Source organism: Vanellus vanellus (assembly GCF_965231255.1).
Source record: "Vanellus vanellus genome assembly, chromosome: 5".
Classification (NCBI taxonomy): domain Eukaryota; kingdom Metazoa; phylum Chordata; class Aves; order Charadriiformes; family Charadriidae; genus Vanellus; species Vanellus vanellus.
Genome location: NC_138910.1, coordinates 21000124 through 21108740, shown reverse-complemented (window position 1 = coordinate 21108740; position 108617 = coordinate 21000124). Strand labels below are relative to the sequence as shown.

Genomic DNA, 108617 nt, shown 5'->3' with positions numbered 1-108617 from the left:
GTATTACCACTTCCTTCTCCACCTTGTTCTTGCTTCTCATCAAGGGCTAATTCCCAGGGCAGAGGGAATTCCATGGTGGTTCAAAAGAGCTGTTTCAGCAAAAATGGCACTTCATCTTTCACTTGAAAATGGTGAGATAGAAGAGGTAGGGGTGTTTTTTCTAGTCCATGTTTTAAGCAGTCCTATACAAGATGCTGATCTGCAACTGCCGCAGAGAGGTTGCACTGCCAGAGGAGTCTTCCTGGTTGTACTTTGGGTGGGAGTTACATGTTTTGTCTCAAACCTTTGTATTCTCTGCCAAGGTGACTAAAGTTATTTCATAGGACTAATTTAATATCTCCAGCTGTGGTAATACAAGTGTACATGACATTTTGCTATTTCAACCAAATCCGTGAAGTCCATTTATTCTGTTTCGGGGGAAAGATCAAATAACCGTGCTTTGTTGGGGTTTTGGGTTGTTTTTAGGTTTTGACTACAGAACTATACTACCGTATGTTCCTTAGTCTCATATGTTAAAAGTACATTGCCCTTTAATGCGAACACTTGAAGATAAATAGCTTACGTAACAGAGATTAAAACTAAACCTTGCTTGGATTTTAGGGTTTCTTTTCTTGGTAACTGAACTTACTTGATAATTAACTGAAATGTCTACACACAAGAGTACTGCAAAACACTTCAGTGAGATTTTCTGTTACTAGCTGGCAATATTGTTTAGCAAAACTTTCTCTTTTCCCCCTTCTGACATATATGTTAGACATTTTTAAATTTTGCTATTGGACATTTAGAGACTCATTTTTTCTTATACTCTTCTATTAAATTCTACCAGAAAAACTCTTGTTGATGAACTTGATGTGTTTATTCATTGTTCAAACAAGAAAATATTTCTGCTTGAGTAATGAGTAAGTGTTTCTAGCAACTGCAAAACCAAGTTAGCAGTAAACTTTTGATGTGGATGACTTACATGAGGGAAAACAGACTGGTTTTTGGCCCAAGAATCCTTACAGTTTGAGTAACCTGAACTACAGATGTCTTCCAACAGAAGGCAACTAGTTATGCCCCACCACTGACAATCACCTTGCTTCTTTTGAACGGCAGTCAAAATGTTTAGGGAAGGAAAGTCAAGATATTGCTGCTTAGAATCCTATTTTAATACACAGTTGTGGAGAAGGTTGAAAGAATCATGTTAAATAGAAATAAGGAAAAGATGCTGTTGAGCAGTAGGGTGTCCATCCTTGAATGTAAGGCTTGGTCAGAGTGCGTCTATCGGGTGTTGGACAACAACAAGATTGAAGAGTTACTGTAAATGACTAAGTTGATGGGCTGGTAGCCAAGCAAATAGAGCTCTTTGGAGAAGGGAAAATATGGCTTAATTGAATTGTCTATGTCCATGTTAACAGAATGTGAGGCTGAAGTCAAAATAGTGTGTTTGGATAGGAGCTGCCATCTTCACAGACACGACAACTTTTTCTGGGTGCTGTGAGTGGTCTGAGGTTCTGAAGCTGTAATGTTCTCTTCAGCTTGGCTACTGACTGGATAGCTGAATTTGAAACTTCAGTTGTTAGAGACAGATTTCTTATGAAGTCTATTTCTATGATTATGCAATGCTGTAGCAATATCAATGGAAATGCTTCACAAATTTTAATTGAAAAGGATACTTTCTTTGTGGATTATTTTATACAATCCAATTGAAAATCACAGGTAAGGTGGATTTTTATTTTTTTTAAATTTCTGATTGAGTAGCTTTGTGAGAGGGAAGGTGTCCTTGTTAAAATGACATGAAATTTGCAAGTAACAGGATGCTACAATTATAAAAAATACTTCATTTTTTTTGTCTTCCTAGCAAGAACTGTGTGACATGGTAACTAACACAGAAACTCTGTGTGACTCTATCGCAATGTATTGTACATAAGTTGCATTATTTTTTGTCAGCTCTTCCAGCTCGTTCGTACAAGCGTCTAACACCTTAATATTTTTGGTGTGTATGTGTCTTCAAGGAGCAGATTTGGTAGAGACGTATATTTTTGGGTTTTTTAGCTGTATTAAACCTCACATTCACATAAGAGTACAACAGCTACTGTCTAAGTCAAGAGGCACAGATGAACACTCCCCTCCCCCCTCCTTCCATTACCCTGGAAAGATCACTAGAACTGTTAATGGACTCAGTTATTCCTAAATTATTCAAGACACTTAAGAGAATAAAATTAACGGGAGAAGGATTGAGGTAGAGAAAAAGAGGAGTTCTGCTTTTCTTGATCTGGAGAATCACCACTTCTGTGAGGACAGGCAGAAGGAGATTTCTGTTCCTCCCCTGTTTAACGCACAAAGGAATAACCTTCTACAGGCAAATTATCAGTTGAGGAATGACTTCACTTGCTTCCCAGTGGAAGATGTTGAATTAATTTGGTATTCTTCATCAGTGTCTTGCAGTAGGAAGCACTGCTTCTCCCCCCACCTTCCATATTTTATGTTTTCTGTTTTGGCTTCAGGGTTCTACAAATATTATACCATTTTGGAATGTGTAGGTACAAGCCAGAAACTAAAAGCTTAACTCTGAAAGCCTGATAACTTGTGATCCCCATTCATGTAATCAGAACAATGATGAAATGTTCTGCATTTGCTGATAGAGCAATGAAGGAAAATCTCTTAGATTGAGAAAAGGAGAAACAACTGTATCTGAAAAGGACATTAAAACTAATAGGAAATTTTAACTACATCTATTGGTAATCATTATTTCAGAGTGACTGTGCATGTATAACTTAGGACCTGGAAATAACAAGGGCTGTGTCATCTCCAGCAGAAATAAATAGATATAGCTCCAGTGCCAAAAAGAATCCAAAAGAGTTGGATTTGGATATAAGTTGCTAATTCCTCTGTGAACTTCTCAAACTTTGAGAACGGTCTTGTGCCAATAACATACTACAGCCAATGCGATTATACACAAATGCCAGTGACATTTATTAGTTACCAGTTTGTGATTGTATAATGAGTGTATTTTTAGTAGCTGTTTTGTTGATATCAGCTGCTGCATGTGAAGAACAACTGTCTTCCGTTTCAACAGATGATCTGCTTGGCGATTTCTAAAGCGTTAGTTTCCATGAGAGCATGGGCATTCCCAAATAATGCTTAAAATGGAAGTTGAGGGGTAGGGTGGGAAGCTAATTCTTAGGTTCCTCCTTAGTCATTTGAATACTCTGCAGAGCAACTGGTAAAATAGATGAAGAGGCTGAAGGAAACTTACTCAATCAGAGTAGAAGACTAAGCATTTCTGAAGAACATGCTCTAGTCTTGTCTTGTATGAAATGTAAGGCGGCATTGTTTTGTTATTAATAGTGGCCCAACTCTATCTCAGCAAAAAGTGAGCATCAAGAGGTGGGGGAGGTTGGAGTGAGGGAGGGGAAGCTTCAAGATCAATGTAGTTGAACTCTTCCAGGAAAAAAAACCACAACTTGCTGATGGACCATTCCCTTGTTCCTTCCATTGGAAAGAATAAACCGAAAACCCTAAAATTCAAAGCCTTAATCTTTGATTTCATTGGATTGGCATGATTCTTCACAGTATACCTAACTATGTGCCACATATGAATTAAGTGTCATAGCTATTATCTATGTGTCTAAGTGTCTTAGCTATTTGGTGGCAAAAAATGGAGATGGATCACCATGTGGAATATCCAAAAGTATTAACAGAGCTACTAAACACAGATTTAATCTTATGATTTGTCTCCATTTTTATGCAGCTGTGGTATCTAGTTGCATCAGGTTATGAGAACTGTAAATCTGCAAAAGTCTCCTAGATCTCAGTTTCATGTGAAGATAAGAATTTGCATTGTGCTGAGAAATGCTCACTAAATATTCCATCAGTCTTCAAAGTTTCAAGTTAAACTTTAAAAACAGAGCAATGGTCAGTATAGGGCGTTCTGCTGTTGCCATGCTCAGAGAATGTCAAAGCAATGGGGCATCACCTTTTTATAGTTTTAAGTCTCTATTTGGATTTTTTTTAATCTGAATTTCATATTGAACTTAAATGTTGAACAAAAGTGCAATTGTTAGAATGTTTTAACATCTTTAAACGTGAAGGATTCATAGATGTTTAACAGTGTATAATTAGGTGGACCTAATCACTTTATTCATTAATAAATGGCAAAATACTGTTATTTAAGGTATACAGTGGGTTTGACTAGAGGCATTCCCTTATTAAATGGACTAGAACAGCACCTGAGGATGTCTATACTGTGTCAGTGATTCTTGAAATATTAAGCTGTTCCTGTTTTAGTAGTCACGGCTCCTTTACAACTGTCTTTGGTCATTTTTAAGATACAAATTTAAGCGTGCTCTGATTTATGAATGAGAACATTGTGTGCTGCTGACACAAATGCGAGAGTAAATGCTGCTCTGTAACTTGTTTAAGGAAGTCAACATTACTAATATGAAAGAAATTAATTAACCATTAAAGCAACTTCCCCCAGAAATTAGGTTTAGTCATTATTTACATTCTGCACGTGAATTGAGATTTAACTTGATTACAAATTATAGGCGTGATGCAGAGATTACTGCATGGGCTTATATAGTGAGATGGTCACAGTGGTACCTTATTTTCATGTAGGTATCAGATACCTGAATTCCTACAGGTAACAATGGAAAAAAAGCACGTACTCAATCAATATACATATCAAAATTTTGTTAATTTTTAAGTAAGCTGATAGAGAAGCAGGGAGGAGAAAACATAGAACATAGTGATGTATTATAAATAGTGAGGTTTAACTGAAAAGAAAAAACATCAGATTACGTGAGTATTTTAAAGAAGTCTACCAGCTGACAGTTTTTTATTTAAATAAGGATTGGAATGATTTGAAATACTGAAACTGAAGTTTGTGGATAATTGTTTTGTACAGTCAGGTGTAGACTGTAGCATTAAAATGTTGTAGAACAGTCTTTTGCAACTGTCAAAAGAAAGTTTGGTATAATTACTTAGAATACAGTATGACTGGAGAGCTGATGTTTCCACCTCTGCAGAATTCACTTAGTTGTGTCTAGTGACTGAAGAGAGCTCTTAGTCTGCCTTTTGTGTCCTCTTTTTTATAAATAAGCAAATTTTAATGCAACAGGGTTTTCTAGTAGTGTTTACCAAACTGTAAGTCAAAAAGCAAAATACCAGCTACAAATAATGCAGCACCCTCTCCTGTACCACGTAGAGGGTAATGACACTTGTTTAAAGTCTTCCCTCTGAGTACTAAGCAGGGCTGACCTTGCTTAGCCTGTGATATTTGATATCATCATAGCCAGAGCAACAAGAATGCACTAAAGTACAGTACATACAAGGAAATTTTCACAAGTGACAGACTAGTTAAAAGAATGGGAACCTTAAAAAATGGGCTTGCATATGTGATAGTGAGCATCCAGAGGAGTAAAGGAGTTGAAACATACAATCAGCTCAGGGCCAGGAGGGAATTAAGTCCACAGAACCAGCAGTTGCAACAGCTGTTAAAGTATAAATCTGGCCAACAGTGGGTATTTGCAAGTACTAGTGTACTTAGTGTACTAGTGCTGGTGTACATTAACCACTAGTGTACTTACTAATGGTTACTGTATTTCTAGTTGAAAAAATAATAAACTATTGTTGGACTCAGAATTTCATACTTTCACCCCAGCTATACGTATGTGTCTGCCTGTCTTTAGTCTCTTCTTCCCCTCCCCCATCCTTTGATCCTGAGCGAGAACTAAGACATGATGGCTACAGTCACACTTAATCTGAAGTGGTAAAGCAAAGACAAACAAATTTATTTCACAGTTGCTTAAGGCTTTATATAGCTCTGATTTATCAAAAAAACAGTGAAGATAATTCTTAAAATAGTTAAGCTGATTGCAATTTTCTAAATGAAACACTCGAACTAAACAGGGAGACGGGGAAGGAATGTGGTGATAGCTGCGATTGGTCACCTTGGTTAAACAGCATGATTGATCCATCAGCAGACGCTATTCCATTTCTTCAAATGTTAAAAGCTAATTAAACACTTGGGCTCTGCAAACTGAAGTGTATTTGGCCACACAAATGTGAATCACACTGGGGGACACCTGCAGCTACAAAGTGCATGTACCAAGCAAGTAGCTCCCTATGGGATGTATGCCAAGCTGCTGCAATTCTAAACTCCAGCACCAAAGTGATACAAAGAGGCGAAACAATAGCTGAAGAAGTGGATTGCAGATGACTTCCTTTTTAAATTTGGGAGGACTGGGAGAAAGATAGGCTCCCAGGCAGCCGCACAGTTAAGTGCCTCACTTTCAAGGATCAGCATACTGTTAACCCTTATTAAAAGCTGCAGTACTGCTAGGGTTAATTCTCGAATGGTCAGAAGGTCTGTTGGGAGACAGACGAGTTTTAACTGTCTCCAGAGTGCTGAGGACAGAAAGCTCTCTGATAGAGACACTGTTCACCTGAGTCTCCCAAGATGACCGAGGGGTGGGAATATGAGAGCATTACCGTTTGTGTAGCCACTGGAAACTGTATGGTAGCTCTCTTGCACATAGTGTGTCAACCAGAGAGGTTATCATGAGACATGGGCACCAGCTGTATGTGCAGAGCTCACCTGGGCTGGCCCATCAAGATGAGGGACCTTGAGAGAGGACAGTTTGGGGGAAGTGGGCTTCAGGGCTCTACCTGGAAATGGTGGGTTTAATTTTTTAGGGTTTTTTTTGTTTGTTTGTTTAAATGGTGTCTGCTATTAATGTTTTCTTAAAAAATGAGAAATTTTCAAAATGGAAAAAAAAAGTATGAAATATTCTAGGCTGTCATGTGTGTTTGGAAGTTAAGTAAATGTAAAAGGCTTATTCTTTGGTGCCCACTAAAGATAAAGGGCTGAAAAGACAGGTAAGGAAGGGTTTGCTAGACCACATTGTCAGGAAGAGGAAGCAGGTGAGTCTTTTCTTGTGTAACTATTATGTTAATTTAAAAACATAATTTGGTGGTGATGTGAAATGTAAGTTGCCTTAATCATCAATGGGGAAAACAACATAGCAGAAATCAAGCTGTAACCCAGCAAGAGCAATTTTATCTCAAAGTGGGGGGAAAAAGTGATTAAAAGCAGCAGATATTTTAGATTGAATTCCAACTCTTTAGATTGATAATCTAAAGGTGGAAGGCAATTTGGGCGAGAGAGAATAAAACAAGAGTTATAAGACCTTTAGAAAACATGTCAAGAAAGATTAAAGGAATAAGGTTGGTTTAGTGTTTAAAAAAAAAAAAAAGGAAGACTGATTAGGATGACATAACCATGTTTCAACACAAAAAAGTTGCTACACCAAGGCAAGCGATTAATCACTGTATCTTCAAGCAATAGTCTGTTCCAGCTTTAGAGCATAATGGAAGAATGGCTGTACTGGGTCAAACTGAAGGTTCATTTAGCCTGTTACCTGGCTTTTGACAATGATCAAAAATTCATGCCTAGGGAAAGACATAAGATTATAAAACACACAAAATAATACTTACCCCAGGTATGCTCAATCTTCAGCAATTTTTAGCTCTGAGAATGCCTAAGTGAAGGTGACTTCTATGTATTGAATAGTCTTAAATAGTCGTCTTGTTCAAGAGCTCAGCTACTCAGATTCTTTCAACTCTTGTAAACTTTAAGCAGTGGCAGACATTACTGTGTTACAAGTTCTGTGCCTTAATGACGTACTGTCTGAAGAACCATCTTTTATCGTTTTTTGTGAACTTCCACTTGCTAGCTTAATTTTACCCTCTCCAGTTCTTTTTCTGAAAGAGACATTAACTCGTCAATCCCCGTTCATGCTCTCTATGCCACTCATGCCTTTACATAAAGTAAGGATTTGTATGATAGGCATTTATTTGAGACTTGTACACTTCTGCAGTTTTATCTGTTAGATGTCATCTAGGTTTTTCAAAACAAAGATGTAGGTCTGAGCATGCCTTATGATTCACTTTTCTTAATATCTTGGGAAGAGGGTATTTTCTCTTAGCCACCTTTATTTTTCAAATCTGTCTCCTTTTGCAGCTATTTACCATAGTGAGTCACCTGCAGGATACACCTATATCTTCTGTACAAGATCAAGAGTTTGAGAGAAGTTTGTGTCACACTCCTCAAGTGCTAAATAACCAGCTGAATAGAACCTTGCTAAGCCTTATTTATTCATGGATGTGATAATCTGATTCACAGATTATCTTTGCAGTTCTCTGGCCAGTTAACAAAAGAGTTCAAAAACTTGAGGATATGATCCATAGGTTGCTCAGTTTACTCTGATAGTTTCAACTTAAAGTAATAAGATTGCTTGGGCAGCTACAATGTGCCACCTTTACATGTGAAATGTCAATCCATTTTTCTGGTAGGAATTTCTGTTGAAATCCACTTCCAACATACTATGTTTGAATAAAATAGCTCATCTAATCTTTCCAATTCATCCATTAGCAATTTTCCCAGGAAGTTATCAAGGCATAAATATATAACATTTCCAACAGTAAGATGAGAAATGAAGAAGCTTAACAACAACAACAACAACAAAACCTTGCCAAGCAAACATTCACGCTACCTCCCACCTGAGCACCAAGAGCTGTTGCTCCCAAAAGGATGGCAAGTCAGAACCCAGCATGGTAACACAGGGACCCTGCTAGGCAGGGCCCCATCCCACCATCCGTGAGTGAGGGAGCAGCAGAGCAGGCCTGGAGATGGCAGGCAGGGTCAGCCAAGAGTGCAGATTAGCAGACAAGTCCACAGTGAGGAGGAAAAGTCTGTGGCTCTGGGTGCAGACCAGGAGGTTCATGGTCAGACACAGGCATGGATGCAGCAGGAAATGTAGCTCAAGTGAGGTCAAAGCACTAGAGCCTCAGATCAAGAGCAGCTCCCCAGGAAGGTGACAGCCCTGACTACAGCCTCCCCATCGAGCTGTCTGAAGAGCTCTTCCCAAGGTCACCAGCTGCTATGGCCTGGCCTTCAGCTCAGGGAGCCAAACCCACAAGACAAGGGAGGATGTGCTTAGGGCCTCCATACCTGGCTCTGATGTAAAGTATGGCCCTGAGTGGAAGGAGCTACAGCAATGTAATACTTGAGATATGCTGAGTTCACCCCTGGAAAAACATTTTGTTAGCAGATGCACACCAGGCCTAGCAGGAGAAGCAAGGAGCTGTGGGAAGTTACTAATCCTGCTGTGGCTTTCTCAACACCCTTCAATCCCCATCAACCAAACAGAATGCAGTAAGCAATCTGGCCATAATTCGTACTCCCTCTCCCCTTTTTTAAAATCATCTTTTCACTACAGTCAATCACTATGCTGAAGGTTAATGTAGAGCATCTGTTGAATGAAGACCATGTACTTGCATGATGAGCACTTTTGCCTACAAATACAGGTAGCTGTCTAGAAATGTAGAGCAGGGAAAATGTATTGCCTTTGGATCAAATACTCTTTCTAGTCTGGTTTGCAATCAACCATAGTGTTTTCTCCTAGATTATTTCTGCTGATTCATTAACTTACTTTGTATTGTAATGTTAAAGTGAAACATGTTTCTTTAACTCTCTTTAAATGAACTACCTTTGCGGCAGTATTTTTAGATGGGTCTTTTGATGCCTTTTTAATGGTACATTAAAACTTAATGAATGCTGAGTAACAGTAGAATCCCTATGGAAGCACATATGGTATCTACATTAATACTGAATGACTGCATAATGATCAGTAAAATTTCTGTGATTTCCACATGAATCAACAGTGATGAGCCACTTAGTGTTACACTCAATTACATCATGTTTAATTTATGTAGCATTGTTTGGACATTATGTTTAAAATGTCTTTAGTAAATCATTGAGACTCTAATTGAGCCTCCATTTCGGTGACAAATTGCACTGTAAACATTAAATTCATTTTTTTTACACAACAATTAATTTATGTTGAAGCCTGCTTGCGAAGGGTCAACAATTTGATATATTCTCACTATTACTCCCTGAAAAATGGAATCCTACTATGAAAACAAATTGCAGTACCTGTTAAATTATTTCTGTTCCCTTAGTTATGCAGCAGCCGGACACTGGAAAAGCATTAATTGCCTGAACTCTGGAAACAATGGCAGTACCTCAACTGCTCTGTATGACTGCAGCCAAGCAGTTCAGAAGTCCTTTGCAGGTCAGAGTACCTTGTCCACATCTGTGCAGCAGACTTCGAAGAGTTCTCTGCAATGGCTGCCACACCGCGGTGTCACGTCACCTCTCATGTATTTGGAAGGCCATCTAGCACATCCATGACTCGCTTGCAGTGCTTATATAGCACAGGAAGGTGCACCAAGAGCTTTTGAAGAGTGACCATGCCACTGGTCTGTCAGAGGTAGCCAAAGAGGTGGTGAGAAAACCTACACCAAGGCCAGACGCTGTCTTTCAGCTGTTCTCCCATCCCACGTAGGACAAGGAAGCGAACACTTATTCCCATGGTGTTAATTACCTAGAAGCCTGTGCAGACGAATATAATCTTGCCTCACTTCCAAAGAATTACAAAAGTGTGAGGACCTACTACCTCACTTCATCTCTCCTCTTCTACCTCATAAGGCACTGAACATGGGCAGTTGCTTGCATAGGCCCTGGGGTTGAAGGCTCTGTGAAAGGCTGCCAGTGGCAAGAGGACTGGCTGTAACTGTAGCCCTCCACTGAGGTCTTCCACGGTAACTGCTGCAGAAACAGAATTTGGAGCAAAACAGGACAGAGACTTATCAGAGGATGCGATACAAGACTCCATCTTTCCAGACTGTCTCCACATGAAGACTAGGGACATGCACATACCTGATCACAGTAAAAACTAATACAAGTAAATACACTTTGTAAGGGAAAATGAAATAAAATACGCATACTTCAAACCTCTCTAGGAACAGTAAACTTCTGCTTGGCTTTCACTTTTTCCTGTCAGATAAGCTCCTGACACACTGTTTCAATGGGTGTCTGCTTGAGCTGGCTTCAGAGATGTTCCAAGGCAGGTCTGTAAAGATTAATTCATAGAATAAGGCTAGAGTTGCCCATTTTACTCAATCAGCTCAGTTACCTAAAGAGCCATCTGAATTTGTCTGACTTTTGGCAGAGAAGATACCCTCTTCCACTACTCCAGAAGGGATAGTGCACTGTCTGTTCTCTCAAGTCGGTCCTTCTTACTGGTAGTTCAGGCCAGCAAGGTCTTATCGAGATTCTTCTTGTCTTTAACATTCATCCTCAAATAGCTGCTCAAAATACAATGAGCTTGAGAGGTCTTGGCTTACAGCAGTTTTTAGTTCTGAGAGGTTGTCTAGTTCAGCTGTCTCAACAAGAAGGACTGGGGAGAAAGAGAACTGGGTTTGGAGACAAAATCCTATCAGCTATTTACAAACAAATCCATCAAGATAATTTTAGCTTCTGAAAATTTCCTTCTTTAGCTTCTAGCACTAGGCACTGCATCCAGATGCTTTAGTTTATAGAGGATTTACCATCTGTGAGTCTACAAAGGTATCATTTTAATTTGCTGTTCTTTTTGATCTACTATGAGATTATCTGGTAACTGGCAAGGCATCTAACAAACAGCTGACCAACAACTTTGTTAGAAGATCTATAGACAAAGAACTTTATAATGATAATGATCATAACAATAGCTGCTCTCATTTCTCTGGATTGCTGGAAAATGCAAATTCAGACCTTTAATAATTGCAGCTCAGACTTTCATTTCTGACAGCAAAGTGAGAGAGAAAAAATCTTTCCATTCTAAGAAGCTGTAAAAGGGGCTATCAGCTTCTTTTTTTCAATTATAATTCACTTAATTCTTGTTAGAAGAATTTAATAAATGAGGTATAAGAGAGAAAAGATACTTACGGAGAACCTTTTCATTTTGCTTTAAAAAGCCCTTTTTTGGTTTATGTTGATCATTTTAATGATTCTGTTCCCACGATTCAGAAATTCTATGCTGTGTTAATTTAATTCAGCTTTAATTTGAATTGAATAAAATATTGGGTAGCTTGCTGGTTGTGATGATAAAATGCATGTACTGCTTAAACAGAAACTGTTTGAAATATAAAACATGGACCTGTTGGAGCGAGTCCAGAGGGCCACAAAGGTGATCAGAGGGCTGGTGTGCCTCTCCTATAAGGACAGGCTGAGAGAGTTGGGGCTGTTCAGCCCATAGAAGAGAAGGCTCTGGGGAGACCTTATAGCAGCCTTCCAGTACCTAAAGGGGGCCTATAGGAGAGCTCGGGAGGGACTCTTTATCAGGGGGTGTAGTGATAGGACAAGGGATAACAGTTTTAAACTGAAAGAGGATAGATTTAGGTTAGATAGTAGGAAGAAATTCTTTACACTGAGGGTGGTAAGGCACTGGAACAGGTTGCCCAGGGAAACTGTGGATGCCCCATCCCTGGAAGTGTTCAAGGCCAGGCTGGATGGGGCTTTGAGCAACCTTGTCTAGTGGGAGGTGCCCCTGCCCATGGCAGGGGGGTGGAATTAGATGATCTTTAAGGTCCCTTCCAACTCTTAAGCATTCTATGATTCTATGAAATACACTTCTCCTCGATGTATGCCTAATAAATTTTAGTGATGTAATTATTTCTAATTTGTTATGTAGCTATATATTTTTAGATCCTGCCATGTAAGAGTATTTTTTAAAATGAGATGTAATGAGGTTATAGTACCACTATAGCTTTTGGAATAACACCAATATAAGAAACGGTACAAGAAAGTAATCGAATGTATGCCTTGAGCGACATGATGACTGCACAAACAGACTTCACGGCAAATTAGATTTCCTTGACTAGTGTTGTGGTTACAGTGATATAATTCATGTTTCATAACTCTGAAGAAATAATGAAGACATTGTAACCAGAAATGTGTCAATTTGAATAAATTTATTATGAATTGCTTTGGTTCTAAAAGCTTCCAATATGTTATAATAGAAGCCTACGTTCTTGCTTGAGAGCCAGCCAAACTATCTGTAGAAAATTGAATGGGTTTTTAATGTCTTAACAAATCACTTAATGGTAGATTTTCCCTTCAAATAAACAAAAGGAGAAATGATCTGAAGGTACTATGCTAATAAAAGAGATTGGAATATACCTTTCTTTTAAAGCCACTTTGAAAGTATAATGTTCGGAAGCATCAAATTTAGATGGTGGCCTCTTACTCCCCACAGAAACTCAAAACATTGTTAAAACAGTACATCCATTTTTGCCTGAATCCAAGTTGCAATGAAGCAAAACGTAGCCCATGCAACAATTAACTCTCTTCACCCATTGCTGAACTGCAATTACATTTGGACTGAATGCTATATTCAGTGGGCTACTTCTACCTACAGAGCAAAATAATGTCTCCAATTAAAACCATGCAGGCTGGCGGAACACAAATTGGAATTCAGTTAAGGCACCATCTAACATTTGCACAAAGTATAATGATTCAGTTAAGAAGTTTCATGTATCGCCTTCAGCGACAAATTCTGGCTTTAATCCGATTTCTTGGTCAGAGGCTTGGTATCGGCTCTGAGGCCATGACTTGACAACATGCTAAAATGGGTGTGAAGCCTTTAAGAGTGGCCACAGGACAGAGAATCCTCAACCTCACTTTGTTAGTTCAGATTTGTTAAGAGATTTTCAATGGGTTGAATTTTTACCAGTAGGCTTTTTGCCAGATCAGATACTGTCTGTCCTCCCACAGCCTGCATAAAGTCAACACAGAAACGTAAAGCTGCTACAGATTTTTTATCAAGTGCCATGGCTAATTTGACAGAAATGTGACCATGTGCTTAGTCCTTCTGTGGAATGAGGTTGTCATCTTGAGTGATCCTGTAGCACAGAAATCCAGTCATGAAAAAAAAATACCGATTTTTGCGTCTAGTGTGGATTTATAAAAGCCTGGGCTTCATGAAAAGGGAACATATTAGTCCAGTAGTTCTTCTTGGATGATAGGATGAAAGTTCGAGTGGGTCAGAAGTCTGAAAACTGCATTGCTATTGTTTTATAAAATAAGTTCAAAGAATGTAAAAAAAAAAAAAACCCACGTATTGCTTTCTCATACTTGACTTCTCAGAAAAGTACAATGGATTGAGCTAAATTTATAGAACTGACAGCACTGAAGGTTGAATTTGAAAGGGTTGAGTGGCTATAACAATCTTCCTAATTTTAGATGTGATCTCAGTTTGTACTCCTGCTTCCCAAATGCTTCGGATACATCAGATGTTAAATTTCTTTGAAGTCAGGTGCAAATTATTTATGAACTTGTTCAGTAGCCAGCATTTTTCTCATTTCCCCTCTCACCCCAAGGGAAAATTTTGTAAGACTTTTTGACTTTTAAGTAGAATTTACAGGGCCACTGTGTGTAACAGAATTGTGTGGAATTATCTTGTATGTTATTATTCATGTATTGTGTAATGTCTCCTTCATAAATACACAAAAGTGAGCTAGAAGGTTGCTTACGTTCAGTGTTATGAAATTGTTCTATTTGTCATGGTAAAATTAGGACTATTATAAAAAAATCACTTTTTCAATGAAGTAGAGTAGCTACTAAACAACTCCAGAGCGCAGCATCAGTAAACATCAAAACAAAGGAAAACATACTTTTTTTTCTCCAGCTCAAAGGAAAATCACCTTTTGGACCAGAATTAAAGCTGACTTATTGTCAGGAGTACTGAAGTATTAATACATTTTACCTTTTTATTTTTAGAAACAAGAAACCTTCATTATAGTTACAAAGAAGGACGTCCTGAATGTTAAGAGTACTAATTTTGGACTCAGAGTTTGCATTCCTTACTCAGCCACAGATTCCATTAGATCTTGAGAAAATCACTTAGCAAATTAATTGCATTGTCTAATTTTCAACAGCTAACTGAGATGCTAAAGTCAGAAGACAGTTCTCCCTAGTTTTCCCATGTAGTCAGAGGGAACAAAAATTTATTCTGGGATGACTGTCAGCACTAAAACCCCTATGCATCTTTTAGTTGACCTCTGGAGTCTTCTGTTTCTCTCCATGGAAGTTCTGTGCCTCTATGTTAAATGGCCAACCTAACTTGGTATAGTGTCTAAAGTCAGGTACTCTGAATACCCAGTTAGGGTTAATTTTAAAACATGTTCAGACGCATAAAGATGCAAACATTTACTCATCCGTATGAAGGGAATAAATACATTAAAATGTTAGGTGCACTGATGTTGTGATAATTAGGTTCATAATAAGTGCTGAGATTGTCGTTGTTAGATAGGGTTTCTGAATTACAGACATTTGCATTAATAACTTTTTAATACAATAACTTCCAAATAGTCAGCACAATGCTTTTAAAACATGAATGTAAGTTGTTTTTTTCAAACGTTTATTGAACACCTCATTCCCCAAATACATTTATATCCCCAAATAGATTTGGAAAAACTCCTGAGACAGAGCAAATGCCTCTTCTCTGTGTAAACTCTGTGGGATTAATTCATTCCAAAGAGTACTAAATGTCCTACAAGGTGATGTATTAAAATGGTGGCAGATATGTTATCATACCGTGGCACTGCCACTGGAATTCCAGCTGCCCAGATAAGCATTTGCTTGTTTTACTTTCTGTCATTTGGGAGGAACGTAATGACTCCATCATTAAGGTTCAGCAGAGCTTTCCATTTCAGAGCCCATTTTAAAGGCATTCTAAATTGCAGATGCACAGGCAGATTGATTTGGAAATTGCTTTTCTCAATCAGGGCTGGTGCAAATTTGGGGGTGCAAATCTGGGCTAAGTTATTCTAGTGGTTTTGTAAAAGAAAAATTCATCCTCCCCTCAAATGTATGCAGGTATGCATACAATCACATTTTAAATTTCTTACTATTCCCAGAATTAGAGAAAAATCTCCGTAGATCTAATGAAAGCTTCCAAAACCCAGTTTCACAATGCAGTATGACTGAAGTGACTAGCCTAATTTTGTTTCCTGAAGTCATGGGTAGTCCATTGTGAGCTGCATGTTACAGAAGCAGAAAAGAAACAATATGAGTGAAATTCAGGCACTTAAATTCAAGTGTCTGATGTCATATTTAATGTCCAAGGATAGCTGAAACATCCACACTAGGCTATCACATGTGAAATAGGATGAACAGGAAACCTGTGCTTTCCTAGGGCATGGTAGAATAGGTGTCTAAATTGGCATTAGATGCCTGCATTTAGGCAAACAAATCTCTCTCTATAAATTTTTAAAAATACAGAATTAATTTTGTCTTTAATTTTCACGTATCAGCCTTGTACTCTGTTAACAAAAGTGGAATGCTGCCTGCCTAGAGTCTAACCAGGTATGTTGTTTCTTTTTGCCCAAAATAACTCTACATCTCCCTTCCTCTTTGCATATATCTGGAGACACTTACTGTGCTTTGTCTGGTACTACTGCTTCAGTGTCCTTGGCACCAGCTCAGAAATCGTTGAGACTTATGAGTGGCATGGCTATTTGTGAAAAGTCATTTTATCTCTACCTTTCTTGTTTTTGTGGGTAATTTTTTTTAATGCTTGTATTTTATTTCATACTCTACAAAATGACTAGTGTTAAAGGATCTTGAATCTGATTTCCCAACAACTCACATTACGGAAACTGAACTGGATAAACACAAGGACTACCAGATAGCATAGTCACCTGCACCCTTCCCTCTATAATAATTACATGTTTGTGTGCAGTATTCTGATGGTATATAAGGTCAGAAATTATGCTTCTTCTGTAAGGTGGAGTTCCAGAAAAGGGGCTGTAAAAAGCATCAGCAGTACTCTGCTATTGTGAAACGTCACCTGTTTAATTTATCTAAATATTTTATCACTTACATGATGTTTAAAGTTGTCCACTCTTCACAGTAGTTATTTCAGAGGATCTAATAAAGCATTAATTATCACAAATATTTACAAGGGATTAATAAGAACAGAGAAATGTATAAAATGAAAAATGTTTCTTCCATTACAATACCATCATTACAAACATTTGGCACTGCTAAATCAGTTTCCTAAGACTCGTCAATTTGCTTCCACAAATAACTGCAGCAGTATATTACGTAGTTCATTCATCCATAACTACCCAGAGGATTACATCTAGTCCAGCAGATTTAGACCCATTAGATTAAGACCTAGCCACTGTAATCCATACATATGTAATATTCACCCTGGACTATCACAGTTCTCTCTAGGAAGGAACTTTATGCCTTATAGAAGTTCAAGGTTGGCCAGTGCACATCGCATCACCTAATGCACACTTTATTATAGACGCTGCTGAATGATTGATTTCATGCAGCCTTAGTGCGAGGGTGCAGAAGGCAGTATGTCACATTGTCTGACCTGCATCTCACAAGCCCTCTGTGCCACCCAGTCAACCCTATGCTGAACTTAATTATTTGTTTTTAGCTACAATGACCTTTCAGAAATCACAAGCTCTTGATTTGGTTTGATTTATTTGAAGGGTATCATTCTTATTCTCAAAACCCTGCACAGAATTTAATTCTGTTCTTGTGCTACCGTTCAAGGCAAAATTCCAGCAAGGGGATGTTCTGGGCTGAGGACAAAGCTGTCACAGGGAATCACAGAACTTGCTATTGAAATAGCAAACACAGTTGTCAAAGCTAGCAATAAAATCCATCCCTCTACTCAAGTTTCTTATACAAGTACGCTAAAGTATTCATGCTTTTCAATAGGTAAAAAATCCCAAGCCCAAATAACAACAGAAAACACAGTGCAAATCTGCTTTTTGATAGTAAGTGCAAAAAAGGAAAATTAAGTCAGAGGAAACACTAGAGTATTACCGTCCCATGGTTTGTGTAAGTGCACACAGAGGGAGTTTCAGATTAGGTTGAAAAGCAGCTTCTGGAAACAACTGAGACTGGCGGTACTGATGTAATCCCTTGGAACCTTTTCCTTATCTGCAATAAAAGAAACACATTTTAACAGTAATTCTAAACTTAACATTCAATGTGAGCTATAATAATAGCAAGACTCCTCACAAAACATTCAACCACGGATAACTTTCAGAGAGTTATGCATTACTGCCAAAAAGTTAATAGTGATATCTCTACTTGTGCGCATTGGCTAAAGTTGGCTCAAACAGATGGGCCAGTTTTCAAAGTTAAAAATAGGCTTTTGAAAGGCTCAAGAAAGAGCAAGGATGCACAGCTCGTTGTGTCAGGACCATAATATGTGTTCAACGTATTCTAAGTACATTGGATTAATGAATACACATAAATTACAAGTTCAGGCTTATATCTTGGGGCATGTGTTCTTTACTGGACAAACTACATTTTTTTTTTTTTCTTCCTCAAGGTGATCTTCAGTATCATTACATTTGATGCAATTTATTTTGGGGTGCTTGTAGAGAAAACATGGTATTGGGAGACAAGACTTAGGCCTGGTTGTAGCCTTGCACTGGAAAAACTACCTACTTCTATGGCTTCAATGCAGTACTTCAGCAGACATAATTCTTTGCTATTGTGGCTATGACAGAAGATGGTGTAAAGTTCTCTTAATATAACCATAGTTAAGAAACTATGCGGGGATGTGTGGAAGGGTGAAATAAAAAAAAATCCACAAAAACCCTCTACAAGTTTTCAGAGATAAGCACAGATAGTTTGGATTTTTTAAACCTTCACATTGTCAGTAATAACTGTGGAAGTTTACTGTAATTAAAGGCATAATTTTGTCACATTAATCAATTGCTGTGGTTCTAAATAGCGCACAGGCTTCTGAGAAATGGAGAGCTTGATTTTCTGGAAGTGGGGTGCATACTGAATAGCTTGAATCCGTTGGGGTTTTTCTCAATATATATTTTTAATTGTACTTGATAAACACCTGGACCTGATTAGGGCTAACAAAGATTAAATTAAAAGAGAAAAAAACTCTACTGAGTTAAGGATGACAGAATACCCAAAAACTTAGTTTTAGGGAAATCAAAGTCTTAGAACAAGGACCACTATGCTGCAGAAGCACAGCAAGCATCAAAAAACCCAAAAAAGACTAGGCAAGTTTAGCTGTATTTATGATACAAAGGAAGCCTAGTCACACAGCTCAACAAATATTTTGGTGTCAGGACTTAGCAGAAATTTGCTAGCCTTTTACTATCAACACTATTAATTGTCCAGAGATTACTGAGTTTGTACTTGTCCAAAGAAAGAGTTAAAACGGTTACACTTGAAGACAGTCTAGATCAAATGCTCTCAGATATCTTAAGCCAAGCTCAGGCAATCTTTTTTATCCTTACAGTTGCAAGGAGTGACAGTAAATCAGGAGAAACTTTACTTTCACATTCTCACCTATGCAGCGTTTCCAATGCGACGCTGGAACAATCACATAGGCCTTTCTGTACCTCAGTTTTCCAATGGCTGTATTTTTTTCATACAGTGCTATTTCCGTAGAAAGCGCTGAAAGCAGCAAGCACCAGGACAGACTATGAGAAGCAGAAAAAAAAATAAGTCAATTTGTTTCTTAAATTACTACATTCAAGTGAAATTATAATAGCATTAAATTTTTTATTGATCCTTCCTACAGGTGGCATCTTTGCTGTCATGACTCATTAGAATCCTAGCAAAGTTATTTTGAAACACAGAAGTATTTAATTTATTTGCTAATATTCCTTCTAATTGTTTTTTTGTTTGCCTGCCATTTTAAAACAATTACATGACTAAGCCAAAGACACAAAAATGTACCACGTGTATTAGGTTGCAGCTATGTAAGAAGTTGCACAGACTGGGTGAAAAGTCAAAACATATTTTCTTTTCATGGCTGAACTTCTTAAATGCTGATTAATATCAGCATACAATTGCTGTTTGAAGGTGTTTATCTCTTCCTGACTTCATTTTTCTACCTACAGCACCTACACTGGTTGTCCTTCATCCTGTTCTTTTGAAGACAGTGAGGTTTAACACGCCACATTTAAGCCAATGAATCAATTATGCAAAAAACCCCCAGTGGTCTGGTCTATGCAATTGCGTAAAACGATAGCTGTTCACAAGCAACGAGCAAATCCAGTCAATCATCTGACACTGTAAAATTCCAGATGTTTGCCAGTCTCTGTATATATGAATTGTTAATCAACTCGGACTTGCACTCCTGCTGTCAGCATAACAGAGTATGAGCTGCTCAGAGGACAAGGAATCCTTCTTTTCATTGAAAATAAACGTCCTGCAAAATCATCTGTGACTCAGCCAAAATGAAAACTGCGAGTACTGCTTCTATATCAGAAAAATCTTTCTCCGGAATTGAAATTTTGGCTTGTGTGTGATGATTTCTTCGGCAGCTTCAGTAAAAACAGCAAAGCACGTATGTCCAAAAACATTCTCTATTTCCACCAGTCCGACATCCCAGTTACCGCCCCTGAGCACACCAGGTAGTCAGGTTTCTACATACAGCTGTGTTTACCAGGGGCTGGGCTTTAATTATTTGACTTTCTATCAATTTGACTGACACACACGGTTTTACCCACTCTGTTGGGTGCTGTGAAACCGTTCTTCAGACAGCGCGGTGCTTATTTTTATTTCGCAATAGGATGAACGCTGATAAGAACAGCCACGGAGTTTCCACACAGGATTTTGTGTCCATAAAGCAGGGCAGGAGCTCGCTTCCTCAGTGGCGCCGGCTGCTGCGGAGGAGCCCAAGGGGAAAAGCCTTTCCAGGAGGACCTGTGGCCAAATGCCAGTCCCGGGCCCAGCTGGGAGCTCAAGCCTCCATCAACCAGGTGCCCATTCGGCCCAAGGGTAACGGGCCTGTCCCCCGGCCTCGCTCATCCTTTATTTCTCCAACGCATAACTGTAAATTGCCAACCGCGTAGCGGGATGGGGCAGCTCAGTTAATGATTTAACCGAGACAACCGCCAGGCCTGCCGGGCGGTGAGCGGCTGGGCACCGTTACGCACCGCTGCCCCGAGGGTCCGGCCCTGCCCGGGCGAGCAGGCCGCCGGCCAAGCCCGGGGCAGGGCAGCGTCTCCCCTTCCACTCAGGCGAAAGGGTCGAGGCACACGGCGGGCAGCGCCCGGCGCCCGCTGGGCTCCACTTGGCGGGGTGGGCGCGCGCCGCCTCCTGAGGAGACAAACGCCGGCGCCCCCTCCCCTCACCTGTCCCTCCCCTCCCGCCCTTGTCAGGCCCGGCCCAACGCCCCGGGAGGGCCAGGTGACACCGCGGCCTGGCGGCCGCGCACCTGCCGGAGCCCACCTCGCCTTGCCCTGCCCTGCCCTGCCCTGCCCTGCCCCGCCGCCAGGGAGCGGAGCGCCCAGCCCCCCCTCCTCCCCGGCGTGCCGGAGGCAGCCGAGAGGCCACGGCTCGGCCCCCGCCCGCCCCGCGCTGCCTCCCCGTCGCAGCGCGGAGCCGGCGGCCGCCCGCCCCCGCCGCCGCCCGCGCACGTGTGCCGGGGAAGGCGTTCGGTGCCGCTCGCCGCCCGGGCGGCGCTTCTCCCCCCCCCCAGCTTCCCTCCTCCGCAGCGGGAGCGGAGAGCAGCCTCCGCCCGCCACGCCCGGCAGCGCCGGGGCCGCTCGCCGACGTGCCTCCCGCCCGCGCGGCCGCCCAGCCAGGACGTCGCCGCCGCCGATGGCCGCCCCGCTGCCCGGTGTACCGCCCGGCGCAGGGCGGGCGGCGGAGCCCGCGGGCGGCAGCCCCCGCGGCGCGGCGGGCTCCCCCTGCCCGCCTCCCCGGCCCCCCGGGGGGGACCCGCCGCCTTCGCCCCCCGACAGGTAAGGCCGGAGCCCGGGCGGGCGCCGCCAGCCCTGCCCGCTCCCACGAGGGCCCGCCCGCTGCCGTCTAAGGGCGGGCAGGCGTCCTGCGGGCGGCAGCGCGGGGCCCGAGGGTGCGGGAGCCCCTGCGGGCTGGTGGCGGCGGTTCGGGGAGGGGGCGAGGCGGCAGGAGCGGGGGCGGCCTGGCCCGGGACCGGCCCGCTCCTCCCTGGAACTCAGAAGTTGTTTGCCGGCCCTGCAAGACGCTCCCCTCCGGCGCGGGTGCGTGTCCCCCCCGCCTCCTTTTTTTTTTTTTTTTTTTTTTCTTAAAGGTTTCCCAGTTTGAGGTGGCAGGAGGCGACGTTGCCGATCCTGCCTTGTCAAAGGGAACCGAACCGCTACTTTCTCGCTGCGGTGCCTTTTTGGTAACGTGCGTCAGCTAAACTGCCTCCCCGTTAGCGAGATGCCGCTGCAGTCGCTGCCAGTGATGTGCACCCTGGGTTTGTTACCTCTCAGGCTGTGCCTAAAGGATTCGGCCTCTATTCTTAGTAAAGGAAACTGCGAGCGAGGTTTTTCATGAAGCGTCTGATCGATTTTTCCGATTTAGAAAATCTTAAAATGCTGCATGCAGGATTTTTGCCTCCTTCTTAATGCTGAATATCCCTTTAAATGAAATGTTCGGTTTCCAGAAAGTAAAGTATCTTCTTTCTGCATCGTTACCTTACTGTGACGGTTTCCCCCACTTTGTACCAATTAGTATGTGAAATCTGGAATTACAATAATGAAGGTAATAAAGTTAAATATCAAGCTTGGAGCTGTCAACTCACATACATAGAAAAATGTGATTACATGTTGGCACACTCAAATACTTGGGGTGCTTTGGGTACTGCTGCAAATGAGATCAAGTAGACAAAGTGCTGTTCGATGTTTTATGTGAGAAAACCAGGCACTGTAATGTACACAGCAGTCTATAAACAACTGCATTATTAATGTGATACTTTAAACCAGTGCAAAACTGAGCTTTTCAGCAAGTACAGTAGTGATTATCTTCCATACTCTTGCAAATGCTTCTTGGTGGTATTTGCGGCACAGTCAGATTTAAGTAGCCAGAAACTACCAAGACATTTATTTTATGATGGAGCTATGGAGATTCAAATACAAAAGTAACTGAAAATAGAAATGAGTGTATTGCTTTGCACTGTTTTGTCTTGTCTGTCACTTTGACTCCTGATTCTAGGAGAAAAATAGTTTCCATTTGTTTAAAATACACTTCTGATGTGCTCAGGAAGTGTTACTGAGAAGTTACATGCATCCACTGTTGTAATATGTGTACACAGGGAATGGCATGAACACGGGGACAACAAAATATTTACTGATGTCCTTAGGAGCCAATATAAATATATCTGTGCTCTTACTCTGCAAAGACTTACACATATTCAAACAACTTTATATTCAGAACTGAATACTTGGATTGCTTTCAAGTAGTGTTAAGCACTGTATGTTAATAGATTCAGCCTACTGATTAAAAAAAAATAACTGCACAAAAAAGCTAATTGCTGCAACCAGCAAGTATTGTGGTATTAGTGCTTCAGTATTTCATGTGTTGTGGTTGGATATTGCAATTTTAACAGCAGTTGTTACGATTATCGTTTGATGTTATGTATTTTGTTGAAATAGGAGAAAAAAGAAAGATGACAATATTTTGGAGATCCCATCAATTCCAAATCCTTTTCCTGAGCTGTGTTGCTCCCCGTTTGCATCAGTTTTGTCAGCCAGTCTGTTGCCCAAGGCAACTTCAAGGAAAAAGCAGGTAAGATTTATAAATTATTATTTGACAAATGGTTTCATGAAAGCTTGAAGAAAAGCCCAGTTACCTATTAAGTTATTTTTCTAATAAAGGTGTTCCATATTTCTGTTATTTGGTGAAATTTTCTCTGTAGGTCATCGATGATGGTAGAAAATGAGGTTTCGGAATCTGTGACTTAAGGCGTGACTGTTCTTTCACAGAGTCTACATGTGACTCTGCAAATTTTTCAGTTAAAGCAGAACCAGGGGCGGGCAGGCAGTACTTTTTGTCCTTAAATGAGAAGTTAATTTCTTTCTTCCTTTCCTCCCCACCTCCAATTACTGTCATCAGTGCTATAACATGGAGGGTTTTAACAGTCAGTGAGCAGCTTCTTTTGTCTGAAGGTCTAATTTTGCTAGGATAATTGAATAAAACCGAAATTGATGGTGAGGGAGCAAATGCTGTGTACATGGCTACATTTTTTTATGCATGTTTGTTTATCTGTGTGTGGCTGATGTTACTATATTTCCATGAATGCTTTAAACTGTAAGTCAAGGGAAGTTCTGAGTGGGCAGGCAGACCTGGCAGTGCTCTGTCTTAGTACTGTTCACATACAGTGTATTTGTTATCCTGATTAGGGGTAGAGGTTAAAGAGGAAGAGTTTCCAATTATTGGAGGTTACTGGTGTCAAAGATCTGTTTTTCACTCTTTGAAAGCTTACCTGTCTCATTTCTCTTATTTTCTTGAGACTGAAAAGAGTTCTGACGAGGAACATCTGTGGGATTAAGGGTACTACCTCCTTCAGATCCTCTTTTTTGGTGGTCTGCGAGATCCCTGTCTTAACAGTTTTAGGGGTGATATTGGAGGTGTAAGAACTTGGACTGCTGCAGTTTATTCAGTTTTTAGATTTGTATAAAGAAACTGTCTGGAAGTTGAAGTTTCTTGTATTAACTTTTCTGAACCTGACTGGCCATGACTGTTTCTGCACACCTGCCAGAGAACAAAGTCTTGGCCAGCACCTTAAGGAAGAACCTACTCCCCACTTCTCCAGTGAAAAACGCTTATGTTTCTGTGAAGCTGCACTGATTCTGTCTTGCCATGCTTTGCATGTTCTCTAAAAATAGCGATCGTGTCTTGCTGGACTACTTTTATTGCTTTGGTTCTTTCCTATAACACAATACTAACCTGAAACATATCTGGTCAGCGTGTATCTAAACGTTGCGAATGCAGTGGGGTAAAATTGTGCTAGTTTCGTGCGTGGGCAAGGTGGAAGCATTGACTGTCTCTACAGGGGCAGCAAAACCACTGAATTGATAACATTATCTTTCAGAACATAAGGACTAGAAGTCACATTTTAAAAAAATTAGTTTAAATTACTCATGTTGCTGGCTTAAATTGCACTCATTGTGGTAATCTTTGTGCTTGCAACTGGAAAGTAGATTTCCCAAGCATGATTTAACACACAAAGGTCAACTATCTGGTCAACTATCTGCTTTTGTGGCCTCTCATGTTTAAAATTACTGACTGGCTTGATCAGTTAAATGTTAGCTTCAGTCTCTCAGAAGCTGAAGTTCATAGCTTCACTGATTTCACTTCTGTTTCTTCATAAAAGCTGTTGTCATACCTTTTGTGACAATTTCTGCTCACAGTCCTTCCATCATTTCTCCTGGTTTTTCATTAAGAATACAGTGCTCAGTTTGGTAAAAGCAGGATCAAGAACAACTGGTTTACTGGCAGAAATGAGCTAAAATAATAATAGTGCCTGTGGAGGCCCTGGTCCGTTTTCCAGTTACCAGAAGAATTGAGAGGAGCCTTCTTGTTATTTTCTGGAGGCATTTTAACAAGACCATGGTTTCTGTGAAAAAACCTTTCACCTAGATAGCCATTCATGGCCGCTGCAGGAGACCTAGTACTGGGCTAGGTAGACCTTTTGCCAGACTCAGCATGACTGTTCTTATGTTCTTCATCTAAAGTTATTAAAGGTTAAGGCCAAATGGCAGCTGTTGAGTTAAACGTTTGTCTTTGAAATTCAGGTTGAAGTCTTCTAATATGTCTATACAATTACTTAGATTTAAAAAGGAGAGAGGAAATGCTAAGCAGGTATGCAAAGAGGAGAAGTGAACTGGTTGTGACTTTGACTTCCCACACTTGGCTGTGGAGGCTGTGCTTGGAAATGTCATGTTTCCACCCTGCATTCTTGTTTTGCCAACTTTGTAACAGCTCTGTCAGCAAATACCTAATCCATATACAAAGATTTCATTCAATATGGCCCCTGAGGTCATGGATATTACTGTTACAGTTTGATAGTTTCCTAACTCCTCAGAGAAACCAGCTACACTTAAGCACTTTCTTTTTTTTTTTTCATAGTGTTGACAGCTGCCAGAATTTTTTCTGTTGCCTCTGTGATGATCTACATGTTTTCAATGATTCTTCTTTTAGTTTGCTTGCTTTCTGATTTAGTTTCTTTTTCTGCAGTGTTTTTAATTTCAGGCATAATGAAGAAAAATTACAGAGTGAATTTCTACTTATGTCTAGCAGGTAACTATTATCAAAATAGGTGTTTCTAAAAGAAAAAAAAAAAGTTATGCCTCTTCTGACTTGTTTTTCTCTCCAGAAAAGAATTTCTTCTTACAGGGAAAAAAGAAGTTGTCACAAATATCTACTCCCTTATTCATAGCACTTGTGACATCTGAAATATTTTTTCTTCTGAATAGATTATTAACATTATTTTAAATTCTTGAGTTTTTAAGCTGAAGTTCTTACTGTCTTCTGATGTTCTTTTATCATAAGTTTCTCAAAACATTGAACATGCTGCTTGAACAGCATGTCTGTTTGTGGGGTTGACTTACTGGAAATAAGTTTCAAAAAGCAAATTGGTGAAGTCCATGTAGCAAAATACTGAGTAGCCTCTGTGCTTGGGAACTAGGACATCCGTGTGTCTGAACATTATTCTGTTTGCCTCATCAACACAGCTGCCCATCTCCTTTCCCCCGTGCAGTTTGGAAGAGTTTTTGTGTTCTGTCCTCAGAGAGTCATAATCCTGACATGTTAACAGTAATTAGAACAAACTTTCTTTAAGAGGCAACCTTGACTATTTTTTTCTCTTTTCATTTAAAAAACAAACAGAGAGGGGATGATGGGGATCAAAATAAGGAGTAAAAGTATGGAGGCAGTATAGTGACAAATTTTATTATCTTAAAAGGAGGACTAGGAGCTGGGAGAATGGAAAGAACAGGTCTGCATTGAGCTGCTGAGAATGTGCAGATTTGTGCCTCAGATGACCTGTTCTCAGTGGAGCATTTCATGGAGGTGACCCTGTGGAGCTGTTACGGTATCACACCCACGTTTGGGAAGGTGGAACTTTGAAATGTATCCCAAGTGGGAGTGGGATTATATATTTAACTCATCCTCAAGGGAATAACATGGAGATGAAATCAACAGCTGAACATATGGATGGCAAGACCACTTTGTGGATTGCGTAATCCATTCTGTAAGAAATCATCGAGTTTGGTATCCTTGGAAGAAATGTAGGAGGGGGTTGGGTGCTTTTGGCATGAATAATGTTATGTTTAGATATGTTCAAATAAACTGAATTTTATGCTTCACGGTTGAAGACTTTTGTCTGAAAAGACCTAAAAACCCCAGCTTTTCCCTCATGTCCAACACAGAACAGTCAACTAGGTGCATGGTGGGAAAAGTTGCATTCTCCTGAGGAATTGATCATTTTCTGTTATTAGGTGGAGTATGTGAACTCGTCTGGAAAATCTAATTGTATTTCAGAGTCTGTATTTTTTAAGTAGGGACAAGGAACTGAAAATATAAAACACTTCATACTTTTGTCTCTAATTATGATCAAAATGGATATTAGCAGGAAAAAGTGTTAACTGTAAGAAAAAATGTTCTGTTCTTTACTATACTTTTGATTTTCTTTGGTCAAATGAACTAAAAAGAGGTTACTATAGTTTAATGAAAGCTTAGTTTTTAAGTCTTTCTGAAAACAAAACCTGAATCGTTTGCAGTTGAGTGACAGTTCTTGCCCTGCTCAAGGATAAGCCAAAAAGTGTTTCATCACAAAAGTAGTTCAAGGTAATTAGTGCCTTGTTTCTTTAAATTAAATTAGAAGTGCAAAAATAAAACTCAAGTAAATCTCAAGGTGAAGAACACTTAAATCTTTGGAATTTTATCTTGCCTCTTTTGTCTTTCTTTATTTTCTAAACAAGTAGATATTTTTATCATTTAGAATCCAAATATGCTCCCACAATGTTCTTTCCAGGAAATCAATTTTATAAAGAGACCTCAAATATGCAGTTAACTGTAGTGGAACATCTTTTGTCTCTGTGCATTAACTAGGTTTTTAATATAAAGCTCTTTGGCAAAGAAGAACTGAGAGGAACTTTATGACAAAGAGCAGATGTTTCTTTAAATGTGTGCTATTCTAAGTTAATGAATAATATTGGAGCATTGACTGTTGTAATTTGAGTACGATTTATTTTTTTTACAGCTAGATTAGGGTCTTCTAGTGGACCCTCTTGAAACCTCATTTTTCAAAATTTTGCATATAATTCTATTAGGAGACATAAATGACTAAGTGTCTGGTACTTAGACTTTTTCATGACAGGCTTTTTGGCTGAAATACCTGTTTTCACTTGAAACAGTGCAAAAATGAAAGGATTTTTTTATTAAAACGTAATAATTCATGAATTTCCAAGCAGTTTCCAAGGGCTGAAGTATCTTTTCCAATCAAAAGATGGATTAGTTAAATTTACTCTTTAATTCCAGTCTGTTTGTTTCTTGCCAGATTTTTTTCCAGGTTGGAGAGCATTGCACATGTTCTCCTTTATCAGTTCTCAATCTTTTTTCCTTCCAGCTCCTAAACACATACCTGTTTTTCCCTTAAATTACACAAAAAAGACTTCGAATTTGAAAGGCAGAAGAGAAGGGGAAAAAAATCTTTCCAACTGGTTTACAGGTTAACAGAAAAACATTCTGTACAGACAGAACCAACTTAAGGAGCTCAAGGTTTTTATATGAAGTCTCTAATAAAAGACTTGATAAAGTTGGTCTCCTTTTTGTGGTGTCTCATCTGGTGGTCTTCTGCTGTGGTTTCCAAGCTCTGTTCTTCATTTAAATGGCTGTACCCTCCCACCAAGCAAAGATTTATTGCTATTACATTAGATTAAAATTATTTAGAGTTCTGGTAAAATTTGCATGCATGTACCTTTGTGCTTTGACCAGTCACCTTAACACTGTGGCAGAAAGTCACGGGCCTATTTAGCTAAAAATCAGAAGGCAGAGTTGAACAATTTCTCATTTTAGCAATAAGAAATACCGCCTGATTTATATTGAGGTGGCCTAGCACAAGCTGATACATCAGCCTGGGGAAACTTGTCAATAATCAGCTGTTTGTGTCTTTTCTTTTTGTATTTTATCTTCTTTACATTGGTTCATTCATTAGTGTATTTTTCTTATAGAGAAAAGAAATTGCTTTCTGTCAGACTTCACATCAACCTTCAATGTTATTACAAATTAACCTTGTACTTTGTTACTGTCCAAAGCCAACCCAAGCAGAGACTCTAAACATTCTGACTTCACAAAAATAGGATGTCTTTTTTTTTTCTTTTTTTTTTTAACCTTTCTAATGAGCAAGGAAACAAGGTCACTCTAACTTTTCTGGTTACTAAGATATTGCCCCTGCAAGCTTGTTGCTTAATTCACATCAGCCAAACGTTAGGCTTAAATTTTTACTATTGGTAGCTATATAAAATAAAAAAATCATCAGTACTATCAAAGATCCTGGTAGACTTTCTGCCAGTGTTTGCCAAATTGGAATAATTTTAATCATCCTTCTGATTTTGATTGTTTTGGGGTTCATTAGCCTGAAAGTCTAAACTGAAGTTTCTTATCTTTTCTGTTATGACTGTTTTCTCAATATGAGAAACTGCCTCTTCTGTGCCATTTGGGAAGTTATATTTGGAACAAGAAACCTCTGGTACATTGCAATAGATCTACTTCTTTGTGTAGAAAACCTCTGTAAATTTGGAAAGCTTGTCTCCAAGAAGGGATTCCTTAATATTCGCGTCTTGAATTCCAAGTTGGCTACCTGGGATTTTGGTCCTGCGACACCTCTATAGTACTATGTAATTGTGAGGTGGCTAGAGTAGACAATGATAAAAACAATCTCAATTTCTTTGAATATACAAGAGACTTGAGAGTTAAAGCCAGCTGAACTTGCAAGGAACTTCTCTGATCTTGCTGAATCACTTTTGATTAACTCAGTGTTATTGAGTTTGGCTTTAAAAGGTTAAATGCTGATGAATGGAGCTTGAATCCTCATGATTTTCAGATGGGTATGAGATGTGATAGATACCAACACTGTTCTTACTCATAATTGTTCCCAGGGATGGGTGCCTTTATTTAGGGTTAGACTGGAGAACTGAGAAGTCTAGGTCATTTTGTAGCGGCTCCATACCTGCCATAGACAGATCCATGGTTAAATAAATGTTTTATGGACAGATCTTTTATGGACAGACATTTTAAACTAGAGACCTGTTGCTTTTCTTTTTCCTATTGCTTTTTGAAGCAGTACTCATACTGAAAGCTTTTCTGTTCCTGAAAGGATTGGTTTTTACAATCTTAAAAGACTTTAATGACAGTGGTTTTAAGTATGTACATTTAGAATTAAAGTTCATGTCTGCATGTGTGAGCTGCATAGATCGTCTTCCTTTTTTGTTGCCCCGGCAGTTTCATTTTCAACTAGATAGAAATGAGACCAAGCCTTATGTATTTTTGCATTTCTTGTGGTTTTTCTCCTTTTCTTTTTTCCTCAACTTTCTTTTCTGGTCTTATAAAGCCTCTGTGGTTCTGTTCTGGTCTACTTTTGCCATCTCATTGACCGGTATTGTAAACACCTGCTTTATTTCATGTTCTGCTATTTTTATAACATAAACAATTTAATAGTTGCATAGCATTGAATTAGATGAGAGTAGTCAATGATGAATAGTTAAATTACCTGAAATGCTGTGGGTTTGGTAAAGCTGACAACTTAGATGTTTCTCATTGAAGAAACATAGAATAGTCTTAAATATTTGTGGTTAGTAAAATCATTTTCTATTCATTACACGTGTATTTTCTTGTAAGCTGAGGACCTATTTGTTCTATCACATGATAATTGAAGAACCACGAATACAATATTGTGGGGTTTTTTTCCCAATTTTTGCTTCATTATCTTTTTAACTCTTTGCAGTGGTAATCTTTATGCCATGCCAATGTATTTAAGAGATCTAGCTAGAATTGTAATGGAAATTGGATCAATTGGATATAGTACTAATAGCATAGAAAAAGGACTCCCCATTTTTTAAGTTGCCTCCTTACATCTCTTCCATGCTTTACTTGCCTTTGCTTTCAGGACTAAGTTTCCCTTGTGTAAGAAAAAGTATAGAAACTGACAATAAACCTGACGTCTCTCCCCCTTCTCACCACCCTATTTCATACAGTATAGCAGCAGGCAACTGATATCTGTGTCTTGACATTTGCAGATTACTTAGATGAACAACTTTAGCATAAGAATACTCTTCTGTTTGGTACTTGTAGAGCAGGAACCATGATGGCCTGGCAGTGGAAGGGTATCAGAATCCTGTTACTGGCAATTGATTTTGATCTTCTGAGTGTGTGTGCACGCACAAAGGCAAGAACTGATGCAGCTTTCAGTTGGGAATTTCAGGGCTCCAGGATTCCAAGCTTTTCTAGTAGCTGATTATTTCTATTAACAAGATGGGATGTATCTCTAGCAAGTGGTGAAATCCTGCAATGATAAGTGGGAGATGGCAGTTGACCACTGGCCATAATCTCCTTATTTGTCATCAACATGTTTAAAGCTGTTACTTCTGAGGGAATTCATGCCTTTATGACTGCCTTTAATTTGGGAATGAAGACAAAAGGAAACCTTAAAGACAGTGTACTGAAGTGTGTGTCTCATGTTAGAGTCCTGATGGGAGTCACCTCAAATGGGAAGATTAAAAAAAATGCTAATCAGGCCAAAGAAAGTTTTTCAAGAAGGGCAGTTGTGGGAGGAGGAATTAAGAGGGAGCAGAAATTAGACCTCTCTGCTCTAGTAACAGCGTGAACTTTCTTTTCTCCTATTTCAGCCACAGAACATTCATTTGCAGCTAATCAGCTCATATTTTAGCCCAATAGTGTACATGATATTTAATACTTAAGTCTCGAGAGAAATGTATATCGGTTATCTTAGAGAAACCTGTGCTTCTAATTAGGATACTGATGGATTGTTCCTGCCTATTTCTGGTATGTATGCATATGCTGCATACCGGTATGTCTGTCTGCTTCTTAACTTGATACTATATCCACAGGAAAACAAGATACAGGAGATCGCCTTGTGACCAGAATTGGATTTTTCAGTGAGTGCACTCTTAGGCTATAAATAACCTTTTATATTAATTATGTTATGATAACTCCTGTTACTGATTACATTAAGACCTGGAGTTTATGAACAGCTGCAAACACTTGATAATGGCGCAGAAATGGCATCAACTGTTGAGAAAAAGGCTGGAAATTTGCAAGAATTTCTCATAATCACTAGAATTTACTGCTGCGTAGTGAGAGGGAAGCCTGTGCAATATGAGGGTTTTCTTATAACTCTATTGACAGAACTTTGTTATCAATGCACTTTTCAATTGGGCTTGAACTTGTTGATTGTGAAAATAGGCAGCTGAAAAGCTTTGCAAGAAGTGCGTGTAACAAGGCTTTAAGATCCCACAAGATTGTGAGGAGAATTGTCGAGGATGGAAAACTGCATTATGCTCTTTGATACTGTGAAATTCAGAGCTGTGTTCAGCTTTTTGACATTGTCCTTGCAATGTGTACCCTTTCATAATCATTCCAGGGGAGATGAATAATCTGGTAAAAGATGATTTTTTTCCAGGTGTGATTTTCATTATTAGGCTTTTCTCTAACATCAACCCCTCTCTGATTAGTGTGTTGTAGCATTTGGATACAGGGATAGTTGCTTCTATTTTGGTAAGCAGACAGGACCTGCCTAGTTTCTGTCTAGTACAAGAATTACTCATTAGGGCTAAAGGAAAAGTGTCCATATCCTGATTTTCATACTTTAACTTAGTTCCCATGTCTGTATTTTTAACTGGTCGCACTTAATATTTGTATCTGATTGTTCTCATTAAGTTCTATTTTAAAGTAATTTCTTCTTTGACGCTTTCTCAAAGTATGTTGTGTTTATGTGTGTGACTTGTTCGGGAGGTAACAGCTGTCTAATTTCAGATTATCCTGCAAAGCTGTTTTACTTCTGCTGTAGTGTTGTGTTAAGATTTGTGTTAGGATGCTTATTTTCTAGGTAAAATATGAATCGCTCAGTTAGGATAGACCTGGAAGAGAGCAAGGTCACTTAGACTTCTCAAATAGGGTAAAAGAAGTGATTTACAGAGATGAAGATTAAGGGTCCTGCTTGTGATGCTGAAGATGAAGGTTTAAATCCTTTCCTTAATTTGAAGTGATCTGGATAGCAAGTCATTGCTCTAAATTGAGCAAAACTGGCTCTTCCTAGTGTTTTTATAACCAGTAATTCTGAAAAAAAAAAAAAAAAAAAAGAGATATTTCACAGCTTAAAGTTTTAATTGGCAGTATTCTGATAGGCTCTAGTCCATAGTCACTTTTGTAATAGTAAGTTACTTTGTATTGTATTCAGGTAACTTCAAAACATGGAGCTCTCAAAGGAGGTTTGCATGTTGTCTCCTCTGGGCAACGAGATCTGTTTTTACCCAAGTGTCTACATAACTACTCATTAGTATGATCTTAGGATAATACCCCTCTTGTTCATGGAAATGAGGAGGAACCATGAAAAGGAGATGCTGTGGGTTTTTGTTTTATTTTGTTTTGTTTTTTTCTAAATGTAAGATCAGAAATGAGTTGAAGGGATTTTGGAAAAGGGTTCCGCTTAAATTACTTCTTAGAAAGCTTTGTACTTTGTCCTTTGTACTTCTGCCTATGAGACAATGACCTTATTAAATAACATAGAAGATTAAGCATTAATATGTTTTTGAAGTTAAGTATCCAGTAGGAGTTTTGTAATTTTGTTCTTTTTTAGCAGGCGTTGGGCAAACGTAAAGGAGACTCTTGGGTATAAAAAATAATGTCAGTCTTGTCACATTCCTGTTAAAACTTTGGCTGTAGCTGGCAAAAGCTTACATAAGGAATAGACTTTATGGAAAATTGGAATGCGTGACTGTTGTGTCACCCAAGCCATACAGAACACATAAGATATTCTAAAGTAAGAGGTCTTTGGAACAGCTGAATGGTGAACTCGTCGTGGTTGGGTGTTATTTTTCTTCTGGGATGGAGACTTCCCAAATCCTGAGCGAGTTCATAAAACAGAAACTACTCAGCTTTTCAGGCCCAAAGGAGGGGCATTTGTAGGATAACTGCAAATAAGCAGGATGTAATTTAGCGGGGAGGAAAGGACTGAATAGGTCTAGGCTCTTTCTACAGAGGTATTGTGGAGAAGTGATGGAAAAATACTCCCAATCTTTGTATTCAGGCCTTATACATTGGTACAAACCTTATATGAATCTCTTTTAATCTCTTCCTAAATTATTCCAGCAGCATTACAGTTTTGAAGTACTTACCTAAGTACAAAAGTCATGACCTGGGAAATGATTTGTACAGACTCCTCTAAGATTTAAGAGACTATATACTGTTGTGATTCTGAGATAAAACACTTTACTGATGCAGTCCAAGCAGTCTCAATGTACAGTGAGGAAAATACATGGTTTGTGGAGCTCTCATACTTGCTTGAGTGACTGCTGTTGTTGGTTGATTTCTGTGTAACAGAAATACTAATATGAGAAAGGCTTCTCTTTCTCAAATAAAACTAGCTCCTTCAGAAGACAAACACGTGGACACAGTAAAACTGAAACCAGTGATTCAGCCATGGCACCAAGAAGCTGCCTTATGTGTTTTGGTCCACTCACTTTCTTCCTGCAACTTGTGTTTCTCTTTGCTTTCCTTCTAGGTGTATTATTAAACACATTTTCCTGTGGAAAACTAACACTTGATAACAAATTGTTTTCTAATAAAACCAGCCTGTAATCTTGACTGTCAGAAAGTACAGTTGCTGAGAATTTTTATCCAAGAATCTTGTTTTAAGTACATTTAAGGGTAAGTTTGACCCAGTTATATCATAGCTATAACCAGGGGGAAGCAGGAAGTTGACAGGTGGGTTAGTAATTCAAGGATAACATTAAAAAGAAGGAGTTCAGAGTGGTACATGTTTCTTGGCCAGCAGAAGGACAGCGATCTGCTGAGAACTGTGAAGTGACATATTTGGAGATGGCTTTTCAGTGCAGGCTTTGGGATCGAGGGTTATTTTGCTTTGCCCTTAAACTGCTCCAGCATGGTGTGCTTTTTGTAATCCCTAGCCCATCCATAGGAAGGGTAGAAGAGGAAGAGCTGAAACTATGAATTGTGCTGGTTCTTTCTTGTGGTGCATTAGTCTCTTAAAGTAGAAGCATTTAATAGGTGGATAATGAAGAGTGGGTATAGGTGGGTATGAAGAGACAGAAGAAGAGAGATCATGATGGCTTAAAATTCATTGTGAAGTTCGTAGGTATGTTATAGTATGTATGTTGCTTTACAAGTAATGTAGTCTGCTTTGGTGTGACTGTTTCTGCATAGGAATCAATCATTAGCAACCCTCTAAGAGGGTGTACTGTATGTTCTTTTTGAGGAATAAGACCCTGTTACATTTCTTTGTATAAGCAACTATAGGAGCAGAGAGACAACAACTCATGCAATCACTTTGAAACCTTTCTTTTGTGGGGTGGTTTTAAAGAAAATAGTTATTTGCCAAACTTATGCAAGTGTACCTATGCAAAAAATACCCTGTATGTGTTTCCACAGTCATGTTGATGGTATTAAATGACTTTTCTTGTAGTAAAGAGGCAAAGTGACCGTCTGTGCCAAACAGAAAGCACTCTCTCAAGGAAGTGTGGATAGTACCACAAATAACTTACCTGACTTTATGTTGGTCTTGCATAATAAACTTCTGCTTTAGCTTAGAGGAAAAACAAGTACAAAAAATAGTATCAGTTTTTTATAAACCTTAATGAATATATATTCTCTAGAATTTTTCTTTTCATCTGCAGAAGCAAAAGCGGAGTCTGATTTGCTCTTGTTACCTATAAATGCCCACATTCCTGCCTTATGTCTGGCAGAGCCAGGAATAGATCAGCTGTTGTGACTCCATATCCAGTGCCTTAAGTACATCACTGACCTTCCTCTACTAGCAGGATATCTCTATTCCATATGTTGTTATAAAACCCTTACTTGGAGCTACTAACTCTTACTAAGAGCTTTTCAATTCTTGCCCACTCAATTTAGTCACACTTTCTTTAGTGGTGAGAAGTAGAACTAGTTTATATTTTGAAGTATCTAAAAAGTATCTGCACAATGTTTTCAGAAATGTATCTGGTAGCTTAGTGACAAAAATAGGAGTGAAAAGCTGCATGAACATATTCATTTTACAGAGATCTCAAGCGAGTGAGCTGGATCTGATTTCCTTCCTGTCCACCAGCACCAGCAAAATTCTTTGCAGACCTGCCATGGACAAGTCAAATTTTTTACCTGTAGAAAAAAAAGTGATTATATGTGTTTCCCAGAAGGCATAATTGGCTTTCAAAGCCGGTCTGTATCTCACATTTATCAGAACTCCTCTTGGCTTTCAGATGGTGAAGTGATTCTGCAAGGCTTGTACTTAAAAGTTGAGATGTAATTTATTTTATTGTATTTATTTATTTTAGTTTTTTTTTTATTTTAATTATTTTATTTTATTTTGTTTTATTTTATTTTATTAAATATGTGTTTGTGAAATTTAAGAGATGAAGGTATTCCTCAATGTCATTTTTAGTACTCTTGGGTGCAACTGATGTGTATAAGTAAATTACTGTAGTATTTTTGTTTAAAGTCATAAAATCATACAGTCAGAATAGGTTGGGTTGGAAGGGACTTTTAAAGGTCATCTAGTTCGCCCCCCCCTGCAATGAGCAGGGACGTCTTCAGCTAGATCAGGTTGCTCAGAGCCCCAGTCAAATCAGATCTGAATATTGGAATTTTATTACAAAGTCAAACACAACATGTGTTTGATTACTTTCTAAATAGGTCTGATCTGTATATCTGACTGGAGAAGATAAAATACAGATAGTCTCAGTGAGGAAAATAATCCTCTGCTTCACCTTGCAGGCAAATAGGTCAATATTATTCATAGAACAAAAAGCTGCATGTGCTTTACAAGAGCCAGGGACCTTCAGTACCCAGGGGTAAGGAGAAATGGCTTGGGTTATTTTTGTTTCTTTTCCAATAAAGCCACTAATGCAATGCCCTGAGATTTACATTTACTGTTTCCCAAACATTTTTCCATAAGATCCAAGGAAAAAAGATTCTAGAGGGAGTTTTTTGTTCTGGTGCTGCAAACATATGTGTGTCTAATCTTCTTGGGAGTAAAATGCCTACAGGATCAGGCTCTGGTACCACAAGTTGTTTTCTGAATCTCACAGCAAAATTTTGAAGCTATATTACAGAATTTTGAGAATATGCTCCCACAGGAAATAAAAACTTTGTGCCTGAAAGGTAAAAACCTAATTACAAACACTTGACATTTATCATAGCTATCTCTAGTAGAAAAGGATGTTCATTCCAAGTGTTACAGAATTAACACTTTAAACTTGATCTCTAGAATAGTTTTTTATTCTTCTGATTTCTCAAAACAGTCATAAGAATTTTGGACTGGAGCTTAAGAGAGAAAAATAAAAGTAAATAAATATAATACCTTAAACCTAGAAGATTAGTTGCTATGCATCTGTTGCTGCTATAGACTCAATGTAAAACGAGTCAAAGTTAGAACTGAACCTTTATTATCAGGAAATGGCTAATAATCTGCTGTATTTTGACTGATTTTATGATTTTATTAAAAGCTCTTATTTTAAAGTTAACTGAACAGGGATCAAATGTCTGTCTCCAAACAAGTTCTCTTTGTGACTTGGCATCAGTTTCTTATCAGTTTTTTTCCACCCTGTATGTCTCAATCAAGGACAACAGGTTTTGAAAGTTTAGGAAAATATTTATCTTTACTTCCTATTCCCTGGCAGTATTTTATTACTATTTGAGAGCTGCAGGTAAAATGCCAATGCATTGAAGGTTTTAGTTTTTGGGAGGGAGCTGTATTCTTTTTGTATTTATGGTGTTCTTGTTCATCAACAGAATTTACCAAAGCCCTACTGATTTTAGGATTTCAGGAAAGTAATTTAGCTCGAAAATAGATACTTTGAATCCATGGATTCTGAAGTATCTTGCTAGTGCCAGTGACCTGTTATGTAGTTTTTGCCTCTTATGAAACTCTTGAAACAGAAAATTACTTGAAATCACATTGTTTAACTTGTCAGTATATAGTTTCTTATGTTCTGGAAACAAAATTTTTTTGGGGTGACTACAGAGTGTGCTCATCTCTAATTACAAAGGGAAAAGCACTATCAATATGATCTAGTGAATTTTAGCATGGATTATTGTAATATTTGCAAAGTCAGTTCTGAATGCTTCTAAGATGTATACATCAGATGTGTGCTAAATAATACACTTGCATTAACTTTCTATGGCACTACAGTAGTCTGCATATCTGAAACATTATTGTTTGAGGTGTTATGAATACTTAATACAAATAATTTTTGCAGAATGCCTGCAGTCTTCATCTATGGTGAGCAATGTTTCTGACGTGAGCTGCTTGTTCAAAAGAAATATCGAATATCGCGGTTCTAACATCTGTTTAATAATTTGGTTTACAACAGGATTGTTGCTTACTCATGCTGCATAAAACCAAAACTGTTTTTCTGCTATTAAGCACATTGAGACTGTAAAAAAAAGATTACAGCTTGCCTTATCATATAAACCATGTAAAATCCTACCCTTTTTGACAAAGAAGGAAAGAAAAACCCCTGGTTTCCTTAATAGAACCATGTTAATGAAATCAGATTTGTTATGCAGATACATAAAGTAAATATGTGAGTAGGGGTGATCAACAACTTGAGTTCATAAAACAGTCTTAAATTTCACTCACTTGTAACATTATACGTGCCACATTTCCAGGCTTTTGTTGCATTGCAAAGGTAGAAATTGCATTACTTTAAATAAAAGGGGAGTTTTGCTGCTGCATTGAATAAAGGTAATTAAGAATAATAAAATTAAACTCCATGGATTCAGTGCATCTATTCTGATGCTCAGTTACTTTCCTGAAACCCTAAAATTGGAAGCACTGAAGAGTATTTTGTTTGCTGGAAAAAGCCAGGAAAAAAAAACAAAAAAAACAACAACACTATAACCACTCAGTGAAAAGTGCTAGATTACAGTCTTTAACGATTTGTTTTTTGTTTTTGTTTTGACAGTGAAGACAGAGTTCTGAGTGATAGAAGTGCTTGTTGTTCTGCTTATTTTTATATCCAGAGATAGCAGTGTGGGCCCTTCCAAGGACAGAAGACGAGTTTTCAAGCTCTTTGGTTGGTTAATTTCTAGTTAGTCCTACCCCAGTGTCTTCTGTAATTGGTTTTGAGTAGGACTGGATTCACATAAACAGTCACATTTACTATATCCTTAGTCTTTTCTTTGCACTGACTCCCCAATATTTGGGTTATGAGAAATTAGGCTTCAAGGAATATTGCTAACTACTTTGTTCTGCTTCATTTTACCACCTGGATGAAGGTTGGCGAGTTTTGTGAAAAGCAGACATGAGTTTGTCTTCAAGAAGAGTAACATTGCCTGCAGTTATGCCAATAACTCTGCAGAAATGGGTATGGCATTTAAATCGGTCCTGTAATTCTGACTTTAGTATGGGTTGGTAATACATTTGCTTAGTGTAAATAAACAATGTTTAAAATAAACAGGGCTATATTTGATTTTCCACTTTTTTTATTTATCTAGTGTAATAAGAATTTTTCTTTTCTGATAAATGTAGATTTTTTAATTTCATTATGTGAAATATATGTTTACATAATGCATATAAATATATATGTGTGCATAATTGAATATTTGTTACTGTGCTTTTTTCTCTGTTACTGTAATTCTGTACCTGCAAGAATTCTGAAAAAAATTGATTTTGCTTACAGATTAATGTATTTTTTATGTATAAAGTGTCATAATTACATTTCAGAATATTAAAATGTGCCTCTGTAAACAGCTATGGTACTGTTCCTAATGGGCATTTATTGGAGAATTCCACAGGCTTTGGATCAGCCTTAAACACAACATACTTTTTCCTCACTCTCTCTGACTAACACCTTAACAGTGGATGGTCCATCATGTATTTTGGGAATCGGGGTAACACTGTACAATGTTTCTCTGTAGCCACTGTAGTTTGCCTTTTTCTGTTATCTCACTAAAAAGTGGAAGCAATGCAAAATCATTATGCCTATGTGCACTAGCATTGCCCGGTGTAACTCTATGCATTGGGGGTATCTATGAAGTTAAAAATACACAGGGAAGTGAAGTATGGAGATATGACTCTCTGCTAAGCCAGATATATTAACTTCTGAGAAGTTAGTTCAAACAAACTGTAAGTAATTCATTAGTTCGATTTATTTTGTAAATGTGTAGGTATTTTTCAAAAATTCATTGCTGCATAATGTGCCTGAATCACTGTTAATAGACTCTTCTGTTACTCGGAGGCTTTTAATATACCAGCAGTGTGAAAAATGAAATTTCACTGAAATATTGCTACAGTATTAAATGGTTCTCATGAGCAATTTACACAGGACACAGCATATACTTCTTATGGCGTAAGTCCAGTGGCTCTAAAATAGTATATGAACACATAGCTCTTATTGATTTGGGATGTATGGTATTGTTTCAGATTACTTCATTGTTTGAGTAGAAGGGGAAGCCTGTGAACATACAATTTTAGTGTGATTGATTTGTACAGATGAGACTATACTACTGTCTTAATAACATGATCATATTCTATTCTGGTATAGTAACTTCCCTTTCAGATTTAGATGGGTGCAAGATGTGCTCTTACACAGGTTTTATTCTAACAAGTTGGTATATCTCTGTTACACTCCTCAAAAATACTCTTTTAAAAATTGCAGTTTAAGTTTACCTTCTCAGCTCTCATCCTCTCAATCCTGTGGTTTCCTCCCCTTCCTCTCTCCCTCCTCTGAGTACTGCTCCCGGTCTCAAATCTTCAGTTGTCATAGTTTTTTTTATTTTTGGCTGTTCTTTGGTTATTTGTACGTTAGGAGATGAAGGTCTTTGTTCTTGCAGCATGTAGCTGTGTTGGACTCCTCTGGTATGCACACAGCAGTACTCGGTGCTATGTGGGAGGGGAGAGATGTGTAACTTTGCTCACTCTAGCCTTCACAAGGCTAGGAAACTCAGTTTTAGCTGTACTGTATATTTTAATGGATTGCTTTTCTTTTTTTGCTGTTGAGACGTGAGCATCATCCTCCGAGGAAACTTAAGGGTTTTTCTCTTTTGACAAATGCACGGTGAGTAAGATCATTTTCTGTGTATTCTCTCCTATTTTAATACACAGATATTTTCACACTACTGTCAAATTAGCTGTCAGCAGTTACTGGCTTTACTTCTCTTTATCTGTGCACTTTGTAAACCCAAAATAAAAATAATGGAAGTAGTAGGAGGAAGCAGCACAGGATGTTGCCTTAGGTAGGTAGGGTTACACACAGCTGCAAAAATTCTCAAAGGCATATGTCCTCACTGAGGGCTCACTGTGTGCCAAATTTAATAGTCCTGTTTATGCTTGTGATGTTTTTATCTGTGCATGTAGAATTACTCCTGAAAGTATCCCTTCTCTCTATTCCGAAGGTGCTTTTGTTATTTCTGTAGCAATACCCCAATTTCTGGAACTGGCATAGTGCAGGGAGGCAGGCAAGAAGGAACCTTGCTTTTAAGGGATAATGTTTGTGCATGTGTAAATTTGGTTTTGTTTCTCATGGACATTAGAACCTCAAACATCACCTCTGACTTAAAGTAGTGCAACTTCTATTTTTTGTAATGCAAGAAGGACTTGGAAATGTAAAAATGTTACGTTACCACTACATAGTCAAGAGAAACTTAAGCTTTAGCTTATAAAGTATTATTTTAGGCTATCGATCATCCCCAATCACTATTTCTTAAGTCCATGGAATGGGTAATTGTGTAAGAAGTATAGTTTAATTATTATGGTACTGCAAAAATTGCAAGTCCTTCTTTTTTTCTCCCTCATAAAAGGTAAAATTTTGCATTATCACCATGCTAATCTGACTGTTCTGCCAGTTTCTTAAATACATGGGCTTTTCTCATTTTCATTCCAGATATCTAAGATGCTTTGTCCAAAGTTATTTTATACTTCTTTCTGTTTTAAAATCTGCTATGAAATACTTATCACAGTTGACATGTTTTATTCTTAAGTAATGTATTTTTAACTAAAGCTACAGGGCCTCGTTTAGATTCCAAGGGGTCTTTTAGCACAGGCAGAAAAATGACTTGCTTAATAAGCATGGGGAATTATGCATATTGAATACTATTAAAACCAGATTTATAGTGTGTATATAGACTAGACATATAATTAATCCAGCACGGTTAGAGCAAATGTCTTCTTTAACTTTTGGATGAATAACGTTGTACTCCTCTAAAAACATTTTAAGGAAATTAGATTTAAAAGGTCATAATACATTCAAAGCATTGTTTTACAGTCAAAGACCAATCATTTAGTCGAGATAAACACCTACAAGTCAACTAGACTTGTTAGGCGATAGGTAGGAGAGTACTTATGCACCTGATGTTGGATGCAAGGTGTATAAACAGTGAGAGTTGTAGTTTTTTCCACAACAGCTGGGAACGTCATAGCATATTGGGTCACAATAGGCGGTGTTTATTGCGGCTGAATAATTTCCAGTGATTCTTGAAGAGTTTGCATAGTGTCTTTTAAATGGAAGGAATATTGATTAGAAATTGAGAATGTGGTTTAGATTGCTCAAATCCAGGACTGGTATAAGCATTCAAATTTCAAGATTCTCCTGCATCTTTATTCCATCTATTTTTCTGGCCTGAAATCACACGCTGCTTTAATCAACACTTGCCCCTCCCCCAAGGAAAAATGGCCACTTAAGCCAAATTGTACTGAGAATTAGTAATGTCTGTCTGCAGGGCTAAGAGCATGAAAGTAATTTTTCGGTTTTGCATTTGGATTTCCTGAGATGAAAGGCCAATGTGCTAATCCAGGAATTTTACATAAGGCACTTTAAGTGACATGATAATGGTGTCATTAAATGGATACCTTTTATAAAATAACTGGAGGCAGACAAAGCGTTCATGTATGAAATGTCTCTTCGTAAGGACAGTTTGAAAAATAGTAATTTAAAAATGAATAAACAACACCCGTGCCCTCTTTGTCTTTTGTGCAGTAATAAAAATAAAAGCGATACAGTAATAAAGAATATAATAATAAATACAACAATAAAGCCAAAGAAAGGGTAACATCCCACAAAGATTTGAATACAGATGAGAGGTTTAAGTGGGGGATGGACTTGGGTGTGCTTTAAATACTTTGGGAATAGTGGTCAGAAAACCTGTGGTGGTTGAGGTGAATTATTTGAATCACGGCAAGGTCTTATTCTTAATGGAGTGCTTTGTTTCATGACTTATTGAGGGATCTGAGAGAAGATAATGGGGATAACTATAGGTAAAGCAGTAAGATGGGCCTGAGTGGACATTCAGTATAGAATTAGATCTTAGAGGTAAATTACTAGGATAAAGCATCAGGATATGCTGCTACTGCACCTGCAGAGTTTGATACAAATATTAAGGTTTTGAGCCCGAACAAGAGTTAAGGAAGGTTGAGGAGGAGGAGGAATATATTGGGGAATGGGCAGAGACCCAAACTGAATTCAGGAGACTGGTAGTGTGTTTTTTGGAAGAAGTTTATTTTTAAAATTGCTAGAAGGCCAAGCTAGTAAGTAGGCTCAAGGAAAGGTCTTGCCACCTTTATGGTTTTAACATGTGCTAAAAGCTGCATTTTGTTTGGGGAGAGCTGGAATTCTTGCTTCCTCTTGATGATACATAAAAACTCGTGAAACTAGTTTTGCAAGTTTCTCCCTCAGATACTTGTTTGAGGGAGCATACAGCTTTCATGTTAGCTATGAAAAGATTCATGAACTGCCTAGACTGCAGTCATCTGTCGTACTCTACTTGCACATACTAAATTACCTACTCACGATAGAGGCTGACATGGTGCTGGAGATTCTGTTTGTGGATGATAGGGAAGAAGGAGGGTGGCAGACTAGCATTTTCTGTCATTGTGGGAGAAATCTGGTTAGGTCCAGGGACTGTTTAGGAGAGAGCTACTGACAGAGCCTCCTCAGGGGAAGGTATTGTAGAATCTTTCCACTTCCTGATGATGTTGGCCAAATAAATCTAGATCTGATACTATACTTGAGGAGGGTTCTGGGACTAATTTTTGCTTTGAATGTGTACTCTTTATACTCAAGCAGGCACCTACAAATGGATTCTGGTATAGCAGTCATATACCTGTGGCCACTTGTATTTCCTGCTTTGAATAACGTGAAACCAGTAAAGCTTCCTACTATTTTTATTGTGTATAAAAGTGATCCCACATGTATAAATGAAGTTAAAATGGGACTACTTTTAGCAATCCCTATAGCTTCAGCTACTGGGGTGGAGGCAGAGGGTTTTTCTATGCTGTGACATTCCAGTTTCTACAAGCAATCAAATTTTATAGAATATTTTATACACAAAATTGTCAACAATCTTGGAATTTAAAATATATAGCATTATGCTGCACAGTTGCCATTCAAGGTAGATAGGGATGTGTGTGTGTGTGTGACAGAGTGAATAATAAGTGCACAGAGCTTTTAAAAAAACTCTTTTAAAATATCAATGGTTTAATACACTTGGTCATTACTTGTCCCTTGTACAGTTTGTCAAGGTTTAGTGGCACAATTAACGTTGCACTCTGTCTCCTCTCTGTCTTCAGTTCTTGAACAAATCTTTGATATGTTTTTCAGTTTCTTCTTGCCTTCTTTGAACATCTAACATTCTTCATACAGTAACCAAGGAAATTGGCAGTGTTTAGTGCCCTACTCTGCTCATAATCCTTTTCTGTTGGCAGAAATCCTTTGGAAAAAAACAGCTTTTTCATCAATTGAAGAAAGTGCTTGGCCATTTTCTAGTTCTAGTACTTTAGTCTCCTCTTGAATAAATTAGGCTTCAAGAAGTCAGAACTTGACCTTCAGACTGTGTTATCTAGCCTTGAAGTATATCAAGAGCTATTGCTGAATAGTTATTTCTACTGGTAGTAAAACCCATGCTGATTATGCTGCATTGCTGTATATGAGGGGAGAAACTGAACAAACTGCACACAAGGTGTTGGTGTCAGTCCTGTGCAAAAAATCAAATTTCTCTTACTTGTATGTCTTCTGTGTGTGTTACTTTCAACATGCTACAATAAATAACCAAGTACCTGAAAAATTAGATTTTATTTACTTTTGGTAAATTGAAGATATACTAATGTATACAAAGAAAGTTCATCACCTTACACCAAGGAATTATTCATATTTAAGCTCACTTTCTTCCTCATTTTCATGCTGTTGCTATGGGTACTGGCTATGCTCCATGCTGCCCCGCTCCTTGTTTTGCTTCCTTGCATCAAGAACAGAGGCAGGACCAAACCAACAAAACACCAGCTGCCTTAAGGACCTAAAGAAGAAGTTACAACTGTATGGTCGAAACTTCTGAACCAATATAATTCTACTGTAATACTGGAAATTTTACCCTGGTTCCAGTTCATCTTAGTATCTTACACTTGGTAGTGACTTCCTAAACTTTCTTTTTTGAAGTTGCCTTTATTTGATTGCTTTCAATCCTCCATTTGTGATTACATTAGTTCAAGGCAACCTGTTTTTCATAGTTTAAAGTAGTTACGTGAGAACAGATTTATTCTGGCACAGTACAGCGCATAATGGGTGCCTAGGGAACAGTACAAAGCAAGGCGAGTCAAGCTTCCCAAGTCACACTTTCCAAGAATATATATCCAGTTTCTTGAGCCAGAGTTGATAGGCTCTCATCATATTTCTGATATTTCTCATAGCATATTTCATCTTCTCTCTCTAGCGGATCCTAATGGCTGTCTTGGACTGCTGACCTATATCTCCACCAATACACATGCTTGGGCATCAAAAATGTTAACTTGGAAAGACATCTTTGGTTCCTTTCTTTCCCATGCCTTGCACATCCCTGAGGTTACAGCTTCCTGTTGTTTGTCTTTGCTGATACCTTTCCTGTTTGGCATTGCTAAAATTCTTGTTAAGGACTGAGACCTGGGAGGAAGCATTCAGTTGACACCCTCAATGCTTTTCCTTTATTTCCTACTAGAATCCTCTTTTTTTTTTTTTTTCACTATTCTGTAGCATACTCTGATTTCTTCACAGTCGTTTTTCATCACTCTTGTTGCGTATTGTGTCATTTTCACCTCCGAACTTTGCCCTAACATAACATTGTGCTCTTTTTCTTAGACCACTTAGACTGCTTTTCTGAACCAGTTGATTCCCTTCTCCAAGAGGTTAGCAATTAAGTAGTATCTAGACTGAATAGCAATTGGAGCCCTCTGCTTGTCTTGTACTAGCCTGACAGTCAGACTTAACTAGCTCATGACATTACCCACCAGCTGTGTATGCAAGCCCTCAATGTTGTCATTTTTCCTTTCGTCCTGTTGATTGTAACTTGTTGGTGTCTGTCACCATCCTTTGGGTATCCTGTTTGACGAGGCTTTTAGGATGTTCATAACACAAATAAAATACTTACGTTCATGATGATATGAACAAGGCTTGTGTGAGGGGAACAGAAGCAGCAGCCAGACAACCCAGAAGGCCCCGAATGTAGGGTATCACAGCGTGTGTAGAGTTGAGAAATGTGCTACTGACTTCTCAGTTTTCCTGTATGACTGAAGGTTGTTCAGTCTACATACCTCATTTTCATTTTAGAACAAATGATTAGAGGTAAATATTGTCAAAATACACCAACTTTCTGAAATTATTAGTCTTTCCTTATTTCTTCATCATCCACCTAACATTATCTTTTTGTTCCACTTTGTTCAGTTGGTTTAGTCAGTATCTCCTGCATTAGATGACTATTACATTTTTGCTGATAATTACAGGGCCTAATTTCCATGTCCAGGTGCTCCTTGTCTTTTTTCTCTTCCTGTAGAGGTTTGTATTTGTCAGCAAATTTTGCTGACAAATCTGTAATAATGTGACAGTGCATAGTTGAAGGTTTTACGTGGTTTGAGTAGTCTTACTAGCTTTATTGCAGGATTTACTCTTTATTTGGATTTTATGCTTTGGCTGGAGGGAACAATGCTATATGAATAAAATGAAAGACAAGTTGAAAAGTGCTGAACAATAAAATGTTCTGTCAGAAGAACTATTCTACAGCAATTAAACCTTGCTGTTATATACCACCACTGACTAGCAAGTGATACCCAGAGACAGTGCTGGGCTGATAGGATGATATAGTCTGACCCAGCAAAGTAGTTTTTTTGGTCTTACACCAAATGGGAAAGTGCTTCAGCATTTTAAACCACCTATTTATTATAGTGGTTTAACCTACGTAGCCTTTGTCACATTTGCTCTGGACATTCCTTGTATGACTCCAGAAATTCTGAGAAAACTTCCAAACTGTATCTTCTTTAGCTAATAATCTAAACTTTGTTTGGTCTTATAGAGTCTACGTTCTTTTCTCCTCTGGTGACCGCCATGGGAATACATAGGTGTTAAAGGTGATGACAAAGGCATTCTTTGATTTGAAGCTGTGTTGTAGTTCAAGACAGAACTTCTGTATAAAATTGTAAAAGAATGTTTTAAGAAAAAATCTTCTCTTTTTTTTAATTTTTATTTAAAAGATTTATTTTAAGACTGCTGCAAAGGAAATGGGAAACTAACTGATCTCTTAATGGTGTTTTTCAGAGACTTGGTCTTTTTCAGCTTCAGCAAGAGACCTGCTCTACTGAGAAAGCAGCAACACAGTGTGAAAAACCTGGTAGAAACAATAGGTACTTCTTTTTATAGCTGGTATCTTTTCAGAAACATAGAGTGCAGCCAGAATGTGGCAATAACAGATTTGCTTTTTCTTGTGCTGGAACACAGCATTCTATTTATCTCTGACAAGCGAAGGATATGTTGGACAAACTGCACTATTAAATACAGAAAGCCTCATTTAAATAATGTTAGTGCTTTGACATAAATAGGGACAAGCTATTCAAACATGAGGCTGATAACATTCTGCCCTTAACTTTGTTGTACACAGAAAACAAAAAACAGAAGTGTCTTTTAGTGGCTTTATGTTGAAATTTCTTTCTCCCCTGATCTTCCTATATGACTTCTTTGGAAAGTAGAGTAGTGTGTGGATAATTTCTACTGTATTTCTAGTTTGGGGGATAAAGAACACTGGTGCTCTGGGAACTTTTTCCATTTTCTGTTCATTTTGTATTTCACAAAATATTTTTTAAAAAATGAAATACTAAAGTTCTTCCTTCAAGTCAGATTCTTTGAATCCTCTCATATGATTTTCCATCTCATCCCTCTTTTAAAGTCCAGTTAGTCTAACTGGGTATTTTTCCATCAGTATATGGTAGGTGCATTCTAAACATTGCTATTTTATATAGTAAAATGTAAAGCTCTATGTTACTATTAAATATATAAAAGCAATACAAAGTTAAGACTTAGCAGGCAGTGTGGAAGGAAAGGACTGAAAATACTAAATAACATAAGTTTACTAATGGGGCTAATAAGCTGTTCGCTCCCACTAAATTAAATTTTCATGACGAAAAGTTTATGTGAAAGTACACTCTTATTAACCTTAATGCAGTAATCAAGTCCGGTATGAATATTTATCTCTTTAAATCAAACAATAAGGTTTTTGACATTTTATCATAAAGAACTTGGTTTGGGGGCAAAAACTGAAACTCTTAGCCACTACCAAGACGAGACTTGCACCTTGCTAGTAGTTTCAGCAATTTTCTCTGAATTTCATGAGAAATATTAAGGTAGCTCTGAATGAAGGTAATGGCTCATTAAGCACGTACGTTTAGCCTAAATAACTTAAGCTTTGTACTGTGAGCTGTATTGGTTGGACATACTGAAGTATATGAAAAAGTGTGGGGACTCTGACACTAAGAGGTGGTGATGCGTGGCTAGAAGGGACAATAGCTTGTGTAAACATGTACTTGTTCAGAAGTTGGATTATGTTATGTTCTCCACTGAGTTTTACAGTAACTTTCCCATGGTTAAAGAATTCTACCCATTTCACTGGATTGTTGTAATCGTTTATGTAAACCCTCTTGTCTTCCTAATTGGCATGTATGTCTATGTACTGGGTTTAGGTTAACCAGGCAGCTATATGTACTGTGCACTGAGGTTCAGAAGAGACCTACGTTTGATTAGCTGTCTGTAAGTAAGTGGTACACAGAAGACAAGAATATGGAACCTTTTACCTTTCCCAGGGCCAAGAGGTTTTTCAAATACCTCTGTGTCAGATGTTAATGTAAACACTTAGCGTTACTCAATAATGTGATGAAAAATAACTAAGAATTATTTTTATCATGGCTTGTAAGGCATGGGTTCTCCACTCTGATTTAAAGGTTAGTATGAGTAAGAGTCTGAAATAACTTGACTATAGCCAGTTGTTCTAAAAATGAACCGTTCATTCCAAGTTTATCTTTATTTTGCAGTCTCTTACTCCCTGACCGTTTAATCTTCATAATAGCTCTTCTTTTGAAGGACTTGGGAAAAGTTATTGATACCAATCAATGTGAACTGCATTATCCCACTGAGATTTTTCAGAAATATGAGGATTACTCTAAACCATTCTAGTAACTGCTATGATCGAGATGGGGAAAAGTTCTTATAAGTTTGAGTGGATTTTCTCTAGGAAGAGACAGATTTATGTAAAGTTAGCAGATTCTTACCTATCTGCCTGGCAATGGCAACTCACAAATTAACAATGCAACACCCTGAAATTAATCTGCCACAGTAGCCTTTGGGCTTTTCCTCTTTCTCAGGACTGAACCAAAGTTTATACCCTGTGCACATCAGATGAAGTAACAGGTGGAGTGTAAGCCTCCATTTCTATTGATGTTAGGATAGACTGAGGTTTGCCATTTAAGTTTCTTTAAATTTTAGACTGTATAACCTTCTCTTAATGATTTGATTTTTGGCTTTTCATTTCCAGTGTCCCTCTCTTTAAACTGGCAAATTTATTTCACCTGTACAGTGTAGATCTAGGAACATATTCTTCCATATCCGTTGTGAATAATTAATGCAAATAAATCATTTAGCTGCTCTACAGTGTGTTTATCTTGTATAAGCGATCCTTTGACTGCTTAATCATCTAGCAAACCTGCTAATTTTCTTTCATTTCTGCTATTCCGTTGAATTGTATTGTTTGAAATTTTTGCTAATGATGTTTAAATTTCCTCACAGCTTTCTAGTTATTCATACACATCTTACCAGTTGTACTTGAAATGCCTCTTTAGCTGCTTTTGTTTGGAACATCCATAGTCTGAAAAAGATCTCTGGTAAGGCAGAATAATTTGAGACTCTCTATTTAAATAAATTGTCCCATCCACCCCTGCCTTTCCTTATAAATAATGTGCATTCTTTTTAAGGACTTTATTGTGGTTTTTACTTCTATAGAACTCTTTGCATTTCTTACTCCTGATTTGGTCCTTTGTTGTGGTAATGGCTGTTGATGGTGATAAATCTTTCACTTTCTATGTTTAAACTGCGTGTTATTTATTACTGCAATTCTTACGGTATATTGAACTTCACAATGTAGCTGTTGTTACTTAATTCTCCAGCTATAGTAACTTTTTGAGCAAAGTATCATATAATTATAGTTATCATATAGTTAACGATAATCTCACTTTCTGCTCTAAAAGCAGTTGCACTGTGAGTTAATTGTCCAAAGCGTGGAAGTTGCTTTCTCTAGACCTTGCCTTTTGTTCAGTTTTATCTTCTATAACTATTTTATTACAATTTATAACTATATTTGCTTCTGTTGACCAAGTGAAAAAAAAAAAAAAAAGTTGAAAAAGTGAATGTATCAAATTCAGGATTAAATAATGATATTTATATTTTAACTTCCCTGTTGTCTTTCAAACCTTGTTTCTCTTCAGTTTTACTGACGTTGTCTTTGAGATGATTGCATGTCAGCATTGTCCTCATTCTGCCATTTTTCCTAACATCATAATGTGATTATCATAACCTTTGTTTGAAAGAACTTTGCTGGTATATTTTTGCACATAGCTTATTATAATTTGGAGATCTGCATAATTTAACCTCCCTTTTTATAATACAACATATTTACACATCTAAAGCAGTAGTCGTATGAACAAGTCTAAGTGCTTTACAAATCTTAATGAGTTCAATCTGTTACCCTGCTGTACAGAAACAGATTTCAGTTCCCATGACCCATTTTACAAAAAGGAAACTGAGGGACTAATACTGACTTGCCCAAAGTCAGATGGCAAATACATATTTTAAAAGTAAGAACTAGACCTTTCTTTGCCTATAGGTAATCTCAAATATTTTTTGTTACTTTTTCACATTGCTTTTTAGCTCCTTTTTTGTGTGTGATGTTTCCATTCCTGGGATGGTCAATCTTGTGTTGGATTATGTAGAACCATACTAAGAGTCTGGGGGAGGGGAGTGACTATATGGGCTATATAATAGAGAGAGTTGTCATAGTGCCATAGTAAAGTATCAGAAGACTACTACAGAAATTGTTTGAGTTGATAATGTGCACACACTGTTACTGTGAAATTAAACTTTTTTTTAATACCTTCTAACAGAATTTTTAGGTCTAAAAAAATTCATTGTGTTTTGAGGCAACAAATTAATTAATTGCTAGAGAAATTGTCACTGTTCTTGCATTTGAATAAAGGCTGGATATTGACATTATTTTGCTCTTCCTTTCTTGGAACTTTGATTTTGTTGCAAGACAGGCATAATTGATTATTAGTGTTTTTATACCTTTTAGTGTTTGTGAGACCATACCTCAATCTATCAATAATAGGTAAGTGTATGCCAAGTTCACTTTTTGTAACTTGGAAGAAGCTTCTCCCTCTTCATGCAAGTATTTCATTCTTTGGTATTTGCTGTCCTTGTAATCAGTGACTTGGTTTACCTTAAGGTTCTTTAAATTGATCTCCCAAGTCTTCAATGGATGGCTTCACAGACTGTTAAATGTGCTTAACTTTTCTTTAATAGCCTTGATGGTCCTATTGAAGAAGATGACAGTTTCACTTCATTTCATGTCACTTCTAAAGTGTCCAATCTGCCTACATTGGCTGTTTTTTATAAATTTTCTGTTTTGTACCTTGAGAAGAAAGCAAGGTATTCTAGAACACTGGAAGCATAGAATAAGAACTCAGGATTCACTGGGACCTGTATTTTACATAATTTTTTTTTTTTTATTGCATGTTGGAACTCATATTTGCCGCCTTCCCCCGTGGACAGGCTTCCAGGCAATTGTCCCTAATCACGGGGTGACAGTTCGTTCCTACATGCCTAATTACACACATTGACAAATCTGGGCAGACATCATGTGGTGCCTTGTGAACCCTTCCCAGAAGAGAGGTTCACAAGCTTAATGCCCACCGTTTTGGATTTGGGTGCCTAAAATGTTAACAAATCCTCTGTTGTTTTGCGTCTGTGCTTCAGTTCTCCGTGCTCATTCCACACAGGGACATGTGGGGGACAAATTTTGGAAAGCTTCCTCTTGCGGTGATAGAGAAAATAGTTGCTTTACAATGAGCAGCTACAGTTTATCATTGTGTGCACCTTTTTTTATTATTATTTATTTTAATGACAGATACAGATTTCTGCAAACTCTGAGAATCCTTTTGGCCCGGAAATCTTCCCTTTGGAGGAAATACTGGAAGCTGGCCTTTTAGCTGTGGACTGGGATATTTAAAGGGAATTTCTTGCATTCACACCTGATAATGAAGACAGCAAACCTAACATACTTTTTTTTTTTTTTTAACTATTCATGAGTTAACCTGCCCTTAAATATTTTTATGAATGCAGAATTTTGCTGATTCTCTCTAAAACCAAGACAGACTATCGCTAGACATCATAAAATGGTTCAAAATGCTAGAAATTTCCAATTGCTTCCATTGTAGTTCAAATACACTCCAAATTCCCCTACCCTCTGCCAATATCAATAAGCAAAAAAACTTTGTCTAGCAGCAGGCAAGGTTGGAAGTTGGAGAACAAATGCTTCAGGCAAATATCTTGTTAGTTAACACTAAAGACAGAGGTTAGCACAGTATCAGGCAGGATCTCAGGGGAAGTATGGCACCCTGGAGTGTAAGACTTTTTAAGGCCTGTTTTTGCATACAATAACTGTGCATTTAACATAAATGTGACTGAAATTGTAATGTAAGTGCAAAACGTGTGATGTTTTATTCATGGGGGAAAAATAATTGTAGAAATGATAAGCTAAAATTAGGTGCATGTATCTTTATACATGAGAGTGGCCTGTTTTTTTTTTTTTTTTTTTTTCTACGGTTCTGACCATCCACTGTCTTAATGGCTGTACAGAAGCATTAAGAATCATGTAACTGTCAGGTCATTTTGATGTAGACACCTAAATATGGACTCCATGTGCTGAATGGTTCTTTTTCTGTTGGATCTGCCTGGCTTTTTTCACGTGTTAGAACTTAGTTTGAAATTCCTCATTGCAGGGTATGGTCTTTCCATATGTTTGTGCTGTTTCTGCAGACTGGAACTTCCAAAACAGATGGCTTGAAGATTTTGAAGAATCGGACTTGGACACCTTAAATGTCTATGAAACACGTTGTTTAATCATTGTAGCAGAGAGTGTCGAAGAAGACTCAGGAGAGTAGAGTCCATCCTTCTCTTGCTTCTCCCTCCTCCCACACTGATTACCTTATGTGCTCTTTTATTTATTCTTTTAAGCAGTTTCTGATTTTTTGGCTCCTTCTGATTATTTTCTTAGTATAAAACCTAGGGTCTGCTTTTCATTTTCTGTGTTAAACACTAGGTTATATTTGTCAACATTGATTTTACATTCTGAGTTCAGATGATTAGTGAACTACAAACAATAATTATTTTATTTTGAAGCAACATTTCTTATCAAAATTTTTTTTGGAGTGATAAAGATACATCACATATACTGGGATCTTGACTGATTTTTAATATATTGAAAAATGGAAAGAGAACATGTAGGAAAGCTGTACCTCCTTGCCTGCTCCCATAGGCAAGGAAAATGATTAATGCTTGTCATGCTCAGCTTGGTGCTTTTCTTTTATAAAAAAATCTCAGCTGCTAATTTCTTACTTCCAGTGGCTTAAATGGAAGCAATTGAGATGTTTCTTTTTCTGACCTTGGGAAGAACTAAAATCTCCTTGTATTTATAAACTGGACAGGAAAGAAGATTTGAGCACCTCTGAGGCAACTTTTTCTAACTGTCTACTAATAGGTGTAGTCAAGGGAAGTTAAATAGCTTGCTTTAGAACAAAGCTTGAGAGTGTATAGTAATGAAAACTGTGATGACAGCTTGTTCTCAATTACCAGCTCTTTTCTTGTGTGCTACTTCTCAGACAAATCTTCAGGGGAAAAAAGTGAAAGAGAGTGAGGATGTCCTGACAGACTAATGCGGGATGGTAGCTGCTAATAAAAATAAAGAAGTGGTCACTTAATCTTCCACATCTCTGTAGGAGGTCAGCATAACTGCATCTTTAGCATAATTCTGCCACCCTTTAATTCTTGGAGCATCCCTGTCCTGGTTCGAGGTAAAACAGGACCAATTTTGTTCAGTAACTTTGTTTCTTAGCTGGGCCTCTTCTAACTACTGAAATTAACAGCATACTGTGCAGACACTGTTGACTCTCAGAATGATAAGATCTATGTTTACAGCTGATGCCCAGGCATGGTATGCAGAGAGGCTCTTGCTTATACTTATTGCTATAAGAAGCAAGGCCAGCTCACTTGGTTACTTGGAGGGTCGGAAGCGGAAAAGCATAGAGGGATCCCACCTGCAGGAAGGAGCGGACAGTACAGGTGACCCAAAACTGACCAACGGGGTATTCCATCCCATCTGCCTCATGCTCAGTATAAAAGCTGAGGGATAAAAGGGTCGCTGTCTTTCTTTAATGGCCGGCGTACAAGGAGGACTCTGTCTCTGCATCTGCCTTTGATCCCAATCCTGAATCCAGATCCAGAATCCAGTCCCTGTCCGTCATTGAGTCCTGCCTGGGACTGCCCCAGTGCCAACCAGTGACGTGCTTGTCATCCTGGGAGCTTGATAGGTTTTGTATATATTTCATTATTTCTTTTTATTTTATTATTAATATTTTGTTAAAGTAGTTTAGTTCCTTCTAAACTTGTCTCTTTTTCCCTCCTCTGCCTCTCTCTTTGAAGAGAGGTGGGGGGAGCATTTGTCGGTCCCATCTGAGGTGCCCTACGTCCCCAGTGGCCAATTTGGCCTAAACCACGACAACCCTCTACTTCTCTGGGAAGAGAAGTATTTGTTGGAACACATTTCCAAGGAAAAATGGGATTTTGAATTTATCCTCCTTCATCTGATCTACTCCCTTTGGAACAAATACATTCCCAGCAAATCCTACAAGAGACTTTGCTTCAAACACAGCAGAAAGCGCAGACTGAGCAACTTTTTCTAATTAAAAACCCACTCAAAGGTCACTCTAACTGATGAGATTTACACCATCACATTCAATTCATTAAACTAAAGCTGTAACAGAAGTTCAGAAGGGTCTGTTAGGTGACTGCCTGTCTGTTGTCTCCTGCTGTATTTGAATTCCTTGCAAGGAAGAGAAAAAGTGCACAGCATTCGTGTTTTATAAGGTAGCACGTGTCATAGCTGTGAGCTGGGGTGATCTGTTGTCCTATACCTCTGCAGGATTTATTTCCCTGTACTGAGAAAGCTGAGTGAGAATACTCAGAGAACATAAACTCTAGGGTTTTTTTCCGTTGTTTTTTGTTGTGTTGTTTTGGTTTGATTCAGCTGTGCTCCTGTAGTCCAAGGCCACCTCCAAGGCTTCCCACTCCTCCAGCTGAATGGCCGCAGGCAGCTCATTATCATGACTTGTGTTGCTGTCTTCAGCATTTTAAAAAGTCTTTTTCTATTTCTTCAGCAATAAGAGTGTAGTCATCTGCACTGCGGCTCTTAACCCTTTTAAAAAGAATTTCTGTAAAAATCATCCGTCAAGGGCCTCAGCATGGGCTGTACGTGCTCTTGCTGTAAAACAAGCTCGCCACCTAACTTGATGAGTACCTGGAGAAAGCTGTAGTTGCTAGTACCTGCTGGCAGGGTCCCTGCCCAGGGTGTGGCTCCTCACCCTGGCTTTATTGCAAGAATATTGGGAAATAGAATAGAATATTTCAGTTGGAAGGGACCTACAATGATCATCTAGTCCAATACGAGGAAAGGAGCTTTAATTCTCTCCTTTCCTTTCCCCTTCTATACTGTCTTTCTCCTTTCTGGCACTTGCGCCTGTAAAATCTTTTAGCTTCAGCCTGACACAGACTTACTGGAGAGGCTTAATGAAGCTGTCCCTGACCTTCAGTGCTGCCTAGAGGAGGACATGTTTTAAGGTGATGGGATGCTTTTTTGTCTACTCACCTGTACAGCCCTCTATCCCATTCGTAGCACACCCTGCCAGACACCTTTTTTAATTTCATCTTTGAATACATGCAATACTGCAGGAATTTAAATAATTCACACTGGTTTATCCTGAACTGCAGAACATAATTTCTGTGTGACTGGAGCAGGAGTTTAAGTTGTGTGTGTGTGGAACAAGACCCTACTGCAAGCAGGCTGCATTGCTACTGGTCTCGCTTGTTTAGCAGTGAGAACGCCGCCAAAGCATAGACATCTTGTAAAACCAACCACAGTCATCAACCATGGCTGCTTTGGTGGTCTCAATCATTGAATTCAATATTGATGTGGTCTTTTTGGCCTTTGTTTTAAATGCAAGTACTGGGCTGTAGCCTAGTCCTGTGGAAACTTTGGATTGACTTTCTCCAAGGTCTGCCTGTTGTCCGTGGAAGATTCTGCTTTGAGGTGGTTGATTCATGAGTAGAAAGAGATTTCCACACTATCGAAACGTGATTTTAATGTTTGTCGTATCCTGGAGATCGATGGCATGGCAAGGGTGGCTGAACCTCGTGTGGCACTTTTGAGCTGTCGTCATTTATTACCTGAAATATTACAGCAAGTCATCATGGACTTCATGCTGATTTAATATGCAGGGCCAAAGTTTGTAACAGAACTGCTGTATATGTAGTTCCATAGAGAAGCAGGTTTTTGGAGAGGAGTAAGGCCACCAGTGTGCTTTAATCTCTATGTGGTTTTGAAATGGAGTCTTTTTCCTTGTTCTTATGTTTGGAAAGCATCGGTAAGTTGATCCGATTTTTTGTTTGTTTGTTTTTATTTTGGGATTTTTGCCATTAGTGGGAGAGAAGCAGGTGGCAGGAGATAAAGTTGCAGCGGCTTTGCTCCCTTTCCTACCAACTTCGGCACAAACCTGAGAAGGCGCAGCAGTAACAAGTTAGGTCAACAATACATTGCCGATTGTTCATTAGATACGTGAAACAAGCATGTGTTTAGTAAGGTAGCAATTAAGGACTGACTGACAATAACATGCTTGTTTGTCTTTAAAGTGAGAACTTGCGTCTTGTTTAACGAAGGGCTTATAATGGTATTTAGGTTTTGTGCATCAAGTACAGGTGAGGTGTGCCATGTATTCTGATGAATATGGATAAATTGATTAAAGTGAAAGAAGGATTTTTGAGATAAATTAAAAACATCTTGGACGCCCTTTGTCTTGAGGATCTCTGTGCTTTGGTACAGTCGGGGTAGGCAGGGTAGTTTAACCCGTGCGGAGTTCCTTGCTGTTGTGGCCAGACTGTCACTAGCAAATGAGCTGCTTAGTGTTTCCATCGGCACAGTACAGAGCAGGCACTGCTCTGGGCATGGACAGTCAGACTCTTAGTGTCTTTGTAGAGAGGGAATAATGTTGCTCAGTCTTGCTTGACACTACTGGAAAATGTAAATATTGGGGAATAAATCCCATTCTTAAGGATGAATTCATGTATTCGCTTCCCAATCTCATGGCATTGAGTGGTTTTGGCTGAAAATGCTTGTTTGAAAATACAAAGAGTAAAAAAGATGCATTCCAGACTTGATTACTTAGTGTGTTTCTGAGTACCTGGAAGACTTCTATGGCATGTTTAATGTTGCTTCAAGTCTTCTATACCTACTGTTCATGTTTACCTGCCTGTTTGTGTTTATAATAAAATCTCAAACATCTGTTTTATTTTAGGAACTGTTACTATTCCAACGTACAGTACCACAGATGAGAGTTGGTCCTTGTGTCAGGAGCCTCAATATTTTTCCCTTTTTGTGTTTTGTCTACTTTTAAAAAATACGAAATAGAGGAAATCTAACAGAGTATTGAGTTTCTTGACTGCTGTGGGGAATATGAAATTATTTTCTACTCTTATACAAAAAAACCCTTGTGTTGACTTTAATGGGTTTAGTCACTGTGCAGAGTTTACAAAGACAGAGCACTAGTGATTTGTGTCAGTTCTATCCAATTCACTGATTCATCTAATTCATTTGATTAATTCTCCTTCAGGGAAAGAAAATATAGGAAAAAAAAATACCTAAATGGTCATGCCTTCTTTCAAACAGTCAATGTTCAATAAGAATTCCTCAGCCTTTTCATTTGAAACTTGAGCATAAGCAGGTTTAGCTTCACCTCTTCAAGAATTTAATGGACGCCCATTCTTCAGGACTCTAAGATATGTACTAATGTTGACAAATAAAATTTTTTAACTGAAATTTAAAAGTGAAAATGACAAGGATAAGTCATGAGAGCTTATCGTGCCTCCTTCCCCCTCCCCTCAACATACTTAACAGAATAAAGAAACTTGGAAAAACTACTGCGATAAAAGGTGATAAAAATTGTCAACTTTGTGATAAGTATGGGTCTTCTAGAACATTTTATTTACTTTCCTGGTCCTCCATGGTAATTCTTTTCCATGTACAACACTCGATTCTGTGTGTATGTATATATGGCCTTTTTTACTCATAGTTGCCGTTCTTGCTTGTCAAAATTTGAAGCAGCTCTGTAGCATCTCCTATTTTTATTGTCTATAGGATTGTGAGCTTCTGAAATCTGATTGCTGTTCTCTGAACTAACTCTAACTTTATCAAGTCTTTCTACAGTTCTGCAGTCACAGACTTGTTGAGTTTCACTGTTTATGCTCTGTGGTTTCTTCTTTAGCTTATAAGAGAAAGTACGGTTTCATCGTGTTTATTTACCTCTCTATTACAATTTTTTTTAAAGTGAATGCACCAATCTGTCCAGTGTCCTGTGGCAGGGGATGTCCAGTAGCCAAATTTAGAAGTGGGATATGCTTTGCTCAGCTCTTTTGTTCTCAGTTATGCCATTGCACTAGAGAGAAATGGCTGTCTTTAGTGTTGTATCCTATATTCTTGTCGCAGTCATGAAGCTGAGAGAGAAACATATTTGGACTAACTGAATCAAAGACTAAACTTCTGGATATTTTAGCTTTTTCATTTATTGCAGGTAATTAAAGTGTATAGTGAAGATGATACTAGCAGAGCTTTGGAAGTACCAAGTGATATAACAGCAAGGGATGTATGTCAGCTGTTGATATTGAAGAACCACTATATAGATGACCACAGCTGGACTCTGTTTGAACAACTTACCCAGACAGGTTTAGGTAAGACTAATACTATACAATGGTATGCCAATCAAGAAGGTGTTTGGTTTTCATTTTCCTGTAGAAGTACAATTGTAACAGAAAGGCTTGGAAGCAAAATGATGGGAAGGGCTTGTGTGAATTTGTTCTTTTGGGGGGTTTTTGCTTCTGTTTCTATTTTTTTGAAAGTATAGCTATTAAGTACATTTTGTAATAGTACATTTGCCTCACACTGCTTGATCTGCATCTGTAAAAGTGATTTGGAAGACACTGACCATTAAGGTTCTCGCTGCAAATTCTTTGCTCTTCCTTGCTTTTCTTTGGCAGTTCTTCTTCTTTTACTGACATTTCCTGCTTACAGCTAGCAAGACTTGGGTTATTTTCGTTGCAAATAAAATCTTTGTTGTCCCAAACACACCTGAGTGATATCCCTGACATCAAGGACGGGAAGCGGTTACACAGTGCTATTCTATCTGGACAATAGGACTCAGTCTTCAGAAACAATGTCAGAGTAGGCTGTCGGTATTTTCCTTTTCCTTTGACTAGATTTATTGTGAACTTTGGGACAAGACTACTTAAAAAGCAAAACAAAACGATTCTTCTAAAATTCCAGTTGTGGAGTAATGAACTCTGTTGAGGTGACTTTATGCTTAGTATTTTAAGTTGCTGGAAACTAAATGCTCTAACCTCCTTCCACATCATCAGTGTTCCTCTAGTGTAGTAAAACCCCTGTTTTTCTATTGCACAATTTAAAAGGTGTAATCTGTGGTTTCTGATTACAACTATAATTTTAACTTCTGGTCTCTGTTCCTTTTTGTAGTGTATAGATGTAATTTTGCAGCATAAAAACACATTATGACAAATTAAATATAGGGAGAAAGAGGATGTTTGCATAGATGTAAAAATGTGGGACATGGGGAAGACTTCAGTCAGCAAAAATGAGTTTAGAAGCCCACTGCTAGGATATAGTATTGAACTGATACTGTAGTCAGACAATGTTCCTTTTACAGCGCTATATTTCAGTACTGTGTTTTTGGTTTTGATAGGGAATTATATCAGAAAAACCTCCTAGAAGGCAAATGCCATAAAAAAATCTGGTTTTAATTTCATGTCACTCAGAGTTCCCATATTATTCTTGAACTTTGGCACTGTACTAGAGTTACCAAAGGTAGTACTTCTGAAAACTCAAGGGTAGTTCCAGCTGCTAGTGCGAAGCGTGGCTTGAGAAAGAGGATGTTTTGGGAGCCTTCCTGCACTCTAAAATACATAGAAAACTCCTTGGAGTCCTTAATTCTCAGAAGAGACTGCGCTGGTACCTGGTAACTCCAGGTTGATTTTAAGAAAAACACACACCATCAACAAAAAACTAATACCACCCCCTACCCCCATCGATATTTATATACGGCTAAAAGCTATTGTTAAACTCCCTTTCTGTGTATGTATCTAGGGAATCTGGACTCGTGCATCTGTGTAAAATAAACTTGAGTGTGCATATCCAACTGTATTATGTTTAACAGCCATATTTTAAAGATGAACTACAAAAGCTAAAACTGTTTTCTGCCCTTTTCTGCTCCTTTATCCTATGAAGACAGCCACAAACGTTTTTCAATTTTTTTTTTCTTGCTTTGAAACATTTCAAAGATATTTATAACCTTTTGCACTGAATGTATCAGTTGTAAGATGCTTCCAGCTCAGAGTAAGGTCAGAGTTAAATCTGGGTCGAGGCTGTAAATGACTGACTGCTACAGAAGAGAAGGTATAAAAATGGCTTTAGACAACACTACTATATAAACAGTACAAGTGTTTTCTGTATTTTGTAGTATGGCTGGTGTTTAAGTAGTGTAGTAACTACTGAAGAAGACACTTTTGACAAACCATGCCAAAACAACAGTGGCTTCGTTTATCCAGGTTTATTTATTTGCACGATACACTTTTTGTCAAATACAGTGTTTGCTTCAGTCTGAGGGATTTCTTGGAAGATTTCAGTATCGAATTGTTAGTAAAGTTGTTTTTCCTAAGATTCTGAAATTCTCAAAATTGCTGACATGCAGGTCTGAAGACCTGCATTCACTATACAATCTTCTGATTGCTCCAGCTGCTTTGGGCATAATTTCAGAAAAAAGGTGAATTGTTCATTTTTAAAGTAAAATTATTTCCTAGATGATGAGGATGGCAATTCAACATTACTAGGCAAGGAAGAGAACAACTTGAGATATCTTCTATTTTTTTTATAAAACTCAATAAAAATGGATTTATTTTTTATACTGTTAGATCTGGTTTTGTTTGAAAGGCTTACCATATTGGTCTTGACTTGCTTCAAGGATAATCTTAAGCACTGGATGAGTAGCATGAACAAATATTTTTCAAATGATGGTTTAATTTTGGAGCATTTGCTATTTATTATTCTGTTGTATGTTTAACCCATGGAAATTTGGACAATCTTTTTCTGCTACCAAGTTAAGTGAATGGATACAGAAAGAAGTACTGTGAGAGAGTGTGTATGTCTGTGTAAATTCCAGTATGATGGGGATTAATAATTCATTCATCAATTAGTGAACATTTTCTTTAATATCTAATAGCTGTCTGAATAATACTGAATTAGATATGATTGCATGAATCTTAGTGAGCTGAGCACAGTATTCTGCTTTTAATCAAGGCAGACATTAATTACATCACTGGAGTGTGCCTTCATTGCTCTGTGGAGGTATCTGCATGTGAAGGTTAAAAGAGAAAAAAAAAAAATCCCACCCAAAAGGAAACATAAAATGGTCTGTATATTCCTGTTTCCACAAACTTATATTCCCTTTAGTGTGGAACTATATTGTTGAACATTAAGCATGGTCCTCACTGCATTGCATGGCAAGTGCTGACCAGGTGGTGTTGACTTGGGGCCAGTGGGCAGGTGAGATGGTTCCTCCACTTGTGCTGCTTCTCTGGGGTGCTGGCCAGTGCACCCCATCTGCCTGCCGTGGGGCTCCCACGCTGCACACAGCCCACTGCCCCTGCCTTGTCACCTGGGATTCTCAGCCCTCCTACACACCTGGGTAGGAAGTTTTGCAGTTGGGCTTTATTTCAAATATCTGAAGTACAATGATTATTACTCACTGTAAATGACAATATATTTCAGAACTGTGTGCTTCTGGTATGTGTGCTTTTTGTCCTAAGCTATTGAATTCAAAGAAATTCTTGGATGTTTTGCCCCTTGCCTAAGGTTATTGAAAGCAGCTGAGGTATGCCTAAATTTGGATGATGCCACGTCATCCCTACCACCAGATACCTTGGTGTTGCAGTCCCGTACTTCCACTGCAGTTCCCCTGTACAGGGCACACTGTGAAAACAGAGCAGATTTCCATAGCTATTCTCCTTCTCAAGGAAAATAGCATCTTCATCCTGAAATTTTTCCTTTTCTAGTGAGAAATTTTTGTGTTGAGTGTAAACAGTTTTCCATTTGCTTCTGCAGCTCAATAGACTTGTATTCTAGGGTTCCTCTTGGAGCAGGCAATAGGGCCTTAGCCAGGCACATCATCATTGTGTTTCAGTCTCTCATTTTGATTTCACTATCTGCATTCTTTTAGGTAGCCTGTGGGAAGGCTCACAAAGCAGTATGTGTGAAATAGTACTGGGCAATGTCTTTTCTGATTTTTATTTAACTTAAATTTTTCCCCCCTCTGAGTGGCTAGAGAGGAGTCTATTTGAAATGTGTTCTGTCACACACTTCAGTATTAAATCTTCTTTCATGTGCTTTGGTTACTTTTCATAGATAAGGAGACTTTGTTTTGGACTGCAGAAGGTGCTCCTCATGTTAGAGATAGTAGTAATAAAGAGATGGTAGAGAGGAAGGTAAAAACTCTTCAGTCTAGCTGGAAGAGAAAAAGATGATCTAACTAAACCAAAGTGCAGCTTTTTCATGGCAACGTTTAGGGATTTGATTACAGGGCTGTGTTTTGGAGGACACTAACTCAGTGTTTCAGTTCCTTAAAGAAAGTAAGTTGAATCAATTGTAAAATATTCTGTGATGTGACACCTTAAAAATAAAATACCAGCATCCTTACCCATCCATTGGGGTGATGCAGAATGTCTTATTTTTGTACCATGAAGTAAGTCTTGAGAAAATGGTATTTTCTTAAATGTCACAATGCCAAGTATTTAAGAGTTTTAAATGTCATCCTAGAGGAGCACTTTCTCTCTATAAAACTGAAAGGAAAAACCCTGCTGGTTTTGAGTAAGAGCTTCAGTTCTTTAGTGTCTCTTTACTCCTGCGTCTGAAGAATGTGTTTTGGAGTAGAGCAGCCTGTACAAGATTTTAAAATGCTCCCTTTTCTTTCAGTATTTTTGGGGTATATTTTGTTTTCAGAACTGCCACCTTGGATTTCCGAAGGGCAGACTTTAGCCTGTTTAGGAGCATGGTCGAGAGTGTCCCTTGGGAAGCAGTTTTGAAGAGCAAAGGTGCCCAGGAAGGCTGGGCATACTTCTAACAGAAGCACAGGAGAAGGCCATCCCCATGTCTCGAAGAATGAGCAGATGGGGAAGAAGACCAGCCTGGCTAAATAGAGAACTTTGGCTGGACCTCAGGAAAAAAAGGAAAGTTTACATTCTCTGGAAAAGGGGGTTGGCAACTTATGAGGACTATCAAGATATAACAAAGATATGTAGGGGGAAAATGAGAAGGGCCAAAGCTCAATCAGAACTCAGCTTGGCCACTGCAGTTAAAGACAATAAGAAGAGATTCTTTCAGTATATCAATAGAAAAAGGAAGACTAGGGAAAATGTAGGCCCACTGATGAATGAGACTGGTGCCCTAGTGGTGGAAGACACAGAGAAGGCAGAGTGACTGAATGCCGCCTTTTCTTCCTTCTTCACTGCTAAAGCTGTCCCTCACGAATCCCATACTCTGGAGGCAAGGGGGAAGGTCTGGAGAGAGGAAGATTTTCCCTCAGTTGAGGAGTACTGGGTCAGAGACCACTTGGCCAAGCTGGACATTCATAAGTCCATGGGCCCTGATGGCATGCACCCACGAGTGCTGAGAGAGGTGGCAGATGTTATTGCTAGACCACTCTCCCATCGTCTTTGAAAGGTCATGGAGAACAGGAGAGGTGCCTGAGGACTGGAGGGAGGCCAACATCACTCCAATCTTCAAAAAAGGCAAGAAGGAGGACCCAGGGAACTACAGACCGGTTAGTCTCACCTCTGTCCCTGGGAAGGTAATGGAGTGACTCATTCTGGATGTCATCTCCAAACACGTTGAGGAACAGGAAGTTATTGGAAGTGGTCAACATGGATTTACCAAGGGTAAATTGTGCTTGACCAATCTGATAGCTTTCTATGATGTTATAACTGGTTGGCTGGATGAGGGGAGAGTCGTGGATGTCATCTACCTTGACTTTAGCAAGGCTTTTGACACTGTCTCCCATAACATCCTCTTTAGGGAGCTGAGGAAGTGTGGGCTAGATGAGGTGACAGCGAGGTGGATTGAGTTGGCTGCGGGACAGAACTCAGAGGGTTGTGATCAGTGGCAGAGTCTAGTTGGAGGCCTGTAACCAATGGTGTCCCCCAGGTGTCAATACTCAGTCCAATTTCGTTTAATATATTCATTAATGACCTGGATGAGGGGACAGAATGTATCCTCAGCAAGTTTGCTGATGATACCAAACTGGGTGAGGTGGCTGACACCCCAGAGGGCTGTGCTGCCATCCAGTGTGACCTGGACAGGCTGGAGAGCTGGGCAGAGAAGAACCTAATGAGGTTCAACAAAAGCAAGTGCAAGGTCCTGCACCTGGGGAGGAAGAATGCAAAGCACCAGTATAGGTTAGGGGCGGACCTGCTGGGAAGTAGTTCTGAGGAGAAGGATCTGGGGGTTGTGGTAGACAGTAAATTATCCATGAGCCAGCAATGTGCCCTTGTTGCCAAGAAGGCCAATGGAATCCTGGGCTGCATAGGGAAGAGTGTGGCCAGTAGGTCGAAGGAGGTCGTTCTCCCCCTCTACTCTGCACTGGTGAGGCCACAACTGGAATACTGTGTCCATTTTTGGGCTCCTCAGTTCAAGAGGGACAGGGAACTGCTGGAGCGAGTCCAGCGAAGGGCAACTAAGATGATTAAGGGCTTGGAGCATCTGCCTTATGAGGAAAGGCTGAGAGAGCTGGGACTCTTTAGCCTGGAGAAGAGAAGGCTGAGGGGAGACCTTATTAATGCTTACAAGTATCTAAAGGGTGGGTTGAAGGAGGATGGAGCCAGGCTCTTTTCAATGGTTCCCAGTGCCAGGATGCGGGGCAATGGGCCCAAGTTAGAACGTAGGAAGTTCTGTTCAAATACACGGAAAAACTTCTTTACGGTGAGGGTGCCAGAGCACTGGCACAGGCTGCCCAGGGAGGTGGTGGAGTCCCCTTCTCTGGAGATTTTCAAGACCCGCCTGGATGCAGTCCTGAGTAATGTGCTCTGGGCAATCCTGCTTTAGCAGGGGAGTTGGACTAGATGATCTCTAGAGGTCCCTTCCACCTTCCAACTCTGAATCTCCGTGATTCTGTAATTGCTTTATGTTTTTATTTGCTTCATTTGATCTGGTTACAAAATGTGAGTTTCATGTAGCATCCTTAATCTCTGTCTTTGTGGGCTCAAGAATCAGTTAAATTCAATGAAGAATGAGTTAAATTCAATGGAAGTTTAACTTTTCCCTACTTGATCTGTAGATCATGAGAGTGCTTTGTCTTCTGCTAGTCGTGAGCTTGATATTTTCCTATTGAGTTGAAATAGCTCTATTGAGTATACTGTCTCTAAATTTGCTAGCTGGAAAATTCCTGAAGAAGCTTATAGATTTGCTGGCTACAATAAAGCTGTTACCCACCACATTGGACAGTGTGGAAGCATGAAGCAGTGACTGGCGAAAGAGGTGGCAAGAGAAGATCATAAAAAGATGCTGTAATAGCCTCTTTAGAAAGAGGCTTTAATGATTTCAAATTTGAGGTTTGATTTTTATCTCTTAGAAGGTTGCGCATGCTACACTTTATGAAAGTTAGGTTCTTTGTTTAGCCAGGGCCACTTGCAAAAATTTACCATTTACATTAATTTAATATTATGCCTAATTAAGTTGTTTTTTTTTTTAATCTACACTATTCTTTTATGTATTACAATTTTTAAAAAGGTTTCTAACAGGCAGTTACTTGAGAGCATCAACATTCATTTGAAGTGTATCATAAGATCCCTTGTGATAATGCAATGAAGTGTAGAAAACGTGATCAGAAAATTGTGAGTCACATGGGTTTTATGATATATTTTTAATTGCCTTTTCTCTTTGAAAACATGATCAGAATTGGGTGTTAAAACTCCATAAATGGCAAGGGGACGTAAGTTTAGATCTCAAATTTATTCTTAACCTGTAACTCATTGTTGGAGTGTAATTTAAATTCGGAGGTACCGATGATCATTTAAATAAAATCTACAACTTTGTGTAATTCCATCTGGTTCTCATATTAGTTTGAGTCCACAGCAAAGTACAAGTGGCCGCAAAAACTGTTTACTCATTTGGAAGCATGTTCATCCTTCCTTTGTAACATCATTTCATAAGCTGCTGAAATTTATTTTTAAAAAAAGAAGGCAGCATAGATAGGCAGTACAGAAATTACCCATAGTCTTTCAGGATTTATGCTTAACTTCCTTCACTATGAGTAGTCCCATTGCATTACTCAGAGTATGCAACACATAAACATGCACAACACATCTACAGGAAAGTTCTTAAATTCTATATCTTTCCCATAAGTACATTTCATATTGCTGTAAAGTCAAAAAATTCACTCAAGTATCTGAGCAGCAGAAGCAGTCTAAAGCAGTGAGAATACCGATTCTGAATTCTCAGCATCCCTAGTTTGTGCAAAGTCATTAAAACACTGAAATGCCCTAAGTTCATTTGTAGTTTTAGAAGTGCATCAGGACATAGTAGGGGCCTGGGGAGAAGATGACAAATTAATGCTTTTCTATATTGCAGATAACTTTCTCTTTACAAATGATACATTAGAGAAAGGAGTGTTAGAAAGACATTCCCGACACCCTGGACAGGCTGAGTGAATGGCTGAAGTGGTCTGCTGCCGGCTGCCCCGTGCATCACGCAGTAGGAGCTGCCTGGCTTCTGCAGGGAGAACATGGATTTGACCATGACAGAATAAAGCCCTCAGCTGCCTCTGTAAAAGAAAACAACAACAATAAATACAAACAAAAAAACCCGCGTGTGACCTACCTAAGAAGTTGGGCCCTACTGAGGTGGAACAGTAACTTGATGTAACATGGACCTGATCAATGGACTGTTCAGATTGCTTGTTTCATATTTTGTGTTAGTTTAAATTAACTTAATTTAATAATATTATCTGACCTTTGTGTTCTTGTGTTCTACTCTTATGTGCAGATTATGTGTTGGTTTTTTTTTTTTTTTTTAATTTGTTTGGGTTTTTTACAGGAAGAGCTATAGAGGACCATGAATTAGTGATGGAAGTCCAGTCAAATTGGGTAATGGAAGAGGAAAACAAACTGTATTTTAGAAAAAATTATGCCAAGTATGAATTTTTTAAAAATCCACTGGTAAGTCCTAATGTTATATATGTAGTGGTGCAATTGTTGCTGCAAAATAGTTTTTTCTGTTAAACACAGGTAGGCAGTAGTAGTGCTGTTAGTGTAACATGAGTCAAAAGGAATTACTGGGAGGGAATATATGTGATATAGGGATATATTGTAGTGCGTGTGACTGTTGGCTGGTCCCTTTGTTGCAATTGTAAAACATCCACACTCATACTTTGGGTTTTTTTGGGAGAGTGGGGCAGACATGAGTTCAACTGTATTGAAATTTGCACACAGACCGGCAACAAAATAAAATTTTTGAAATTGAGTGGTTTCCATCAAGTGACAACAAAATATAAAATGAAGCAGTGTGAGGAGGGGCATCTGTAGCAAAGATGATTTTATTGTTAGAGTGAAAATCAAATGTTATGGCCCAGCGCTGCCCAATGGCAGCTTTTCACAGCTGCAGCTAAATGACAACAGACACAAAAGGCCATGAGCAGCCATAACCCATTAGGAGAAAGTGAATGTGAAGCCAAAGTTAGTGTATGTATGGTATGGAAAGAGAGCAGAGACAACTCGTAAACTCAAGGATGTTGCCAAAGATTAATGCTGCTGATTCAGACCGTGGCTGATGGCAAAGGCCATGGCAGCAGCCCTGGCTCAGCAGGGAAAACTCACCATCTGGTTGCTGAAATGCACAGTGTATTTGGATCACTCCTAATGCTGTCTCTGATAAAGCCAGCTTGTTTCAGATGTCAAAGGTAGAAATAGCAGAAATGTATGAGGACTTGACAGGTGAAAATGGAAGGGAACTCAAATTATCTACCTATGAAAAGGATAAAAAGGTAAATATTAAGATACCAAAAGATATGGCAGATCTGTTTGGTTTTGTTTTTTTTTTTTTTTTTTTTTTCTTGCTGCACCTGTGTTTCTTTGGGCGAATCTTGTACTCTCCTGATATGGAGATACCACTCACTAGTGAAAAGTTCGAAGTTTGAGATGGTCTACAGTTAGTAGAGAAGCTTTCAAAGAATAAGTGTGTGTATTGGTTAACCAGTGAGGAACCAACTGTGGAGTGTGGCAGACATGCAACTATGACTAGTATCAGCAGCTGTGGCTATTCAGTCCTCACTGTTGCTGTTGAGTCATTCTTCTGGGTACTGTGGTCCCAGGTGTAGCAAGAATGCTTTATCAGAAATTAGTTGATATGAATTAGCCCTACCAGTAGTTCAGTTTATTAAAAATGAGTCAGTGGACATTGGATGGTCAAAGGAATGTTAGCTTCAAACTTGTCCAAGCCTTGAGAAAACTTTATTAGTAATGGGCAAACTCTGGCGGGTTCATATCTTCATGACTGTATAGAGCTTCCCAGCTACAGGTCTGTCCCATAAATTACCCCTTGAGATTTCCTTGGTAACGAAATTGGCATTTTAAATGTGGACTTTTTAACCACACTGTATTGATGTGATCGGATTTTGATGTTAATTCGTGTTCATATCATACAGAATGGACAGTTAAAGAAACCTGAGAGGACTTGTTCTCTATTAATGGAAGTTATTCCAAAATATTTTACTGGTTTTCTAGTGTAATGAAAACAATAGAAAACAATGTATTTTTCAACACATCGGTGTATATTCTCCCTACTTTGTAGCATATTGAAGCCCCAGGCAAGTCTTATATGTCAGCAGCAATAGAAATTACTACTAGAAAAACGACGCTAAGGGCCAAGTATTGCAATATGACTTGCACTGGTTTATGAAACCCTCTTGCTTCTAGAGACCATTGGTGTTTTCTCAAAATTCTAAGTTTTTCAGCAAATAATATATAGGATGTCACAATTTTAGGAATGTTATTAAGGTAAGCTTAAATTATTGGATCGGAGAATCTGCAGTGTCTTGCACTGCATTAAGAACTTTAATTTTACATCCAAAAGAGATAGGAAGTTTTATATTTATTTTTACAGAAATTTGATACAAATTATTATTGTTACAGAGCTTTTTTCCAGATCACATGATATCTTTTCCAAGTGAGACCGATGCAGCTGTAAACCACTCTGGGGTATTACAGGTATGTAATCTTCAAAGAAGATGAGCCAGCGTAGCTCAGAATTTATCACTGTTAGATCTGTTGCTAGGTTTTGAATAACTCAAAACATGGTTAATAACTTTTTTTTTCCTTATGAGGTATGACATGATGTGTCCCTTCCAGACAGTTGTTATATGACCACACTTGGAAACTTGCGCATTCTTTCAGAATCAAGGAGTGCCAAACAGACAAAATGCAGTAAAAATGGTTAATACCTTTATTGGGTGTTTCAGGTGAAAGACCCCGTTTCCTTAAAAAGGTAGAGTGCTTCAGTACTCAGCACATACTTAACAGCAGGCCTTTGTAAAATACTGAGGAACTGGTAATGTCATACAGGGGATATAAAAAAGAGTTAAATGGCTAAACTTAATGAGTAGAAAATTTAGACTGACTAGTATGATTTGTTAGCTTGAAGGCTACTGTAGCCTTCGGAAAAAAAATATGGTAGGTCACTCAGTGTTAGTCATCTTTTAAGCGGACACAAGATTTTAATTTACAGTGGGAATAATTTCACAGAATGACCATATCAGGGATCATCGTCTTACTTCTCAAAGAGGGGAAAAATGAGTAATAAAGGTGGAAACATACACATCAGTCTTGTTTGCTTGTCACTAGAAAAATTAATTAATAGAAGAACTTTCACTGGTCTTAAGACAACAACCCTATGCGTGAGTTTTAGGGATAAAGAATGATTGGAAAGACAACATAATAACACAAGATATTTAAGGTAGAACTAAAAGAAATATAAAAATTACAATTTCTTTTTGCATCTATATAATAGATTCTACCTTAGCGTCCACCAGTAAATGAAAAACATTAAAGAACTAATTCTCAAAGCATTCTTATGTGTTAAATAGTTATATCCTTATAGAAGCAAATGTTAGTCAGGAGGTTAAGATGATCCCAAATATAATAAAAAATGTTTTAAATTAGATTTGACACATGCTAGATGCTGTAAATCAGTTTTACAAACCTAAATAAAAACTTTTTAATTTCAAAAGATGCTGTATATCTAATGAAAATTGGTTCACTTTTGCTACCTAAATAGCAAATAGATTTTGCAGTCCAACGCTAACATTTAATTTAGAAAATCTTGTCCCCTGTGTTAATAGAACTTAATATTTTTGCTTGCAAATGTAATTTGGTAGTTTGGAAGAAAAAAAAAAAGGCTTTTATAATGGAACTATTTACCATATACTTTTGCACAGAACTTCATTAAGCCCACCTTGTGATATGTAGAACGTGTGCAGAGCTTTTGGGTAAGATTTGCGAGTCGTTCTAAATATATATAGTTACATCCCATTTGGATAGGTTGAAAAATTTGTTACGAACTCTCCTCTGTTGCTATTTTATGTTGTATTGTCTGTTTAATTGTATTTCATCAAATAAAACTTCCTAGGCACAAAGTAGAGAATACATTTGTGGATTGTGCAGCCGTTACGCGCGTTTCAGCAGAAGCTGTTGGGTAAATCGTTTACAGTGTGTCGCTATTTCCTCAGAAACTTTCATTAAGACAAGTTAATGGGCTTGCATTATTATTTGTGATGTGCTTGGTCAAGTATCAAGAGAGACATTAGTTTTAACAACTTGATGCTTACAAGTGATTAAAAAATCACTTCTGATACTTTTATAGCTTTTTGTGGATTGAGTTGTAAGCAAGTAAAATGTTTTTCAAGTATGTTTTTCTTGACTTTCAATGAAAGTGGAAGAGTGAGTGTTTTGGCTGATAACTTTGAAGCATCTAAATAGCCTCAAAAGCAAAAAAACCCACCACGTTTACCTGTCTCCTATCCGTTTAGCACCTGCTAAGTAAAATTACTAGGTCTGACATATACTGTATGTGTATGTATACCAAAGAGAGAGGTTTAATCTCTGCCATGAGGATCTTTAGCCTAAAAAAAGAAGTATGTTACTATATTGATTAGAGTATGGCTTCTCTGAGACACAACACTGTATGTACATGTCTGGCAGTAGTCCAGAATTTGGAACTTTAAGTTATTTTTGCAAACTGGATGCTTTAAAACGTGTCAAAAGTGAATATAGTATGAAGACTTTAATCTGAGGCCTCTTCCCATATCAATGAAATATTGTAGTCTTTTTGGATTTTGGGGTGGATTGGTTGGTTGTTTTTTGAGAATTAGCAACTTTCATAGGTGAGCAACAAATTAATTCACTTGGTCTAATTAGTTGTGAAAGTGTCATTGAATGTAGTTCTAAATGGGGCTTGTGACTTGTTTAAAACATTGCCTGCTTATTGGAGCAACTCTTATCTTAGATGAATTCATGTTTGTACTAGATCCTTTTGTATTCTTATTCATGACAGCATTTCCAATGAATAGACTGCGCAGCATAGATAGTGTTGACAGAATTGAGTCCTGAGTTAGTAGGTGAAATCCTCGCCTCACTGAAGTCACTATTTTGTTTATAAAATTACTCTGAAGGGTCAAAATTTTATCCTAGGTTTCTTTCATTTTCATTTTGTCTGTGAATAACATTTCTCCAATTTTGTAATTCTGTTTTTTTAATCTTTAATTGTATTTGTAGCCGATTTTTTTTCACTACGCAGTATGTTGATAGGGGTTTTAAATTTAACAGTTACATCTTCAAAATAGAAGACTGAAATTACTTGGATAATTACACTTTTTTCTGGTTTTGCTTTAAGAATAGACCTACGTCCCCTCCTCTTCCTTGTTGTTTAATAGGTGCCATTGATATTCAGGTTCTGAATATCAGGTTCTGAATATTCAGGTTCTGAAGTTCAGAGTTCAAGTCTTGTATTGACCAATTTGGCTGTTTCTTTCTAATAGCTTTTTATGTATAATATGAATACATTAAAAAAAGCTACTGTAAATAGCACATGTCCAAGCCATCTTCCAGAGCAATGAAAAAAAACTTGCACCTTATATAGAATATATTAAAGAGCGGAGCATATGTCTTTCCTAAATAAACATAAAAAAAAAAAATGTTACATATGCAAAAATTAAGTTAAATACAGAACAGGATTACCAAGACACTAATTTTGTGAAAGGTAGAATTATTGATAGTGTATTTTCTTTTTGCCCTTTCCCCATTGCCATCTCTTGCCCCGTGTTCTTAGTTGTTCCCATTCTCTGCCTTCACAGATTTAAGATTCAAGTTTCATTTCTTTAATCTCTCTGCCATAGCAAGTCCTTTTCCTGACCGGTTTCTCATCTGACTCCATTCCAGTCTTCAGGCTGAAATAGCCATGCACTGAATTTTAGTCTCTTGTCAATCTTCTACATGCATTCTAGTCTGCGTGTTGCCTTTCCCCATCTTCCACTCTAGGTGTTGCTGGCCTTTCTCCCATTCTAAACCCCTCAGATTGACTGAAGTCTATAGGAGACAATACTGAGAATCCGTATCGATTCTTGATTGGAATTTCTTGATGCCCCCAAAATTTATCAGCAGGTTCAAGGGAAAAATCCTGCTCATTCCCAGCAGCATTGGGCTGGCTGTCATCACATCTTTGAAGAAATCAGTCATCAAATTCAACTTGATTCATGGAGTCTTAGGAAAAAGAGGCTTCTTTAACTCTCCACAATAGTGTGTAAGTGCTCGAGAAGCATCCACCTTAGCATATGTTGTTGTCTTCACTACTGCAGCCATTCCTTCATTGAACATGTTGAGGTGCAGACAAGTAAGTTGTATAGTTTGGAATGCAGCTCTCAGTCTTTATTGCATTCAGTGACATCTAGTATTTCTGCATTTTTTCACTGTTGTATTCATGTGAGACAGTGGAACATTTTTCCTTTACGTTGTTTTTTCACTTGTTCATTACTGTATTTTTTGTGTTGTTTTTGTTTGTTTGTTTGTTTCCCCAAAAAAAGACATCTGTTTGCTCTGGGTTTTGTTCAGGTTGGTTTTAAATTGGTTGGTTTTACATCTAATCAAATCATAATCAAGTCCTTGGGGCTGTCATGTATTAGTATCTGGAAGACACACTAACTTTTGACACAACCGTACATACCATGTTATATATTTCACTGCATGGGGTGTAAATTTATTTCTGCATATTGTGTGACCAGTAATCGCTGTATGCAGCACACCATCATTTAACTCTCCCCACTTCTTCCTGTATTAAGGACTTTTCTTATTTTTCTTATTTCTTATTCTTGTCTTATTTTGATTACCTCTTATCAGCATAAACAGGGATCCAATCCCTCCTATAATAAACTTGCATCTACTTCCATTAAAAAAAACCACCAAACCAAAACAAGAACAAAACCAACCCACAACAAAAAAAACAAAGAGGTTTTCTTTTCTACTATCTGTAGTTTTAGGTATTTATTAGATGTTCCCTTCTCACTCTGAGATATTTTTACTGCTCATTCCTTGTGACAGTTAATGGTTTTGACTACAGCTTGTTCATGTTACATTTTCTCACACGGTCCTCAGCTGTCTTGGAAAGAAAAAGATGGATCTAGGATTGCCTTTTTCCTAGCATTATTGCTACTTTATTTTAATTGATAGCATGAGTACAACAGGGACTGTCAAAGCTGAGCTTTGTATTGCTCCTCCACTTTAGTCTGCTGAGTAAGAAAAGCATTTTTCATGACAGCACTTCTGGTTTGAAGCTCTTGTGGCAGAAATCCTGAGGAAGAAACTTGTGCAGGCTGGGAGCCAGCCACTCCTTTCATCTTCAGCAGAGAACTAAAGTCTAAAAAGATAGTCTTTTCACTTTACATACATCGACTCTTTTAGGTTATCCTAAAGCTTCCATTTCATAGAATCATAGAATGGTTTAGGTTGGAAAGGACCTTGAAGGTCATCGAGTTCCAACCCCCCTGTCATAGGCAGGGACACCTCCCACTAGACCAGGTTGCCCAAGGCCACGTCCAGCCTGGCCTTGAACACCTCCAGGGATGGGGTCTCAACAACCTCTCTTGACTTGTTTATGGAGTTAAAATACTTTTTCAATGCAGTGTTTATATTCACTGTAAGTGAAACTGTTAACACGTGGCAAATGGGAAGATGAACAGGCTAGAACACCTACCAGGACCTACTCATCCCTTCGGTGTGGCTGAAATAGCTTAAACTGCGTTTACACACAGCTGTGTGTCAGTAGCACATGTAGATAGATATACCTAGTCTTACTGTAATTTAATTATTCAGGTGAATAGCGGTGAAGCTATTTGTAATGCATTCCTAGTGGTGGGCTAGGGCACTCCCCTGTCAAATGAAGCCTGCCCATATTACTGCATTCACACCACCTGAATTTTATTAACTCAGGGTAGTCTACAGGTGGTACAGTCATGCACCTGACTGTGAGGTAGGAAAACAATAAAAGTGAAAGCAACCTTGTGTGGACTGCGTTATTTAGTGGCCAAAGAACTTGGTGTACTTCCAAAATCACGTTCACTTCATCATTTTGCTGCAGTCTGGTACTGGCCAGTCTGTCTCTTGCCTAGGAATCCGTTGCTTTGTGTCCTCGAATCAGATTTTCTGGAAGTGGCAGTGGACAGGAGGAAAATGTGGCAATGAAAACTGCAGATATCAACCAAAAAATTCCTTGTTCCCTACCTCTATATAAGCCTAGATGGTATTTATGATACCACAGGCCAGTCTGGGGCAAGGTTCCTTGAAGAGCTGAGCAGTAACGCAGATTCCTTTGCATATGTGGAAATTTAAGAATTCTAGGTTAGTCTGTTTAGATGTGAGTCATAGTTCTGAGTAGATTTATTGGAAGAGTAATAAAAATGAATGCATTACATGGCATTAGAATAAGGATAACACGATTGTCAGCTTTTAGTGCACTCTTTTGCAGAGTGAGTAGAAGTGTGTACTTGGTCTTAGCAAGATAACAGCTGTGTTGCACTCTGACAATGTCTGGTTGAAATGGCTAAAGAGAAGCCATTGAATACCCTGAGTAGACACAGTGCATCAGTTAGCTTCTCTCAGTGCATTAATTAACTTCTCTCTCTATCCATATCATTCTGCCTTTCTGTGGCTTGTGAGGATATGCACCTTTTTCTTGCAGTTCTGGAGGCAAAATGGCTGATCTCAGACTTTTAAGCCGTCTTTCCTTCCTCCTGATGCAGTTTTTTTCAATACTCTCTGCCACATGACCTTGAGCACAGACAGGAGCTGTCTTGGTGACTGGCCCAGTCTCCCCTGGTTTTGGTTCAGCTAAAGCTGCTAAAGCTCCTGCTTAAGCACCACTTCAGGTCTCGAGACCTTTGTCCCCTCCTTTGGAAAATGGTAAAATCTGCCTGACCTGTATGCCTTTGTGATTTTTGTGATTCAGATTTTCTGATTTGTTTGCTGAATTAATTTTAACTCAGATCAGTTCCCTTGCCTGGTTTGTGACATGGCAGGGGGGAGGGATGTTTTTTTCTTTTTTTCTTCTTTTGGTAGCACTGATTTGCAGTTTTATATAAATAGGGTCTGCGGCTTGGGATCAGAACTTCTTACGCTGGTTTTGTTGCTGAAGTCAACATATTGCATAACTAATGCTCTCATTTCAAACCATATGTTCCATATAAATATGTAACTTGCTTATCATACTTCAGAGTTGTGTAACATTCTACACGTCTTAAATCAGAGGTACTCTTAATGGGATTAGATGCAATCATAACTGAATTACTGTGGTGTGATAGTGGATTTAGGGGTTTATTCCCCTTAGTCCCGCCTGAGTATGTTAATGAAACAGAAAGCTGGTTTCAGATGAAAAGAAAACTGCATGTTTAATATTTTCTTGCAGATGTTCCTAAGCTCCAGCACGTATCCTGAGATTCATGGCTTTTTGCATGCAAAGGAGCAGGGAAAAAAATCATGGAAAAAATTGTACTTTCTTTTGAGAAGATCTGGCCTTTATTTTTCCACGAAGGGTACATCTAAGGTAAGGGAAGGAAAAAAAAAGAAAGAGAGAGAACTGTGAAGTTAGAGCACGTGTGTGTATTTGTCATTTGTTGTAATAATAACCAAAATTTGATTTTCAACTTTCAGTGATAAAATGAAAAAAATTATCTATTTATTGTAGATAAAATCTAGAGAGATGCTGAGGTATAAACCTGGGAAAGTATTGTCTTAGAAACAGTAGTTTCTTTTTGCCTGATAACTTTGCTTCATTCTGGTTAATATTTTTACAATCAGTTAACAGAGTGCCCCCTTTAAAATGCATTTTCAAATAGTAGTTAAAATTCTGAAGTGTAAGTAGATGCTCTGAAAGGTGGACATAATACTTTATTATCTAAAAGAAACAAACCCCTATGTATAAAAGGATTTTACAGGAGGATTTTGAGAGTTCTCAAATTTTGTCACTGGACAGTTTTTCACTTTATTAGATCAACTTTTTGATGGCAGTACTTTAAACCTGACTATGTTAAACAGGATACACTGGAGTTGAGACATCCTTTACATAAATCTCTTAAAACAATGTTTTTTCTTATTCTGAATTTTCTGTGTTAACTGCCAGAGTATTCATTGAGCTGTTTTTGTATCCTTTAGCAAATTCCTTCTGTTTGCCTCCTTGACTTGATTAACCTTAGAGGATGGAAATAATGGTTAGAAATAGTACTGGACAGTAATTATTACAGTATTTTGTTTTTCAGATTAGATTTTATTTTGATGTTTGAAATGCATACTGCTCTCAAGACTTGACTCCTACTCTAGTATTATTGTGGCTTGAATTTAGTAGATGTTTTCCCAGAAACGGTATCACTAGTACTTTGGTTTTTCGCCCTCTCTGAAGAATGAACTCTTTGACTAGTTTGAGGTGGTTTTACTCTGTATTATAAAATTAATGTCTAGTTGTCTCTTTCTAGATTTCATGATGTCACAGTTAAAACTGCAGTATGTAAGACTGTATTTTGGAACAGGACAACTACTATACTCTTCTGAGTTTCTTATCTGGACAGGCTGGCTAAAAATAGTCTAACTGTATTACATTGCTCTTCTTTTTAGGAGCCAAGGCATCTGCAGTTTTTCTGTGAATTCAGCAATAGTGATATGTACATGTCTTTGACAGGCAAAAAGACTTCTGGAGCACCAACAAACTATGGATTCTGCTTTAAGGTACAAGCTTATTCTGATACATATTAAAGCAAGCCACAGTTTTTAGGTAAGCTTAAGATTCTTTAAGGTTTTTGAAAATAATATTCAGCTGTCTATTATAAAATAGGAGAATTAGTGGCTTTTATTTCAACAGGTATTATCTTCAAGATATGCATTAATGCTAAAAAAATGTGCTGTGGCCTTCTAGCCTAACAAATCAGGAGGAACCAGAGACCTGAAACAGCTCTGTGCAGATGATGAACAAAGTAGGACCTGTTGGATGACAGCAATTAGGTTGCTTAAGGTAATTTTTCTGTGTGGAGTTAACTTCTTTCTGAAGTTTACTATGTGAGATTTTGATACTGTGTGGTAGAGAAGTGACATAATTCTAGATTCCCATGCAACAGCAGTATCAATTTTGTACTCTGAAAGCTTATTTTTCTTCATGCCAAGGAAAAGAGAGAGACCAAATTACTGGAATCATTGTGGGGGATGGGATGATGTCTTGAAGCCTCAGTCCTGCAAATACTTAACATTAAGCATATGCTTATATGTAACCATGTTAAATTCAGTGAGATTGGTGAGTGACGTTGAACAAAGCTACAAGAATACACAAGAAGGGAACTTTAATATGTTTTTAAAATATGTCTGCCTGTGACAAAATAGGAATAGGTCAGTTGGTATATTAAATGGGTAATATTTAATACAGAGTATGCATTTATAAAGGCAACGGCAGTAACGACGATGTGCATTTTCTTAGCCTAACAGCATTTGTCCCTGGTTTTTAATGGTAAAGAAAAGCATGTGTTATTTTTCACATATGGAAAGAAAATTTACTTGGCTTAGTTTATAATTGAAAGTGCTAACCATGTTATTTTCTGGTTTTAGTATGGGATGCAGCTGTATCAGAATTACATGCAACCATATCAAGGTAGAAGTGGGTGCAGCCCTTTGAATGTAACACCTATGGTATGTCCCTCAGTAGCTCCATGAATAAATATGTTGTTTCTGCCATCATGCTATTTTTAAGTAACTTGTGTCAGTTATATTACTGACCTGATCCTGCAAATCTTTGCATGTGCGAATGCTTCCCGGAATCTTTAGGGCTGTCAGGGTTGACTAGAGGGCTAATTAATTAATTTACTTTGAATACAAATTGGATAGTTCAGACCAGTTAACAGGCTTTTTCCCTTTGTCAAATCCCCATTATTTTGGAAGTTCAATGGCTTATTATCACTGTCAAAAAGAATGGAAAGAGGATTTTGAAGACAGAGTAGCAGAACTATAAATGCATTAAAAAAGAAGCAAAGTGTTTAAGGTTACACATGCAGTAAATGATGAATAAGACAGCTATAACAAATCCTTTTTGGTATACAGCAATACTTCCATTTTATTTTTTTAAATATTAAGTACTTAAGATGAATTTCAGATGGTGTAATACTGACTGGACTTCAGAGGAACACCATAATTTGCCAGAACTGGGTTTTGGAGTAACAACCACCTATACTAGATGCTGTGTCCATCTCCTCAGTCAGATCAGGGAGTGGATCAGGTTGTTCTTATCTTCAATATCTTATGTTATCCCAATTCTTTATGAGTTTCTTGCTTTCAGACTTTTTCATGGATGATATACATCACTTTTGTGGTTTTTGTTGGCTAAATTGGGTAAAAATTACTTGTTGCCGGGACATGTGACAGGGATTTTATGGTGGATTTTTCTGAGCTTGTGTTATAGTTCTTGCTGTTAAAATACCTAAAATATGCGTTTGCTATTATAGGTATTAATAAAAATAGCTTTCATTGATACTGCTAATAAGTATGGCTTCAAAATTGTGCTTAATACACTGACCGTGTCTTTACTTTCTGTTACGTGAAGCTGTTACAATAGCCAGCTGCTGCTTTTCTAACGGATCTGGGAGCCTTTGCTGATCCTCTCTACTCTTACACTCTTGGGTGCATTTTAGCTTACATAGCTTCTAACACAGGCAAAATATATAACCGGTATTAAGCATGGCATTGTTTTTCTACTTGTGTATAATTCCTGAACTGAACAGCAAATTGGGTAAACTTGGGAAGTAAGTGGACAAGCTAATGAACATACTTCATAGGGGAACCACTTCCACGTTTTGTATTCCTCAATGACTCACAACCACGTCAGCTACAAGGAGTTCCCTCCACTCTCCTACAGGCAAACATTTTCTCTTATTTTAGCCTTGGATTTTGCTTTTCCAAAGTTCTTTACAAGTTACAGTTACTCAGGCAGACCTTAGACTACAGTGTCAAGAATTACAGTGAACTACAGAATTGCTGTTTTCCATTTCTAGTTATATTCATGCTTATAATCAAACAGGAACAAACCAGAGCTGCTTTGGTTTTGGACTGGGAAGCTTTGCTAACCGTACAGAAATCTGGGCCTCTTGTGTTCCAGATGTTACTTTAACTTATAGAATGGTAGAATGTTCTTTTAAGTATTTGATATTCCAGTGCCTGCCAATGTTTGAATCATTACAAGCCATATTAAACTTGATTTTGTAAACCTTGGTTTCTGAGAAGTATTTTGGTGAGTTTTATGGCTGTTTTGTCAAATTTCAATGCTTTTTATTCTATTGTAACAAACTTTATCTTCACTGGGAGAAAAAACCCAAGCTTTTTAAAATAACAGATCCTACGGTTGTTGAGTCTATGATAAGAGAGAGCAGGATTGTGTTAAAATAGAAGTTAAACTCCATAGAAATGGCTGTTTTCAATGCTTAAATCGGGTAAACCTTGAGTGAAAATTTATAGAGAAAATATATACATTTATGAGATATTTATAGCAAAATTTTTCAAATCTTTGTTAATTTGATGGTTATGTATAAGAATTTTGTATTTTATCTTTTTTGCATTACTTGGACAACTTAATAAAAGTTTCCTGACTTGTTTTGACATGCAAAGGGCTAGTTATAGTTAAAAATACAGAGTTTATGGTAAAGCCATGTATTTATCATCGATTGCAGTAATGCAAAAAGATGATCTGTCCTGCCAGACTGTAAAATTGAGCTTTGCAGCAGCATACTGGAATTACAAATGCTCCCTAGGGTAAAATGAGTTTGGCTCTGATGGGAAACACTGCAGATACTTGAAACACCACTTACAAAACCTAATGTTTTCTCAGAAGCTTGCTTTTAAATGATGGGTCTTTTAAAAAATGAACAAACTAAATTTATTTTTCTTTGTTGCAGAGAAGCATTTCAGAAAATTCTTTAGTAGCAATGGATTTCTCAGGACACAAAAGCAGAATTATAGAAAATCCAACAGAAGCCCTTTCAGTTGCAGTTGAAGAAGGATTGGCATGGCGGGTATAAACACCTTTGCTTTATCAGAATAGTATTTTCTGATTTTTTTTTTTTAAAAAAAAGCTTTGAAATCATGTTTTTATTTCTCTCTCATACAGAGGAGAGGGTGTCTACGACTCAACTCGCATGGTAGTCCTATTGCCATGTCTAATATGGGTATGTGTGAGTTAATTCATTGCCAGAAAAATGCAATAGCTAGTTCTTTCACCAAAGGCAAAATGTTTTTTAAAGATATTTATTTCTACAGCTATACACAGATCACAGTCATGGTTTCATCACAAAATCTCTAGAGAAGAGGCTCAGAGACTTATTTTGCAGCATGGACTTGTAGATGGGTGAGTTAATTCTTTACATAACTCTCCTGAGACACTTTTCTAGTCAACAACTGCTATTTTCATGCTCTTCTTATTGGGGGGGCGATGGAGGAAGGAAGATTTTGCGCTTACCTAATAGAAATAAAAATTCTTTTATATAGGGCTATCTGGGGATCAGCTGGTTTCTATTTTATATCTTCTGGAAGCAATAAAGTGGTGATCTAACACTTCGATTCTGTCACTGACAGATTACTTATGTCTGCTCAGAACCAGGCACTTGAGCTCTGTATTTGCACAATATTCTCTGGGAACTGTCAACTTTGGCACCAGTGTCTTTTGTATCTCTTATTAGTGATGAAAGAATGAAAGAAAGCCTGAAAACATTGACTAACCTTATTATAAGATGAACTGTGCAGGGACAGCCATTGAAAAAAAAAAAGCATGCTTTTCCTCATGAAGTGACTAAAAATTGTATTATCCCTTAATGGTAAACAAGAAACATTAGAATAATATTATCCACTTTTTGGTTTTCTCTCATTTAAGTATTATGTTTAAAAAATGACAAAGCAAGAAGGTATTTTATGTTTGAATCCTCCTGTTTTTCATTTCTGTATTTTTATCCTTACTCCTGTATTAAATGTAACTTGAGGCTCCTTCATTCAACAAGTAATTCCGTAAAACTCTAAGTTTCTGTGAGTCTGTCTCCAGTTAGGTACCTGTAATATCAGATTACTCATTAAATTCCTTCAGTTTTAGATTAAGTATGTTGCAATACTGTTTCCTACATCTGCAGAAAGGGCTTTAGGAAAAAATAAAAGCGATGAGAAGAAAAGGGAGACAACTGTTCTTGTGTAAACCCAGCTTTCTTAAAGAAGTTTATGGAGCAATATTGTAGATTTCATGCTTTATTCCCTAAAGGACATGTGAAGACTTTTATGTGATAAATGGTTGACAGGATTGCGAACTGATTGCCGTCTGATTGATGAATGGGATAATAGCATTACCAAAACGGCCCATGACAAAATGCAACTGGTCATTCAGTGAATTCCTTATAAGTTTATGAAGGAGCAGTTTGGAGTCATCCAGCATGTCTAAAAAGCTCCCTTCCAACCGGCATTTCTAAGATTCTGTGAACTATAACCCTTTCTTCATAATAAAGTGATCTTTTTAAAGGTTCTTTGACAACTAAAGTAGGTCTATTGTGGTAAGGTTAGAAAAGAGTGAAGATCTTTTTGTGTGAAGGAGGACAATTGTTGCTTATCTTTGCTGTTAAAACAAGGAAAAAAGTAAGAGAATGGACTTTAAATGAATGGGAACATAAATCCTAATCAACCTGTATTTTTCCTACCCAATGTGATTACTTGGTGTATTGTTTAATGTGCATCTCAGTATTTGGATGTAGAGACACATTTTTGATATCTGCAAAGTGGCATATTCTTGTAGTGTCATTTTTTCTGAATAAAGTAAAATAAAATAAAATGACACTTCTTCTTGACAAACATATAAAAGATTTCACTTTATGCAAAGGATCTAACTGTGCTCTGAAAATTTTCGTTCGTGTCCTGGAGAGGGTGAAAGGCCACTAGGTGGTGAGAGAGAGCTTGTTAGGAGAGCCCGAGTCGTTCTAGAAGTCTTTCTTGCCTGTAATACTTGCCGTGTGCTCTTACAAGCTGTATGCTGAGTTGGGAATTATCCCTCTTTAATAACTGAATTAGTATCAGAGCTCCAAATTAGACTGCATGGGGATTTTGATAGAAACTTTAATGATTATGGACTCCAAATTTCTTAATACCAAGTATTTTCTTACTTTGTACGAATAGAACTCTTAAAATCAGTGAGGATTAAATTAGTAGTTTGAATCCATGTCATTAGTCAGTGAAAATCCACTGTAAGACTTTGTCTGCTTTCTTCTCCTGGAGTCCTTTCTTTTCATACAGCTGTGCTGTCATGCCTGGTGTGTGGTTGGGCAAAAGTAGGCGGCCACTAGTGCTTGCTTGATTGATACCTGCAAGTCCATCTTGCCTGTTTCTTCGGTGTCCTCAGAGAGGAGCATGCTTGCCAATGGCTGTCCCTCCATTTCCCTTCTTTGGTACATTGGTTAGCTATACCTGCTCCAGACCCACACAGTGCAAACAGTTGAGACTCCCTGTACTACAAAGCTGTGAATCAGGTACTTCCTTCTGCCCTCCAAACTGTTATCTGCCGATATTCCAAACCCAGTGATTCGGTGAAAGTTGACTCTTATTGGTATTCATCCTTTGCCTGTACCATCTTATCCTGCCAGGACTGTGGTAAAATTATGTCTGTCCATAAGCTGGCTGGAATAAGTTATCAGTGAGCTAGTTGCAGAGACACTGTTGGCCACTGAGAGTGTTGTGATTTGAATAATGATGCCATAAAGTGAGCAAAGTGTAGCTTTGTCTCAGTGGGAATTTTGTTGATGTGCAGAAGAGAGTGTACATTTATGAGTATTGCCCAGATGCGAAAATCATTCTGGTATTCCTGTTGAACTACCTTTTGAATTTTCTCTAGAATGCTTGTTATTTAGGTAACTGTCAAGAGTCCAATGAAAAATTTTGTTTGAAGCACAAACTTTAAGGGTGCTTTTCTGTCTGAAGAGATACATTGTAATTCTATGCAGTGTAAAAACTAATGCCTACAGTTTTATTCATTCTTAGAATGCATACTTTTCACATAATAGACGAGGTGAAGAAGAATTTAAGAAAAAGTATTTCCAGTAACAGGTTTGCAAAGAAATACTGATTAAAAGTATAACTTATGTAACTAATATTATTTTTGCTTTTAATTAATACTTACTGTAATGAATTTACAACAGTTTTAACTGGATGTTTACAAAAGGCTTTCCAGAGTGATCTTACTGTGAAAATTTTCAATCTCTTTTTAGGGTATTCCTGGTACGTGATAGCCAAAGTAACCCCAAAACATTTGTATTGTCATTGAGTCACGGATTAAAAATAAAGCATTTTCAAATTGTACCAGTAAGTAAATTTTTCATTTTATATATACAGTTGTAAAACAAAACAGTTGAATAATTGTGATAGAATATTGATGCATTTTTTTTTCTTTTGCTGTTATAGGGAAGACATAAACATAATACCTTCATCACTAAAAATAATTAGTGTTCTTGAGTAGAGCTGAACATTTTTGAGCTTTGCTGTTTGATTGGTTATAAAGCTTGACTAGTATTATGAAATCCTAAAAAGTATCTTGAAAAAGTAGGCAAATCTATTTGAACTGGAATAGAAGCAACCCCGATGGCATGATAATCATGTATTAATAAAGGTCATATTGCCTTTTAATTTTTGGTATGTGCACAATTTTTTTTTAGGTGGGGTGCAGACGATGTGTGTATGTATCTCACTGACTCATATTCAGGATAGTTTCTCTCAATATTTGGAGTCAAACATTTTTTGCTGACCTTTCCTCTTGATTCATGTTATTGTGGTATATTCATGTCCAAGTCTTCTTCTGGGGGAAAATTTTAGCAAAAAATTGATACCTTTATTTAGTCCAGCTACTTACAGGTAAGCTGAAATTACCTAAATTGAAATCATATTTCCATCAGTTTTCATTGAAGATATCCAATTCTCCTGCCAGAACGGCCGGCTTTCCCCATTCCTCCCACTCCCTGCAGAGGTGGTTTATATTGTTTTCTTTACAGGCTGCTTCTGTTGAGGTGGGGAATACTTCAGCATTACGTGTTTTAGCCACAGATGCTTGACATAACTGAGCAGACCTATAGCTTTTTCTTCTCTCCTCACAAGAACCTTTCTTCCAGACCACATGGTACTCTGGCCTCCATGTTTCTTCCTAGTGAAGTTTCTAGGAGATTCTGCTGTTTCTTAGTAGAAATGAGTGTAGTGGCTTTTTTTTGTTTGTTTTTTTTTTTTGTTTGTTTGTTTCTGATCTGGTGAGCCCCTATGATTGTTCACCAAATGTTTGTATGCCTTACTTAGGGCTTGTAGCTGATAACGTCTCCTAAGAAAAGTTCCTGTGGAATAAAACTAAAGCATTATTTGGGAGGAGGAAAGGCATGAATCAATGCCAGTTAAAAGAATTGCCCAGGATTTTTGTTGTGTTAGGTACAAACAATGAAGGAGTCCTTCATCCAAAAGTGGCAGCTGTGCCCTGGATCCCGTGTCAGCATGAGGGTATGCTCTGTGATCAGAATAGCGGGTGTAAGATCTCTGTGCTTCTATTGACTGTGGTCACCTCTAGTATTTACTTTGGGATAACTGTTGTGTGGTTTAGAAAACAGTCTGAACTCCGTACAAATACTGTATGATTCTACATCATTGGGATGTCATTTAACTCTCAAATTTAAGAGACCACTTTTTCGTTCTCTATCAGGAAACAAACCCTCTCATCTCTAAGAGCAGATGTAGCAGGAAGCTGCAGTTATCTTCAGTTTCCTCTGAAATAGATGATTCTCTTCTTCCCTTAAAAAAATATCCAGTCAATTCTAATGTTCTTGTGCAGAAGTAAGCAGTGCATTTGGGTAATTAATCATATACACACATTTTAAACCTTGCTCTCCTGTTGTAGGATCTTTGGAGGAACGGCGAATCTTTGTTTTGACATAGATTGTCTACAGACTTGGGTCAATTTCCCCATGCTGATTGTCTAGAAGACCTGTACCGCTTCAGTGCAAAACCTGTAAACAAGTAAAGCAGTTTATCCTGAAAAGAAATCCGTAATGAGAACAAACTAATCCAGAAAGAGAATGTAAATATGGAAACTGCTAGTTTCCCGGACATAGGCATATTTCAATTCCTTTCTGTCATTTAATTTCCACTCACATTCAGTACCCCTCATGCCATTCTCAACACCTTGCTTGCTCTGTTTCTGCTAGACCAATACTCTTAAAGGAGTTCAGAAAAGTATTTTTTGATGGGGGAAAGGTTTTGCTTCCAGTTCCTGCTGATCTTCTAAACAAAGTTATTATTTTCTAAGAAACAAGGCATTTTTTGTGACAGCAGTAAGTTGGTAGCTTTTTAGTTGGAGATCAAGGTTACCTTTTTGAACTTCAGATTCTACTGTTCTTCCAAACTCTTGCCTCTTTCCAGCTATTAGGAAGAGAAGATGAACTTTCCTACTAAATGTAAATAAGTTAATAGCATTTAGAAAGTCTTTTTAAAAGTTAAAAATTATTCGGTCGCTAAATTAATTATTTTTCTCTTACATTTTAGGTTGTTTCAGGTTATACTGTATTTAAAAATGGCTCCTTTCAGATAGGGCATGCAGCCTGCCAATTCAAGCTTCCCCCACAGTAACAGGTGCATCATGTTAACGGCAGTAACATGTGCAACAGGTATTGCAGGTGGGTGGCAGGGAAGTGATTGTGAAAAGCTGAAAAGAAAAGCTTTGGGATACAATTGGGATCCCATATTGTGAAAAATGGGAAACTTGATAGCTTAAATGTATTTTTCATCCTTGCTACTCTGAGCTGATAGAAGTTAACTTCAGTGTAGTCTGTCCTGAAATTAGCTGTTCTGTAGTCCATGCAAAAGAAGAATTGCTATACATTTCTGGGACTGTCTTTTTCCAATAAATGTTCTCTCATAACAGCCTTGTTAGCTTGCAGATGATTGTTAGGTTCCTGGGCAACATAACTTTGATATGAGTTTTTACTTTGCAAAATATTGATTGCTTTAGAATTAGCAATTTGTCTAGTATTCATGTCAAGGCTTGGGATTAGCTTAGAAGGAGAAAAATAAGCTAAAAATGAAATCCTGGTCAACACGTATCTGAATTGTCAACTCTTCCTCATCATCAGTGTGTTGGCAGGAAAATTGCATGCATAAGGGAAAGTCCGATGGATCATAATCCATTTTCAGTTTCTTGGCTGGAGCACGGGAATTTACACGTGCACACATTGATAATTCCTTAACTAGCAGTGTTTGACCTGGATTAACCAAAGTCTGAGAATAAAGAAATTACAAACTACTTCTAGACATGGTAGAAAGGGGTAGAATAACCAGGAGTCATATGCAGGCTAACAGCTGCTTCAGATGAGAAATCTTAATTACAGGTAAGAGAGCTAATTATATGTTCTCGCTTCTCCTGTACTCAAGTAGGATAGTTGCATCTTTCCCCAGCACACCATCTGTTACTAGCTAGCCCTTCTTCAGAATCTTCTGTTCACTAAGCTCTCAATCTTGTAAAGTATCTTTTTTCCATTTTCTTTTTTAGAATAGTTTAAATGTTTGGGGTTTTTTTACCCTCTATTTATATTAATACTAACTAGTTGCTATTGTATGGAAGCTTCTTGATACTAGACATATCAGCAGTAGAGAAAATAAATAAACAGTCACCAGTACAATACAAATTGTGCAAGAGCTAATGTAACCTATAATAGGGAAATACTGATTGTAAATTTTTAAGCACCTAAAAGTCAAAAGTAATCTTTGAAGGTATGTTTTGCAGTGTTTTCTTTCTCTCTTCATCTGTGCTAACACATGCATTTGGAGCTGCAGCAGTTCTTTCTCCTATAATAAAGAACATATGAATACATCAAGCATATTCGTTTTGTGTTGGGCAGTTTCTTGTTTAGCAAGTATCCAGTACACCAATGCACTAGCGTGTAGCCGCATTGCACCTTACAAAATAAGTGATACAAAATATAGCAATTACACAGAACATGAATGGAGCAAAGGTTGAAATCCATGAGTAAGTTGACACTTGATTGTTTCTTGTCAATCTGTAAAAATTAAAGTGTTCATATTAATCCTATCATTCCAAAGCAAAGGCACGAAGAAGTATTGTTCGTGCAGAAAGAATGTTACTATGCTTATTTAACTATTCTTTCCTTTTAGGCATGGACCTAACTTAAAAGGGATGTTAAAGAATGCATTATTTTTCTGTTGTTTATTTTTGATCTTGCTGTGAATGATTACTGTATTTTTCCTTCTCTCAATAGTCGTAAGATTATGAATATCTTGGTCTACAAGAAGACTTCTCAAACAAGTATTTCAATCAGGAAGAAATACCATAGCAAAAGAGGATTTTATTCTATCTTTTTGTTTGTGTTTTTTTTTTTTTTTTTCCAATTTTACAGTTGGAAGATGATGGGAAGCTATTCTATACCCTTGATGATGGTCATACCAGATTTACTGATCTCATCCAGCTAGTGGAATTCTACCAACTTAATAAAGGAGTACTGCCTTGCAAGTTAAAACACTATTGCGCACGAATTGCTCTTTAACCAAAGCATCTGTTGTTTCACCAGAGGGAAAGGAAGATACTGGAATACTTTTTCCCCTAAAGGCAATTTGTATAGTAAGAAGGGACAAAGCATTACATTGTAAGGATTCTATGTTTTAGATGCAAAAAAATTATATTCTATATGGGTAAGAACTGTGCATTGTGATTGTCACAGCAAAATTAACTTCATGGTTTTAAAAAAACATTCTTTCCTATGTAATACTTTAGTGTTCTCTTGGACTTCTTTGGGTTTTTTTCAACTGCAAAGAATTAAAAAAAAATAATATTGTGTAATTTCTACAACAGTATAACCGAAGGGAAGGTCTTTGTTCTTAGGTTTAAAATTAACTTTTTGTCTCTTCAAATGTTTCTCAATTTCTATTCATCACACAGAAGAATACCATTTATTGTGGTGAGGATAAGAAGCTGAACTGCACATTTTATTTGTAAATAAAATGAATAAATATTTTGCACTATATTTTTGAATGCTACTTTGAGGATTATCATACAAAAAGTGAAAAATCATTAAAACTACTTATAACTGATCAGTTGTATTGCTCTTACTGTTGTAATATTTTGAAGGATTTTTTTTCTCTAATGGGTTGATCTACATCTTTATACAGAGCTGGAGTGTCACTTGGCTGTGATATGTATAAACATGCATAAAATGTGTAGTGCATAAGGTGGTTTAGAGTATACCTACAGTCTCTGAGAGAGAAAGAGAGTGTTGTTAAGTACTGTGGATTGTTGGAGAGGGAATCAACTTCCATTGCCTTTAAAAAATAAAGGTAACATTTTAATATTTACAGTATTAACAAGTATTTACAGTATTTAAAAATTAAGGTAAATCCAGCGAACTTTACTCTTTGCTGAAAACCTGATGAGAGTGTTTGCAGTCAGTTCCTACCTTATTTTATTATTTATCACAGAATAAACCCTTCAATATAGCTACCAGTCTTTAGAGATTACCAAACATCTGACATTCCAAGTGAAAAGAACTGTTATGGTAGACAGAGTCAAATTTGGAACATAGCATTAGAAGTACTCTTGGTGCCTATGTTTTGGAAGAGAGATGATACTGCTGCATCCTTGAACAAAGATTCTAATGGAATGGGGCTTAGATTGAAAGAGCTGTCCCTGTCCTGATGCTTTGCTGTCCAATAAGTTTGGTCTTGTTATGAGGGTTCAGGACCTGCCCTGGGGATCTTTGCTCGTGGTAAAGGCTGGAGTGTGAGGTGGTGCTTGGAGATGAGCCGTCACACTGACTCCAGCCCCTCCTTCCTGCGCTTGCTTTGATTCTTTGACTGTAAGACGTACCAGCTGTTCTGCTGTAGGAGCTGGTGGGGAGAGAAGGTGAAGGAGGCAAGGGACGAAGTAACATGGACCCAAGGCACAGCAGCGCCAGTATGCGTGAGCTGACAAGGTCATGTAGATGGAAGCATTAGAATAGTATGGTAACTATAGCCTATGGTTTTGTTATTGTGTGTCTGTGGAAGGCAATCATAATAACATAATACTGTGATACTTAATTTACTGACTTGATCCACACATCACTGACCTTTTCCTCTGGTATGCAAATACAGTTTTTAAAGCTCATTAAAAAAGCAGCTCTTCATAACGTGTACCAAAGATGCAACATATGTGGTGCCTGAGCTCATTACATTAGAAATGCCTTGTAAAACTCTTCACAGTCTAATAAATTTAACTCTTAAACCTCAAATATAATTTCAAATTGTAATTACAAAAATACAGTTTTAATTAAAACCTCTTCAGATTTAGCTTAACAATGTGATTACTTCTCAGACCTAGTATTATTTCAGAGATTGGTATAGAATAAGGAGAAACATTATCTGTGTCCATATTTTTTTTTATCATCTGACAAAGGAAATGAATTGTCTACTGTAGTCCACTTCTACTTGCACATATGAAAGCTTTGCCATAATTTTCATTTGTATCTATGTATTTGCTAGCTTGTTTGGTAGAGGAGCTGACTGCTTGGTGAGTGAGTGCCTGTCACCTTTGAACCTATCAGAAGAGAAAAGAGAACGTTGGGACTATGCCATGTGGTGGAGAGACATCAGCCATCAAGAATCTTGTCTGCTTTTTCAGGGGTTTTCACAACTGAAATTGACAAAAAAAACCTGAAAAAAAAAAAATAAAAAAAAAAAGTAAAAGGAAGTATTGCTTAATGAACATGGGTTTTGGACATTTGAACGGTTTTAACTGGCAAGTATTCAAAGCGTTCTTACTGTGTAAAGCAGTCTCCTGCATTTTGACAGTTCTCTTAATTAAAATCTAAACTGAAATCTTGCTGAGAATAAAAAAATCTATTTTTTACAAATGTGCATACCTTTCCTGAGCTGTATGGTTGTTCGTGACTATGCCATAAAAAGCAAAATTGGTAAAACTAATAAAATTTAGTTTGGTGTTTAAATGATTTAACAGGCTACCTCCTTGTTTAAATGTTACTGAAGGAAGAAGGATTAAGGAGGTAGTCTTAGTTTGTAAAAACAAAAGCAAACGCACACACTCTCCCCAAAACAAAAATCTTTAGTATCCCAGACTACTTTAAAACATGTTAAATGGTACAGGTGGTTGATATATAACTTGCAAGATCCTTGCTAGCAACCAGTATTTTCTTGTCAGAAAAACGGCAAGGTTTTTTATGATACCACTCAGGATATGTCTGACCATAAAGTTGTTTGAGGGTCTAGGCAATGCTGTTTAAACAGAATTTCAGTGTGTTAACTGTGGCTTCTAATTAGGAATACTACACTTCTTTGGTGCCTACCTTCTCAAAGAAAATTGGCTAATCAGGAGTTGTTAACAGCTCAGCGAGAAATCAGTACTATTTTGGGCAAACCAGTCTATCTGTCTCCAGGTTCTCTACAAAATGTGGACAATTTTCTATCTACCTCATAAAGGTTTTAAGGACTGAATTATAAAAATATATAATTGCAATTGGTATTTTTTACAGAGGTTTGTTTTTTGGGGGTTGTTTTTTTTTTTAATACATAAGAAAGCAATGTGGTTTTACCTTTACTTTGAGGAGGTGAGAATCTAGTCTTAAACTTCTTGGTGGAAAATCAGTGTCAAAGCACCTAGGTTTGAAGCATGATATTTGAAAAACAATTTATACTTTCATCAGGTTTAAAATTTTATACTTCTGTGAGCGTATCCATGTAGGGCAGCGCGGTGCTAGGAAGAGAGAGCTAAGCTTGCCAGGCAGAGGTTCCAGAAGTAGAGTAACTATACAAGCCCAGCTTTCTATCTGGGGTAATTAGCCCTGCAGGGGTATGCGCTGCAAGATGTGAGCTAGTTCAGAGATTGCTCTAAAGCACAGCATTGTATTTGTTGGCATGCCCTTTGTGCCTTAGTTTCCAATCTTAAAATCTTTTTGGCTCGGAGGAGATTAAAAGTTAATTCACTGGTGTTTCATAATGCATATACATACACGGTTAGAATTAAGGTTGCATGGGCAGCATTAAATGACATTTTTTAACTTCTGAGTGTTTTTACTTAACAATCTTATTAAGTCACTTAATGAATTTTTTGACATGTAGCAAGTCTTCAGTTCATCAAACTAAATGTTTTGAAAGAGAGCTTTAACCCATTAAATAAAAGAGGATTACGTATGTAACTACAAGTGGGATCTTTCAAGGATAATTGAATTTCTGTCAAACGTTGTCTGTTATATCCTGGTTTTAGAATGGTAGCATTTTGTGCTTCCCTGGGGGTAGAATTATTCTGTAGTGTAAGTGGGTTTGGGGTGTCTCATTTTAAGACACAAATCAGCTTATTTGAAGAGAATAGCCTTTTTTTGTTGTTGCGTTGTTTAAAAGCTACTCATCTTCATCTAAATAGAAGCCACTCAGCCACCAATTAATTTGTTTTAACTGTTTAAACCTAATTAACAGATGTAGCTTGCAAATCAGTCTAGCATTTGTCGATAATAAATCTTATACATAATTTTTATTACCTTTATTCAGAAAAATATCAAGCAACTTACACTTTACATCAGCATTTCTATTTGGTTAGTAAAATAATTATTTTTATTCCCATTCTGACATTTCAAACTACTGTTCCTTAGCCCTGTAATGCATTCCGTTTCTAATTTCAACTTTGTAGCTGAAGCTTTCATTGAAATCATCGAAGATGGGACATACCCCATTACTTGAATATACTTGCAAGCTTTCAGAGGTTAAACACTTATGGTCTATGCATAATCAATGTGTATGGTAGTGCAATTAATGTTAACTTTAATGAAATGCATGAATATTTAAAACTTAATGAATCTAGCTTTACAGCGCGTTTTACAGCCTGGTTCACATATGTGAACAGTATTGACTGTTGGCCTCTGGATGTCAGCAGCGTATCACAAAATTCCTGTAATCAGCTGCTGTTTTCCTGCTTCCTCCCAGAAATATCTGTGACTTGTGGTCTCTGCACACCTCCAGAACACCCAGTGCTTTTTCCTCTTATAAATTATTCACTTACTCTGTACCAATTAGTTCTACCAGTTGCTAGGTTTGTTATCAAGTTAAGCTTCAAGACAAGAACCTGAACTCAATGAGTGATTAAAAATTTATTAGCAGAGATGATTAAATATGCAGATAGCCTGTGAAGCTTGTTCTTGAAACCATTATATTACCTTTTTAATACTAATGATTTGTATAATTAATTTTAAAAAAGCCTGAAAGTCTTTTAAAAAAAATCAGAGTAGGACATAAAAGGGAAGAGATTAAATGCAGAGGAGGCAGTGAACCTGAGTATTAAAACAGCTCATTCACATGTATAGGCAATAAAGTGATTTCCTTACAGGAATAGTTTGTGGTTTTTTTCCCCTCTGCTAAGTTGATTATTTTATTAATCTTTTAAGCAGTTTGGGAAAACTCTATCCACTAGTGAGTCGTATTTTCAAAACAGAACTTTATGTGATTAATGCTGATAATACAGACAATTCCCCTAAACTTTACGGTTAAAAACTAAACCATATCAAGAAGTGGTTTCAACAACGTTTAAGCATATGCTGGATTTTAGGTGTGCAAGTAACCCCAGGGTTTCACTGGGAACCGCTCGGGTACGTTAATGCCACCAGGGAACTGGTGGCCAGCGTGGCAAATGCCAGGCAAAGTTTCCAAAAGAGGGGCTGTGTCCCCCCCCAGTTTTTGGGGGTGGTGTGCGCATGTGTGAGGTGGGTGGTGAGCAGAACCTGTGTCCTCACAGCTGTGCCCAAGGCAGCAGTTGGGCAGATTTGGAGGTGAGGTCAGGCGGGACCCTCCGGAGCCCACCTGGGGAGAAACGGCCAAGAGGCGAGTGGGAGCAGCCGATGAACCTGCAGGGCTGGCTGTGGAGGAGACAGGCCTGTCCTCTGTTTCATTCCAGGGGAAACAAAATAAATGAGTAGATGGAGCAGAGAGCTGTCCCTGGGGCTCAGCTTTTTGCTTTCCACCTCCATGAGAGAAGCAAACCCTCATGGCAGCGTAGGAGCAGGCTGGAAAGCAAAGGTGGCGGGCACTAGCTGTGGTGTGGAGGGGGCCTATGTGGCTGGCACTAGCCAACGCTGGTAGCACAGCACAGCTTTTGGCATCTGCTGGTACATGCATGTGATGCGTTAGGTGCTTTGTAACACCTCTGTGAGAGGGTACAGGAGGTGACAAGACCTGGCTGTGCACTGGGAGCTGGAACAGGCCGGGGGGGTGTGGGAGGCTGAGGGGTGAGCTTTGCGCTGCAGTCCCTCCCCAGCGGGGCAGGTAGGGCTGGTGGTGGGCAGCACCCCTCAGTGCTGCACTCTGCAGCGGGGAGAGGTGAAGCTCACTTTTCTCTCCCTCTCCTTCCAGCTCTGCCTCTGGCCTGCCTGGTGCAGAGCCTCTGAAGACCATGGCCGATGGCCACAGGCACCCCCATGGGACCGAGCTGCTCTAGACAGGGCTTGAAGGAAGGTGAGGGCCAACCCCAGCTTCTCCTGCAGACCCCAAGCAAAGAGAGGTGCGAGCGGCCTAAGAGCTGCTCCTGTGACCTTTGCCTCCTGGAAAGGGAGGAGTCGTCCCTCAGGTGAGGCTAATGAGCCCCACCAGCTGGGAATTACCAAGGTTAATGAGTTGCCCTTAATAAATAGGGGTGCTCTGGGTTTGGTGAGTAGGTGTGTGCTGGGAGGAGGTGTGTTAGGTATCAAAATGAGGTCAGTGTAAATAGTGAAGTTATTTATATTTTAAGATGGGGGCTTGGGAGGGAAGGCACGAGAGGAGGCTGTTGTGTACCTGTTTTATTGCCTTTTTAAATTTTTTTCTTCCTGCTCTGTTTATAAATTAGAGTGCCTTTATTTTCAAATGCCAAACTCTATGTAGTATCCTTTAAGTTTCAGTTATGCGAAGTCCAGTGCATGTTTCTAGCCCTGGCCATAGTAGGCAGCACAACTGCAAGGCAGCCTTTTCTAGAGTGAGACCTGAGGAAGGTGTTTGTATTGCTATCAGCACTAAACTTGCATGGTTAGGATCTTGCTGTAGAGGATAAGTTTAAGTAAAAATGGTTGTTCTTTATCCAAAATACCAGGTGTGCCTCTTTGATGGTGTGACATTAGACTGTGACCTAGGAACTTCCTTAGCAGAGCACAGTCCTGGGAGAATTTCTCTAGTTCTCTGGGAGATGCATTGACACAGATGTATAACTTCCCTTTTTTCTTGCTTTGAGCTAAGTCAAAATGCAGCTTTACAGAAATGTTCTTCAGCTTCCCCTTCTATTATGCCAGCTACCTACTTGAGGAAAGAGAAGGAGCAGAGGAAAGAGCATTAACTAGGGTAGGCAAGTTGGTAAAAAAAGTTGAGAGGACATTGAATGAGGTCCTTCCTGCTTTCCTCCTTGTGGCTGAAGCTGAACAAAAGAATGAGTCCTTAGTCTTGCATTCCTGAATATGGGGTAGGCTGATATGCTCCTAAGTGAGATCATAAGTTTAGATTGATTTTTAATGTCAGTGAAAGCTTTCTAATGTGAAGAAAAATCCTTAAACTGAGGGAAAGGAAATATGATTTCAAATCTTTTTACAATGCAAAAGGGGTGGGGGGGAGGAAAAAACGCATGAAATTTTCACAGGATGGGGTTTTTTGTTTGTTTATTTGTAGGTTGTTGTGGTATATTTTTAACCAAAAAACTTATTCTGTTTAAATTGTGCAGAACTCTGCAATTGCCAAATTTACAGCCTATACTAAATGTTTAAGTTCTGGAAAATAACTCATAGAAAACTCTCTTCTGATGATGGATGTGAGGTCAGCTATTCAAACTAAAATACTTTCTCCCCGGTTACATGGTATAGGGCTGTGGTGCTCAGACCATATGCATAGTTAGTTATTTTTAGGCATTTAAGGAGAATGTAAAGGAGGTGACATGTGTAGGAGGGTGGAAGGGTAAGGAGAGAATTTTAAAAGAGATACTAACACTTGGAACAACAATAGATACGCTATTGGAGTGATTTTTCCTAACCTGTACACATCACATCTGAAGGGGTTTGCTTCTGTACTGAACAATTAATGAAGTCCTCATTTCTGAAATTATGCATATGCTTGTCTGTGCTACGCATAATGCTATGGATTTCAGTATGCTTAAGATAATGTGTCTAAGTGTTGGCAGGATCAGAGTCAAAGACGTCAAAAATAACTTGGAGGGCTTGTGGAAATTCACAAAGTGTAATAAGGTGATACTTCAATTGGTGCTGAAGTGGAAATTGTAGCTGATATTATATTTAATGATGGACTGTGGTCACTGGGTTCACTGTGACTGAACAATATCCATCTCTATTTTTGAGGTAAATGAAGAGCAGTACATAAAGTTGAACTAAAAATTAGGACTGTTTTTCCACTTTAGTACTTGTATGTTGATAATCCTATTTGCACTTATTATCCTGTATTGTGTATTTAAGAAAAAGCACACAAAAAACCTAACCAAAAAAACCCCAAAGCCTTCTTTACAAGAAAGAGTTTGCAGAAGGAGTCTATATTTGAAGTGGCCTTGGCCCTGTGAAAGTGTAAGATGTAGAATACTTTTCTTGAAAAGTTCCATGTTCTTCAGCACTGTAGAGTTAGGAACTAAAAAGCATTATGGGAATGATTTAGTTGTTTTTATTTCTTTGCTAGAAATAAAACTAACACAGTAATTCAAAGAGTTTCAGCAGTACAGGTGATCCTTAAAAGGGCCTCCCCATGGCAAAGAAGTACAGCTGAGTTGCATTACCCCTTCGGTTAAGATAATGGGGGTTTGCAACAAATAAATTCTAGGTTGTTCTGTGATGAAGTGAAATGCTCCTTTGTCTGCATGAATGCATATTCCACTTCTGCTCCTACTTCCGCTTGAAATAGGGCCATATCACTCGGCATGAATTTAGAGACACGGGTAAGAATTAACATGCTTTTGCCATCATATCGATCCAAGGAGCTGCAAGAATGTTAACTATTGACATTCGCTAGGCTTTCAACTTTTCTTTCCCTTTGTATATCAGTCTTTCTAGATTATCTTTTTATTACTTGCAGAAATTCATATCTCTCTCTGTGAAATATTTTTTGTCAGTTATTTATCTTCCTAGAATTTATTCTGTAGAAAATAGGAAAAACACCCTTTTTGCTATATGAAGAGCATTGTTGGTTTGCAGTACTTTTAACAATTTCTGATGTAATCTGGAAACATTGGTTCTGTATCTACAGTTGATGAATCTAGTGCTGAAAGCATGATACTGAATGGACTAATGCACATGTACTGTTCAGGATACTTTCAAAGTCATAATAGTAGGAGAAAATTGTATTTGACTCATAAAGAAATGTGGTGGTGGAGAAATTCTGCTATAGTGGGTTGTACAGACAAAGAAATCATTCTTGAGGTAACTGAGCATCTTTATAGTGGAGTGGTTTACCTTTATAGCATATCAGACTTCTTGTGGGTAGCTCAAGAGAAGAAAAATAAAACAAATTAAGGGAACTGTAGTGATGAAGAGGTTGGAGGAAATGAGCTCCGAGTAAAAGCTAGAGAGCTATGGCAGTTTAGCCAAGTAGGCTGTGGCTGTTGCAACCCTGAAAAAAACCTAAAACGTGGAAGAGTGAATGACAAGATGAAATGGAAGGGAAGAAGTTAGAGAGGAACAACTACTTCAGCTGCCTGGGGCAGGGGAGAAGTCTTAATCTGTTTGACCTATGATTATGAGGCGTTCTTGCAGGGGTGTGCATGAACTTGAAAATTGTCACCAACTCTGTCAGTCACCTGTGGAATCTCATGGAGCAATTCTGAGCTAGTGAAACACCAGTATTTTCACTGAATACCTCTGAACTCATCACTCAGTAGCCTGATGTTGCAGGGGAAGTTTTATTCTGGGGGGTGTGTGTGTTTGTTTTCTGAATCAAGTCTTCTTATGCTCTGCCTAACAGAAAGAACAGCATAAACTGGAGACAGGTAGAGAGATAGTGAGACAGAAAGAAATGAGGTAGAACCATGGTATGTGCTACAATTGTGTGGCTTGACCAAAGATGGAGACACTATTAAGAAGTCTTATTTCTGTTTAGTAATGTGGCACCACTTGCTGATCATCTGTAGTTGTAACTAAAATGCAATTGTCTTGTGACTTTTTTTTCTGGCTTAGGCTTCTTATGCTGAAGATATGGATCTATACTTGTTAACAGTTAGCTATAACAATTGTTACTTAAAAGTTTCGTTGGAAGCTGCCTGACTTTGCAATGTTGAAGTAGTTGAATGCATTGTAAAGTTTTAAAGTAAACTTTGCTGTGATCTCTCTGCTGAAGAGTCGACTTTTTTTATTTATTTTGTTTTTTTTAAAGAGAAAGGTGGAAACCAGATATGTAAGCATGTTAACTTTTTATTAAAAGAAATCATTCCAGGAGACCTCATTAAGCCAGGACGGTATTCTAAAAGTGAATATACATGTTGACAGCTACACCCATAAATTTGAAAACTGCAAACATGTTCAGCATAAAAGCCATTTTAGAAAAAAGCTGTTGCTCTGCCCTTGTACTAATTTAAGAATTGTTCTTTCATTCTGATTTTTATAGTTTCTTTTCACATATATAACTGGGACAGTTTAAAAAGTACTTTAAAGAATCTTTCATGATGTCACAAACTTCATAATGCAGATGATTATTTTTAAAAATGCACACATTACATAATGACTTGAAGTGTCAAATAAACTCAATAATGCCATTCTTTTCCCTTTTAAAGAAAGAAAATTACCTGTCCATAGACTGCACCTCTGTACAGTATTCTTGCAAAGAATCTCTGTTTCCCAGGAGTAGTGATGTGAGTTTAAATCTCTTGGCTCCAGCACTAGTTTTGGTGAAGAGGTTCTCCTGTTTTTTTTTTGTTGTTGTTGTTGTTGTTGTTGTTGTTGTTTTTTTTTTTTGTTGTTGTTGTTGTTGTTGTTTTTTTTTTGTTGTTGTTGTTTTTGTTTTTTTTTTTTTTTTTTTTTTTTAAACTGTATCTGCACACGTAACAAAATCTTCACAGTGAGCACAAGAAGATCTTGGACAATCTCTTCTTTTAATACTTTTCTGTCAGACTAGATGCATCAGTAGTAGTCAGTAAAGCAGGGGCTTAATATTAACCCAGTTTGGAAGACTGTAATTGGTACAGAGACTTGAGTATTCTGCCTGTGGATGCAGACTCTATTGAGGAACAAGAAACAACTAGTCATGACCTCAAGTTTGTTTTCTTGTCAGTGTGGGAGGAAGGAGGAGGAACGATTCACTTGATCTGCTCTGTGTGGGTGGAGATAAGATGGTATTCAGAAGCTAGAATAATTTTAAATGAAGATCAGTAATGAGAAATCCCATCACAAAGAGCATGGGAAGATCGCAAAAAGTCATCAGGTGACTGAGAGAAGCTGAGCAAGGGGCAAGACCTTGGGTTGGAATCGTTCTTGGGCATTAAGAAACATAAAGTGTGGTGATTTTTTTTTAATTTATTTTTTGTTGTTGGTTTTGTTTGGCTTTTTTTTGGGGGGTGGTGTCCCTTTTTTAAGCAGGTAGGGACTTTTGTGGCTACTGTTCATATCCAAAATGTGTGCGTACAACCTGATTTCTTGTATTTTTGCCATACTTAGCAAATACCTTCTAGGTTTTACAAGATGGTACTTTATATTTGTTTGGGAAGTGGTTGTGTTTCATGCTTAAATGTGTATGTTGCCTTAGTTCTTCTGACAAGTGACCACAGCTGCATTGTTTTCCCTATTACTTGAATTAAAATATTTTTCATAGAAAATATATTCCTCTGACTTCCTGTCTGAGTAGTGATGTAATAAGGAACAGGAGAGACAAAGAACTGCTGCCGAAAATCATTTTATGAGCTTTGACACTTAAAATAAATCAGTACCTTCCCAATAGAAACAGTATTTATGATAAAGGTTTTGATACGTTGACTGAACTCTGTAATATTATAGTGGTTCAAAACTTTTGATAGGTAGATAATTTGTTTAATTTCATAATAGTTCTACCTCAGTCTTCCATTTATGAGGTGAATCCTCAAGGATTAATACACGCATGTTAAAATACTGATAAGATTCCATTTAAGACTTTGTCTTAACAGCCAGAATATACGGTTTTGCTATGGAAAAGTTGTCAGGTAGGTTGCACTACAGAAATGAAGTCTGCACAGAGTAAAGGAAGTTGTAAAAGCTACAGAGTTCCCAGACAAAACTGACACAGAATTTTTCTAATGAAATTAATTGCTGACATAGTTGTGCTGTTTCTGGCCTCTTCCAATCTGAACATAAGCTCCTCAAACAGGCTTTTTATTAGTGAATATTAGTGGAAACCATCTGGTAAAGGAAAATGTGTTTGTGCAAAGTACTTCTTTATTTCTAATTAGTGGTCTTTAAACAGATTTTTCATCTCTGTGATAATACATGTGTATGTTGTTTGTGGGTAATGGGAAGAAGAGTAAGAGTAAATTTCTTACGTAAATCAAGTGTTTCAGCAGCAGTTCTCTGTTGGTTTGAGGGCATTACTACTTTCCTGTGTATTTAATTAGGCTCCTGCCTCAGTTTTATGTTTTATAACACATTCTAGTGTCTCTGGCATAAGCAGGGCAGGGAAACAGCCCCCTATATGAGTGTATAAAAATAAAAATCTTTTTTAGGTGATGAAGAATATTTAAAAAAAACTCATCGTGTGCATCCAAACCAAGGGATTCATATGTGCATAGGAGAAGCTTTATGTAGTAGAAACCCAAGAAAAAGTGTATCTTCAAGGAGTAGTGGCTCTGGAACGTTCTCTACAACTGACACTTCCAAAATAATATTATGGTTACACCACAGACTTCTAATAGGAAATCTTACCTGTAACTTTTCAAGGCTTTTGAACTTGGGATAGAGCCAATTGCAGACCCAGACAAGGATAACTAACAGTTTAGGAAAAACAGTTGTGGCAGAGAAAGAACTAGAGTCATCCCATACGAGGATAAACAACACTAGCACTGAAGAAGAGAAAGCGATGTAGACTACAGCCAGTAACATGTTAGTCTCACATAAACACTTCTATATTGCCCAGTGCTTGTGCTGGAAAAAACATTTTTAGAAGGAAGAAAGACAAAAGCTTATTAAGCTGCTGAATGTGGAATAAATATAGTGAGTAAAATTCTTGCTTGTGTAAGATTTTCAGTTTTTCTCTGCTGTGTGAACAAGATTAGAGTTTTATGCAGAGGTAATAAAGAGGAAGAGTATTTGAAACTGTGGAAGAGAATACCAAAGAACTAGGTGGCTGACATGGAAGGTGTCTTCCACTTTGTAACTGAGATGTCTGCCAGTTTACTCAGTGTTGATCCTGGTGATAGAAAAGAATTGTGCTGGTGTGATATCACTGGGGCGAGATAAGGAGGTATGGCTTTGGTTGTTTGCTTTTCATTGACTATTAGCTAAACTGTTTTTAAGATGGCAGACTCAGAATAATTGCATAGAACTTGTTCAAGTGTTATACTACTGGTACCCATCAGGAAATATTACGTATAACCTATGTACTGTGTACATACTAACAGTATGCCAAATATATCAATGTGCTAGTAGTACATTTAGTGGCATTCAGCTGTGACTATTATTGCATACAAACTTCTTAATTATTTCTTTTTTTTTGTAATGAAAACATCCTATGTTTTTGGGTAAGCAGTCACATTCTGGTTTTATGGCAGGTAAAGGAGTTATCAGTCAAATAAGTCAACAGTGATATTTATATCTGGGCTAACAGGTTTTTAAATGATGCATTATACCTAGCAGAATACCTCTTCATTTAATGGTTTGGGGTTTTTTTTTGCACAACACAAGCTGCTCTTGTATTGGAGAAGAAAATAGATGGAGCTGGGCAACTGAGCAAATATGACCATATGGCAGCATATCCTTCCAGATTCTGCTGTGGCAGCAATAGCAGTAAGACTCCCATGTTATAAAATAGCTCCTATATCCAGGCCTTTTTCTTAAGGATAGTTTAACAAAACATAAACCTTGCAGTATTTATTTCATAGTCTAGTCAAAACTACCTACGTGTGTACAATTCCTTGTTAATCCTCCTTTTCCAGTCAGCTTACTTTCATTCTTCAGTTCCTGAATGCTTTGGCTTATAACTGGAAGTATGGGCCCATACAGATTAGTTGAAGGCTATAATTTCCTTTGGGTCAAGAAATAATTTTGATGTATCCTCTCTCCTGTGAAACCTTCTGCCCCAAATTCCTGCACCTGGAAAACTGCTCATGATTGCCAGAGGTGGAAATGCAGGCTGGCTGGTTCTGTGCACGAGAAGTGGAGAAAGCAGAACGGAGCACTGAAGAAATGAGACTAAACAGTTTGAAAAGATGAGTACCCTTTTCCTCTAGGAACAACTACTTGGAGACTAAGGATTTCTCTTCCCCTTATCCCCAAAATGCTGGGCAGGGTAGAGAAATGCTCATTATGATTTTTGGTTATATTTCAAAATTAATTTAAGTCAAATGGGCTCAATATTCTCTTCCTACCAGCAGTCAATTGTAAATGCTGGTAGAGGGAAGAGGAAACAGGAGCTATACAGGGGGATCCTCCCTGTTGCGCATCCTTCTGCAGCCAGTCTGTCATCAGAGAATTTCCTTACAGTAGACTGCATTGTGTCTGTTCTTAATTAGTCATTACTGGACCATGAACTCTTTTCAGCTTTGTTTGGTCCTGTTTATCGCTCTTGACTTCCACCACCTCTCAGGCAGAGAGTTGCACTTCTTATTATGCGGAAGAAGTTATTTGTGGGTTTTTAGACATGCTGCTTGATAAGTTTACCAGATGTTTATAAGTGAGAAGGTGACTCGTCATCACCTTTACCTCACTGTTTGTTACTTCATAGATGGGGATGTAACACTCCTTTGCTGGGAAAGAGACTAGTAGAAGAGTTGAACTCCCTCCCTTTTGGACACTTTCTATACTCCTGATGATTCTTCTTGTGCTTTTCTGAACTCTCTGCTTTCCTTTAATGAGATTATCAGAGCTGCCCTTAGAGTGAAAGATCTGTGTGTTTGGATTTATGAAGTCACATAATGTTTTGAGAGTTTTGTTTGGTTGGTTTTCTTCTCATTTTCCTTCTTTACAGTTTTTAATACTCTGTTTATTTTTCTGACATCTGCTGAGGATTGAACTGATGTTTCTGGAGTGGTAGTATCTAACTTGTGGCTGATCATTACATGTGCATGCTTCAGGTTATTCTTTCTCATTACTTTGCATTTAATGACATTTTTTGTATTTTTTATTTTGAATAAATTCTAGTTACTGTGAAAGTACCATGTGGGTATGCATGAGAGAGATGATGTTGTCCTGCCTGGCATGTTGTCCAGTGTTGTCTTTGGTGTTATCTGACATAACTTGACTATTTTAGAGGAGAAGACGTAAAATTTGGGATTTCAATGTTCTGAAAAAGACCAGTGAGGCAGCAAAGATAAGAGACTGCTGGACAACAAAGAAAAGGGAAATTAAAGAGGATTTCTTGGAGACAGTTGGCTGGGCTGGCTTTCTAAGTGAAGAAAGGTACTGATCCTGAAAAGAAAGGCTGACAAATCTAGGACTCTAAAGAAGAAAGCAAGAGTGGCATGAGTAAAATGGTATGATATTTGGCTGGGAGTAAAGTGGAGCAAGAGGTAGCTTGGTTACAGAGAAGTTTGGAAGTAGAAACTTTTTGTCTAATTTGGTTCATAGAATCATTTGTGTACACTTTTACAAAGTACCAGTAAATTAAACTTCTGAAAATTGCCATTTGTAACTATTCCAAACTGCCAGTTTGAATGGACTGCAAAGCTATCTTTCCATCCACTCCACTTCCCCTGCCACTTTCAGTTAAGATTGGATCCTGATGGATAGCATCATTTTGTCACATTGTGGCACTTTATAAATAACATAATGCAGTGATGTACAGTGCACTGACAATTGCAGTTTTAGTAGCTATTGGGAAAGCTAAAAATGAACATTTTCCATAATCTAGATCATTTACTTTGGCTGTTGGGCTTTCCGCACATCTCCAGTATGTATTCCCATAAGATATTAAAAAAGATGTATATGTTTTTATTATATTGTGTATACACTTTGGTAGGTGTAAAATAAGTTTACATTTTAAATGCATTTGTGCTGCTATCAGAGAAAAGCAAAACAAAATAAATTGATGCCAGGGGAAATGTCAGGCATGCAACACAGATTTGTTAAATAAACATTACTGTGTGGCATTAGCTAATGTTATTACTTTGTTTCCCTAGTGGCTCTTTTTTTGATTATCTGCATTTCTAAAGACTGTGCACATTTCATACACACGAAGAACAGAGCACAAGGGTTCTGCTTACATGAAGGCCCTTGCAAAAAAATACAGAATATGATGACATTTTTTATTTACAGCTCTGCTAAAAACATGCTTACATTTTTGTTTTGAAAGAGATACTGTGAAGAACTTCAGCCATTGAACTTTTTTGAAACTGCATGGGAACTGTATGTACAAAAACTTAAAAAGCAAAATAGTATCTCAGGGATTTAAATAAGGGTCAAAAGTATAGCATGCTTTTCCTGAATATCTTCCAGAACGGAATCCAAAATAAGAGTCTAATTTAGAATTTGTTTAAAGCACTGGACGAAGGATAGCATAGATACGGTCATTACTGTGGAAGGTGATTTCATAACTTTCACCCATCTTTTTACGTGTAAATGATTCTTATTCATAGAACAAGGCTGTTGAAGCCAATGTGCAGTGTAGATAATGTTCATAGATAGTGTAAATTTGGGAAATCTTATGAAGAATTCTGTGGGTGGGAAATCCCTCCCTCTGTGGCCAATTCATATCCAAGAGCAGAGACTGGAGTACCTGCAGTGCCGCTGCATGAATTGTTTAAACAAGCTGGATTTATTAGCAAGGATTCATAGCAATACCAGCTAGGGGTTGGCCTGTTTATATATTTGCTGCTACAATATTAGATTGGATAATGTATGTGTATTTATTTGAATAGTGTAAAGCTCATTTTCAGGGTTTGCATAATCAGCATATTTCAAGCAAGTCTGATGCAGAAAAGTGACTGGGGAAAAAAAGAATATCAAAGCTGAATGTTACCATCTGTTCAATTTATTTCGTATACCGTATTGCTGCTCTTAGTCCAAGTCCAAATAGACTTGTATCCATACTACAGCTGACATCAGCTGGCCTGCCTTTTGGCTGTTGGTAGAAAGGGAAGGCCAAGGCAAGAGAACTCATCTCAAGCATGGCTGAGACACGTTGACTATTTAGAAGGGAAAGCTTGCACTGACATTACCTTTCTCAGGAAGACAACTTCACTGGACCTCAAAAGAGTAGATTGGAAACATGTGTTGGTGTTTGTTAAATGTAGTGTTTCTTCCTTGTTGAATGTTGGCTTTTCAACCTAAATGCTATTTCAGTATAATTAGTTGATTTTGATGATAAAGTAGGGAACAAGAGAAAACTACTATGTAAGGAGCAATATTGACTTCTCTTGGCCCGTCCATCTAGTATATTCTACAGTGTGAATCTTTACTTCGCTTTCCTTAATGGAGCAACTTGGAGAAGCAGAAAAAAGAAGTAACTTAAAAAGAGAATACTATTAATCTCTGTTGATGGATAAGGATGTAGAATCTGGGTTTCGGGCATTATTTTGATTCGTGTTTTCGATGTGTGCAATGTATTCAAGGGCTGACTTTCTGTCCCTTCAACTTTCATCTATCACACTCAGCCTTCTGGCTGCTTTTGCTTCCTCTTTATGGAAAGAGGGATGAGAAGGCATTACTCTCTCCTCTTATTGACTCGGTTTTGATTTTGTGATCATCGCGTTGTTCTCTTTTCTGATATAATGATGTCTTGTATAGGTAAAAACAACAAACGGTCTTCCTGGTTTCCTTTCGAGTGCCTGTCACACCTTAGGGATTTCCTGCTGCCAAGAAAACAGTGTGGCTTGGGTCTGACTTCTCTAGATCCTGATATGTTCAGAGCAAACACACCTTCTGAGGACTTTGCCAAAATATGGTAATGATCATTTCAGTTTGTGCAAACTAAATAGAATCAAAAGCCTTGTAGCTTTGCCAGAACAGGTGGAATTTCTGTGTAGGTTAGGGCAACTTACTTTCCTAAATTTCATATTCCTTATGAGAAAACATGTTCTCCAAGATTGAAGTTGGTTGGTTGCTTCTTTTCCTTTTTTTTTTTTTTCGTCCTGTGAGTTAAAAGATATTCAAGCAAGAAATGATTGCTCTGGGAAAAATGTAATTTCAGAAAAGTTATGATCTGGTGAGGCTATGATTTTATGATGGAGAATGAGACCTGTTTAACTACACATATCTTCTGTCTTTATTAACTATGTTATAGAGTATATATATGCTGGAGACCCGCTGAAGAGAAAACCTCTTTTCTTGGGGAATGTGGCATGCCTGGATGGACAGCTGTGTCAGAGCTTCATTGTACATCATACTGAGCCTGTATTAGGTTATTTTAAAATGAAAACTTCAAAACACTCTTGAGCCTGATCCAGCTGAAGACAGTAGTTGGTATACCATTTATTAATTTGGGAGCAGGATCAGATCCTAAATTATTCTTCCTTTGTTGAATAAAACTGAAAGAAGAAATTCAATGAGTTTTGCTGTAGGTATAAAACTAATTGCCACAACTCTAATTTCTAGGCTGCTTTTCAACTCTCTCTTAAAAAATTAACCATAAAAATAACCCTTCTTTTTTGTTATTGTTAACCCTATTAATGGATTCTATCACCTAGTGGTAGGACTCTAATCCCGGTACCCACCCTTTCCCATAATTTCCCTGAAATCTGTCATTTGCAGCATGTGGCAATGGAGACTCTTAAATAGTGACATATATTTATCCTTAAGAAGCAGGTTTTGCTGGGGTTCATGCTTGAGTCCGTTTTTCTTATCTTTCACAAATGGCTAAAGTTAACTGATTTGAAAGGGCCTCATTTTAAATTACATTCATTCAGTGAAAACAGAAATTAACACTTAGAGACATCTATATGCTAATGATTGTAGCTCAGGGAATACCCTTCTAACCTTTTCAAAAGGAGTTGGTAAAAAGCCATTTCACTTGAAAGCAACTTAGTAAAAATGGTAGATTAATTAAATACAATAAAATTTCCCGAAAATCTTTATCCCATTTATCACTTATCATTATTTTTCCTCTCACATATGGTACCTCAGCTCCAAACTGAGTGTTCCAGGATGCATTTATTAAAACTGTTTTTCTGGTGACATCTATTAGATGCTGAAAAACGGAGGTTAAAAATGTCCTGAGTTTTAGGGATGGCATGCAAACAGAGGTGAAAAAGCAGCTTCATCTATCACAATACATAAGATACTAAGTGTGTGAATTTTGGCAAAGGGATCAAAAATGTGTAGCGGAAAGATTTCCTATAGCCCTTCCAGATGCTAAGCAATGAACTGAACAAGAAGATCCCAAGCTTTCAGACCTTTTAAGTGCTGTGTATCTGCATCCATTAGAGAGTTTACTGTAAATGCAAAATATGACTATTGCTACTTATAGGCATATTTATTATAGGCGCAGTCTGTGTTTGTTCTTGACGGTTTGTAGGAGGTCAAAACTTCTGAAGAGGATAAACAGAGTATTGCACATATTAAGCTGCTTGTGCACGTTGGTATTCTACCTTGTATTACCCGTGTTACTGTCCTGTGTGTAACCTTTCTTAGTTAAGGTCGCTACTGTATATAGAGGCCTTGCAGGTCCTTGAGTCTTGCGTTCCTATTTGGAAGATAAAGGAAAAGCTTGTGGAAACAGTTGCCTTGTTCTTACACTGACTACTGTTTGTGTTGTGGTGGTACTTTGAGGAACAATTTCTAAGCAAAAGGCCTAAAAAGCTAATGCCTGAAGCTTCTTTGAAGCTACCCGTCTGATTAGTCTTGTAGATCCTGATATGAAGTCAAACTAGGGTCAAATAAAGTATTAAGCCCTGGAGTAAGATGTGTCTGCCCTATGCTAGAAGCACTTTGCAACTCATACTTGGTTTAAATTTAATAGAAGTAAAAATCCTATTGAAACAAAATGTGGCAATTACCGCATTTGAAATTCCAGTGCAGGAGAGACTGGAGGAAGGTTGCAGATCTCTATTTGGTTTACTGATGGAAAAACTGTTAAAGTGATGTGAAGATCCAAAAGGATCATAAGCTTTAGTAATACTTACTTAAGCAGGTGTTACAGGACAACTTTATTTCCACCAAGCAGCAGAGAAGCCTAGAAACCTTCCCAGTTGGCTGAGCAGTGTGTCTGCCAGCCCTAAGGAGGCAGGCGTAAAAGTCTGCGTTCAGCTCTACCTTGAGAGAGACAATCAAATATGCTGGGCAACCAGACAAGAGAAGATAGGTGGTGACAGTCCC

At 38.0% G+C, this 108617-nt stretch overlaps 1 protein-coding gene across 1 annotated transcript; it reads left to right on the top strand.

Moving 5' to 3' along the window:
- Positions 1-21481: 21481 nt before the first annotated feature.
- GRB14 (growth factor receptor bound protein 14) lies at positions 21482-88787 on the top strand (the record flags this gene model as incomplete). The annotated part of the gene is made up of 14 exons (XM_082483226.1): positions 21482-21624; positions 23281-23413; positions 59106-59262; positions 67682-67803; positions 69775-69849; positions 76589-76726; positions 77791-77901; positions 78089-78184; positions 78769-78849; positions 81102-81218; positions 81314-81371; positions 81463-81550; positions 84435-84528; positions 88608-88787. The coding sequence occupies 14 exons, from the start codon at positions 21482-21484 to the stop codon at positions 88752-88754; spliced, it is 1560 nt and encodes a 519-aa protein (XP_082339352.1). The 3' UTR covers positions 88755-88787.
- Between the last annotated feature and the right edge of the window lie 19830 nt (positions 88788-108617).